Raw genomic sequence first — 105,428 nt, 5'->3', positions numbered from 1 at the left:
ACGTAAGAGAAAAATATAACAGTTTTACTTCCAGTGCAAAGGAACAATCTCTTCAGAGAGCAGTCTCTATTGTCCAGAGAGGAGTGTTCAGTCTGTCAATGGCACTTAAGGGTCAGATGGAGGCAGTTACTACCACCCAGTTGAGGCCGATATCCTGTGCTCAGTATTACAATATTAGATTGATTTACACTAAAGCATTAAGGATACAGTATATAAGCATACATTCACATGGGTCGACTGCTCAGGTGTCACTGAAGGACTCACTCAAGGACTGCTGGCTAAAGAAGAGGTCAGGGGCTGCATCTGGGAAAAATAGATTTGAGCTTATGGTTTAGAGAGCAGTGTTGCATGAATACAGCCCATCAGTGCAATAGTGTGTCAACATTACAAATGTCACAGACATCTCGCCCCCATACCAGGTTCATTGTTGCTGACAGTTGAGATGGACTCCTTCAGTCTTGCTGAAAATATTGATAACATGGATTTAGACGAGACACCACTTAATACCTCTCAAATAATAAGGATACATTATGACCATTTTAATAGCTTTTGATTCATCACTCAATGCACTTTCTACGAATAATAAAATTCCACACTGATCAAATGCTAAATGGATGTTTATGCAGAAAGTACAAAAATAACAATTACATTCTAACTAAATCACATTCTCAAACAGTACAGTACACGTTCTCAAACAGTACAGATCACACAGGAGTTATACTATATTTTCAGTTAATAACTTTTACTTTACCTTTCTTTACTCTGTTTTTAAATAGTTAAAGTATTACAGTACATTACAGTCAAATAACAATGCTTATAAGTTTGTATATGTAAGTAGAGTATCATTAAGCAATATCATGTAATAGAGATTATAATAATAAGTTAATGTAGTAATAATATTAATAATCGTAGTGTAATAATATAATGAATTGAAATGCAGGTTCCTTCCAGACCATGAGTGTGGTAGTCTCTCTGGCAGATCAGTGTGGTGTCTGTCTGCAGACTGTCCATAATGACATGGAGAGCCCTCTAGTGGAGATCTGTTGAAACATCATACACAGGATTAGAGCACATCAATGTGCAGTATCTTATATGACCAGGCCTTGTCATTATGTTTTGGCTCATTCTAAAGACTTACTAGTAGAGTGAGTCTAGACTGTAAAAAGGAGAGAGTTAAAGGGAGTAAAGAGCAATTCAGATAGTAGCCAGCTGTAGAGAGGGGGTGTCTGGGATGTATGTTGAGCCTCAATAGGGAGGTATAATCAGAGCATTGCATAACGTAATTCAATGCATAAATCTGACATGAGAGTCGAGACAGTAAATCTCTATTCTGCAGTAAACCATGACACTTCTAAGTAATAATTGTCTATATGCAAAGTTCTGAATGTTCCACCCCACTGAAAAAGTCCCAAAATAGGAGCTCCAAAGTTGAGCAATGCACCTTGACAGATGAAGGGTAATTCCTGATGACAGGAAGCATCCAGCCACTTCAGTTCTCTGTTACCAACCCGGACCATCTTACCACAGTGGTAATTCATGGGGTTGAGGGGGAAGCAGTTGTGCCACTCTCTGTACTTCACCACCTTATCAACATCACCACTGGTCCACAGCCAGGGGGCGCTCCACTCAAAGATGGACCGCTCCAGACCAATCCACACACCCCCACATGGCAGCTCCACATTGGCCAGGAGCTGGGTCAAGTCAGCCTGCACGGTCTGGTTGGTGATGTGCACCAGGTTAGAGCGACGACTTTTACAGAACTCCAGGGCATTGATCCAGCTCTTGGACTCGTTGAAGTAGGTCAGGTAATCTGCATGGACAAGAAACAAACATGAAATTGCACAAATGTTAATGGAAGTGCACTAACACAAAACCACAAATTCTCTCAAGGACTTGTCTGTCATTAAAAGCCCAACAACTGTCACTTGTACACATTTGTGCAGATTGGTACAGAATGTAGCTCCATGCTGACACTCACCAGGATGGAGTGGAGAAGTTGTACTACTGAGGGAGGATGTGGACTTCCTGTCTGGGGAGGTGGGACCTAATGAGGTCAGTTGTCCACTGGAAGTTGAGGTGGTGGACTGTCCAATAGTAGTGGTTGTTGGTGTTTTGGTGGACTGTCCAATAGTAGTGGTAGTTGGTGAGGTGGTGGACTGTCCATTAGTGGTGGTAGGTGGTGAGGTATTGGACTGTCCATTAATAGTAGTAGGTAGTAAAGTGTTAGTTGTTGTGGTGGACGTCTTGATAGAGGGAGGTCCAGTTGAAGTAGGGCTGGTGGTTTCAGGGGTAACGGGAGTGGTCGTATCCCCAGTGGTGTTAAGTGGACGTTCGTCTGTCACAATGAAGTAGAATACATATACATTTAAGTACATTTGAAGTTTCCTGTCATTTTTATCATTGATACAAAAACAATGTACTTCTAGTAAACTAGGATTTTCTTTATGGAGATTATATACAATTTAGTCATATCACTGACTGTTTGAAAAGGTTGAAAACACTCTTACAATGTTGAACTCACCTCCATAGCAAAAGAAAGCACTTTGATTAGAGCAATCTTTTGGAGTACATTTTCTGTCTGAGTTCAGCTGTTGACAGTTTCTACCTACCCAGGTAGGTTCACTTTCCGGAAATGGTTCTCTGTTTGACCATTCCCATCGTTTATTGTTGTGCTTAAGTCCAATCCAGGTGGCCACTGTAGTCAACTCATCAAAGGCTTCCTGTTCTTTCTGGTTACAGATACTCGCCAGTTCTCTGCCTTTTATTGTCCTGCAGTCTGTCACAGCATCCTGCCACATCATTGCCCCAGGCATCAGCTCATACACCTTCTCTGTTGTTCCATTACCATGACGAACTTACAGGAGGGAAGGTGAAAAGTGACACATCTGATTTCATGAGGCAGATAATGACTAAACACAATAAGAAATTAACTTGGAAGTTACAGGTGATAACCTAATTCATAAAGTGCTTGAGATCTGATTAGATGAAGAATACAGTATTAGAGTAGGTGTTGTACAATCAATCAATCCCATTTGTTAAATGACAAGTTGGATTTTCCATTGAAAGAAAGAGACAGTGAGTGAGTTAGTCAGTCCTTACCTTGTTGACACATATACTGACTTAGAGCTGCACAATTCACTGGTTGCCAATGAGATGAAATAGACAAGACACAGTCATGACCCTCAGTGTGGACACCAAAACCTTTTTCCCAGTTAAAGAACATGAAGTCCTCTCCATCAGACCACTTCCACTTTTCAGTTGGATCAGACCTATGGAGCCCAATCCACACATCACCACTGAAATTACCCAAAGAGGATTGAATTGCCTTCCAATCCTCTTCTGTGTGTATGATGGCAAGGTTTGTGTAGTGTTGTCTGCAGTATTCTTGTGCTTCGGTCCAGTTTTTCTTCTCAGGGACGAGGCTGTACTTCTTGACTGAGTAGGTGACTGTTTGAAATACAGAGGAAATGCTTATCAGACTGCTTGTTGTGTTGATTGGCAAACGTGACCATCTTTAGCTTCCACTATTCTAAAATATAGGAAACACATACTGTTTTATAGCAGAGTAAAAAAGACATGACAGAGGCAAATTAATACATTTGCAAACTCATTCAATCCTCCAACCAATTTGTTTTATGAATATGGACATGTCCTGTGCATCAATGATTAAAAGTGAATACATAGTAGTGATAGTATTCTATACTAGTATTCTATAGAGTTTACACATCATTGGTCTGAAACGGCTCTCTTCAAAGAGCTCTGATGCTTGATTGATGACGTTCAATAAGTTACACCTTCAACAGAGATGATGGAATCAACAGAAACACAACATGACAGAGTTTGATATCCATGTCAATGTTATCCTGTTTAAGAGGGCCTATTAACAAAGTCTACCTCTGTGATTATTAGATATTGGCTAGATATTCAATGGCCAAAACAAATGATGAATCAAGTCATGTCATTGTATGTACTCACCTTTACCACTGCAGTTTCTCAGAGAGTAGCCTGACGTTGCATGTTGGAGGTGCTGTATTGTAATTTCAGGCGTATGACCAGTTGAGGCCTTCAGGAAACATTTGTTTCTGTGGGATAAATATCACAAAAAATGTGGTAGTAGTTATCAGAATGGTGCTGATTCAAAAATGATTTTGCTGCCTTTATTTGTCCACCAATAAAAAATATAATTTTTGAGCATGTACCTGTGGACTATTATTCCTGCGTTTTCATCAACAAATGTGAAGTACTGGCATGTGTCATTTTTGGTGCATTCCTGCCTGCACTGACTTGCATTTTTGGTTGTAAATGGCTGATTCGCAATATTGTTCTCTAGAAAATGGACTTTGTCCAGTAGGTCCCTCACACAACCTGTAACCAAGACATACTGTATTTCACCACACAGACCATCAGAAAGGGACACAGGATAAAGATAAACTAGGCAGCAAAAGGATATTACCAGTAGTGCAGAATTTGTTAGCGAGAGAACAAACTGATACACAATAGTGATGCACTAATATAACATTCATACATGGAGATGAAGACTTTAAACCTTCATGTTCCTTCCTACTGTAAGGTGACATCTGCACTGAGCAAAACCCATTGTTAACCCATCGTCTGATGTGAGCAACACTTACCTTTGACTACCTTCAGGCTGTAGAATTGTTTTAGATCATTGAACCATCCAGGGACATAGACTCTGCAGCAGTAGCTCCCACGGTCTGTTGGCTGTAGCTTTAAAATGGTGAGATTCATTGTTCCAACTTCAGCGTTAATTTTATATTTGGATTTATCTTCCATTATGGGATCAGTACACTGATATAATCCACAATATCTGCCCCAGCATGTCTCAAACTTTTTATCCCCTAGGTATGTGCAGACAAGGGTAACAGAGGTTCCCTCTAGTACTGATATCTCAGTCCCAAACACTGGTGAGGACATGGCTGCTGTGGGGATAAATGTCACATCAGAAAGATGTTATTTTTGGGATGGTCAATCACTTTCTCTGTTTAGATTGTGACACCGACATCAACATTAGGGCTAGAATTTCAACTTCATAATCACTGTACTAAAATATGATTGTGTCAACTCAAGGAGAGAGTTCTGTAGATGTCATCTTAAATGTTGGTTAAACTGAAGCTCATTGTACATAAATAGATGTTGACAGGTTCTGAAACTCTACCCAACTACTTTGAATACATGGTCAACTAGATAAGTCATAGCAGGTTGGTCTATAATACCAAAAGAGGAATATTCATCCCATCTGATCTCTTACCCAGTAGCAGGAGTAGAAGTACTGGCTGTATCATGACCACTGTGAAGAGATTGTGGTTTAATGCTCCCAGCCCTTATATTGCAACTCAAGAGAAGTATTGTTGTTGTGAAAAAATGTTAAAACACAATCATTTGTCAGTCCAGACCTGTTTGAAAGATTTCATGTAGAACAAAATATTTAAGAAGGAATTGTCTCTTTGTTCGATTTGAAGTCTGAACTAATGTGCACAATTTCCTTCTGATAGTTAACAGGCTGTATTGTACCTTTCCAGTTAAACAAAATGACAAAATGATGATAAGGTGATTTGACTACCAAAGTAGCATTGCAGTTACTCTAAGGAAACACTACATGTAATAAACTTTCATTAACCAAACATGCACTATGAAAGAAGTCAAAAATATAGTCTAATTTCAGGTAAATGTGATGAGATTTAAAAGCGTCTCAAGTCTCTCTCTATATCTACTGATTTCCACAATTTCTATGATATGCATAAGATATGTTTGACTCACATTGTTATCAAACAATTGTTATCAAATTAGATTTGACTTCTACCTGAAAGGGTTCTTTGACTGTTCCCATAGGAGAACCCTTTGAATAAGCCATATGGGTTCCATGTGGAACCATTTCACAGAGGAAAATATTATTCTATGAACAAAAAAAGGTTATTCAAAAGGTTCTCCTATGAGGACAGCTGCAGAACCCTTTTGGAACCCTTTTTTTCTTAGATTGCAGGGGTGGACTGGGACCAGTATTCATTTCTAAAACACTGGCCCATTTTTTTTCTTTGTGATGACCCAACACTGGCCCATTTGTTTCTACCTTGAGGCCCCGATTATTAGCCAGATTATTAGCCAGATAGTGATCATTAGCCAGATAGTGATCAAAAAAACAAGTTAGAATGGCTCACTTGGCTAAAAGTGGACCAGCCCATCTGGCATTTTGGGCACTTTATGCCACTTTACGAGTGTAGTCAGTCTCAACTTCATCAAAGTACACAGATTACTAAGCAAACATATCTGAATGATTACCTCTTCATAGAAAAGCACAATGTTTCAGTTTATCGGGATAATAATGTATAATGCAGCTTGAAATGATGGCACACCTACCCAGTTAGCTGTCCTCTTCCCTCCCCATAGTTTGGTTGTGAGATGGGGAGACCGGGAAAAGAGAGGTGAGTTTATAGAGTTTCTCTCCTCCCTCTCTGCTGACCAGGTGAACACACCCAGGAGATGCTGAAACTTCAGCTCCAACCCCTCCCTCCACATAAACAAACACTGACCAATAGACCCAATGTATTTTCTCTGTTATTACAGTGGACTTTATACAGTGTTAGAAATACAGTACATCTACGTTGCTTGATCAAATGTACATTTCTGTTAGTGTATCAAATTCACATTTGTGGCAATAATTTGCAGTACATTTGGTAAATAGGAATCAATCCATTATTACTCTGATTAATGAGACATGAAGATATGTGGTTAAAGTAACAAAGAAAACACCAAATATATTATTGTAACCTGTGTCAGTGAGTTCTCTCAGTTCCAGGCAAAGCAGGGAACCTTCCGACATCCCAATGCATTGTAAATAAAGTCCTGTTTTCTATGTGGTACCTGAAGGGTTATGGCAGCCTAATCCCCAATTGTGTAAACAAAGTTCAATGTGTTTCTGTATGTACAAAAGCCCACAGTTCCTGGTATGGACATGTTGTAGTCCATACGGGTAATTTTGTTGGATTTCAGTGCTACTGTACAAGTAGATACATTAGGATGTGGTTTTACTTCCTTGTCTCTATGTTGATGTGGATAATCATGTTTGCTAGGCCTACATGATGACTTTGTTATGAAGTTGATTCATGTATAACAGCCATCAACAACATGAATAAGGACAAGAACCCCACACCCCTCCCCTGCTATCCATGAGCCTGTGTTTATGACTGTAATAGCTGCCACAGTCAACACACCATGATACCAGGGAAAATGATAATATCCAAATGTTTCTTAGGTTCATAACATGGATACTGTCATACTGTCACACTCACAATGGTCTCTGTCTGTCTCGATACTTACAGTTCCCTGAAGGCTGCCACTTGGATGTGGGCACATAATTCTACATTGATGTGATTTCAAATCAAATCAAACTGTATTTGTCACATGCGCCAAATACAACATGTTTAGACCTTACCATGAAATGCTTACTTACAAGCCCTTAACCAACAGTACAGTTCAAGAAAGAGTTTAAAAAAATATTTACCATATAAACAAAAGTAACACAATAAAATAACAATAACGAGGCTATATACAGGGGGTACCGGTAGTTCTGGCCTGGTTTAGATCTTATCTGTCGGAAAGATATCAGTTTGTCTCTGTGAATGGTTTGTCCTCTGACAAATCAACTGTAAATTTCGGTGTTCCTTCAGGTTCCGTTTTGGGACCACTATTGTTTTCACTATATATTTGACCTCTTGGGGATGTTATTCGATAACATAATGTTAACTTTCACTGCTATGCGGATGACACACAGCTGTACATTTCAATGAAACATGGTGAAGCCCCAAAATTACCCTTGCTAGAAGCATGTGTTTCAGACATAAGGAAGTGGATGGCTGCAAACGTTCTACTTTTAAACTCGGACAAAACAGAGATGCTTGTTCTAGGTCCCAAGAAACAAAGAGATCTTCTGTTGAATCTGACAATTAATGGTTGTACAGTCGTCTCAAATAAAACTGTGAAGGACCTCGGCATTACTCTGGACCCTGATCTCTCTTTTGAAGAACATATCAAGACCATTTCAAGGACAGCTTTTTTCCATCTACGTAACATTGCAAAAATCAGAAACTTTCTGTCCAAAAATGATGCAGAAAAATTAATCCATGCTTTTGTCACTTCTAGGTTAGACTACTGCAATGCTCTACTTTCCGGCTACCCGGATAAAGCACTAAATAAACTTCAGTTGGTGCTAAATACGGCTGCTAGAATCCTGACTAGAACCCCAAAATTTGATCATATTACTCCAGTGCTAGCCTCTCTACACTGGCTTCCTGTCAAAGCAAGGGCTGATTTCAAGGTTTTACTGCTAACCTACAAAGCATTACATGGGCTTGCTCCTACCTATCTCTCTGATTTGGTCCTGCCGTACATACCTACACGTACGCTACGGTCACAAGACGCAGGCCTCCTAATTGTCCCTAGAATTTCTAAGCAAACAGCTGGAGGCAGGGCTTTCTCCTATAGAGCTCAATTTTTATGGAACGGTCTGCCTACCCATGTCAGAGACGCAAACTCGGTCTCAACCTTTAAGTCCTTACTGAAGACTTATCTCTTCAGTGGGTCATATGATTGAGTGTAGTCTGGCCCAGGAGTGGGAAGGTGAACGGAAAGGCTCTGGAGCAATGAACCGCCCTTGCTGTCTCTGCCTGGCCAGTTCCCCTCTTCCCACTGGGATTCTCTGCCTCTAACCCTATTACAGGGGTTGAGTCACTGGCTTACTGGGGCTCTCTCATGCCGTCCCTGGAAGGGGTGCGTCACCTGAGTGGGTTGATTCACTGATGTGGTCATCCTGTCTGGGTTGGCACCCTCCCTTGGGTTGTGCCATGGCGGAGATCTTTGTGGGCTATACTCAGCCTTGTCTCAGGATGGTAAGTTGGTGGTTGAAGATATCCCTCTAGTGGTGTGGGGGCTGTGCTTTGGCAAAGTGGGTGGGGTTATATCCTTCCTGTTTGGCCCTGTCTGGGGGTGTCCTCGGATGGGGCCACAGTGTCTCCTGACCCCTCCTGTCTCAGCCTCCAGTATTTATGCTGCAGTAGTTAATGTGTCGGGGGGCTAGGGTCAGTTTGTTATATCTGGAGTACCTCTCCGGTCCTATTCGGTGTCCTGTGTGAATCTAAGTGTGCGTTCTCTAATTCTCTCTTTCTCTCTCTCTCTCTCTCTCTCTCTCAGAGGACCTGAGCCCTAGGACCATGCCCCAAGACTACCTGACATGATGACTCCTTGCTGTCCCCAGTCCACCTGGCCGTGCTGCTGCTCCAGTTTCAACTGTTCTGCCTTATTATTATTCGACCATGCTGGTCATTTATGAACATTTGAACATCTTGGCCATGTTCTGTTATAATCTACACCTGGCACAGCCAGAAGAGGACTGGCCACCCCACATAGCCTGGTTCCGCTCTAGGTTTCTTCCTAGGTTTTGGCCTTTCTAGGGAGTTTTTCCTAGCCACCGTGCTTCTACACCTGCATTGCTTGCTGTTTGGGGTTTTAGGCTGGGTTTCTGTACAGCACATTGAGATATCAGCTGATGTATGAAGGGCTATATAAATAAATTTGATTTGATTTGATTACCGGTACCGAGTCAATGTGTGGGGATACAGGTTAGTTGAGATAATTTGTACATGACTTGCCTAGTTAAATAAAAAAAATAAAAAGCTTGGGGGGAAGTGACTATGCATAGATAATAAACAGCGTAGCAGCAGTGTAAAAATGTCCATCTAAATAGTTTGGTCGCCATTTGATTAATTGTTCAGTAGTCTTATGCCTTGGGGGTAGAAGCTGTTAAGGAGCCTTTTGGTCTTAGACTTGGCGCTTGGGTACCACTTGCCGTGAGGTAGCAGAGAAAACAGTCTATGAGTTGGGTGACTCGGGTCTTTGACAATTTTTTAATCTTTCCTCTGACACCGCCTAGTATATAGGTCCTGGATGGCAGGAAGCTTGGCCCCAGTGATGTACTGAGCCGCACGCACTACCCTCGGTAGCGCCTTGTGGTCAGATGCCGAGCAGTTGCCATACCAGGCGGTGATGCAACTGGTCTGGATGCTCTCGATGGTGCAGCTGTAGAACCTTTTGAGGATCTGGGGACCCATGCCAAATCTTTTCAGTCTCCTGGGGGGGGAAAAGGTGTTGTCGTGCCCTCTTCACGACTGTCTTGGTGTGTTTGGACCATGATAGTTTGCTGGTGATGTGGACACCAAGGAACTTGAAACTCTCGACCCGCTCCACTACAGCCCCGTCGATGGTAGTGGGGGCCTGTTCGCCCCGACTTTTCCTGTAGTCCACGATCAGCTCCTTTGTCTTTGAGGGAGAGGTTGAGGGAGAGGTTGCTGTCCTGCTACCACAGTGCCAGGTCTCTGACTAACTCCTTATAGGCTGTCTCATTGTTGTGGGTGATCAGGCCTACCACTGTTGTGTTGTCAGCAAACTTAATGATGGTGTTGGAGTTGTGTTTGGCCACGCAGCTGTGTTTGGCCACGCTCCTGTACAGGGAGTACAGGATGGGACTAAGCACACACCCCTGAGGGGCCCCAGTGTTGAGGATCAGCGTGGCAGATGTGTTGTTGCCTACCCTTACCACATGTGGTGGCCTGTCAGGAAGTCCAGGATCCAGTTGCAGAGGGAGGTGTTTAGTCTCAGGATCCTTAGCTTAGTGATAAACTTTGTGGGCACTATGATGTTGAATGCTGAGCTGTAGTCCGTGAACAGCATTCTCACGTAGGTGTTCCTTTTGTCCAGGTGAGAAAGGGCAGTGTGGAGTGCGATTGAGATTACGCCAGCTGTGGATCTTGTGGGGCGGAATGCAAATTGGAGTGGGTCTAGGGTATCAGGGAGGATGCTGTTGATGTGATCCATGACCAGCCTTTCAAAGCACTTCATGGCTACCGACGTGAGTGCCCTGGGGCGGTAATCATTACCTACAGATTACCTTCACTTCCTTGGGCACAGGGACTATGGTGGTCTGCTTGAAACATGTAGGCATTACAGACTCAGGGAGAGGTTGAAAATGGCAGTGAAGACAATTGCCAGTTGGTCCGCGCATGCTTTGAGTACACGTCCTGGTAATCTGTCTGGCCCTGCGGCTTTGTGAATGATGACCTGTTTAAAACCTCTTAGAACTACCCATCCTGGATCCGGTATATTTGTCAGGTCTTGGTCACATCGGCTACGGAGAGCGTTATAACACAGTTGTCCAAAACAGCTGGTGCTCTCATGCATGCTTCAGAGTTGCTTGCCTGGAAGCGAGCATAAAAGGCATTTAGCTCGTCTGGAAGGCTCGCGTCACTGGGAAGCTCGTGTTTGGGTTTCCCTTTGTAGTCTGTATTAGTTTTCAAGCCCTGCCACATCTGACAGGCGTCAAAGCCTTTATAGTAGGATTCAATCTTAATCCTGTATTGACACTTTGCTTGTTTGATGGTTTGTCTGAGGGCATAGCGGGATTTCTTATAAGCGTTTCTTATTAGCATCCCACTCCTTGAAAGCGGCAGCTCTAGCCTTTAGCTCTATGAGGATTTTGCCTGTAATCCATGGCTTCTGGTTTGGATATGTTCGCACGGGAACTGTGGGGATGACGTCGTAGGTGCACTTTTTGATGAAGCCAATGACTGAGGTTTGTGCCCCCATCTCACCATTCTTGCTGGAGGGTGAAAATAATGGTAATACTGTTGTCACTAAAACATATTTTATTTGAGAATGTCAAGTCACATCCATATGAAGAATTATACATTGCAAATTCCTCACTGAAATGTCAATTTTATTCCTCTTCACTTCACTAATCTAATTTCCCTTATGTACAACAAACATTATTGTTACACTACATTCATACACCTACAAAACATTTATATTATAATTTGATATGACAATAGTAAAGCATTGGAACGTTTAAATCTATCCTCATATAAATTTGCTTTATGTTTGACTTTCTTCAGACAAATCAAACTATTATAACTTACTTGAATAACATTAAGTAAAATAACATTATATTATGTATTATAAGGTATATAACATGTCATGTGATTTTTTTGGACTTTCCATCCCTCTCCAGCTGCATCATCATGGCTGGTCCTCTTCATCCAGACCCACACTGACCTTAGAAAACAAACACAACACTACAAAGACTCTCACTGGAATTAGTTCATGAACACCTTACTTAATTTCCATAGTTTCAACGGGACAAAGGACTCTGAACAACATACTAAACATAAGGAGGGTCATTTTGGATGAAGTTCCCGTTCTTAGCAAACTCCTTTCTGATCTATGAGATATGATCAAACCAGATTAAGCCTGCAGCACTCATCGTTTTTATCAAGCATCAGAGTTTAATAATATGGTCAGTTGGAATGTAAACTTGTGATCATAAGAGAACAGTGAAATAAGTGAGCATGACATTGATTTCTGATGTGGAAGATGTAGGACTACTGTACCTGCTCCAACATCTGTTCCTTTACCACTGGGTCATTGAGGTCACGTCCTGTGTTAGATTTCAGAGACATCCTTACAATAGTCTGCTTGATTCTCTTTTCTAGAGGGACAATAAATAAGTCACTTTTCCTTCAATGTCCTTTTGTAGGCTGTAAATTACTTTGGAACTATGTAATAACAAGACTCTGTTTAACAGTATGGAAATATTATCTCATAAGATAAACCACATGAACACACACTTGCATTAGTCCTTAGTGAGAGTGTTGGGAGAGAGGTGGCATCTGACAGTGGTGTAGTCTACATGAATCCATCTGACAGTGGTGTAGTCTACATGAATCCATCTGACAGTGGTGTAGTCTACATGAATCCATCTGACAGTGGTGTAGTCTACATGAATCCATCTGACAGTGGTGTAGTCTACATGAATCCATCTGACAGTGGTGTAGTCTACATGAATCCATCTGACAGTGGTGTAGTCTACATGAATCCATCTGACAGTGGTGTAGTCTCATGAATCCATCTGATAGTGGTGTAGTCTACATGAATCCATCTGACAGTGGTGTAGTCTACATTAATCCATCTGACAGTGGTGTAGTCTACATTAATCCATCTGACAGTGGTGTAGTCTACATGAATCCATCTGACAGTGGTGTAGTCTACATGAATCCATCTGACAGTGGTGTAGTCTACATGAATCCATCTGACAGTGGTGTAGTCTACATGAATCCATCTGACAGTGGTGTAGTCTACATGAATCCATCTGACAGTGGTGTAGTCTACATGAATCCATCTGACAGTGGTGTAGTCTACATGAATCCATCTGACAGTGGTGTAGTCTACATGAATCCATCTGACAGTGGTGTAAGTCTACATGAATCCATCTGATAGTGGTGTAGTCTACATGAATGCCTCTCTGTGTCCTGCATCTGACAGTGCTTGTTAAAGTAGAACCCTATTGGTGCTAAAATGCCATCCCTACACCTGTCTTACAGATATAAACCCCAATAACCCCAATAAGATACCAGTCTTGGGGACTATCTGGTCTAGCGGTAATGCCACAGTCTCTGGAACACGCCTTTGGTGTCGTAGGTTTGAATCTGGCCTAGTGCACTTTGATGCAACCTCTGTGTAACTTTCCCTACTGTCATACTATATTTCTATTTGTTTATTGAAAATATATACTTAAAACAAAAATAATATGAATAAATAAATAAATAAATAGAGATGATAGTCTTACTTCCAATGCAAAGGAACGATCTCTTCAGAGAGCAGTCTCTATTGTCCAGGGAGGAGTGTTCAGTCTCCATTGTCCAGAGAGGAGTGTTCAGTCTTTCCATGGCCCTTACGGGTCAGAGAGTCGCAGTTACTACCACCCAGTTGAGACTGATTATCTGTCCTCAATTTTACAATATTAGATTGATTTCCACTAAAGCATTAAGGATACAGTATATAAGCATAAACACTCACATGGGTCGACCGCTCAGGTGTCACCGAAGGACTCATCCAAGGACTGCTGGCTAAAGAAGAGGTCAGGGGCTGCATCTGGGAAAAATAGATTTGAGCTTATGGTTTAGAGAGCAGTGTTGCATAAATACAGCCCATCAGTGCAATAGTGTGTCAACATTACAAATGTCACAGACGTCTCGCCCCAATAAAAAGTTGTTTTCTGAGATACCAGGTTCATTGTTGCTGACAGTTGAGATGGACTCCTTCAGTCTTGCTGAAAATATTGATAACATGGATTTAGACTAGACACCACTTAATACCTCTCAAATAATAAGGATACATTATGACCATTTTAATAGCTTTTGATTCTACGAAGAATGAAATTCCACACTGATCAAACTCTAAATGGTTGTTTATTCAGAACAGAGATGAAAGGAAATTCAAAATAACAATAACTACATTCTAACTAAATAGTGTTCTCAAACAGTACCTATCACTATATTTTCAATTAATAACTTTTACTTTACCTTTCTTTAAAGTAAATTATAGGTCAAATAACAACGTTTATGTGTCAGTATGTGTAAGTACAGTCTCATTAAGTAATATCATGTAACTGAGATGATAATAAGTAAATGTAGTAATAATATAAATAATAGTAGTAATACTATTAATAATGGTGGTTTAAAATTATAATGATTTGAAATGCAGGTTCTTTCCAGACCTTGAGTGTGGTAGTCTCTCTGGCAGATCAGTGTGGTGTCTGTCTGCAGACTGTCCAGGCTGCCATGGAGAGCCCTCTAGTGGAGATCTGTTGGATGAGAGGACATCAATGTACAGTATCTTATATGACCAGGCCTTGTCATTATGTTTTGGCTAATTCTAAGGACTATTACTAGTAGAGTGAGTCTAGACTGTAAAAGGGAGAGAGTTAAATGGATAAAAGAGCAATTCAGATAGTAGCCAGCTGTAGAGAGGGGGTGTCTGGGATGTATGTTGAGCCTTTTTCAATGGGGAGGTATAATCAGAGCATTACATAAAATCATACATTGCATAAGAGCTGACATGAGAGTCAAGACAGTAAATCTCTATTCCGCATTAAACCATGACACTTCTGTGTAATATTTGTCTATCTGTAACGTTCTGAATGTTCCACCCCACTGAACAAGCCACATAATAGGAGCCCCAAAGTTGAGCAATGCACCTTGACAGATGAAGGTTAATTCCTGATGACAGGAAGCATCCAGCCACTTCAGTTCTCTGTTACCAACCCAGACCATCTTACCACAGTGGTAATTGATTGGGTTGAGAGGGAAGCAGTTGTGCCACTCTCTGTACTTCACCACCTTATCAACATCCCCACTGGTTCAACGCCAGGGGGCACTCCACTCATAGATGGACCGCTCCAGACCAATCCACACCCCCCACATGGCAGCTCCACATTGGCCAGGAGCTGGGTCAAGTCAGCCTGCACGGTCTGGTTGGTGATGTGCACCAAGTTGGACTCTGAGCCACAACTTTTACAGAACTTCAGGGCATTTATCCAGCTCTTGGACTCGTTGAAGTAGTGCAGGTAATCTGCATGGACAAGACACAAACACACATGAAAATAGCACCCATGTTAATGCAAATTCATAAACACAAAACGACAAATACACACAGTGGTATAAAGTACCTAAATAAAAACTACTTGATAGTAGTACTTTTGTTGGGTATCTGTACATTACTTACTATTTACTTCACCACATTCCTAAAGAAAAGTACATTTCACTCCCTACATTCTCCCTGACACCTATAAGTACTTGTTACATTTTGAATGCTTTGCAGGACAGGAAAATTGTCAAATTATCAAGAGAACATCTATGGTCATCCCTACTGGTTCTGATCTGGCAGACTCACTAAACACACATGCCCCTGAGTTTGCCCCTGACTATCTGTAATTTAAAAAGACATGAAAATATAAGGAATTTGAAATGATTCATACTTTTACATTTTATACTTAAGTGTATTTTAACAATAACATTTACTTTTGATACTTAAGTATATTTAGAACCAAATACTTTTAGACTTTTACTCAAGTAGTATATTACTGTGTGACTTTCACTTTAACTTGAGTCATTTTCTTCTAAAGGTATCTTTACTCTTACTCAAGTATGACAATTGGGTACTTTTTCCACCACTGAAAACGCTCAAGGTCTTATCTTCCATTAAATGTCCAACAACTGTCATTTGTACACCTTTGTGCAGAATGTAGTTCCATGTTTGACACTCACCGGGATGGAGTGGAGAAGTTGTAATACTGGGGGAGGATGTGGGCTTCCTGTCTGGGGAGGTGGGACCTAATGAGGTCAGTTGTCCACTGGACGTTGAGGTTGGTGGTGTGGTGGACTGTCCAATAGTAGTGGCAGGTGGTGAGGTGGTGGACTGTCCAATAGTAGTGGCAGGTGGTGAGGTGGTGGACTGTCCATTAGTAGTGGTGATGTGGTGGACTGTCCATTAGTAGTGGTGATGTGGTGGACTGTCCAATAGTAGTGGCAGGTGGTGAGGTGGTGGACTGTCCAATAGTAGTGGCAGGTGGTGAGGTGGTGGACTGTCCAATAGTAGTGGCAGGTGGTGAGGTGGTGGACTGTCCAATAGTAGTGGCAGGTGGTGAGGTGGTGGACTGTCTGTTAGTAGTGGCAGGTGGTGAGGTGGTGGACTGTCCATTAGTAGTGGTGATGTGGTGGACTGTCCATTAGTAGTGGTGATGTGGTGGACTGTCCATTAGTAGTGGCAGGTGGTGATGTGGTGGACTGTCCATTAGTAGTGGCAGGTGGTGATGTGGTGGACTGTCCATTAGTAGTGGCAGGTGGTGAGGTGGTGGACTGTCCATTAGTAGTGGTGATGTGGTGGACTGTCCATTAGTAGTGGTGATGTGGTGGACTGTCCATTAGTAGTGGTGATGTGGTGGACTGTCCATTAGTAGTGGTGATGTGGTGGACTGTCCATTAGTAGTGGCAGGTGGTGAGGTGGTGGACTGTCCATTAGTAGTGGTAGGTGGTGGACTGTCCATTAGTAGTGGTGATGTGGTGGACTGTCCATTAGTAGTGGTAGGTGGTTAGGTGGTGGACTGTCCATTAGTAGTGGCAGGTGGTGAGGTGGTGGACTGTCCATTAGTAGTGGTGATGTGGTGGACTGTCCATTAGTAGTAGTGGTGATGTGGTGGACTGTCCATTAGTAGTGGTAGGTGGTGGACTGTCCATTAGTAGTGGTGATGTGGTGGACTGTCCATTAGTAGTGGCAGGTGGTTAGGTGGTGGACTGTCCATTAGTAGTGGCAGGTGGTGAGGTGGTGGACTGTCCATTAGTAGTGGTAGGTGGTGAGGTGGTGGACTGTCCATTAGTAGTGGTAGGTGGTGAGGTGGTGGACTGTCCATTAGTGAGTGGCAGGTGGTGAGGTGGTGGACTGTCCATTAGTAGTGGCAGGTGGTGAGGTGGTGGACTGTCCATTAGTAGTGGTAGGTGGTGAGGTGGTGGACTGTCCATTAGTAGTGGTAGGTGGTGAGGTGGACATCTTGGCAGCGGGAGATCCAGTTGAAGTAGAGGTGGTGGTTTCAGGAGTAGCAGGATTGGCCACATCCCCAGTGGTGTTACTTTGTCGTTCACCTGTCAAAATTAAATAGAACACATGCAAATAAGTGCCTGTTTCCTGTCATGTTGATCAATGATATTAAAACAATGTACTCTATATAAAACATTTACATTTGTATTATTTGGGAGGATCTATACAAACTAACCATAAATTATGATTGACTGTCAACACGAGTTTGATAACACTCTCACAGGGTTCAATTTACCCACATAGCACAGAGAATGACTTAGAACAATTATCTACTGTCTATTTTCTGTAATAGTTCAGCTTTACACAGTTTCCGTCTCCCAAACACATTGGATTGTCCCATTTCTGAAATGGTTCCCCACTGGACCAATTCCATGTGTTGTTCTCACTCTTTAGTCCAATCCAGGTGATCTCTTTAGTCACCTGATCAAAGGCATCCTGCTCTTTCTGGTTACAGATACTGGCTGGTTCTCCTTGTTGATAGTTGCAGTCTTTCACAGCCTCCGTCTAGTTCTTTGGTTCGGTTATCAGCTTATACACCTTCTCTGTTGTTCCATTGTCATGACGAACTTATGGGAAGAAAGGTGAAAAGTGATTTATCAGAATTCATGAGACAGTTAATAACAATAATTTAAAGGAAGTCAATAATAGGGGATATTTTGAGGTCGACATCCAGTGATTTGAAGTGGAAACAATAGTGGTTTTAGAGATAGAAAGAGAGAGCCCATATCGTATTGACACATGTAGGGTAATGAGGTGTCACACAACTGTTGTTGAAAACAAGAACAAACTGAAACAGCACAGTGAATGTTGGGATGGCTGCCAAAGACACCATCCCAGTTTAAGAACATCAACTCCTCCCCATCAGACCACCTCCACTCTTCATCTGGATCAGGTTTATCTCTATGGAGCCCAATCCACACATCACCATTTTAAATGACTCAGAGTGGATTGAATTGCCTTCCAATCCTGTTCTGTGTGTATGATGGACAGATTTGTGTAGTGTTGTCTGCAGTACTTGTGTGCCTCGGTCCAGTTTTTCTTCTCAGGGACAAGGATGTACTTCTTGGCTGAGTAGGGGACTGTTTAAAATACAGAGGAAGATGCTTATCAGACTGCTTGTTGTGTTGACTGGCAAACATGACCATCTTCATCTTCCACTATTTATTATAAAATATAGGCAACACATACTGTTTGATAGCAGAGTAATATAGAGATGTAGATTTAATTGATGAAAGCAACAGAGCACGTGTCAAGGCCATGGAGAAACTAACACAACCTCCTCCCAAATTTCCGACCTAATTTCTGTCTCATTCCAGTTAAATTTAAAGTACTGGCACTTGTCATTATTGGTGCATTCCTGCCTGCACCGACTTGCATTTTGGGTTGCGATTGGCTGATTCTCAATATTGTTCCCCAGATAATGGAAGTATTTCACCACACAGACCGTCAGAAGGGACACAGGATAAAGCATCACTAGGCACCAGCAAAACAACATTACCAACAGTACAGACTTTGTTAGGGAAAGAACACAATAGTGATGTATAAATGTAACTTTCATACATTGAGATCAAAACACAAATGGTTGACTTTCTCCTTTTTGATGGAAGTGGTAGGTGTGCTCAAACATTCAATACATACACAAAATGTTAGGTTTCAGGAACAGACAGCATTGGCCATGAAAAGAGTTTTGGCTTGTTCACCTCATAGAGACAAGCCGATCAACCCTTCATGTTCCTTCCTACTGTATGGTGACATCTGCACTGAACAAAATCCATTGACAACCAGTATGAAGTGCAACACATACCTTTCACTACCCCCAGACTGTAGAATTCTAAAGGACTATTTAACCCTCTAGAGATCTCTGCTCTGCAGCAGTAGCTCCCACTGTCTGCAGGCGGAAGGTCGAAAATGGTGAAGTTCACCATCACAACTCCACTTATACATCTGCATTTGTTTTCTTGTGTGATTGTTATTGTTGTGTCAGCTATGTGATTACAACAGGACCACCATTTGCAAGTATTGCTTGCTGTTTGGGGTTTTAGGCTGCGTTTCTGTACAGCACTTTGTGACATCGGCTGATAAGTACGGACTTTATAAATACATTTGATTGATTGACATGGTATACACTTCGATTAACCGAACACGTACTTTGAAAGTAGCAAATACATTTAGAATCTAAGTCGAGGTAAAAGATGTGATAGCGCTTTAATTTCAACATATTTTCATCTCTAAATCTATTGATTCTCACATTGTCTATGATATGCATAATATACATGCATAATAGACATATATATACGTATATATATATATGTATATATATATATATATATATATATATATATATAAAAACTTTGATTTAATATCAGATTTTACCTCTAGTCAGAATATTAAACAAAGAGCAAAGAGCTCCATTCAAATAATTTGAAGGAGATACTGTATGAAACAGTTACAAAAGTTTATGTGAATATCTCTTAAAAGAGATACTCACATGATCCAAAATGTATAATGCAGCTTGAAATGATGGCACACCTACCCAGTTAGCTGTCCTCTTCCCTCCCCAGAGTTTGGTTGTGAGATGGGGAGACTGGGGAAAGAGAGGTGAGTTTATAGAGTTTCTCTCCTCCCTCTCTGCTGACCAGGTGAACACACCCAGGAGATGCTGAAACTTCAGCTCCAACCCCTCCCTCCACATAAACAAACACTGACCAATAGACCCAATGTATTTTCTCTGTTATTACAGTGGACTTTATACATTGTTAGAAATACAGTACATCTACGTTGCTTGATCAAATGTACATTTCTGTTAGTGTATCAAGTTCACATTTGTGACAATAATTTGCAGTATATTTGGTAAATAGGAATCAATTCATTGTTTCCACTGGACTTGGGCTAAAGAGCATGGTTCAGTACAATATCTACTGACCTCTGTTTAATGAGACATGAAGATATGTGGTTAAAGAATCAAAGAAAACACCAAATATATCATTGTACGGTCTGTATTTGATGCGTGCGACTAATAAAATGTGATTTGATTTGTAACCTGTGAGTTCTCTCAGTGCCAGGCAAAGCAGGCCATCTTCCTACAGCCCAATGCATTGTAATTAAGGTTTGTTTTCATGTGGTACCTGCAGGGTTATAGCAGCCTAATCCCCAATTGTGTAAACAAAGTGCAATGTAATTCTTGATGTACAAGAGCCCATAGTTCCTGGTATGAACACGGTGTAGCTTATTTGGTTGGAGTTTAGTGCTACGGTAGAAGTAGTTCGGATGTGGTTTTACTTCCTGGTCTATGTCAATTTGGATAAAACCATTTGCTAAATAACTAGGCCTACATGACTTGGTTTATCAAGCTGATTAATGTATACCCAGCCATCAACTACACGAATAAGGACAAGACCCCCACACCCCTCCCCTGCTATCCATGAGCCTGTGTTTGACTGTAATAGCTGCCACAACACACCATGACACCAGGGAAAACTCTAATGATATACAAATGTTGATTAGCTTCATGATATGGATACTGCCATTCTGTCACACCCACAACAGTCTGTCTGTCTGTGTGTGTCTCTGTATGTACTCTTCCCTGAAGGTTGCTGCTTGCATGTTGGCACATAATTCTACATAACTCTGTTGTGATTACTGCCTCCATCTCACCATTCTTGCTGGAGAGTGAAAATAATGGTAATACTGACTTCACTAATCAAACATCTTTTATTGAAGAAAGACAACAGTCGCATCCATAATTGAGTGTGTAACATACTTTTTCTCATTACAATGCAAGTCCCTGACTGAAATGTCCTTCTCTTCACTAACCAAATTGCCCTGATGTACAACAAACATTATTACATTACATTCATACACCTACAAATATCTTAGATTATAATTTGGTGTTATATTAGTCAAACATTGTAAAGTCTAAATCAATCCTAATGTAAATTGACTTCATAATTTTACCTTCATATGACAAATCGAACTATCATATGAATGACATTAACAAGAATAATATTGTATTACGTATTATAAGGTATATAATATATAATGTGGTTTCCTTGGACCTTCCATGCCTCTCCTTCTGCATCACCTTTACTGGTCCTCTTCATCCAGACCCACACTGACCTAAGAAAACAAACACAACAGTACAAAGACTCTCACTGGAAATAGTTCATGAACACCTTACTTCATTTCCAAACTGTCAATGGGATGCAAAACCTAAAAACACACTGTACAAGGGACTCTGCACAAGACTAAACAAAAGTAGGGTCATTTTTTATAACTGTAGCACCAAAAAGTGCTTACCTTCATCAGGGCTTCCAAGTTCAACTGTTTTGCGAAAAACATCTCCATTCGGCAGTTCTCTCCAGCGTAGGCCTTGGATGAAGTCACCATTCTTCACAAACTCCTTTCTTATCTATGAGATATGAGCAAACTAGATGAAGCCAGCAACACCCATTTTAATTGAGCATCATAAATGTAATACCATGTTATGTCAGGTTTCTATTCCTAATCCTGAGAAGAGTGAAATGAGTGAGGATGACATTATTTATGATGTGAGAGATGTAGGACTACTGTACCTGCTCCAACATCGGTTCCTTTACCACTGGGTCATTGAGGTCAGCTCCTGTGTTAGATTTCAGAGACATCCTTACAATGGTCTGCTTGATTCTCCTTTCTAGAGGGACATAGAAATGGTAAGATTCACTCAAATGAGGTTCACCTTATTTACAATAAATAATTCATTTTTCTTCCAATGTCCTTTTAAAGGCTCTATATTTCTTTGGAACTGTGTAGTAGCAAGCCATTGTGTTCTATGTTTACCAGTATGGAAATATTATCTCATAATAGAAACCACATGAGCATAACATATATATCTGAAAGGTGGGGAGAGAGAGGTGGATGGAGTAGGCTACATGTAGCATCTCTGTGTCTGACATGTGACAGTGTTTGCTGCAGTGGGACCCTATTGGGGCTAAAATGCCATCCCTGTCCCTGTCTTACGACCCATAGTAACCCCAATAAGATGGCAGTCTTGTGGCCTGGCTAGTCTAGTGGAAATGCCACAGCCTCTGGCACATGTGTCTATGGTGTCAGAATAGGTTTGAATCCAGCCTAGTGCCCTTTGACACAACCTCTGTCTATCTTTTCCTCTCTCTGTGTTCAATAAAAGATGTCAGTCTTACTTCCAGTGCAAAGGAACGGTCTCTTCAGAGAGCAGTCTGTCTTCTCCAGGGTGACGTTTTCAGTCTGCCAATGGCCCTTATGGGTCAGGGAGCAGCAGTTACTAGCACCCAGTTGAGGCTCAGACACACAGTATGGAAAGGGGTCCCCATTGGACCACTCCCACATTCTGGTAGAAGTCTTCCAGTAGAGTCCAATCCACATTTCAAACTGCCGTGTCTCTGTTATGCTTTGGAATGCTGTGTAATCTTCTTGGGTGAGGATGCTCGCTAAGTCATCTCCATTGGCTCGGCAAGCCGCCTGTGCCCCCTCCCACGTCAATGAACCTTGACCCATGTAGTATTTAAGCTCTGAGTTTAATTGTGTGCCTAAGGACAGAAAATACAATTGTCTTAAAAAAAGCCCGAAAAGACATGGACATAGATGTTAAATAAATGCACCTAGATGATTGTCAAAGGATACATACAGTAACCCTTAAAGGTGACGTTATCTGAAATGTACTATGTACTTTAGAATGACTATCCCCCTTCAAGTAAAGTGTTTTCATTACTTTGGAGTAGTAGGGAGAAGGGATGCAAAATAAACTTACTTTTCTGGCACACAAAGTTACATGAACTTGTGCATTCTCTCAAAACCCATAATTTTTTTACAAGTCCATGAACAACACACTTTGCATTCGGTGTATTCGAATAGCCCAGTTTGGGCCAAAAGGCATGGTAATGGGAGTGGACCCAGACTGTGTCAGTGAGGCTCTGTGCTGACACTGCTCTCAGAGCTACTATCTGGTCCTCAGCATTGAAGATGGTGGCCTGTTCATCGTAGTACTCCCTGCAGAACTTCTGGGCTTCATCCATGTTCCTCCCCTCACTAACCAGAGTAAACACTGGTATCTCTACTGCTGGGCCTGTGTGGACATACAAAGCACTAGGGTGATTCCTCATCAAACTAGAACCAAAGAAGTTCAGAACTCTTTGGGATTTTCACTAAATATATTCTATATTCCATAGAATGGTCCATTGGAGGAAGGACTTCTGAAATACTCTGAATGTACAAAACATTAGGAACATTTTTATGTCATTCCATAGAATGACCAGGTGAATCCAGGTGAAGGCTATGGTCCCTTACTGATGTCACCTGTTCAATTCACATCAATCAGTGTAGATGAAGGAGAGGAGACGGGTTAAAGAATGATTTTTAAGCTTTGAGACAATTGAGACATGGATTGTGTATGTGTGACGTTTAGAGGGTGAATGGGCAAGACAAAATATTTAAGTGCCTTTGAACAGGGTATCGTAGGCGGTGCCAGGCACATTTGTTTGTGTGTGTCAAGAGCTACAACCCTGCTGGGTTTTTCAAGCCCAAGAGTTTACTGTGTGTTTCAAGAATGATCCACCACCCAAAGGATATCCAGACCATTTGACACAACTGTGGGAAGCGTTGGAGTCAACATGGGCCAGCATCCCTGTGGAACGCTATTGACATCTTGTAGATTCCATACCCAACAAATTGAGGGTGTTCGAAGTGCCAAAAGGGGTTCAACTCATAATATAACTTACGCCAATACCTAAGTTCCAGACTGTGATCTCTGCTACTTTTAGCATTATATGATTCAAAAATCATGTTAAACAATAGTATTTCCCAAAGAGTCCATCCAACTTATTCTGTGACTTGTTAAGGACATTTTTACTGCTGAACTTATTTAGGTTTGCCATGACAAAGTGTTTGAATACTTATTGACGATTATTGAACACCAATTGACGATTGGTGAATGAAGGGATCATATATTTAAAAATGTGCATAATCTAAAATAATATATTTTTAATATTCATGGTCATATTTTTCAATATGCATAAATGTATGTAAGAAATGTACTATTGAAATCAAAATACTACTCATATTACATAGCAAGCGGTAAAGCTTCATTTGACTCCAATTTTTACTTTGTAGCACCTACAGATGAAAGTATGGAGTCCTAAAGGAGCCCTGGGTGAGGCCAAAATATCACAAATATTCCAACTTCAGTTCTCCAGTATTCTTTAAAGTACAAATGACAAATATTTGTCAACAATCCTTCCTCCAAAGGACGACATTTCTTGTTTTAGTTTTGTGAGCAATCACCCATGGACTGAGTGATCCACTTTTTTTAAATTTTCGCCTAAAATGACATACCTAAATCTAACTGCCTGTAGCTCAGGACCTGAAGCAAGGATATGCATATTCTTGATACCATTTCAAATGAGAAACTTTGAAATTTGTGGAAATGTGAAATGAATGTAGGAGAATATAACACATTAGAACTGGTAGAAGATAATACAAAGTAAAAAAACGTATTTTTGTATTTATTTGTACCATCATCAAGAGAAAGGCCATAATGTATTATTCCAGCTACAGGCGCAATTTTGATTTTGGCCACTAGATGGCAGCAGCGTATGTGCAAAGTTTTAGACTGATCCAATGAACCATAGCATTTCTGGTCAAAATGTGGAATCAAGACTGCCCAAATGTGCCAAATTGGTTTATTAATAACTTTCAAGTTCATAACAGTGCGCTCTCCTCAAACAATAGTTTGGTTTTCTTTCACTGTAATAGCTACTGTACATTGGACAGTGCAGTTAGATAAACAAGAATTACATTTTTTTGTCAATATCAGATATGTCTATGTAATATCAGATATGTCTACATTGGATTTATCTCAATTATCTCAATTTAGAGCTTTTTTGCAACTCCTTGACAATGTGAATGCTGACAATATGTTTAACAGTTGTACTTTTCTTAAGTTAGATTAGTCCATACCTTCCCTGCACCCATTCCTTGTGTAACCAGATATGACTCCTGGAATGTCTTTTGTAGTTGGTTGACCAGCTGAGTACTTTTGATAGCATCGGAATCTGGTTTGAAAGTAAAAGTCAATACTGATGGAATTCTTCTGTCATGCCTCTGTTCTACAATCATTTTTTCTAAACAATGTAATTGTGAACAAATACTGTATATAATTTTGATCTCGTGAATAGTCAGTCCTTGAATCCATAGCTCTGCATTTGAGAGCAGTGACATTTCTCTAGCCCCACCCATTAACTATTTAACAAAACAAGTGGTTTGACCACCGCCCAAACAGACAACCCAAATACTCAAATAGATGGTACTCTTTAACCACGTAGCTGAAGTAGGAACACCCAGGGGTCTGAGTGCAGGCAAGCTGGCAATGATGTAGGTCCCGTTCATATACCATCAGAATGTCGTTCCAAGGAAAGGCTTTGTCAACCACGAATCCCTGTGAGCAGTGAGCTGTGGAATAGGGGCAAATGTGGTTCATTTGGATAACAAGTCAATTATTCAAATCCTAAACTACCACAAAAGTGACAGAAATGGCTTTGTCCACGCTCAATAGTCCAATATTAGATTGGCTTACACTATACCATGAAGGATACGTCTCAAATGACCTCTAACCTGTACCCCCACACACTGACTCGGTACCGGTACCCCCTGTATATAGCCTCGCTATTGTGTTACTTTGTATTATTTTTTACTTTGTTTATTTGGTAAATATTTTCTTAACTCTTCTTGAACTGCACTGTTGGTTAATGGCTTGAAAGTAAGCATTTCACGGTAAGGTCTACACTTGTATTCAGCGCATGTGACAAATAAAGTTTGATTTGATATAGCATATAATGTACACTCACATGGTTCAACTGCTCTGGTGTCACTGAAAGACTGATTTAAGGACTGCTGGCTGAAGAAGAGAGCAGGGGCTGCACCTGGGCAAAGAAAACAGTCTAAACATTCCCATACCGTACGTTTCACAAGAAAGACCCCCAAAAGTAATGTGTATGTTGAATCTGTAAAACATGTATAATTTGTAAATGCATTGCCTTCCAGAAAGATTTCACATGACTTGACTTTCTCCACATTTTGTTGTGTTACAGACAGAATAAAAAATGGTTTACATTAAGATGAGAAGCAGACGTTGAATATCCCTTTGAGCATGGTGAAGTTACACTACACTTTGGATGGTGTAGCAATACACCCAGTCACTACAAAGATACAGGCGTCCTTCCTAACTCAGTTGCCGGAGAGGAAGGAAACCGCTCAAGGATTTCACCATGGTGGTCAATGGGGACTTTAAAACAGTTACAGAGTTCAATGGCTGTAATGGGAGAAAACTGAGAATGGATCAACAACACCGTAGTTACTCCACAATACTAACCTAATTGGCAGAGTGAAAGAAGAAAGCCTGCACAGAATGAAACATATACCAAAACATGCATTCAGGTAAGACCCAAATGCAGAATGTGAAGTAACAAAGTTTATTAGAGCAACAGAGACAGGCAAACGACAGGTCAAGGCAGGCAGGGGTCGATAATCCGGAGTAGTGGGGCCAAGGTACAGGACGGCAGGCAGGCTCAGGGCGGGCAGAAAAGGTCAAAACCGGAAAAAACAGGAACAAGCAAGAGACAGGAACAGAGGGAAAACTTCTGGTAGGCTTGACAAAACAAAACATATTGACAAACAGAGAACACAGGTATAAATACACAGGTGATAGTGGGGAAGATGGGTAACACCTGGAGGTGGGCGGAGACGAGCACAAGGACAGGTGAAACAGATCAGGGTGTGACATTAAAGTAATACTGCAAGAAATGTGGCAAGCATTTCACTTTGGGTCCTGAATACAAGGTGTTATGTTTGGGGAAAATCCAATAAAACACATTCCTGAGTAGCACTATGCATATTTTCAAAGCAAAGTGGTGGCTTCCTCATGTTATGGGTATGCTTGTAGTCATTGAAGACTAAGGAGTTTTTACAAATAAAAAATAAACGGAATAGAGTTAATCATAGGCAAAATCCTAGAGGAAAACCTGGTTCAGTTTGCTTGGTTTTTCTAACAATGACCAGCAATACATGTGACAGAGCTTGAAGAATTTTGAAAATAATAATGGGCAAATGTTGCACAGTCCAGGTGTGGAAAGCTCTTAGAGACTTATCCCTAAATACTCACAGCTGTAATTGCTGCCAAAGGCGGTTCTACAAAGTATTGAGTCAAGGGCGTGAATTCTTATGTAAATGAAATATTTCTGTATTTAATTTTTAATAAATTTGCTACAATTTCTCAAAACGTATTGATGGGTGAGATTCTATTTTGATTTAATCCATTTTGAATTCAGGCTGTAACACAAGAAAATGTGGAATAAGACAAGGGATGTTTCTGAAAAGCACTGTATGAATTGGATATGTGTCACAATAGATCAAATAAGGTAACTATATCAACATACTGTGGTCAGTATACATTGTCTAAATTATGTGCTGTTTTTACTTTAAAGATGTTGGGGAAAAGGGAATACAATTCTTACCCAGAAACAGTACCACCGCTGTTGGGAGCCGCATTGCCACTGAAAAGATGCAAAAGGGTAAAGAAGGTGTTTGTCTGCTTTAGAAAACCTTTTATGGAGATGTATAGGAAACAAGATGATATTAGGATTTTGTGATAGAGAAAATAGATATTGAATGCAAACTGTTATGGAAAAGAAGTCTCTCTTGACAGCCTTAACATTGAGTAGCTGATTTGGTTCTGGGTGCCGAGATTAATGTAAAAGCTATGTAAAATGGCCAGTGGATTTAACTAGGCAAATAGAGTATGATACTCTGGCTCATTTGACAGGGAAAGAGTGACTGAAGTGGATTTACTCAACCTTTCTCCTCCAATGTCTCTTCTCCCAAAAATATTAAACGTGTGTAGTGTTGTGATGCTTATAAATATAATTATATAGAATAGTGGATTGGATGATTTTCAGTGATTTCAGGACTAACTTGACCTTTACCTGTAACCTGAAACAGGAAAACTCGTTTTTTTTCTCAAATTCTTCCTCCTCAGCATCTGGACAAATATTATACAATGAGGCATTTATCTATTAATTTCAGTGATACATAATCTGGTGTGTCATTGTAGTGTGTTTAGCTGCAGACCATTTGAACCAAATGTTATTAAGGACACAGGCCTGATCACTGATTTATGAGTTCAATTCCACCCAAGCTGGCTAGGGATCATACATTGATGCTGTGTTGAATATTCAAAGTAAAACAGTATATTTTGAGGGCAGAATCCCTTCTTTTTTAAACTTGACCTATATAGACTCGAAAGAAACACTACCGTATGTCATTGCTGAAGTGATTATTGATATCATAAAATGATTGCTGGTATGTTGTTGCAGTATTATATGTCAATACATATTCACTTTACATATGCAGAAACAAAACACATTTTCTGACTTATTTTGTTCTTGATTAATATCCCATACTGTGAGCTACTGTGATCCAAACTAGACATATTTTCTAGATAACCTAGAATGCTTTTTGACACCAAAATATTAGTCATGATGTAAGATGTTATACAGTAAGAAAGTGCTTGTAATATCCCATTAGTAAAATTAAATGAAAACGTACTGTACTTTTTTGTCTCCTCTCCCTCTCCAAGGCTTGTTTGGCTTTGATGAGCAGACAAGTGGAGAAGTGCTGTAGCTGAAGTGTTTATAAAGAGGATCCGATCTCCTCCTTCTTTGAACACACCCTTGTGTCAATCAACCTCATGAAGCCTCCTCTCTGTTGTCTTGCTGAAAGATCATTCTAAATAGACTGGATGCACAAGAGTGTGTTCATGTTGCACAGCAACTCACTGCCATCCTGAAGACAAACAATATATACGAAACGCCATCATAGCACTGACCCCATCATAGCACTGAGACTGCACTTGTGAAGGTGGTAAATGACCTTTTAATGGTGTCAGACCAAGGCTCTGCATCTGTCCTCGGGCTCCTAGACCTTGTGCTGCTTTTGATACCATCGATCACCACATTCTTTTGGAGAGATTGGAAACCCAAATTGGTCTAAACGGACAAGTTCTGGCCTGGTTTAGATCTTATCTGTCGGAAAGATATTGGGTTGTCTCTGTGGATGGTTTGTCCTCTGACAAATCAACTGTAAATTTCAGTGTTCCTCAAGGTTCCGTTTAGGACCACTATTGTTTTCACTATATATTTTACCTCTCGGTCATGTCATTCCGAAACATAATGTTAACTTTCAACTGCTATGCGGATGACACACAGCTGTACATTTCGATGAAACATGATGAAGCCCCAAAATTGCCCTCGCTGGAAGCCTGTGTTTCAGACATAAGGAAGTGGATGGCTGCAAATGTTCTACTTTTAAATTCAGACAAAACAGAAAATCTGACAATTAATCTTGATGGTTGTACAGTCGTTTCAAATAAATATGTGAAGAACCTCGGTGTTACTCTGGACACTGATCTCTTGTTTGACGAACATATCAAGAATGTTTCAAGGACAGCTTTTTTCCATCTACGTAACATTGCAAAAATCTGAAACTTTCTGTCCAAATATAATTCCGAAACATTAATCCATGCTTTTGTTACTTCTAGGTTTGACTACTGCAATGCTCTGCTTTCTGGCATCCCCAATAAAGCACTAAATAAACTTCAGTTAGTGCTAAACACGGCACATAGAATAAGGGCACATAGAATTCACCTGGATTCACCTCATCAGTCTATGTCATGGAAAGAGCAGGTTTTCCTAATGTTTTGTACACTCAGTGTATATTACCATGGTGATTTGAACTCTAGACTTGGTCATATGTCACCCAAAGAATAGCAAATTGCAATTTGATGATGCCAAGCATACGTTGTCATCTTTATGTAAAGTGTTTAGGAAACATTGATCTTAGGACATTTTGATCCTACATGGGCTTAGCAAATTGCAATGTCATCTTGGAGGCACAAAAGCCTATAGTTCCTGATGGCTTATGAAGTTGAAGTTTAGTGTCACAAGTAGTTAGGATGTGGTTTTAATTCCCTGTCTTCTTGTTGATATGTATAAATGCTAAATACAGTTGAAGTCGGAAATTTAAATACAGCTTAGCCAATTACATTCAAACTCAGTTTTTCACTATTCCTGTCATTTAGGATTTAGGATCACCACTTTATTTGAAGAATGTGAAATGTCAGAATAAAAGTAGTGAGAATAATTTATTTCAATTTTCTTTCTTTCATCACATTCCCAGTGGGTCAGAAGTTTACATACACTCAATTAGTATTTGGTAGCATTGCCTTGAAATTGTTTAACTTCGGTCAAACGTTTCAGGTAGCCTTCCAACAAGCTTCCCCAAATAAGTTGGGTGAATTGTGGCCTATTCCTCCTGACAGAGCTGGTGTAACTGAGTCAGGTTTGTAGGCATCCTTGCTCGCACACGCATTTTCAGTTCTGCCCACAAATTTTGTATAGGATTGAGGTCAGGGCTTTGTGATGGCCACTCCAATACCTTGACTTTGTTGTCCTTAAGCCATTTTGCCACAACTTTGGAAGTATGCTTGGGGTCATTGTCCAGTTGGAAGACTCATTTGCAACCAAGCTTTAACTTCCTGACTGATGTCTATATTAAAAAAACAGAACACTCCAAAAACAACAAAGTGACGCTAATCAAACACTGTGCTGACATGACATAGACATAGACAATCACCCACAACCCACAATGACAAAACAGGCTACCTAAATATGGTTCCCAATCAGAGACAATGACTAACACCTGTCTCTGATTGAGAACCATATCAGGCCAAACACAGAAACAGACAAACTAGACATACAACATAGAATGCCCACTCAGATCACACCCTGACCAGACAAAACATATAAACATACAAAGCAAACTATGGTCAGGGCGTGACAATGATCAACTTCATTAGGAATTAAATAGAAGGGGGTTTCAGCATTAAATGAATGAGAAACAACATTCTCTATTTACTCTCAAATTGTACCATTACTTTAGGAGACTATTATTATTTCCATGGGAAGGTATAAGGAGTTGTAATTCTAAGTTGATTAGTTATTAGAATTGGTTTATTTTTAATTTAACGTGTTTTTTTAATCACATGTTTGAAAGCGGTAAATTACCAGTTCCCTGAGGTCCTGGTCTTTGGGGTACTTATACAGTGTTAAAGTGTTCAGGCTGCATATATAAAGGGAAATATATGTTAATAAGGGATAACAGCAACTTCAATTGGACTGTGACATGTGGATGGCTATCTTCATGATCTGATAACAATCCTAGAGGTCACCAATAGAATAAGGGAGTATGGACTCATTTGAAGGTAGGCCTTGAAATACATCCACAGGTACACCTCCAAGTGACACAAATGATGTCAATGAGCCTAACAGAAGCTTCTAAGCCATGACATCATTTTCTGGATTTTTCCAAGCTGTTTAAAGACACAGTCAACTTAGTGTGTGTAAACTTCTGACTAACTGGAATTTTGATACAGTGAATTATCATTGAAATAATCTGTCTGTAAACAATTGTTGGAAAAATTACTTGTGTCATGCACAAAGTAGATGTCCTAACTGACTTGCCCAAACTATAGTTTGTTAACAACTGTAACTACAGTTGAAGTCAAAAGTTTACATACACTTAGGTTGGAGTCATGAAAACTTGTTTTTCAACCACTCCACAAATTTCTTGTTAATGAACTATAGTTTTGTCAAGTCAGATAATGATGTCATGGCTTAGAAGCTTCTGATAGGCTAATTGACATCATTTGAGTCAATTGGAGGTATGTATACCTGTGGATGTATTTCAAGGCCTACCTTCCAACTCAGTCCCTCTTTGCTTGACATCATGGGAAAATCAAAAGAAATCAGCCAAGACCTCAGCTAAAAAATGGTAGACTTCCACAAGTCTGGTTCATCCTTGGGACCAAAATAGTACTCGAGTGTAAACAACATGGGACCAAGCAGCCGTCATACCGCTCAGGAAGGAGACGTGTTCTGTCCAATAGAGATGGACAGATGGTCAATAGACGTACTTTGGTGTGAAAAGTGCAAATCCATCCCAGAACAACACCAAAGGTCCTTGTGAAGATGCTGGAGGAAACAGGTACAAAAGTGTCTATATCCATAGTAAAACGAGTCCTATATCGACATAACCTGAAAGGCCGTTCAGCAAGGAAGAAGCCACTGCTCCAAAACCGCCATAAAAAAGACAGATTACGGTTTGCAACTGCACACGGGGACAAAGATCGTACATTTTGGAGAAATGTCCTCTGGTATGATGAAACGAAAATAGAACTGTTTGGCCATAATGACCATCGTTATGTTTGGAGTAAAAAGGGGGAGGTTTGCAAGCCGAAGAACACCATCCCAACCGTGAAGCACGGGGGTGGCAGCATCATGTTATGGGGGTGCTTTGCTGCAGGAGGGACTGGTGCTCTTCACAAAATAGATGGCTTCATGAGGGAGGAAAATGATGTGGATATATTGAAGCAACATCTCAAGACATCAGTGAGGAAGTTAAAGCTTGGTCTCAAATGTGTCTTCCAAATGACAATGACCCCAAGCATACTTTCAAAGTTGTGGTAAAATGGCTTAAGGACAACAAAGTCAAGGTATTGGAGTTGCCATCACAAAGCCCTGACCTCAATCATATAGAAATATTTGTGGGCAGAACTGAAAAAGCGTGTGTGAGCAAGAAGGCCTACAAATCTGACTCAGTTACACCAGCTCTGTCAGGAGGAATAGGCCAAAATGCACCCAACTTACTGTGGGATGCTTGTGGAAGGCTACCCAAAACGTTTGACCCAAGTTAAACAATTTCAAGGCAATGCTACCAAATACTAATTGAGTGCATGTAAACTTCTGACCCACTGGGAATGTGATGAAAGAAATAAAAGCTGAAATAAATAATTCTCTCTACAATTATTCTGATATTTCACATTCTTAAAATAAAGTGGTGATCCTAACTGACCGATTACAGGTAATTTTTATGAGGATTAAATGTCAGGAATTGTGAAAAACTGAGTTTAAATGTATTGTCTAAGGTGTATGTAAACTTCCGACTTCAACTGTACATAATACAGTACATTAAATGTAGGGTGTCAAATCTTTTGAACCTTCACTAACTGATCTGTGGTGGTTGGTTAGTCAAGTTGATTAATGTATAACAGCCATCAACAACATTAATAAAGGCAAGAACCCCACACCTCTCCCCTGCTATCCATGAGCCTGTGTTTATGACTGTAATAGCTGACACAGTCAACACACCATGATACCAGGGAAAATGATAACATCCAAATGTTTCTTAGGTTCATAACATGTATACTGTCATACTGTCACACCCACAACTGTCTTTCTCCATCTTTACAGTTCTCTGAACTAGAGGTCGACCGATTATGATTTTTGAACACCGTTACCGATACCGATTATTGGAGGACCAAAAAAAAAGATACTGATTAATCGGCCAATTTTTAAAATGTATTTGTAATAATGACAATTACAACAATACTGAATGAACACTTATTTTAACTTAATCTAATACATGAATAAAATCAATTTAGCCTCAAATAAATAATGAACCATGTTCAATTTGTTTTAAATAATGCAAAAACAAAGTGTTGGAGAAGAAAGTAAAAGAGCAATATGTGCCATGTAAGAAAGCTAACGTTTAAGTTCCTTGCTCAGAACATGAGAACATATGAAAGATGGTGGGCCCTTTTAACATGAGTCTTCAATATTCCCAGGTAAGAAGTTTTAGGTTGTAGTTATTATAGGAATTATAGGACTATTTCTCTCTATTCCATTTGTATTTCATTAACTTTTGACTATTGGATGTTCTTATAGGCACTTTAGTATTGCCAGTGTAACAGTATAGCTTCCGTTCCTTCTCCTCGCGACAACAGCCACCCTCGAAGCAGTTACCCATGCAGAGCAAGGGAAACAACCACTCCAAGTCTCAGAGCAAGTGACGTTTGAACCGCTATTAGCGCGTACCCCGCTAACTAGCTAGCCATTTCACATTGTTTACACCAGCCTCATCTCGGGAGTTGATAGGCTTGAAGTCATAAACAGTGCAATGTTTGACGCACAACGAAGAACTGCTGGCAAAACGCATGAAAGTGCTGTTTGAATGAATGCTTACGAGCCTGCTGCTACCTACCACTGCTCAGTCAGACTGCTCTATCAAATCATAGACTTAGTTATAACATAATAACACACAGAAATACGAGCCTTAGGTCATTAATATGGTCGAATCCGGAAACACCGTTACGTATTTTATCTAATGGGTGGCATCCATTAGTCTAAATATTCCTGTTACATTGCACAACCTTCAATGTTATGTCATAATTACGTAAAATTCTGGCAAATTAAGCGGCCCAAACTGTTGCATATACACTGACTCTGCGTGCAATGAATGCAAGAGATGTGACACAATTTCCCCTGGTTAATATTGCCTGCTAACCTGGATTTCTTTTAGCTAAATATGCAGGTTTAAAAATATTTACTTCTGTGTATTGATTTTAAGAAAGGCATTGATGTTCATGGTTAGGTTCACATTGGAGCAACAATATGCACCGCATCGATTATATGCAACGCAGGACACGCTAGATAAACTAGTAATATCATCAACCATGTGTAGTTAACTAGTGATTATGATTGATTGATTGTTTTTTATAAGATAAGTTTAATGCTAGCTAGCAACTTACCTTGGCTTACTGCATTCGCGTAACAGGCAGTCTCCTCGTGGAGTGCAATGAGAGGCTGGTGGTTAGAGCGTTGGACTAGTTAACTATAAGGTTGCAAGATTGAATCCCCCAAGCTGACAAGGCGAAAATCTGTCGTTCTGCCCCTGAACGAGGCAGTTAACCCACTGTTCCTAGGCCGTCATTGAAAATAAGAATGTGTTCTTAACTGACTTGCCTAGTTAAATAAAGATTAAATAAAGGTGTAAAAAATAACATATAAAACGTTTTTTTTAACGGCCAAATCGGTGTCCAAAAATACTGATTTCCGATTGTTATGAAAACTTGAAATCGGCCCTAATTGATTGGCCATTCCGATTAATCGGTCGACCTCTACTCCCACCTGGAAGTGGACACATCATTCTACATTGTTGTGACTACTGCCTCCATCTCACCATTCCTGCTGCAAGGTGAAAAGAGTAATAATACCATTGTCACTAATCAAACATATTTTATTTAAGAATGTCGACAGTTACATCCATAAGTTAGTAACATCATTATCAAGAATTTTACACTCTGAAAATCCTTCACTGAAACTTATCACCATACATGTTTTATCTTCAAACTTGAACAAACACAAATGTCATTTTTATTCCTCTTCTCTTCACTAATCTAATTGCCCTTATGTACAACAAACATTATTACATTACATTCATACACCAAAAAAAATCGGACATTATAATTTTGCATTACAAAAGTAAAACATTGTAGAGTTTAAATCTAGCCTAATAACTTGACATCAGATTTTTCATTCATGAGCATAAAGCTATCTATCATTCAAGACAAAACACTGTCCATGATCTAAGATAATGTTATTGATATACGGTCATATATTATGAGGTACTAGGGTTATTTACAGTAAACTTCCATCCCTCTCCTGTTGCAACATCATGGCTGGTCCTCTTCATCCAGAACCACAGTGACCTAAGAAAACAAACACAACAGTATAAAGACTCTCACTGGAAATAGTTCATGAACACCTTACAGTACTTGATTTCCATACTGTCAATGGGATGCAAAACCTAACAACACACTGAACAAGGGACTCTGAACAACAGACTAAACATGAGGGTTTTTTTCAAAGCTGACACAAAAAAAGTGTTTACCTTCTTCAGGGCTTCCAAGTTCAACTATTTTGCGAAAAACATCTCTGTTAGGCAGTTCTCTCCATCGCAAGTCTTGGATGAAGTTCCCATTCTTAGCAATCTCCTTTCTGATCTATAAGGTATGATCACACTAGATAATGTCAGTAGCCCTCATTTGAATACAGCATCCTAAATGTAATACTATGTGATGTTTGTATTCCTGATCATGAGAAGAGTGAAATGAGTGAGGATGACATTGATTTCTGATGTGGGAGATGTAGGACTACTGTACCTGCTCCAACATCTGTTCCTTTTCCACTGGGTCATCGAGGTCACCTCCTGTATTAGATTTCAGAGACATCCTTACAATGGTCTGCTTGATTCTCCTTTCTAGAGGGACATAGAAATGGTAAGATTCACTCAAATGAGGTTCACCTTATTTACAATAAATAATACATTTTTCTTCCAATGTCCTTTTAAAGGCTCTACATTTCTTTGGAACTGTGTAGTAGCAACCCTCTGTGTTCTATGTTTACCAGTATGGAAAAATGATCTCATAATAGAAACCACATGAGCACATATATATCTGAAAGGTGGGGAGAGAGAGGTGGATGGAGTAGGCTACATGTAGCATCTCTGTGTCTGACATGTGACAGTGTTTGCTGCAGTGGGACCCTATTGGGGCTAAAATGCCATCCCTGTCCCTGTCTTACGACCCATAGTAACCCCAATAAGATGGCAGTCTTGTGGCCTGGCTGGTCTAGTGGAAATGCCACAGCCTCTGGCACATGTGTCTATGGTGTCAGAATAGGTTTGAATCCAGCCTAGTGCCCTTTGACACAACCTCTGTCTATCTTTTCCTCTCTCTATGTGTTCAATAAAAGATGTCAGTCTTACTTCCAGTGCAAAGGAACGGTCTCTTCAGAGAGCAGTCTGTCTTCTCCAGGGTGACGTTTTCAGTCTGCCAATGGTCCTTATGGGTCAGGGAGCAGCAGTTACTAGCACCCAGTTGAGGCTCAGACACACAGTATGGAAAGGGGTCCCCATTGGACCAGTAGAGTCTTCCAGTAGAGTCCAATCCACATTTCAAACTGCCGTGTCTCTGTTATGCTTTGGAATGCTGTGTAATCTTCTTGGGTGAGGATGCTCGCTAAATCATCTCCATTGGCTCGGCAAGCCGTCTGTGCCTCCTCCCACGTCAATGAACCTTGACCCATGTAGTATTTCAGCTCTGAGTTTAATTGTGTGCCTAAGGACAGAAAATACACAATTGTCCTTAAAGTGTCCTGAAAGACATGGACATTGATGTTAAATAAATGTACCTAGACGGTTGTCAAAGGATACTGTAACTCATAAAGGTGATACGATTTTAAATGTACTATGTACTGTACCAAGGTGTTAAGAATGACTAACCCCCTTCAAGTAAAGTGTTAACGTTACTTTGGAGTAGTAGTTTACAAATATCAGACAAGGGAGAGAAGGGATGCAAAATCAACTTACTTTTCTGGCACACAAAGTGACATGAAATTGTGCAATATCTCAAAATCCAAACTTTTGCTGTATGTCCATGAACAACACACTTTGCATGTGGCGTATTCCAATAGGCCAGTTGGGGCCAAAAGGCACGGTATTGGGAGTGGACCCAGACTGCGTCAGTGAGGCTCTGTGCTGACACTGCTCTCAGAACTACTATCTGGTCCTCAGCATTGAAGATGGTGGCCAGTTTATCATAGTACTCCCTGCAGAACTTCTGGGCTTCAGCCATGCTCCTCTCCTCACTAACCAGAGTAAACACAGGTAGCTCTACTGGTGGGCCTGTGTGGACAGACAAAGCACAGAGGTTATTCCTCCATAAACTAGAGTAAAGAAATGTCAGGATTTGGGGCATTTTCACTAAATTGAATCCATAGAATGATCCTTTTGGAGGAAGGATTGTTGTCATAAAATGAGTGAACAAAACATGCTCTTTCCATGACGTAGACTGACCAGGTGAATCCAGGTGAACGCTATGATCTCTTATTGATGTCACATGTTTAATGCACTTCAATCAGTGTAGATGAAAGGGAAGAGACGGGTTAAAGAATCATTTTTAAGCCTTGAGACAATTGAGACATGGATTGTGTATGTGTGCCATTCAGAGGCTGATTGGGCAAGACTATAGATGAAACTGCCTTTGAACAGGGTATGGTAGTTGGTGCCAGGAGCACCAGTTTGAGTGTCAAGAACTGTAATGCTGCTGGGTTTTTCACGGGGAAGAGCTTCCAGTGTATATAAATAATGGTCAACAACCCAAAGGACATCCAGCCAACATGACACAACAGTGGGAAGCATCGGAGTCAACGTTTGAGACGAACTGAGGCTTTTCTGTGGGCAGAAAGGAGGTGCAACTCAATATTAGGAAGGTGTTCCTAATGTTTTGTACACCCAGTGTATATTCAACATTTGTATCTTAAAGTAGAATTGAGAAATAATTGACTCAAGTTGGAATATTTGTGACATTTTGGCCTTACCCAGGCCTCCTTTGAGACTCCATAGTGTGTCATCTGTAGGCGCAACGAAGCAAAAGTTGGTGTCATATGAAGCTTTCAGTATACTTTAGTCAGCATGCATGGTCGAAATGAAATGCTGTTCTTTAGATCTGGAATTGGACAGGGTATAAAATTCTTACCCAAAAACAGTACAAACACTGTTGGGAGCCACATAGCCACTGAAAAGATGTAAAAGGGTAAAGAAGGTGTTTGTCTGTTTTAGAAAACCTTTTATGGAGATGTATAGGAAACAAGATGATATTAGGATTTTCTGACAGAGAAAATAGATATTGAATGCAAACTGTTATGGAAAAGAAGTCTCTCGTGACAGCCTTAACATTGAGTAGCTGATTTGGTTCTGGGTGCCGAGATTAATGTAAAAGCTATGTAAAATAGCCAGTGGATTTATCTAAGCAAATAGAATATGATAGTGACTGAAGTGGCTGACTTCAACCTTTCTCTTCTCCCAAAAATGTGAACATTTTGTCGTTTTGTGATGCTTATAAATATTCATATTTTTACATAAAACAGGGGTTTGGATGATTTACCGCTTGCTCTGTAATTTGAGTAGTATTTTGATTTCAATAACACATTTCTTGAATACATTTATGAATACTGAAAAACGTAAAAATGAATACAGAAAATATACCATTTCTCATTTGGCAAATGTTTCTTTATATTGTTGAAGATTAAATACTCAACATCCATATCAAAGTCCCAGAGTAGGACCTCTGCTACTATTAGCATTATGGGATTGATGGAGGGGTCAGATATTGACAGATGTGCCATTTTTAGTTTTTTCAATATTCATGTTTATGTTTTTTTTTATTTCATAAATGTATGTTAGAAATGTGTTATTGAAACACAAATACTACTCACATTACAGATCAAGCTCCTTCAGACACAAACTTTTACTTTGTAGCACCTACAGATTATGGAGTCTTAAAGGAAGACCAAAATGTCATAAATAATCGAAATTCAGTTAATTATTTCTCAGTTATGCTTTAGGTATAAATGTCAAATATAGGTCAAGAATCCTTCCTCCGAGGGATTAAATTGAGTATTTTTTTTTCTAGTTTCATGAAGAATGACCCACAGACAGATATCAATGATTAATAGAAAACTACATTGGATTTATAAAGGAACTGAACTATTTTAAGCAAAATAAACCTATTTTCATTCTAATGTTGTTGCGCTAGATCACTCAGTCATCTCAATTTAGAGCTTATTTACAACTCCTTGACACTGAATGCGGAAAACATGTTTAACAGCTGTAAGTACTATTCATACAGCAGGTTAAATTGGTCCATACCTTTACTGCAGACCTTCCTACTGTAACCGGATACGACTCCTGGATAGTTTATCATAGTTGGTTGACCAAATGAATACTTTTGATGGCAGTGGAATCTGTTTTGAAAGTAAAAGACAATACCGATATACTTCCTATGTCATTTCTGTTTTTCATTTACATTTTTTTGTTATCAATGTAATTGTTAACAAATACTGCGTATCATTTTGATCTCATGGATAGTCAGTCCCGAATCCATAGCTTTACTTTTGAGAGAGGTGACCTTTCTCCAACCCCATCCTTCAACTATTTACCAAAAGAAGTAGTGTGACCACCACCCAAACGGACAACCCAAATACTCAAATAGATTATACTCTTGAACCACGTAGCTGAAGTAGGAACACCCAGGGGTCTGAGTGCAGGCAAGCTGGCAATGATGTAGGTCCCGTTCATATACCATCAGAATGTTGTTCCAGTAAAATAGTAGGTCAATCGTGAATCCCTCTGAGCAGTGAGCTGTTGAATAGGGGCAAATGTGGTTTTCATTTGGATAACAAAAAAAATATTAAAAAGATAAACTACCACAAAGTGACATGAATGGCCTTGTCCATATTCTATATTACAATCTTAGATTATTTACAATAAATCATGAAGGATACGTCGTATACAGCATATAAGCATATACACTCACATGGTTCACCTGCTCGGGTGTCACTGAAGGACTCATTCAAGGACTGCTGGGTAGAGAAGAGGTCAGGGGCTGCACCTGGGCAAAGAAAACAGTCTAAACATTCCCATACCGTACATTTCACAAGAAAGACCCCAAAAGTAATGTGTATGTTGAATCTGTAAAACATGTATAATTTGTAAATGCATTGCCTTCAGAAAGATTTCGAAAGCCTTTACTTTTTCCACATTTTGTTGTGTTACAGCCAGAATAAATATACATTGAGATGTGTAACTGGCCTACACACAATACCCCACAATGTCAAAGTGGAATTATGTTTTTTGAAATGTTTAGAAATGAATAAGAAATGAAAAGCTGAAATGTCAATAAGTATTCAACCCCTTTCTTATGGCAAGCCTAAAGTTCAGGAGTAAACATCTGCTTAACAAGTTGCATGGACTCGCTTTGTGTGCAATAATAGTGTCACGTCCTGACCTTAGTTCCTTTTTTATGTCTCTATTTTAGTTTGGTCAGGGCGTGAGTTGGGGTGGGCATTCTATGTTTTGTGTTCTATGTTTTCTATTTCTATGTGTTTGGCCTAGTATGGTTCCCAATCAGAGGCAGCTGGCAATCGTTGTCTCTGATTGAGAACCATACTTAGGCAGCCTGTTTTCCCACTATGGGTTGTGGGTGGTTATTTTCTGTTTAGTGTTTTTGTTGCACCTTACAGAACTGTTCGTTTGTCGGTTTGTTGTTTTTGTTCCGTATTCATCTTTATTAAAATTATTATGAATACGTACCACGCTGCACTTTGGTCCTCTTCCCCTTTTCCCGACAACAATCGTTACAAATAGTGTTTAACATTTTTATGACTACCTCATCTCTGTACCCCACACATACATACATACATGTAAGGTCCCTCAGTCGAGCAGTGAATTTCAATCACAGATTCAACCACAAAGACCAGAGAGGTTCTCCAATACATCGCAATTAAGTGCACCTATTGGTAGATTTATTTTAAATGACACTGAATGTCCCTTTGAGCATGATGAAGTTACACTTTACACTTTCGATGGTGTATCAAGACACCCAGTCACTACAAAGATACAGGCCCCCTTCCTAACTCAGTTGCCGGAGAGGAAGGAAACCGCTCAGGGACTCCACCATGAGGCCAATTGTGACTTTAAGACAGTTACAGAGTTCAATTGCTGTGATAGGAGAAAACTGAGGATGGATCAACAACATTGTAGTTACTTCACAAAACTAACCTAATTGAAATAGTGAAATTAAGGAAGCCTGTACAGAATAATATTAAATATTACAAAACATGCATCCTGTTTGCGACAAGGCACTTATGTAATACCGCAAGAAATTTGACAAGCAATTAACTTTTGGTCCTGAATACAAAGTTTTATGTTTGAGGCAAATCCAATACAACACATTACTGAGTAGCACTATGCATATTTACAGGCATAGTGGTGGCTGCATCCTGTTATGGGTATGCTTGTAATCATTAAAGACTGGGGAGTTTTTAAGAATCAAAAATAAACTGAATAGAGCTAATTACAGGCAAAATCATAGAGAAAAACATGGTTCAGTCTGCTTTCCACAAGACACTGGGAGAAGAATTCACCTTTCAGCTGGACAATAGCCTAAGTTAGAGTTTTGACTTAAATCTGCTTGAAAATATTTTGCAAACGTGAAAATGGTTGTTCTAGCAATGATCAACAACCAATGTGACAGAGCTTGGAGAATTTTGAAAAGAATAATGGGCAAATGTTGCACAATCCAGGTGTGGAAATCTCTTAGAGACTTACCCAGAAAGAAAGTATTGACTCAGGTGTCTGAAATTGTATGTAAATTCTATATTTCAGTGTTTTATTTTAAATATATTTGCTACAATTTCTAAAAATATGTTTCACTTTGTCATTATGGAGTATTGTGTGTAGATGGGTGAGAACATTTTTATATTGAATCATTTTTGAATTCAGGCTTTAACACAACAAAATAAGGAATAAGTCAAGGGGTTTGAATACTTTCTGAAGGTTCTGTAGATAGTGAGATATAAAAACATGGATGTGTCACAGTAGAGCAAGGTAACTATATCAGTATACTTTGGTCAGTATGCAGGGTTGAAATGAAATGCTTTTCTTTAGATCTGGAATGGGACAGGGAATTAAATTCTTACCCAAAAACAGTACAAACACTGTTGGGAGCCACATAGCCACTGAAAAGATGTAAAAGGGTAAAGAAGGTGCTGTCTGATTTAGATTTTTTTAATAAAGATGTGTAAGAAACATGATGATATTAGGATTTTCTGATAGAGAAAAGAGATATTGCAAACTCTTATGTAAAATAAGTCTCTCATGACAGCCTTAACATTGAGTAGCTGAATTGGTTCTGGGTGTCGAGATTAATGTAAAAGCTATGTAAAATAGCCAGTTGAATTAACTAGGCAAATAGAGTATGATAGTGACTGAAGTGGCCTCTTCCCCCTTCTCTGCTACAAAAAAATGTGAACACTGTAGTTTGGTGATGCAAATCCATTTTCATATTATTACATAAAATAGGGGTTTTGATGATTTTTGGTGATTTCAGGACTAACTTTATATTTTCCTGTCACCTTTAACAGGAAAACGTATTCTGTATTGAGACATCAATCTAGTAATGTCAAAATTTGACAAAGTGGTGCATTATCTGGTGTGTCAGTGTATTGGGTTTATCTGCAGATCGTGTGAGCCAAAAGTTATTTAGGACTAAGGGCTGATCGATTAGAAACAAACAGTACTTTATCTCATTGATGAAGTGATTAGTGATATGATAAATGATTGATGGTATGCTGTTGCAGTATTATATGTCAATACATAATCACTTTACATATGCAGAAACAAAACACATTTTCTGTATTATTTTGTTCTTGATAAATATCCCATTATGAGAGCCACTGTGATCCAAACTGGACTTATTTGCTGAGTAATAACTTTCAAAATATCAGTCATGATGTAAGATGTTATACAGTAATAAAGTGCTTGTAATATCTCATCAGTAAAAGTCAAATGAAACGTACCTCTTTGAATCCTTCTCTCTCTCCAAGGCTTGTTTGGCTTTGATGAGCAGACAGGAGGAGAAGTACTGTAGCTGGAGTGTTCAGAAAGAGGATCTGATCTCCTCCTTTGAACACACCCTTGTGTCAGTCAACCTCATCAAGCCTCCTCCTTGTTATCTTGCTGAAAAATCCTTCTAGAAAGAGTGGACCCACCAAGACTGTGTTTATGTCCCTATATGGTAAGTCAAACAACCTGAATGGGAGAGTCCACGTATGTACATTGAGTAAATTATATTTAATAAATATGTTGTAGCATAGTATGTAATAATATTTTGATATAGTGTTACTATCACTTTTTTAAAAATCTGATCTGGTAGCAGCCAACACATTTGAAAAATTCCAACATTTCGTAAATACTTCCCATAAAGATAACAATTTTAAGTTTACATCATCAAATTACAACTTGATATTCTTTGGTTGGCATACGACCAAGACTAGAGTTCAAATCAACATGGTGATATCCAATGAGTGTACGAAATATTAGGAACACCTGCTCCTTCCATGACACAGACTGACCAGGTGAATCCAGGTGAACAATATTATCCCTTATTGATGTCACTTGTTAAATCCACTCCTATCAGTGTAGATGAAGGGAAGGAGACAGATTAAGGAAGCGTCTTTAAGTCTTGAGTCAATTGAGACACAGATCGTATGTGTGCCATTCGAAGGGGGAATGGGCAAGACAAAATACTTCATTGTCTTTGAACGAGGTATGGTAGTAGGTGTCAGGCACACCGGTTTGAGTGTGTCGAGAACTGCAACTCAATATTAGGAAAGTGTTCCTAATGTTTTTTCAACTCAGTTTAGACAACCTGATAAGTCCTGCTCGTCATTTGATTTGTAAATCAAGGCTTTGCACTCAGGGTAATGATGAGTAAATTGTGTCAGTTCTCCACCTGTAATGGTATTAACCCTAAATCTGTCTTTCAAGTAGAGTTATAGTATTTGTGGGCACTCTTGGCTAGGTTAGGTTTCCTTTGGTGACTGTGTTAAATAACTTATCAAGCATGCATGGTCATTGTCATTTGCCTTTTAAGGCCATGGACACACATATTAAACAATATGATAACCACATATTACATTACAATCATAATTCACACCTCAGTGTTCAGAGCATCTAGGTGAGGGGAAGTATAAGGGCCCCAGCCAGACCAATCAATCAATAAGATTTTTGGGGATCTGAAAATTATTTACCAGTATTTTAAATCTCCACTAGAGGGAGTTCAAGACCAGAGGACAGTTGATCAAGATGTTTCAAAATTAGACAGCAGTAGCCTGTACATGCTACAATAAGAGCATACTGCATAGCATACTGCAGTATAATTACAGCTAACCCCTGTGTATGCCTTCTGGCTAGAAGCCTGCTGTTTGAATATATGAGTATCATAGACCTTCCAGTGGTCGTAAGTAAAGTCCTGTTTTCTATGTGTACCTGCAGAGCTATGGCAGCCTAAACCCCAATTGTGTTAATAATGTAATTCTGGATGTATAAAAGCCCATAGTTCCTGGGGGCTTATTTAGTTGGAGTTTAGTGTTACAAGTAATTAGGATGTGGTTTTACTTCCCTGTCTTTTTGTCGAGTTGGATAAACTCTAAATAACTACATGATTAAAAAACTGTAGGATGTCAAATCTTTTGAACGTTCACTCTCTGATTCGTGGTGTTTGGTTAATCAAGTTGTTTAATGTATAACAGCCATCAACTACATTAATAAGGGCAAGAACCCCACACCCCTCCCCTGCTATCCATGACCATGTGTTTATGACTGTTATAGCTGACACAGTCAACACACCATGACACCAGGGAAAATTATAACATCCAAATGTTGCTTAGGTTGATAACATGAATACTGTCATTCTGTCACACCCACAACAGTCTGTCTGTCTCCATCTTTAAAGTTCTCTGAACGATGCCACCTGGAAGTGGGCACATCATTCTACACTGATGTGATTACTGCCTTCATCTCACCATTCTTGCTGGAGGGTGAAAATAATGGTAATATTGTTGTCACAATCAAACATATTTTATTTAAGAACGTCAACAGCTACATCCATAAGTGAGTAACATCCTTATCAAGAATTTTACACTCTGAAAATCCCTAACTGAAACTCCCTCACTGAAACCTCACTGAAACTTCACCATACATGTTTTAACAACAGACTTGAAAAACCACAAATGTCCTTTTTATTCCTCTTCTCTTCACTAATCAAATTGCCCTGATGTACAACAAACATTATTACATTACATTCATACACCAACAAAAATCTTACATTATAATTTTACATTACAAAAGTAAAACATTGTAGAGTTTAAATCTAGCCTAATATAACTTGACATCATATTTTTCATTCATAAGCATAAAGCTATCTATCACTCAAGAAAAACATGTGCCATGAACTAAGATAATGTTATTGACATACGGTCATATATTAAAAAGTACTAGGGTTATTTACAGTAAACTTGACTATTTTAGTTTTCTTGGAACTTCCATCCCTCTCCTGTTGCATCATCATGGCTGGTCCTCTTCATCCTGAACCACACTGACCTTAGAAAACAAACACAACAGTACAAAGTTGTACAAATAGTTCATGAACACCTTACAGTACTTCATTTCCATAGTTTCAAAGGGATGCAAAACCTAACAACACACTAAACAAGGGACTCTGAACAACAGACTAAACATGAGGAGGGTCTTTTTCATAAATGTGGAACAAAAAAGTGTGTACCTTCTTCAGGGCTTCCAAGTTCAACTGTTTTGAGAAAAACGTCTCCATTCAGCAGTTCTCTCCAGCGTAGGCCTAGGATGAAGTTCCCGTCCTTAGCAAACTCCTTTCTGATCTATGAGAAAATGATCAAGCCAGAAAAAGCCAGCAGCAGATTTTAAATCAGGAATTTCAGTTTATTAATATGACCAATAGGAATATAAACTTGAGATCATGTGAGAACAGTGAAATGAGTGAGGATGACATTGATTTCTGATGTGGGAGATGTAGGACTACTGTACCTGCTCCAACATCTGTTCCTTTACCACTGGGTCATTGAGGTCACCTCCTGTATTAGATTTCAGAGACATCCTTACAATGGTCTGCTTGATTCTCCTTTCTAGATTGACATAGGAATGGTAACATTCACTCAAATGAGGTTCACCTTATTTACAATAAATAAGTAGCTTTTCTTCCAATGTCCTTTAAAGGCTGTAAATTACTTTGGAACTGTGTAGTAGCAACCCTCTGTGTTCTAAGTTTACCATTGTCAAAATGTCACAAATATTCCAACTTCAGTTTCTCAAGTATGCTCTAAGGCACAAATGTCAAATATATGTCAACGATCCTTCCTCCAAAGGACCCTTCTATGTATTACAATTTATTAAATGTCACTGTTTTTTATGTCCTCATTTCGTGGGTAATCACAGACAGACAGCAATGGTTAATATACAGTGCATTCAAAATGTTTTCAGACCCCTTCACTTTTTTTCACATTCTGTTACGTTACAGCCTTATTCTTAAAGGGATTAAATAGTTTTTTCCCCTCATCAATCTACTCACAATACCCCATAGTGACAAAAGAAAAACAGGGTTTTAGACATTTTTGCAAATTTATTAGAAATATACAAACTTAAATAACACATTTACATAAGTATTCAGACACTTTACTCAATACTTTGTTGAAGCACCTTTGGTAGCGATTACAGCCTCGAGTCTTCTTGGGTATGACGCTACAAGCTTGGAACACCTGTATTTGGAGAGTTTCTCCCAATTTTCTCTGGAGATCCTCTCAATCTCTGTCAGGTTTGATGGGGAGCGTCCCTGCACAGCTATTCTCAGGTCTCTCCAGAGATGTTTGATCGGGTTCACTCAAAGACTTGTCCCAAAGCCACTCCTGTTCTGTCTTGGCTGTGTGCTTAGGGTCATTGTCCTGTTGGAAGGTGAACGGTCGCCCCAGTCTGAGGTCCTAAGAGCTTTGGAGCAGGCTTTCATCAAGGATCTCTCCATACTCCATACATTGCTCTTGTTCATCTTTCCCTCTATCCTGACTAGTCTCCCAGTCCCTGCCAAATAAAAAATTCTGCACAGCATGATTCTGCCACCAACATGCTTCACCGTAGGGAAGGTATTGGCCAGGTCATGAGGGATGCCTGGTTTCCTCCAGACGGGACACTTGGAATTCAGGCCAAAGAGTTCACTCTTGGTTTCATCAGACCAGAGAGTTTTGTTTCTCATGGTCTGAGAGCCCTTTAGGTGCCTTTTAGCAAACTCCAAGCAGGCTGTCATGTGCCTTTTACTGAGGAGTGGCTTCCGTCTGGCCACTCTACCATAAAGGCCTGATTGGTGGAGTGCTGCAGAGATGGTTGTCCTTCTGGAAGGTTCTCCCATCTCCACAGAGGAAATCTGGAGCTATAGAGTCAGAGTAATCATCGAGTAATTGGTCTCCTCCCTGACCAAGGCCCTTCTCCCCCGATTTCTCAGGGCGGCCAGCTCTAGGAAGAGTCTTGGTGGTTCCAAACTTCTTCAATTTAAGAATGATGGAGTCCACTGTGTTCTTGGGGACCTTCAATGCTGCAGAAATGTTTGGTACCCTTACCCAGATCCGTGCCTCGACCCAATCCTGTCTCGGAGCTCTACAGACAATTCCTTTTAATACATTTGCTAACATTTCTAAAAACCTGTTTCCACATTGTCATTATAGATTAATAGAGATTAATGAGTGTTTTTTTTATATATATCCATTTTAGAATAAGGCTCTGACGTAACAAAATGTGTAAAAAGTGAAGGGGTCTGGATACTTTTCGAATGCACTGTAAAACTACATTGGATGTTTTCTGTAATGGCTCCGGTGGAGATGGCTGCCATTTTATGGGCTCCTAACCAATTGTGCTATTTTGTGTGTATTTTGCGTTATTTGTAGCTTATTTTGTACAGGGAAGATGTGCAACACCTGGAGGATGGTGGAGACAATCACAAAGACATGTGTGACAGATCAGGGCGTGACAGTGGCCCAGGCCTTACTCTACATCTCCCGGAGGTCCTGGTACTCTGCGACGCAGGCGGGGATGTCCGGGGGCAATTTCCAAGCCCTCAGGAAAATGTCCCGGGGCAGGCAGAGCTGACTTCAGGCAATGAGTGTGGTAGGATGGGCTCCAGCCCACGATGGTACCAGTAGCCCAGTCAATGGAGGGATTGTGTTGCTGGAGCACCCATGGGAATGGAGAGGAGTTGAGTGGGGATGCCCAGCTTGGACGCCGGGGTAACGTCCATGAGACTCACATCAGCCCCTGAGTCGATGAGTACCTGGAGAGACTTGGACTAGTCGCCCCACAGCAGGGTGGCATGGAGAGGAAAGCAAGTAAGGGGAGAAGAACAATTATTTTTAAGACCCACCAGAGTTCTCACTCCAACGGATGAGCTGGGTCTTTTGAAGGGACAGGTAGACACATAATGACCGACAGTACTGGAATACAGACAGCTCTGGGTGTTCAGTCTGCGTACGCGTTCGGCTGGAGGCAGCCTAGTGTCATGTATTGTCATAATGTCTTGTTCCTGTTCTTTCTCTTCACTCCGTTTCCCTCTGCTGGTCGTATTAGGTTACCTTCTCTTCCTCTCCTTCCCCCAGCTGTTCCTCATCTTCTCTAACTACCTCGTTCACTCTTTTCCCACCTGTTCCCTTTTTCCCTCTGATTAGGTCTCTATTTCTCTCTCTGTTCCTGCTTCTTTCTTTGTCAGATTCTCGTTTGAGTTTCTCATGCCAGAACCAAACTATCGTCTTGTTTGCTTCACCCTTGTCCCATCCTGTCGGAATCTGCCTGTTCTTCTGATGCTACGTGTGATCAGGTACCTCTGTCCGCTACGACCCACGCCTACCCAGAGAGACCAGCAGTCTGTCGCCGCAACCCAGCTATTCTCCTCTGCTGCTAAGAAGGGGACTCTTTTGTAAATATCAGAAGGACTTTCTATTTCATTTGTCGCCCTCTCTGAGGGTTGTCTATTTTGCCATTTTTCTACATCTGAAGAGGATCTATGTCTTCCCTGTGTTTTTACATTAAAGGACTCTGTTTTTGTTAAACCGCTTTTGGGTCCTCACTCAAGTTCACAACAGAAGAATCTGACCCAGAATGGACCCAGCGATTTCGGATCCTTTCCACTCAGCCGTCGAGATCCAGGGAGCGATGCTAGGCAGACACGAGCAGGAATTGTCTGTTGCTCGACATGCCATTGAGACCCTGACCGCCCAAGTCTCCGACCTCATAAGACAGGTTCACCATCTCCGCCTCGATCCACCGGCCACTTCCAGGGCTTCCGAATCTCCGGAGCCCAGAATCAATAACCCGCCGTGTTACTCTGGGGAGGCCACTGAATGCCGCTCGTTCCTCACCCAGTGTGATATTGTGTTTTCTCTCCAGCCCAACACTTACTCCAGGAGCACAGCTCGTATCGCCTACGTCATATCTCTCCTTACTGGACGGGCTCGTGAGTGGGGCACGGCTATCTGGGAGGTGAGGGCTGAGTATACTAACCAGTATCAGGACTTTAAGGAGGAGATGATACGGGTTTTTGATCGTTCTGTTTTTGGGGAGGAAGCTTCCAGGGTCCTGGCTTCCCTATGTCAAGGTAATCGAACCATAACAGATTACTCTATTGAGTTTCGCACTCTTGCTGCCTCCAGTGACTGGAACGAGCCAGCTTTGCTCGCTCGTTTTCTGGAGGGTCTCCGCGCTGAGGTAAAGGATGAGATTCTCTCCCGGGAGGTTCCCTCCAGCGTGGATTCCTTGATTGAACTCGCTATTCGCATAGAGCGACGGGTTGATCTTCGTCACCGAGCTCGGGGAAAGGAGCTCGCGTTCTCCGTTGCCCCCCTCTCCGCATCACTACCATCTTCCTCCGCCGGCTCGGGTGCTGAGCCTATGCAGCTGGGGGGTATCCGCATCTCGACTAAGGAGAGGGAACGGAGAATCACCAACCGCCTCTGTCTCTATTGCGGTTCCGCTGGTCATTTTGTCACTTCATGTCCAGTAAAAGCCAGAGCTCATCAGTAAGAGGAGGGCTACTGGTGAGCGCTACTACTCTGGTCTCTCCTTCAAGATCCTGCACTACCTTGTCGGCCCATCTACGCTGGACCGGTTCGTCAGCTTCCTGCAGCGCCTTGATAGACTCTGGGGCGGAGGGCTGCTTTATGGACGAGACCTGGGCTCGGGAACATGACATTCCTCTCAGACAGTTAAAGGAGCCCACGGCCTTGTTCGCTCTGGATGGGAGTCCTCTCCCGGGATTCAGCGTGAAACGCTACCTTTAACCCTCACTGTCTCTGGTAATCATAGCGAAACCATTTCTTTTTTAATTTTTCGTTCACCTTTTACACCTGTTGTTTTGGGTCATCCCTGGCTAGTTTGTCATAATCCTTCTATTAATTGGTCTAGTAATTCTATCCTCTCCTGGAACGTCTCTTGTCATGTGAAATGTTTAATGTCTGCTATCCCTCCTGTTTCCTCTGTCTCTTCTTCACAGGAGGAGCCTGGTGATTTGACGAGGGTGCCGGAGGAATATCACGATCTGCGCACGGTGTTCAGTCGGTCCAGGGCCACCTCTCTTCCTCCGCACCGGTCGTATGATTGTAATATTGATCTCCTTCCAGGAACCACCCCCCCGGGGTAGACTATACTCTCTGTCGGCTCCCGAACGTAAGGCTCTTGAAGATTTGTCTGTTTTATTTGTCTGTAGCTCTCGACGCCGGTACCATAGTCCCCTCCTCCTCTCCCGCCGGAGCGGGGTTTTTTTTGTTAAGAAGAAGGACGGGTCCCTGCGCCCTGCATAGATTATCGAGGGCTGAATGACATAACAGTTAAGAATCGTTATCCGCTTCCTCTTATGTCTTCAGCCTTCGAGATCCTGCAGGGAGCCAGGTTTTCACTAAGTTGGACCTTCGTAATGCTTACCATCTCGTGCGCGTCAGGGAGGGGGACGAGTGGAAAACGGCGTTTAACACTCCGTTAGGGCACTTTGAATACCGGGTTCTTCCTTTCGGCCTCGCAAACGCTCCAGCTGTCTTTCAGGCATTAGTAAATGACGTCCTGAGAGACATGCTGAACATCTTTGTTTTCGTCTACCTTGACGATATCCTGATTTTTTCACCGTCACTCCAGATTCATGTTCAGCACGTTCGACGTGTCCTCCAGCGCCTTTTAGAGAATTGTCTTTATGTGAAGGCTGAGAAGTGCACTTTTCATGCCTCCTCCGTCACATTTCTCGGTTCTGTTATTTCCGCTGAAGGCATTAAGATGGATCCCGCTAAGGTCCAAGCTGTCATTGATTGGCCGGTTCCTAAGTCACGCGTCGAGCTGCAGCGCTTTCTCGGCTTCGCGAATTTCTATCGTCGTTTCATCCGTAATTTCGGTCAGGTGGCAGCTCCCCTCACAGCCCTTACTTCTGTCAAGACGTGCTTTAAGTGGTCCGATTCCGCCCAGGGAGCTTTTGATCTTCTCAAGAATCGCTTTACATCCGCACCTATCCTTGTTACACCTGACGTCTCTAGACAGTTCGTTGTCGAGGTTGACGCGTCAGAGGTGGGCGTGGGAGCCATTCTTTCTCAGCGCTCCCTCTCTGACGACAAGGTCCACCCTTGCGCGTATTTTTCTCATCGCCTGTCGCCGTCGGAACGTAACTATGATGTGGGAAACCGCGAACTGCTCGCCATCCGCTTAGCCCTAGGCGAATGGCGACAGTGGTTGGAGGGGGCGACCGTTCCTTTTGTCGTTTGGACTGACCATAGGAACCTTGAGTACATCCGTTCTGCCAAACGACTTAATGCGCGTCAGGCTCGTTGGGCGCTGTTTTTCGCTCGTTTCGAGTTCGTAATTTCTTATCGTCCGGGCTCTAAGAACACCAAGCCTGATGCTTTATCTCGTCTCTTCAGTTCTTCAGTAGTCTCCACCGACCCCGAGGGGATTCTCCCTGAGGGGCGTGTTGTCGGGTTGACTGTCTGGGGAATTGAGAGGCAGGTAAAGCAAGCACTCACTCACACTCCATCGCCGCTCGCTTGTCCTAGGAACCTTCTTTTCGTTCCCGTTCCTACTCGTCTGGCCGTTCTTCAGTGGGCTCACTCTGCCAAGTTAGCCGGCCACCCCGGCGTTCGGGGTACGCTTGCTTCCATTCGCCAGCGTTTTGGTGGCCCACTCGGGAGCGTGACACGCGTCGTTTTGTGGCTGCTTGTTCGGTCTGCGCGCAGACTAAGTCCGGTAACTCCCCTCCTGCCGGCCGTCTCAGACCGCTTCCCATTCCCTCTCGACCGTGGTCTCACATCGCCTTAGATTTTATCACCGGACTGCCTTCGTCAGCGGGGAAGACTGTTATTCTTACGGTTGTCGATAGGTTCTCTAAGGCGGCTCATTTTATTCCCCTCGCTAAGCTCCCTTCTGCTAAAGAAACGGCACAAATCATCATCGAGAATGTTTTCAGAATTCATGGCCTTCCGTCAGACGTCGTTTCGGACAGGGGTCCGCAATTCACGTCTCAATTTTGGAGGGAGTTTTGCCGTTTGATTGGAGCTTCCGTCAGTCTCTCTTCCGGCTTTCACCCTCAGTCTAACGGTCAAGCAGAACGGGCCAATCAGACTATTGGTCGCATCTTACGCAGTCTTTCTTTTCGTAACCCTGCGTCTTGGTCAGAACAGCTCCCCTGGGCAGAATACGCCCACAACTCGCTTCCTTCGTCTGCGACCGGTCTATCTCCTTTTCAGAGTAGCCTCGGGTACCAGCCTCCGCTGTTCTCGTCTCAGCTCGCCGAGTCCTGCGTCCCCTCCGCTCAGGCTTTTGTCCAATGTTGTGAGCGCACCTGGAAGAGGGTCAGGTCTGCACTTTGCCGTTATAGGGCGCAGACTGTGAGAGCCGCAAATAAGCGTAGAACTAAGAGTCCTAGATATTGTCGCGGTCAGAGAGTATGGCTCTCCACTCAAAACCTTCCCCTTAAGACAGCTACTCGCAAGTTGACCCCGCGGTTCATTGGTCCGTTCCGTATTTCTCAGATCATTAATCCTGTCCTTCTTCTCCCGCAATATCTTCGTCGCGTCCACCCGGTCTTCCATGTCTCCTGTGTTAAGCCCGTTCTTCGCGCCCCGCTCGTCTCCCCCATCCTTGTCGAGGGCGCACCTATCTACAGGGTCCGTAAGATTTTGGACATGCGTCCTCGGGGCCGTGGTCATCCGTACCTAGTAGATTGGGAGGGGTACGGTCCTGAGGAAAGGAGTTGGGTTCCCTCTCTCCCTCTTGTGACCGCAATCAGACCTCTTCTCCCTCTTATGTTCCCATAACCGTCCATCGATCCGGATGGTTAAGGCGATGAGTGAGTAGAGATCCGTCGGTAGTTCCCAGGCTGCAAGCTCGTCCTTTACCCCCACCAATAATCCGTGCAGGAATGTGTCAAACAACGCTTCTGGGTTCCAGGTACCCTTCGCTGCCAGCGTGTGGAACTCCATCGCATAGTCTGCCAAACTGAGGGAGCCCTGCCGAAACTGGAGTAACTTCGGGCAGCTTCTCTCCCGGACACTGGAGCCTCAAAAACAAGGGAGCAATGGGAGAGAAAGGCCTGGCAGGTTCTGGAATCTCCATTGTAGCGCTCTGGTGGAGGTAAGCAGGGTTCTCAGGAATCAAGGGCAACGGCGCTGCTACCAGCTGGGTTACTGAGGGGCTGGGAGGTTACCGTCGTGGTAGGCTGCCTAGTAGGCAACCCACGGAATTCTCCAGCAAAGTGTCCAATGCTAGGTTGTGATGTTAGTCCACATCGGAAGCATCTCCTCGGGTCTACCAATGAGTGCTCCTTGGGAGGAGATGGCGTGGCGGAGCTGGTCCAAGTCTGCTGGGTCAGTCATGACCAGTTCGTACTATCAGGAATCAAGGGAAGATCCAAGTGCAGACTGTTTGAAGAAACATTGTTTTTTTGTAACCACAGGGGCAGGCAAATGACAGGTTAAGGCAGGCAGGGGTCGATAATCCAGACCAGAGGCCAAGGTACAGGACGGCAGGCAGACTCAGGGTCAGAGACAGACAGTGGACAGGCAAAGGCCAAAAAGACTAGGGAAAACCAGGAGCTGAGACAAAACGCTGGTCGGCTTGAACAAAGAAGACGAACTGGCAACAGACAGACAGAAAACACAGGTATAAATATACAGGGGGAAATGGGGAAGATGGGCGACACCTGGAGGGGGGTGTAGACAATCACAAATACAGGTGAAACAGATCAGAGCGTGACAATTTTACCTAATTTCTACCATGATGTTACATGTGCAACCAGAGGGAGAAAAAATTATAGACCACCTTTACTGCACACAGAGACACGTACAAAGCTCTCCATTTGGCAAATCTGACCACAACTCTATCCTCCTAATTCCTGCTTACAACCAAAAACTAAAGCAGGCAGTACCAATGACTCAGTCAATACGGAAGGGGTCAAATGACGCAGATGCTAAGCTACAGGACTGTTTTGCTAGCACAGATTGGAATATGTTCCTGGATTCTTCCGATGGCATTGAGGCGTACACCACATCAGTCACTGGCTTCATCAATAAGTGCATTGATGACGTCATCCCCACAGTGACTGTACGTACATGCCCCAACCAGAAGCCATGGGTTACAGGCAGCATCTGCACTGAGCTAAAGGCTAGAGCTGCTGCTTTCAAGGATCGGGACTCTAACCCGGAAGCTTAAAAGAAATCCCGCTATGCCCTCCAACGAACCATCAAACAGGCAAAGCGTCAATACAGGACTAAGATTGAATCGTACTGATGCTCGTCGGATGTTGCAGGGCTTGCAAACCATTACAGACTACAAAGGGAAGCACAGCCAAGAGCTGCCCAGTGACACGAGCCTACCAGACAAGCTAAACTACCTCTTTGCTCGCTTCAAGGCAAATAACACTGAAACATGCATGAGAGCACCAGCTGTTCCGGACGACTGTGTGATCACACTCTCCGTAGCTGATGTGAGTAAGACCTTTAACAGGTCAACATTTACAAGGCCGCAAGGTCAGACAGAATACCAAGACGTGTACTCCGAGCATGCGCTGACCAACTGGCAAATGTCTTCACTGACATTTTCAACCTGTCCCTGACCGAGTCTGTAATACCAACATGTTTCAAGCAGGCCACCATAGTCCTTTTGCCCAAGAACACCAAGGTAACCCGCCTAAATAACTACCGACCCGTAGCACTCACGTTTGTAACCATGAAGTGCTTTGAAAGGCTGGTCAAGGCTCACATCAACACCATTTTCCCAGAAACCCTGGAACCACTCCAATTTGCATACCACCCCAAGAGATCCACAGATGACCCAATCTCTATTGCACTGACCTGGAGAAAAGAAACACCTACGTGAGAGTGCTGTTCATTGACTACAGCTCAGCGTTTAACACCTATAATGCTGTCAAAGCTCATCACTAAGCTAAGGACCCTGGGACTAAACACCTCCCTCTGCAACTGGATCCTGAACTTCCTGACAGGCCTCCCCCAGATGGTAAGGGTAGGTAACAACACATCGGCCACACTGATCCTCAACACGGGGGCCCCTCAGTGGTGCATGCTCAGTCCTCTCCTGTACTCACTGTTCACCCATGACTGCATGGCCAAGCACGACTCCAACACCATCATTAAGTTTGCCGATGACACAACAGTGGTAATCCTGATTACCGACAACGATGAGACAGCCTATAGGGAGGAGGTCAGAGACCTGGCCATGTGTTGCCAAGATAACAACCTCTCCCTCAACGTGATCTAGGCAAAGGAGATGATTGTGGACTACAGGAAAAGGAGGGACGAGCACGCCCCCATTCACATCGACAGGGCTGTAGTGGAGCAGGTTGAGAGCTTCAAGTTCCTTGGTGTCCACATCACCAATTAACTATCATAGTCCAAACACACCAAGACAGTTGTGATGAGGGAACGACAATGCCTATTCCCCCTCAGGAGACTGAAAAGATTTGGCATGGGTCCTCAGATCCTCAAAAAGTTATACAGCTGCACCATCGAGAGCATCCTGGCTGGTTGCATCACTGCCTAGTGTGGCAACTGCTCGGTGTAGAGGATAGTGCTTCTGCCCAGTACATCACTGGGGCCAAGCTTCCTGACATCCAGGACCTCTTTACAAGGCGGTGTCAGAGGAAGGCCCTAAAAATTGCCAAAGACTCCAGCCACCCTAATAATAGACTGTTCTCTCTGCTACCGGATGGCAAGTGGTACTGGAGCGCCAAGTCTAGGTCCAAAATGCTTCTCAACAGCTTCTACCCCCAAGCCATAAGACTCCTGAACAACGAATCAAATGGCTACCCAGACTATTTGCTGCTGCTCTTTGTTTATTACTATGCACAGTCACTTTACCTCTACCTACATGTACATATTACCTCAATTACCTCGACTAACCTGTGCCCCCGCACATTGACTGCACCGGTACCCCCTGTTTATAGCCTTGTTACTGTTGTTTTATTGTTGCTCTTTAATTATTTGTTATTTTTCTTCTTATTTGTTTAACAGTTGTAAGTACTATTTGTACAGTAGGTTAGATGAGTCCATACCTTTACTGCAGGCCTTCCGAGAGTAACCAGATATGACTTCTGGATTGTTTATCATAGTTGGTTGACCATCTGAATACTTCTGATAGCAGCGGAATCTGTTTTGAAAGTAAAAGACAATACCCATGCACTTCTGTCATGTCTCTGTTTTACATTTTTTTTGTAAACAATGTATTTGTAAACAAATACTGTATATCATTTCGATCTCGATGAATAGTCAGTCCATGAGTCCATAGCTTTGCATTTACGAGTGCTGACATTTCTCCAGCCCCATCCCTCAACTACAGTATCTACCAGAACAAATCGGGTGACCTGGTGACCACCACTCAAACAGACAACCCAAATAGATTATACTCTTTAACCACATAGCTGAAGTAGGAACACCCAGGGTTCTGAGTGCAGGCAAGCTGGCAATGATGTAGGTCCCGTTCATATACCATCAGAATGTTGTTCCTGTAAAAGTCTTTGTCAACCATGAATCCCTTTGAGCAGTGAGCTGTTGAATAGTGGCAAATGTGGTTTATTGGGATTACGAATAAATTATTAAAAAGATAGACTACCAAGAAATGACAGAAATGGCCTTGTTCATGCTCAATATTACAATATTATATTATTTACACTAAACCACGAAGGACACGTCTTTTATAGCATATAAGCATGTAAACTCACATGGTTCGACTGCTCTGATGTCACGGAAGTGCTGGCTGAAGAAGAGGTCAGGTGCTGCACCTGGGCAAAGAAAACAGTCTAAACATTCCAATACCGGAAATTGAACAAGAAAGACCCCAAAAGGTCATGTGTATGTTGAATCTGTTACACATGCATAACTACATAGATAGTGAGATATAAAAACATGGATATGTGTCACAGTAGAGCAAGGTAACTTCATCAACATACTGTGGTCAGTATACACGGTCTAAATTATGTGCTGTTTTTACTTTAAAGATGTTGGGGAAAAGGGAATACAGTTCTTACCCAGGAACAGTACCACCGCTGTTGGGAGCCACATTGCCACTGAAAAGATGTAAAAGGGTAAAGGTGTTTGTCTGTTTAAGAAAACCTTTTATGGAGATGTATAAGAAACAAGATGATATTAGGATTTTCTGATAGAGAAAATAGATATTGAATGCAAACTGTTATGGAAAAGAAGTATCTCGTGACAGCCTTAACATTGAGTAGCTGATTTGGTTCTGGTTGCCGAGATTCATGTAAAAGCTATGTAAAATAGCCAGTGGATTTAACTAGGCAAATAGAGTCGGATACTCTTGGAAAGAGTGACTGAAGTGGCTGAATTCAACGTTTCTCCCCCACTTCTGTCCTCCCAATTTTTTGTACAAGTTTTTAATGTTGTGATGCTTTTAAATATACATATTATTACATAAAATATATTGTTTGGGATGATTTTGATTGCATTCATGACTAACTTGACATTTGTCTGTCACCTTTACAGGAAAACTTGTTTTTTGCTAAAAATTCTTCCTCTGAATCCTCAGGAACAAATATACTGTAATGCCAATATTTGACAAAGTGATACATAATCTGGTGTGTCATTGTAGTGGGTTTAGCTGCAGACCGTGTGAACCAAAGGTTATATAGGACTAAAGGCTGATCCCTGACTTATGAGTTCAATTCCACCCAAGCTGGCTAGGAATCAGGCAGAATACAGTGCTCTATGTCATTGATGAAGTGATTAGTGACATGATAAAATGATTGTTGGTATGTTGTTGCAATATTACAGTAGTGAGTACACCCCTCACATTTTTGTAAATATTTGAGTATATCTTTTCATGTGACAACACTGAAGAAATTACACTTTGCTTCAATGACATTTTCACTTAGGGGTGTACTCACTTTTGTTGCCAGCGGATTAGACATTAATGGCTGTGTGTTGAGTTATTTTGAGGGGACAGCAAATTTACACTGTTATACAAGCTGTACACTCACTACTTTACATTGTAGCAAAGAGTAATTTCTTCAGTGTTGTCACATGAAAAGATATACTCAAATATTTACAAAAATGTGAAGGGTGTACTCACTTTTGTGATATACTGTATATGTCAATACATAAACCCTTTACATATGCAGCAACAAAACACATTTTCTGACTTATTTTGTGCTTGATAAAAATCCCATTATGAGAGACACTGTTATCCAAAATAGGCATATTTACTAGATAACAACATTAAAATAATACTTTTTGACACCAAAATATCAGTCATGATGTAAGATGTTATATAGTAATAAAGTGCTTGTAATATCCCATTAGTAAAAGTAAAATGAAATGTACCTTTTTGGCTCCTACTCTCTCTCCCCAAGGCTTGTTTGGCTTTGATGAGCAGACAGGTGGAGAAGTACTGTAGCTGGAGTGTTCAGAAAGAGGATCTGATCTCCTCCTTCTTTGAACACACCCTTGTGTCAGTCAACCTCATCAAGCCTCCTCCTTGTTGACTTGCTGAAATCAAATCAAATCAAATTGTATTGGTCACATACAAATGGTTAGCAGATGTTAACGCGAGTGTAGTGAAATGCTTGTGCTTCTAGTTCCGACCATGCAGTAATATCTAACAAGTAATCTAACAATTTCACAACAACTATCTTATATACACAAGTGTAAAGGGATGAATAAGAATATGTACATATAAATATATGGATGAGCGATGGCTGAACGGCATAGACAAGATGCAGTAGATGGTATCGAGTACAGTATATACATATGAGATGAGTAATGTAGGGTATGTAAGTATTATATAAAGTGCCATTGTTTAAAGTGGCTAGTGATACATTTATTACATCCCAATTTTAATTATTAAAGTGGCTAGAGATTTGAGTCAGTATGTTGGCAGCAGTCACTCAATGTTAGTGATGGCTGTTTAACAGTCTGATGGCCTTGAGATACAAGCTGTTTTTCAGTCTGTCGGTCCCAGCTTTGATGCATCTGTACTGACCTTACCTTCTGGATGATAGGGGGGTGAACAGGCAGTGGCTCGGGTGGTTGTTGTCCTTGATGAACTTTTTGGCCTTCCTGTGACATCGGGTGGTGTAGGTGTCATGGAGGGCAGGTAGTTTGCCCCGGTGATGCGTTGTGCAGACCTCACTACCCTCTGGTGAGCCTTACGGTTGTGGGCGGAGCAGTTGCCATACCAGGCGGTGATACAGCCCGATAGGATGCTCTCGATTGTGCATCTGTAAAAGTTTGTGAGTGTTTTGGGTGACAAACCTAATTTCTTCAGCCTCCTGAGGTTGACGAGGCGCTGTTGCGCCTTCTTCACCATGCTGTCTGTGTGGGTGGACCATTTTAGATTGTCAGTGATGTCTACGCCGAGGAACTTAAAACTTTCCACCTTCTCCACTACTGTCCCGTCGATGTGGATAGGGGGGTGCTCCCTCTGCTGTTTCCTGAAGTCCACGATCATCTCCTTTGTTTTGTTGACTTTGAGTGTGAGCTTGTTTTCCTGACACCACACTCCGAGTGTCCTCACCTCCTCCCTGTAGGCCGTCTCGTCGTTGTTGGTAATCAAGCCTACCACTGTAGTGTCGTCTGCAAACTTGATGATTGAGTTGGAAGCGTGCATGGCCACACAGTCATGGGTGAACCGGGAGTACAGGAGAGGGCTGAGAACGCACCCTTGTGGAGGCCCAGTGTTGAGGATCAGCGGGGTGGAGATGTTGTTTCCTACTCTCACCATCTGGGGGCAGCCCGTCAGAAAGTCCAGGACCCAATTGCACAGGGTTGGGTCGAGACCCAGGGTCTCGAGCTTAATGACGAGTTTGGAAGGTACTATGGTGTTAAATGCTGAGCTGTAGTCGATGAATAACATTCTCACATAGGTATTCCTCTTGTCCAGATCCTTCTAGAAGGAGTGGACCCACCAAGAGTGTGTTTATGTCCCAATATGGTAAATCACACAACCTGAATGGGAGACTCCACATATGTACATTGAGTAAAGTATATGTAAATTAGTATAGTATGTAATAATATGATGATATAATGTTAATATCACATTTCCTAAAAATGTCCTGAAAGACACAGACATTGATAACATAAATAAATGCACCTAAACGGTTGTCAAAGTAAGTCATAAAGTTGACATGATTTGAAATGTACTATGTACATTTATTTAAAATAATGCTTTTTGACACCAAAATATTAGTCATTAAGTACACAAGTTGTTATACAGTAAGAAAGTGCTTGTAATATCCCATTAGTAAAAGTACAATTTAACTTCTGGTTGGCATCATCAAATATTCAAATTACAATTCAATATTCTTCTGTTGGCATATGACCAAGACTAGAGTTAATATCACCATGGTGATGGACAACCTGATGTGTATGCTTCTCATTTGATTGGTAAATCAAGGCTTTGCAATCAGGGAAATGATGGGTAAATCTCAGTTGACACGCTCCGGAACTTTGCCAACTAGTAAGTATGATTTAAACCTCTCGCTTTGGGCTGAGCAAAAAACAAGCCATGAGGTCGAAGGAATTGTCCGTAGAGCTCCGAGACAGGATTGTGTCAAGGCACAGATCTGGAGAAGGGTACCAACAATTTCTGCAGCATTGAACACAGTGGCCTCCATCATTCTTAAATGTAAGAAATTTGGAACCACCAAGACTCTTCCTAGAGCTGGCCGCCCTGAGCTGGCCACCCAGAGAAATCGGGGGAGGGCCATGATCAGGGAGGAGACCAATTACCTGATGGTCACTCTGACAGAGCTCCAGAGTTCCTCTGTGGAGATGGGAGAACCTTCAAGGACAACCATCTCTGCAGCACTCCACCAATTAGGCCTTTATGGTAGAGTAGCCAGACGGAAGCCACTCCACATTAAAAGGCACATGACAGCCCGCTTGGTGTTTGACAAAAGGTACCTAAAGACTCTCAGACCATGAGAAACAAGATTCTCTGGTCTGATGAAACCAAGATTGAACTCTTTGCCCTGAATGCCAAGCGTCATGTCTGGAATAAACCTGATGCCATCCCTACGGTGAAGCATGGTGGTGGCAGCATTATGCTGTGGGGATGTTTTTCAGAAGCAGGGACTCGGAGACTAGTCAGGATCGAGGGAAAGATGAATGGAGAAAAGTAGTGATCATTGATGAAAACCTGCTCCAGAGAGCTCAGGACCTCAGACTGGGGCGAAGGTTGACCTTTCAACAGGACAACAACCCTAAGCACACAGCCAAGACAACGCAGGAGTGGCCTCGGGACAAGTCTCTGAATGTCCTTGAGTAGCCCAGCCAGAGCCTGGACTTGGACCCGATCAAACATCTCTGAAGAGACCTGAAAATAGCTGTGCAGCGACACTCCCCATCCAACCTGTCAGAGCTTGCGAGGATCTGCAGAGAAGAATGGGAGACAATTGAAGCTGTAATCGCTTCCAAAAGTGCATCAACAAAGTACTGAGTAAAGGGTCTGAATACTTATGTAAATGTGATATTTCAGTTTTTTTTTATTTTTATAAATGATCAATAATGTCACAAAACTGTTTTTGCTTTGTCATTATGGGGTATTGTGTATAGATTGATGAGGGAAACAAACTATTTAATCAATTTCAGAATAAGGCTGTAACCTGTGGAAAATGTCAAAGTGTCTGAATACATTCCGAAGGCACTGCACCTGCATATATTTGACGTAGTACCCAATTTTTGGGGATCACTTTTGGCTCGTGATCACTACTTTCATAACTACTGGCTAAAAAGTATACAAAAGTATTCTTAACCCTAAATATGTATTTCTGGGAAAGGTCTACTATTTATTTGTTTCCTTTGGGGACTGTTGACTAACTTAGCATGCATGCGTAGCCATTCTCATTTGCCTCCTTAGGCCATGGACGCACATATTGAACAATATGATAACCACATATTACATTACAATCATAACTCACACCTCAGTGTTCAGAACATCCAGGGTGTTGAATAATGGGGGCCCCAGCCAGACGAATCAGTGTAGTTATTTTCGGTCTAAATTTGTTTTACCATTATTTTAAATCTCCACCAGAGGGAGTTAAAGATCAGAGGTCAGTTGATCAAACAGAAAAATTTGACAGCAGTACTATCCTGTACATGCTACAATAAGAGCATACTATATAGCATATTGCAGTATAATTACAACTACCCCTGTGTATGCCTTTTGGCTAGAAACATGCTGTTTGAATATGAGTATCATAGACCTTCCAGTGCTTGGTGGTCTGCAAGGAGGAGTCAGAGACCGACAAGCTGGGGGGGGGGGGTTGGGAATGATTTAGCGAGTCTCTCACACAAGGAGATCAGGTAAGTGATTATGACACAATACTTTTGTAGAAATAGAATGATTTTTAAAAATGTTTTCATTTGTGACCTGTGGATTTGTAAATATTTATGCAACTGTGTGTTCATCCAACAGCAAAATAAATGTATTTTATTTTATCCTAAAATAAAACACTGAATTAAAATAGAGGTTATCAAATAGGGATATCTAAGTTGGTCTGTAGTGCACCTTTTGAAAGCCCTGTGGTGGTGGCCTTTATATAACAATGACAATAATATATGCCATTTAGCTGATGCTTTTATTCGAAGTGACTTACAATGGTTTTGATTGGGGGACAAGCCCCGAACTCTGGTTCTGATCTACTGACTCGTAAATATACAGTTAATGAAAGAGAGAGTTTGTTATTTGTTGAACACAAACTCCATCTTTCACTCGAGCCTCTGGTGTCAAATTAGGTGTAGAATATCAGACACATCCCTACCCGGACAGCCAGTGTTTTCCTATGTCATAGAAGTGTATCTTATTCACTTGCAGACTGACATGCGCTTTAAAAAATATATTTCATAATCTGGGGTTAGCTTTCCCCAGATTTTACTCTGGTGTTTTGGATGTATTCCTAGCCTGCCACAGCTATGTCGTTGGTAACCCTGTTCCTTAGTGACAGCTTTGGGGTGACACCAAGCTAAGGATGCTCTTGGCTATGGTGCGATGCTGAAACACGCAGTACAACTGGGTCAAAAACACAGAGAGAGAGAGATCTTATGACCAAAACTTTGTCTAACTGTCCCATTGTAACACTGGCGCAATCAAAGACACCATGTATGAAGGAGTTTTCCTCTCAAAGAACCTGAATAACATGACAAGATGTGCTAATTTTGGATCATGGATACTATAGCCTAATGTGACTGTGTCTAAACGATAAAACTGTCCTGTTTGTGTATTTGCTGAGGTCACAGACCTTTTACCTTAGAGTACTAGTGGCGATAAGCTCAGACCTCAGACATCATGTAATTAATTATATTCTATTGACTGTTTTGGAAAGATACAAATCAAAGGACCTCTTAGATAAAAACATGGAGGAGACTCCCAAGCTAGATCTGACAACTGTTTTTGCTGCAATCACTATATCAGGTCCCTACTTTGTTTAATTGTTACTAAACAATTGTGTCATTATAATTCACACTTGATAAGATAAAGCAAACGTTTCACTGGCTGACTATGTGTGCCATTCCCCAAAATATATGGTGATAAGCAGAGAAAAATAAAAGCGAGAACAGCATATACATTCAAACGGTCTTTCTCAATACCATGGAAGTGCCAGGTTTGATTGAATGGGACCGTAAGATCACTCACATGACAGAGGATAAAACTGAAGAAAAAATTCTGATGAAACTGCAGTTACTCACAATAAAATGACAGTTCCTAATGAAGATTGTTAAAAAATAAAAAATAAAAGACCAGCTTTATTCCATTGTATGTCTCTCTGTCATGCAAATCTTCAGAAACTCTTTCTAACTCAAGATGTTTACACTTCATAAGGGAAGGCACTGGTGCTCACTGGTTGTGTTCCATGTAAACTCCATCATGTCTGTCTCCTCAGCAGTCGGAGCGGTATGAATGCCCTCTCCCAGAGAACCTGTACCCATACACCGTATCCAGACCCATCTACTCCAACCCCACGTTTGAGGAATGAGGCAGAGACTTATCAAGTCATATATGTAACAATGCATTTACAAAGTTGGCATCAATTGCGTGTGCACTTATCAGGTGTCTCCCTTGCCTGTTCTCCACCCCTCAGGTCCCTTCCCTGTCACCTGTCTAATGGTAGGCTCCGTCGTGTTGACCCTCGCCCCCGATAACCACTTCCTGCTTCCTGGGAATGGCACCGGTGTGAATGGAACAAAGGCTGATAGGATTGTGGTGGACGTGGAGGCCATGGAGGCCCAGAGGATCATGGTGGCGTCGTCCATGACTGTGCTGGTCGGGCTGTTCCAGGTAACTAATTGAGTTAAAGATTCAGTGCAAAGAGGAAGACATTGATGTCCCACAATGATCTGATATCATTCTGTTCATATTAATATAAGGTCTTGAGGAACAACTCTGGGCCCTGATAGCCTTTAACTTGGATCCAGAGTCATGTGGTCTACTGTATCTCCATGACCAGGTGTTCCTCCCCATAAAGGTGGTAATGGGGCTGCTCCAGGTGGGCTTCCTGGTCCGTTACCTGTCAGACCCCCTGGTGGGCGGCTTCACCACGGCCGCTGCCTTCCACGTCCTCATCTCCCAGCTGAAGATAGTCCTCTCCGTCCCCACTAACAACCACAGCGGCTGCTTCTCCATCCTCTGCGTGAGGGTCTCGTACTCTAATACACACTGTAGAAGGACATCTGTCTAGATCCCTTTTGATAGGCTGTTAGTGTCGGAGAATTCATTCCAAAAAAAACAGCCTAGAATTTTCTTTCCATTAAACAACACATGGTTATTGACAAAATAACAACGAAAGAGCTTTCTATTTAGTGGTCATTCTATCCAACTAGGTTCATTCGAAGGCCTACTTTGCATTAAACAAAATGCACATCTCAGGGATAGAGTCAGACATAAAGATCACCACATATGACCAATTCTTTTGTTTAGACGCTCATCGACGTGTTTACCAACATCAGACAGACCAACAGAGCTGACCTGGTGGCCGGGCTGCTCACCATTGTCATCGTCATGGCCGTAAAAGAGGTCAACTCCAAATTCCGGCACAAGATTCCCGTCCCCATCCCCATCAAAGTGATTGTGGTAGGAAATGGCATGGCTCACGGTCCATATTTTACTGCTTTGAAATGATAACGATCGGTGTTTGAGATTCTGTGGAATGCAGAATATCCAAACATGTAATAGGGTCTACGGAGAATTCTGAGGATATTATGAGCTACTATTAATGGGGTGTTTTTAGAACTTCACCAAGTTACATCATCCTAAGTGATAAAATAACTATAACCTAAAGATGAAATGACTGTATATGTGCATATCTCCTGTGTCCCATATGTGTTACATGTGTGATACATCTTTAAGTATAACAGTAACTCATCTCTCACCTCTCCTGTGTCCAACTGTCTCTATCTCCACCCCAATCCACCCCCTCTCTCCCAGACCGTGGTTGCCGCTGGAATCTCCTACGCCACGGCGCTGGAGTCGCGCTACGGCGCCAGCATTGTGCACAGCATCCCCAGGGGGTGAGAGCCCTTCCTGTGGCACTTCCTGTTTCCTGTCCCCAAAGCAGAGGATGTTCTGGAGTTTTTTATTGAGAGACTTAGAATCGTATGGTCCTCCTCTTTAAGTCATTCAGCAGGCGCTGTCCAAACCAGACTGCCAAATCAAATCAAATCAAATCAAATCAAATCAAATTTTATTTGTCACATACACATGGTTAGCAGATGTTAATGCGAGTGTAGCGAAATGCTTGTGCTTCTAGTTCCGACAATGCAGTAATAACGAGCAAGTAATCTAACTAACAATTCCAAAAAAAACTACTGTCATACACAGTGTAAGGGGATAAAGAATATGTACATAAGGATATATGAATGAGTGATGGTACAGAGCAGCATAGGCAAGATACAGTAGATGATATCGAGTACAGTATATACATATGAGATAAGTATGTAAACCAAGTGGCATAGTTAAAGTGGCTAGTGATACATGTATTACATAAGGATGCAGTCGATGATATAGAGTACAGTATCAACGTATGCATATGAGATGAACAATGTAGGGTAAGTAACATTATATAAGGTAGCATTGTTTAAAGTGGCTAGCGATACATTTACATCATTTCCCATCAATTCCCATTATTAAAGTGGCTGCCTTGGCTTGTAGTGTTACCATCAGAGTATTAACAAATGATTTCAACAATAATATCAACAAATGGCATGGAGAAACGTTCCCAACCATACCAAACATAATTTGAAAGACTATTTAAATAACAATGTGAGTTAAATTCAGTTAAATTGAGTACTGTACACTTCCTAAATCGAACACAATATCAAAACTGTAAAAAAATATTTTTCCCAATGTAACTTGTGTAACTTCCCACAGGTTTGCTCCAGGTCAGCCCCCCAACATAGAGCTGCTGTGGAACATTCTGGGCTCCAGTTTCTCTACAGCGGTAGTGGGCTATGCAGTGGCTTTCTCTGTGGCCAAGGTACAGTATATGCTGCAAAACACGACTACACCATCGATGGCAATCAGGTGTGTGTGTGTGTGTGTGTGTGTGTGTGGTACATTCCCAACTTCCTGCCAATCATGTTCTTTCCCTAAGCAAAATTTCTCTCACGCTGTGGGAGTCGACCTGTGATGTAAGTGTGTCAATAACCAAGAGTTTAATATGACCTTCCTAATGTCTCTCTGAAACAATGTGAGCATTGTGGCCAAAATCTATTTTTTGGAGTCACTCCACACAGACACACACATAGTCAGGACACCACTAAAACACTGTGTTGGTTTTCATAGTAAGTATCACTTAAATGCTTCATTCAATGGGTTTACAGTAACTCAACACTCCCTACCAAATCCGGATTTGTATATTGCAAATTAGCACCAAGGCAAATGTTTTCTGAATCAGGCCCTTGTCTCTATGACATCACAGCAGAGCACAGGTACAGTATGTTCAAGGACAACATTGTCACGTTCTGACCTTAGTTCCTTTTTTATGTCTTTGTGTTAGGTTGGTCAGGGCGTGAGTTGGGGTGGGTAGTCTAGGTTCTTTTTTCTATGTTGTTATATTTCTATGTGTTTGGCCTAGTATGGTTCTCAATCAGAGGCAGGTGTCGTTCGTTGTCTCTGATTGAGAATCATACTTAGGTAGCCTGTTTTCCCCATTTTGGTTGTGGGTGTTTAATTTCTGTTTAGTGTCTGTTCACCTGGCAGAACTGTTTAGTTTTCGCTTCGTTGTTATTTTGTGTAGTGTTCAGTTTTTTTCCCCCTTCCACCAACGAGAATCGTTATAGAAACACCCACCAACCAAGGACCAAGCAGCGTTCTCTGGACTCATGGGCATGGGAGGAGATTTTAGACGGTAAGGGACCCTGTGCACAGACTGGGGAATATCGCCGCCCCAAGGAAGAACTGGAGGCAGCGAGAGCTGAGCGGCGGCGATATGAGGAGGTAGCACGGCAGCGCGACAGGCACGAGAGGCAGCCCCCTCAAAATTGGGAGGGGGCACACGGGGAGTGTGGCGGAGTCAGGTTGGAGACCTGAGCCCAATCCTCCGGCTTACCAGAGGAAGCGCAGTACTGGTCAGGCACCGTGTTATGCGGTCAAGCGCACTGTGTCGCCAGTATGCGCTCATAGCCCAAGGCGCTATAGGCTAGCCCCCCGCAAGTGCCATGCGAGTGTGGGCATCCAGTCAGGGCGTGTTGTGCCAGCTCAGCGTGTCTGGTCTCCAGTACGCAGTTTCGGCCCAGGGTATCCTGCGCCGGCTCTGCGTGCTGTGTCTCCGGGGAGCTGGGAGGGTGCAGTGCGTCCTATGCCTGCGCTCCGCCCGTGCCGGGCGAATGTAGGCATTGAGCCTAAGGGAGAGGTGCGAGTGGCATGCACCAGATCTTCAGTGCTCACCCACAGCCCGGTTCAACCTGTGCCTGCACTCTGGAGTGGTCATCCAGCCTGGAGGAGTGGTGCCAAGGTTGCGCACCAGAGCTCCAGTGCTCCCCCACAGCCCAGTCCATCCGGTGCCTCCTCCACACACCAGGCCTACTGTAGGTCTCCCCAGCCTGGTGGGTCCTGTGGCAGCCCCACGCACCAGGCTGTCTCTCCGTCTCCTCCCTCCAGGTTCACTCATCTGTCCTGAGTTGCCAGAGCCGCCCGTCTGTCCTGAGTTGCCGGAGCCGCCCGTCTGTCCTGAGTTGCCGGAGCTGCCCGTCTGTCCTGAGTTGCCGGAGCCGCCCGTCTGTCCTGAGTTGCCGGAGCCGCCCGTCTGTCCTGAGTTGCCGGAGCCGCCCGTCTGTCCTGAGTTGCCGGAGCCGCCCGTCTGTCCTGAGTTGCCGGAGCCGCCCGTCTGTCCTGAGTTGCCGGAGCCGCCCGTCTGTCCTGAGCTGCCGGAGTCGCCCTTCACTACGGCGCTGCCGGAGTCTCCCGCATGTCCGCAGTTTTTCAATTAAAATATGACGAATACTTACCACGCTGCATTTTGGTCCTCCTCTCCTTCCACCAACGAGAATCGTTATAAACATTTGCAGATTGACACTGGTTTCTCAGCTGTAACGTGTGTGATGCTCCATGTGTCATTTGCAGTAGATTGACCAGGCTCTCTCCCTGTGTGTCCTAGGAGCTGATAGCGTTCGGGTTCAGTAATGTGTTCTGTGTGCTGCTTCTCCGGCTTTGTGGCAAGCACTGCACTGTCCCGCACCGCTGCACTGTCCCGCACCGCTGTACAGGAGAGCACCGGTGGCAAGAGTCAGGTACACTATACAGTACTTATAGGCTAGAAACACACACACAATCACTGGTGCCGTTACAAACGTGTATACTACTCCTACAGATGGCTGGTATAATCTCAGCTGTGATGGTAATGATTGTGATCCTGGCTCTGGGGCACCTCTTGGAACCCCTGGAAAAGGTTAGGAAAGGGATCAATGATCATGCAGAGTGTGAAATGGGATTGGTGTAGACTAACACAACTTATCCAGCTCTGTATTGGTCCCACAGTCAGTGCTGGCAGCCATCGTCATCGCCAACCTGAAGGGAATGTTCATGCAGGTGACAGAGGTGCCCACACTGTGGAGACAGAACAGAGCAGACTGTGTGAGTAACACTGTAGAGCGCCGTCCACATTCAATCCCCTGACGTACTATAGATGACATAAAAGCATGATCAACTTGGTGTACATGGAATAACTGTTTATGTAGTCACTGGCAGTAAAGATACCACAGTGTGTTGATGTCACTCAATCCACTGTATTTCACTTCAATGTAACAATTGAACTAGGACTTTCTCTGCTGGATCTCATCATAAGTTAAAACTGAAACTTGTTATTTTCCCAGTTCATTTGGCTGGCGACCTGCCTGGCTTCTGTGGTGTCGGGACTGGACGTGGGACTGCCGGCTGGCCTGCTGTTTGAGATGGGAACTGTGTTGGTCAGGACACAGTTGTGAGTGACACATAACACCTATAGCACGTAACACACTACATAGTACCAATCACATACATTACTAGATGCATTCTGGGAAGGCCTAGATTAGATGTCATATTTTGATGTAGATATTGTTATGTACACTACAGTATCTACCCTGTATTGTAAATCCATTAACCCTGAATCAGAAGATCAAAAGATTTCACTGGCTTGCGTGTTTGACCACATGCTCTTCACCGCTGCGTAGATAAGAGTCTATAAACGTCAGTCGGCGAGACTGAGTAATACTGAGCAGGCCTCTTCTGTAATCAAAGGCTATTAGGATGGCTTTGAAGTCTTCAGCTCGTGTCATTAGAAATATCGACTTTCCCAAACCCACTGATGTATAACATAAAGCAAATAAGCATTAAAAATAACTGCAAAGACATTATAGGATTCATATGCTTGATGTGTCCTAGTTTAAACGGTCATTACTTATATTGTCTGTCTACAAAATAGAAATGATTAGGATGGCATTAAGAAAAATATATTTTATTTATTTAAAAAAAATAGTCCTGCATGCTCTACACTTGGAAACATACCCGGCACAAACATATACAGGAACATGAAAGACTACAAGAATGTAAGACATCTGATATGTTTGAACTCTAATTAATATATACCAGAACTGGATGCCAGAAATAAATGCAATAATTAGGCCTTCCTCTTTCAGATTACAGAAGTTCCCGGAATTAAGATTTTTAAGTGCAATGCTCCTATCTACTTTGCCAACATTGACTACTTCAAAGAGCGATTGAGAGCCACGGTGATTGAACTCGTTATATTTCCCCTTGGCATTGTATAGATTGTGGATAGGCCTTATCATTCTACAAGCAGGCAAGATGAAAGTTTGTTGTGCATTTGACCTTTGACATGCAGGTGGGGTTTGACTCTGTCAAAGTGTTCAAGAAGAGGAATAAGGCCCTCAAGAAGATTCACAAGCTCATAAAGAAAGGGAAACTGAGGGTGACAGAGGTACGATACAGTCTGATTATTGATAACATTCATCTGTTCAGCTCAGAATCTTTTGAAACAGGGAATTTCCATCTTCAGTCTCCTTTCAATCCTTTACACTCATTTAGTTTTGCTCTGTAATGTGAGCTCCAGTGCCTGGTAACCAGTTAGGATTTTATGATTGGTTGTGGAACTACATTTGACTTGATTGGTTGAACCTCCGTTCCCCCAGACCGGGGAGGTGGTATCCGAGGTCTCCCTGGGTGTCGACAACAAGGGTTTCAAGAGCGAGCGGGACAGTGGGCGGGAGTCCGGGCAGGTGGAGGACGGGGATTGGCCTGTGCCAGAGGTGGAGGTCCGTGTGGATTGGGCCATGGAGCTGTCAGTCAGGGTGTCGGTACCTAAGGTCCAGCTCCACAGCCTGGTATTGGACTTTTCAGCCGTGTCCTTCCTAGACGTGGTGGCCGTCAAGTCCCTCAGACAGGTGGGGCGGACTCTACTACTGGTACCATCCATATGATATTCTATAGAATAGATTTTACAGACTACAGTTCATTTAAAGACAAAAGATCCCTTACTACAGTGTTATAGTGAGTCATCTTTCTGACATCATTTGAGCTAGTGATCTACTGTATGACGAGGCATCACGTCACAGCTTATACACAGTGCCCCAGCTCATGACAATGCACAAATGACACAACTAAAGGAACGAATACCCTCTGTATGGTTCAGTGGAGGTCGGGGACGTTTAAGATGAGGGAGGATGATTTTTTTTTAATGAACATGGCCTTATTACTATCACAGCATATTGGATGATTGTCATTCATATTCCATTCACCCAGCTCAATCTAACAGCGTTAGGTTTAGGCTACTACATGATACAAAACATTTCCCTATACCCATCAGGACAGTTTACAACACCGATCGAGAGAAAAATGAGAATAATCAAGGTGACAGACAATGACACATTCAATACTGCATCGCACAATCTTGCATGCATCTAGCTGATTTAGGGTGTAATCATTAGTCAAACAGTTGCAAATCAGATATTCTTTTGGGCAAATGTAGGTATGTTTATCCCTCTTTCGTTATGTTTGCTTCCGTTTAAGACACGTTTTTTTCAACAGAATGGGTGGAATGAATACAGCACTGATCACACGCAAAAACAGTTCACTTTCATAGCAGTCACATACAAACAGCATGATCATTTTGCCAGTTGTATAATTCCTTTTCGCATCTACACGCTCTCTTTCTCTCACCTTTTCCCTTCGCTTGTGGACATCAGTGCACAACACATCAGCGATCTGTGCCCAAGCAAAAAAAACTTTGCTGGACATTTTTATTTAAATATATTTTTTTATTCTGATTTTTCAGGGGGTGCTGCAGCACCCTCAGCACCCCTACTTCATGATTACTGTGAGCCTTCCACGTTTTGTATTGAAGTCTAGCTGTCTTCTGGCTACACCGTTGGTGCTACCCTACAGAGGGCTGTGAATGCTACTGTAGACCTTCATTGCAAAACAGTGTGTATAAATCAATTATTTGGTGACATGTGAATATATTTAGTGTAGTTTTATGTAAAAATGCAAACATTTTTATGAAATTCACTGAGGAGGGTGGTCCTCCCCAGTTCAACAGCCTCAGAATACTACACTGCTCAAAAAAATAAAGGGAACACTTAAACAACACAATGTAACTCCAAGTCAATCACACTTCTGTGAAATCAAACTGTCCACTTAGGAAGCAACACTGATTGACAATAAATTTCACATGCTGTTGTGCAAATGGAATAGACAACAGGTGGAAATTATAGGCAATTAGCAAGACACCCCCAATAAAGGAGTGGTTCTGCAGGTGGTTACCACAGACCACTTCTCAGTTCCTATGCTTCCTGGCTGATGTTTTGGTCACTTTTGAATGCTGGCGGTGCTTTCACTCTAGTGGTAGCATGAGACGGAGTCTACAACTCACACAAGTGGCTCAGGTAGTGCAGCTCATCCAGGATGGCACATCAATGCGAGCTGTGGCAAGAAGGTTTGCTGTGTCTGTCAGCGTAGTGTCCAGAGCATGGAGGCGCTACCAGGAGACAGGCCAGTACATCAGGAGACGTGGAGGAGGCCGTAGGAGGGCAACAACCCAGCAGCAGGACCGCTACCTCCGCCTTTGTGCGAGGAGGAGCAGGAGCACTGCCAGAGCCCTGCAAAATGACCTCCAGCAGGCCACAAATGTGCATGTGTCTGCTCAAACGGTCAGAAACAGACTCCATGAGGGTGGTATGAGGGCCCGACGTCCACAGGTGGGGGTTGTGCTTACAGCCCAACACCGTGCAGGACGTTTGGCATTTGCCAGAGAACACCAAGATTGGCAAATTCGCCACTGGCGCCCTGTGCTCTTCACAGATGAAAGCAGGTTCACACTGAGCACATGTGACAGACGTGACAGTCTGGAGACGCCGTGGAGAACGTTCTGCTGCCTGCAACACCCTCCAGCATGACCGGTTTGGCGGTGGGTCAGTCATGGTGTGGGATGGCATTTCTTTGGGGGGCCGCACAGCCCTCCATGTGCTCGCCAGAGGTAGCCTGACTGCCATTAGGTACCGAGATGAGATCCTCTGACCCCTTGTGAGACCATATGTTGGTGCGGTTGGCCCTGGGTTCCTCACAAAAGCAAAGACAATGCTAGACATCATGTGGCTGGAGTGTGTCAGCAGTTCCTGCAAGAGGAAGGCATTGATGCTATGGACTGGCCCGCCCGTTCCCCAGACCTGAATCCAATTGAGCACATCTGGGACATCATGTCTCGCTCCATCCACCACAGACTGTCCAGGAGTTGGCGGATGCTTTAGTCCAGGTCTGGGAGGAGATCCCTCAGGAGACCATCCACCACCTCATCAAGAGCATGCCCAGGCATTGTAGGGAGGTCATACAGGCACGTGGAGGCCACACACACTACTGAGCCTCATTCTGACTTGTTTTAAGGACATTACATCAAAAGTGGATCAGCCTGTAGTGAGGTTTTACACTTTAATTTTGAGTGTGACTCCAAAAATTTGATTTCCATTTAATTTTTGTGTGATTTTGTTGTCAGCACATTCAACTATGTAAAGAAAAAAGTATTTAATAAGAATATTTCATTCATTCAGATCTAGGATGTGTTATTTTAGTGTTCCCTTTATTTTTTTGAGCAGTGTATTTTAATAATGCCTTGTGGCTGTTTTGTTTACTGTAGCAATCTCAGGGCACAGGAATGTGCTTGTGTGTTTAGAGGGTTTGTGTGTTTAGTGATATCAGAGCTTAACCCTGTGAGATTAATGGCATGGTGTCACACTAATCTATCCCCCTCTGTCCTCTACAAGTCATTAACGAGTTCCTACGCATTGGAGTCAATGTCTACATCGTAGGCTGTGACGGTACGGTTTGGGATGAAAAAATACAGTATATGTCACTATTTAAAGTCTTGAGCATAGTAAGCAGTGTTATCGGGACAGTGCTATTACTTTCTTACAAAGTATTCTGCTGTAAAATGTTTGTTCAATGCTGCCAAGTGGATTAGAATGAACTAAAAGCAGATTGTACTATCAAAATGTCCATGTCATAATAATGGTTGTGTTTTGTTGGCCTGCTTGGAGGTTTACATTCTGATAACTGGTGGTGTCTGTGCCAGTCTGTTTCAGCACTGGACAGCCCCTGTCTTCTGCATTGGGTTATTTGCTGTTGTTATTGGTCTCTCTAACTGGCATCTAACACTCCAGATGAAATTGGTTGGAAAATGGAAGCATTGGCCTTCTTCGACTTGGAGGTCATACGAGATCTCTTCTTTCTCTCTGTCCACGATGCCATCCTCTTCATCAAACTGGAGACAGCCAATGGGAGCATGCAGGATGCCATGGTTGAGGGGGTGAGGGACCAGGAAATCTGTGGATTATTCTCTGATTTTAATTGATGCTCAAACAACTGACTAAAGACTGTATTAACCTTGCTATCTTGTCTTTGCCAGCTTTCTGTAAGGCAGGACTGCAAGGGGCCACCACCTTTCACTGAGGAAGAGGACCTGATTGAGACCTATGACAACCAGCATAGAGTGAGAACTATTCATCACTCCATTCTCTTTTATTGTCAGTCGCATCAGAATGTTTGACAGCCATAATTTTGTCCATTATCTATCCAAGTCTCTCATCCATAGGCAATCCATGGACTCTCCAATTAACACAGAAACGCAGAAGAGCTGACTGTGTATCTGTGTTCTCTGTGAACGGAGGATCAACCAGTATAGATTACTTTCCAGAAGGGACCACGGTCAAATCAGGGGACACTGACGATGGATTTTCCCCAGACTACAGCTCAAACTCAGGGGAAGCTACACTTAGCCAACTGAGTGTAACGTTGGAGTGGACTAAGAGGGTGATTTGAGGCAGCCGATCATTGATATCTCTCTTTAACAACCGTAAAGTGTCTTAATTATATCAATGAATAATAAAGTAATTTAGTTGTATATATTTAGATTATTGTAAACGCTCTGCTATGTCAAGGCCCTTCTCTTTTACAAGTGTAAATAATGTCAATAGGGATGAAGTACAACAGGAGTTAGACATGTCCTTTTCCTTGGGCGCATTTCGACAACAGGACCATTGTTTGTGTCGAGGGCTTTCGGAAGAACAAATGCATAAATACAGAAGTCCTGCTCATCCGTGCAGCCGCAGTTGATCTGTGTTATAAACACTCAGTTTCCTCCCTCCCGAGATGAGCACTCCCATGGGGCGGAAGGGACATCAGAGGACCTCGGCTGAACCTGGAAGACGTAAGGAGAGACACTTCTGTTTTATTTGTGGCCTACTTAGTTAACAAGAGAAACGAGTGGTACTACCTCCCAAATCCTTTTTCTCCTAGACCCATCCACGGCACAGGAAGTGATATCATACAGGAAGAGTTGAAGTGTGTGTGTAAATAATGACTGTCTATTATATTGACAAGATATTAGAGTGACTGCTCTAACAATGGAAACACATGTCCTCAAAGATGGAAGGCAGGCGGAAGGTGGCGAGATCAGGTGAGACCATTCTAGCCAATGAGAGGGTAGATACATGTGTGAACAACAGGCCATAGAGATAGATAGAGGACTCATCTTTGTATCGGTGCAATCATAATGTCTGTACCAGCATGTGCAGCGCCATTGAAGCTATCTCCATTTTAACGTTTTTTTTTATTCATTAGCTGATTTCTCCCAACTCATTGCCTGATGACTCAAACTAAATTGTTCCGCTGCTCTATCATTTGCTACATACTTCAGTCTGAGACTGCCCTCATTGAAGTTGTTTGCGGTGATGTCAAAATGAGGGGTGTTTTACAAAACAAGTCCTCGGCGATTAGATCATCTCTAAGCAAGAGGAGTATCAAAGCCAATAACGAATTTTCAAACACCGCTTTACCCACGTGTGTTCTGGCTCTGAGCCAACCCATCGGTTTTTGGGACCAATCAGATGGTCTAAAACGGATTTCCATTCTAGAGGAGTTACTTAGATCCAGACTCATTGTAGAGAAGAAAATAACATCTGCGGGCGTGGAGTAAGCGTTTGGCTGGAGCAAGGGGTTTAGGTAGCCAGGCAACCCAACTCATAGGAATCCCCACCCAGTTGATTCGTGTAAAACGGTGAAAGCCCTCAATGGCAATGTCCATGCTAAAATGAGTTATATCCATGATGAGTCTATTCATCTCTGACAACTGGCACAACTCCGATATAAAGTTGTTTTTGAGTAACATTCTGAGCATCATGAAACTTCTATTCGATCAAATAAGCCTCCCATAGCAAATTATCAATTCCATTTTTTGTTGACCAAATTTGATACAAAAATTCCTCACTTCGTTGGCTTATTTTTGTGGACAGATTTTGGGCAGAGTAAAACCTTTCACATTTCCTCTTCCTCTCTGGTTTAAAGGGTTTGGTTGGTTGTTTTTTATTAAGGCCATTAAGAGATAAATGAGGCAATGTTGCGTTCTCAGCCATCAACTCTACAATAAAAGGCAGACTGTTGTAAAAAATGTGTACTAGCAATACCAAGAGCAGAACTGTAAAGTTGTTTTTCTTTCAATCATGTCTAAATATGGACTGTAAGCATTACTGCTGACTTTGAAGAGATTTTTGTCATATTTCTGGATTTGATTGTACAATTAAAGCTTTGTGGAATATTACATTTAGTGTCATATTTCCTTTCCCAGTTAATCAAAATATCCTTATCTGCCTTTGGCCATGTGCGAGGTAGGAGTTGTCTGTGCAGACTACGGCCCTAGCGATCCCCTGATGTTCCTGTGTCGGTTACTGTGAAGTAAGCTTGATAGTGTTGTGTTACTAATTGTGGGAATTGTGTAAAGGCATTTATCACCGTATGTACACATTCCCTTTACACACACACACACACACACTCGGCATTCATTCTTCAACATATTGGACTACAGTGGCTGGGTGAGTCTGAACACAACGTTCTATGTATGTCAGATAAGATATATTCAACACTTTTTTTTAAAGAGTTATATTTCATTTTATAACTTGGAAGTACAGTCTTACTAGATGGGAGAGGCAAGAACTTGTACCGTGGGGTGAGTAGTGTAAAGCCAGCTTTAAAAATAAGTATTGCTTTCCGTTCAGTCTCTAACATAGTCACTACTGTAAGACTCACACACACCTTTTTTATCAGATTCAGTCTATTTCAGTGAGCAACTACCTCACTATTTGACTGCTGCATCTATTCAGATCAAGGTGTTCTTTCTATAAGCTGGTTACTGTTTCAATACGTACAGGTTGCTCCATTCTTAATGATTGTGAAACCATCATTTATACCTGGTTCTAGCTTGGGTCCTTTGTCCTGATCTTGTCCACTTTCTGTTTGTGCCCACATTTTTGAGACAGATGTAGAAAATCAAAAGACATATTGTGATCTGATTGTGATCATGTCATCCTGTCCACCTCTGGCAGTCAGACACACATTGTGTCTGGGTATCTTACAAGTGTAGACAGCTCTGGAAAGAGAAACAATTTATATCATCATTATTTCCGCCCTATAAAATCATTGACAGGTGGCACCATTGGCTGATTACATCAATATGTGTCCAACAATAAATAAATGAATAACATTTAGAAAGAATAGCTGTGAAATCATTTACGTAAAGGAAGGGAACGGACTAGAAAATGTGGTCATAATGCAGACCCAGTGGACAGATAACAGACATATTTCTGGAAATATGGGCACAATCAGAATGTAGACAAGATCAGAACAAAGGACTCATGTCAGTGCCGGGTATCAATGGGGCTTAGAGCATCCATCACCTGATCTGCTTTCATGGTATCATGATGAAAATTATAATTCTATTATCAGTAATTAATATTTGACAGCATCTGTAAACTTTGTGTTCTAATCTCCACCGGTGGTTGTGACTGTAGATATTTATTACTTGGGTTTATAGTCTACGTTGTAAAAACACCCTTAAAAGTAGTTAGCACATTCTAGTCGGTGCTATAGTTGCTAGGATTCTCCCATGTGGAACCTGTTCCTGGGGACAACCTGACATACATCGTTTTTTCGCTGAGATTCTCTCCCAAGCACAAATGTTTATCATCACATTGTAAAAGGTTCTCAGTTCTCTCTGCTGAAGACTGCCGTACTGTTTATTGGTTGTTCTATAGTTATTATTACATATGAGCTAGGCCATGCCAAGCTCACATCAGGAGTGATTCATTGATTTGAAGATTTACAGACTATTTGAAAACTCTCTAAATGACACATGGAAAAGTACGTAGGTTATGTTCATTCATATATGAGACATGTTTATTTATTGTACTTTATTTATTGTACTATTGTACAAATCAAATCAAATTGTATTGGTCACATACAAATGGTTAGCATATGTTAATGCGAGTGTAGCGAAATGCTTGCGCTTCTAGTTCCAACAGTGCAGTAATATCCAGCAAGTAACCTAACAATTTCACAACAACTACCTTATACACACAAGTGTAAAGGGATGAATAAGAATATGTACATATAAATATATGGATGAGCGATGGCCGTGCGGCACAGGCAAGATGCATTAGATGGTATAGAGTACTGCATATACATATGAGATGAGTAATGTATGTAAGCATTAAATCAAGTGGCATTGTTTACAGTGACTAGTGATACATTTATTACATCCAATTATTATTAAAGTGGCTAGAGATTTGAGTCAGTATGTTGGCAGCAGCCACTCAATGTTAGTGATGGCTGTTTAACAGTTTGATGGCCTTGAGATAGAAGCTGCTTTTCAGTCTCTTGGTCCCAGCTTTGATGCGCCTGTACTGACCTCGCCTTCTGGATGATAGCGGGGTGAACAGGCAGTGACTCAGGTGGTTGTTGTCCTTGATGATCTTTTTGGCCTTTCTGTGACATCAGATGGTGTAGGTGTCCTGGAGGGCAGGTAGTTTGCCCCCGGTGATGGTTTGTGCAGACCGCACTACCCTCTGGAGAGCCTTGCGGTTGTGAGCGGAGCAGTTGCCGTACCAGGCGGGGATACAGCCCGACAGGATGCTCTCGTTTGTGCATCTGTAAAAGTTTGTGTGTTTTCGGAGACAAGCCACATTTCTTCAGCCTCCTGAGGTTGAAGAGGCGCTGTTGCTTCTTCTTCACCATGCTGTCTGTGTGGGTGGACCATTTCAGTTTCTCCGTGATGTGTATGCCGAACTTAAAACTTTCCAGAAGTCAATTGTATTCACATATGACGAATCAACAATAATTGTACTTTTAAATTACTTACTTACTTACTTACAAAAACCTACACACAAAAACCTAAAACGCAAACAGACCATCACAAACAGTTATTAAACAGTTATATTAGTCATTCTTCACATACCTCAATCATATCACTGTCAAAATAGGTCACAACGAAGTCACTCAGCTCACCTTGCTCTGTGAGATACTTATCTTTTCTTTAATCTGCCTTTCTGAGTGGAAAGGGCAGGAGTAGGGAGTCAGTGGAAACTATTTGTCCTTGGAGTCGTTAACGGAGCAATCCAGCCTTTATCAGCCATTACAAATCTGACAACACACATGTCAAAGTATTGGAGAACAAAGGCCCGTTCTATAACAAACAGAACAAAATTGCATGACGAGGCAGTAACAATTAATAATGTTAATATGAGGATGTGCTTCTTTTGATTTAGGAAACGCTATCTTGATTTTATTTTAAATGTAAACATGAGAAGGTCAGAATAGATGCAGGTTAGCATTTTTTTTGTCATGAATCTAGTTCTGGGGGCACTAGTGGTCAATAGTTGGCACAGTCACAAAATCATAAAATCAGAATTGAAACCTAACCTTAACCTTAACCCTAACCTTAAACGCACTACTAACAGTAACGCCTAACCGTAACCTTAAATTAAGACCAAAAAGTACATTTTTGTTTTTGTGGATTTTTACAATATAGACAATTTTGACTTTGCAGCTGGCCCATCTAAAGGAAATCGCTCAGTTCTGCCTCCTGTGCAAGATGCATGATATCAAACGTCAACCAGCGAAACATACACCCCAATTATGTTTCTTCGGGTACTGTAAGTAATAAATATACAATAAAAACATAGAATAAAGTAACCTTCCCCTACACACACATAAACATATTGTACACACACATGCACAGACGCACACACACACACCTATGAGGTCATTCCCACAGACATGCTATCTTCGCTTGACTGGAATGCAGCTTTGAAAGCCATCAAAAACATGTACTATTTTACAGTAATAAAACTGTGATGATAACATAAAGCAGAGATACCTGTAGCTTATCAACTGGTCACACAACAACATCTGGGTCAAGGTAATATGTTTTCATAGAGAGGGAAAATTCAGTTTGATCTGGTCCATCATTTATGCTGCAGGGTTCCCCAAAAGGAGGCCCGCGTGCCATATTCGGCCCGCCTGTGGTTAGGAAATCTGTTCCCAAGTATCCCCAGACATAAATAGAGAGGCATTTGTGATCATATCCCAATGCAATCAAGGTTTGAAATGATTCTGTTTTTGTCAAATACTTTATCTGTTTGTGCTTCTTTGGGTAAATTTGCAGTGTACAAATTATTTATGACTATGTTCCAGCCCCCCGACCATTCACTCAAGAATAAATTGTCCTGTGTCTGAATGTAATTAAGGACCCCTGATTTATGGTGTACATAGATAGGCTGTAAATAGGTATGCTGTAGGGCTTTGTATGACAAGGGGTCAGCATGTACTATAGGTATGATGAAATTGGGTCATAACAGGGGGGACAAAACAACTACTATTATATTTTTACATTGTTTATTCTTGAATTTCTTTAAATGTATACTTTAGATAGGATTCATGTAAGACCTACTGTTAAGTATAACAAGACACCCCCCTGCACTGACACCCCAACCCCAGATGAACAGCAATATCCCTTCTGTGTCGCTGCAATGAGTCTCACAGCATTAGCCAGTTTGAAAGTTGAGAGCGGGTTATTATTGTATAGTAGTACTGCTACCCCTCATCATATTCATCCATGTTTAACCTCAACCCTAACCTGAACCTCTACTACGAAACGTCCACTGATCTCCAGTGTACAGCCACGACCACTGTCCAGCCCTCCCCACCCTGCCCATAAGTGGGGATCTCAGACACACTCAGTAATCATTGAATGTTGAGGCACTGTGCCAGGGCATTTATCCATAAGAACAATGGTCAAGGATAGGGCTGGGCTGGCGTGTGATGACTGCATCATAATTGCTGTTAATAATTACAGTTATGAACGATAAGCAACCCGGTAGAGGGGATTTGTTAATTGCAACATTCCCAAGGGTCCCGGTCCCAGATAATCTTAGGGTGTCCTCTGTGCGGAGAGAAAGAGAGAAAGACAGGCAACGTTTGGATACACTGAAGCTGCGTACTCAGATAAACTAGTCAGGTAAGAGTTAGTGTTATGTATTATTCTAGTACCTTGCTTATCATTTATTACAATTAAAGATAGATAAATTAAGATACTTTCTATCTTTCCATCTGATATCTGGATGTGGCAGTTGGTGACATAACACTTTCTTAAGAGTTTTTTATTTTGTATTACCTTTAGTAAAAACTGTTTGTAATATAGGACAACCTTGCCTGTGTTCTCCTGTGTATTATAATGGTATCAGAACCCTTATTTAACCCAGACCACTCTAACCTGGTCAAAGCTGACAGGCAGCACAGGCCCTGCCCAGCCATGCCAGTCGCAGCTGGTCCACTGGACAGCACAGAACTGTGACATTAATGACACAGGCTGATGTAGTTAGTGTGTGACGGTAGCTATACCTTTGTTGTGCAGCAGCTCCACAGTGATCGTCTGTGCCAAGTTACTTTCAAAGGCAGCAGAGAAAGATATGACAGGAGCCTGTACTAAAATGTGATTGATGGGTCTCAGAGACCCTGTGAGGAACAGGTGCCGCACCACTCATCGAGAAGAAGAGGGTAAAGATGAAGCAGTACATGGTCACCAGGCCACTCTACTCAGAGGACGCCTTCGCAGACGTACATGAGAAGATCCACAGGCACCATAAGACCGTGCGGCACCATGTCAAGCAGTATTTCACGTAAGAACCAATCAAGTTTCTTCTGTTGTTTTGCTTGTGTTGTTTTGTGTAACCCTGAAGGTAGCCTTGTGATGGGCTGCAGTGCATGGATGCAACACTTCGGCCTAAATTCAATCAGATCAAGAGTTAACCAGCGATAGCAGACACTTGCATAGCTGGTGTTTTGGCGGTGTCGGACATGTAACTGCATTAAGTGGTGTCAAATCGGTGAGCGGCTGCTCCTTTGGTCATTGTCACGATTATTACAACACACAATCGAGTGTACCAACTTGTAACAAGGTTGCTTGGGATTATAATTCATGCAATTCAGCGCATCCAATGGCAATGTCCGCGATAGGGGTACTGCCGGAAGTTGTTTGCTGATTTGACAATGAAACTGCTTTGCAGTTGTTGGTTGTCACTGTAGGAGTGCAGTTGCAGTTGTCGGTTATTACCACTCAAATCACTTCAGGAGTTTAGTCTTCGTTTGGTGTGGACGGGTGGGCCCACATGACATTTTACCTGAGACACCCTGATTGTCTTTAGTTTGCTTACAGATACGGTAACTGTTCTTTAAAAGCATACGTCTAGCTTAAAGATCAGCCCTATCATCTTATATACTCTATGTCTAAAAATGTGTGCATCAAGATGCTTAGATGTTACCAACTATTAGTAAGTCATGCCTGTGGAGACTAACTAAAAATGGTGTGTGTGTTAACTGTAGTTGTGACCTCAAGCGCGCTAAGAACGCAGCGCTCTCTCTGCTGCCTTTCATTGGTTGGATGAGAATCTACCAGCTGAAGGAATGGTTGCTGAGTGATATTGTATCTGGGGTCAGCACTGGACTGGTAGCTGTTCTACAAGGTGAAGCTAATACCCACTCTAACCCATCTCAATCAACCAGTGTGCATCTTCAGATCTATCAAAGCAGTTCCTATAGCACTTTTTGAGAAATCATTTGATAAAGAACTGTAGACCTCCTCATTAACGTGCCAAAAACATACACTTTGAGCATTGATAGAGAGAGAGAGGGCTGTTATTGAAATTGAAGAATATTGTTGAACTATGGTTTTATAGAACGGTAATCAGGTCCGATGGTGGTATCACCTAAAATACATTATCTGATCCTAGACACCTATTAATAGGTGTTTATTGAAAGAAGAGATGGTAACGTATCTTTATTAGCAGGCGTTATTATCACAGTATTAGCATTGGCACACAGTAGAGCCAATAGATGCTGCTGTCGTAGTCTCTAGTGACTGATGGTGGAGTTATTTAGCATGCGCTGTAAATTGTTGTTCATTGTTTTTGTTTGATTGACAGGTCTGGCATACTCCCTGCTGGCCTCCCTCCCTCCATGGTACGGACTCTTCACTGCCTTCTTCCCAGTGATCGTCTACTTCTTCCTTGGCACTTCCAGACATATCTCAGTAGGTAAGTACTGTGTGTGTGTATGTGTGTGTGTGTGTGTGTGTGTGTGTGTGTGTGTGTGTGTGTGTGTGTGTGTGTGTGTGTGTGTGTGTGTGTGTGTGTGTGTGTGTGTGTGTGTGTGCGTATACAGTGTTTTGCTCTGACCATCACAAGCTATCACACCTTTTTACTGTACTTACCGCCCTCTCTCTGCCCACCTCTCCACTTTCCATCCACTGTTTCCTCATCTTCACTTCCTCTCTCTTTCTCCTCACCCCACTCACTCCAGGGGCGTTCCCTGTTCTGAGCCTCATGGTGGGTGCAGTGGTGACGAGGCTTGTGCCTGACGAAGGCCCCCCAGTCAACATCACTGGGTTTGAGGGGCTGACCAGCGATGAGCAGAGAGTAATGGTGGCCGCCTCTGTCACCTTCCTCATGGGGATAATGCAGGTAAAACACCATCATTACCTCAACATTATCACTCATGTACTGTACATTACTCATATGGTATCTCTCTGTAATCTAAATCTAAAATGAACAATTCTCCCATATTCTAACATGAGTCCTCTGCTTCTCTCCCAGCTGACCATGGGTCTGCTGCAGGTAGGCTTCATCGTCATGTACCTGTCAGACACGCTGGTGTCTGGGTTCACCACCGCGGCTGCTGTCCACATCCTGGTGTCCCAGCTGAAGTTTGTGTTGGGCCTGGTGGTGCCGGGACTCAGTGGACCGCTGTCCATCGTTTATGTGAGTCCAGAAAGAGAGACAGGATGAGGTCAAATGTCTTTCAATGCAACAGTCTGATTTTTTCAACTGATATCCAAATATGTAATGGCTTAGCTATGACAGATATATATTCATTAACTCCCTCAAATCTTATCCCTCATATCTGATCGGTTTCTAAAGCTCTGAGGAATAAAAGAGTGTTGATAAGCTAAACAAGTGTCTCATTGTATCTTATCTTACACAGTTAAGCACAGGTCTTCCTCAAGTGCCCACAAGATTTCAGAAAAAGCTATAATTCATGAGTCATGGCTTGGTGTAGAGACCTCTGACTGAACTCTCACACCCTGTAACTGGTTCTTCATTACTGTCATCAATATTAACTGACGTCTTCCTCAGACCCTGGAGAAGATCTTTGTCCAGATTGAGAAGACCAACGTGTGTGACCTGGTGACGTCCATATTGATCATGGTGGTGGTGTTCATAGTGAAGGAGATCAACGATAGATACAAAGCCAAGCTGCCTGTTCCAATCCCCATAGAGGTTATCATGGTGAGTGGCAATGTGTGCACTATGTCATCACAACCGGGGCTACAGGTCTATATGTCAGCATACACAGATCAGAATTGGGAAACAGTGTGGCGAGAACAAGCCTCAATTGGGGCACCATTGAATTTACATTCTTAGAAAAAATAACCCAATGGGGTTTATCTGGAAACAAAAGGGTTCTACCTGGAACCAAAAGGGTTCTACAAAGGTTTATCCTACTGGGACAGCAGAAGAACCCTTTTAGGTTCTAGATAGCACCTTTTTTTCAAAGAGATAAGAAAACGGTGTTGCCATGCAGGGCACTGTTTATGGAGATGTGTCTCACGATTTAATATACATTTGAATGTGAGTATGCACTTGCACAAAGTACAGATCATATTATCACAGATAAGCATCGGGAAGCATTGCTATTCTTATCCTGAACAGTCACTCTCTTGTTCCTATCTTAGAATAAAATGTGCTATCTAGAACCTGAAAGGGATCTTCGGCTGTTCCCATAGGAGAACCCTTTTTGTTTCCAGGTATAACCCTTTTTGGTTACAGGTAGAGCCATTTTGATTTCCATGTATAACCTTTTACATAGAGGGTTCTGCATGGTACCCAAAAGAGTATATTGAAGGAGCCAGCTTTTGCGAAATGTACAGTATTGATGTTTTATTCTCACACTGACTCACAGTATGGCAGATGAGGACAATCAGGTGAATTGTAGGAAAATGCATGAATTTGTACTGATGTATTATAGGCCTGCAGTGTGTCACAGCTTTGTGTTAAAGTTGACAAGGTAACCAGATTCTCTTGAAATATACTGTTTTATCACCAGATTGCATTAGTCATGCTAATAACTGATACATTGATTTTGGTAATGACTTTGGCAGACTGTCATCGCTTGTGGCGTTTCCTATGCATTCAACTTCCGGGTGAATTATAAAGTTGATGTTGTCGGCCGTATTCCAGTGGGGTAAGCACATATAAAAAGATGTTTGTTGCATGTTAAAATGGCTGAGAATAGATGGGAAAATAATCTAACAATACCTCTCCCTCTCAATCTGTTAGGTATGAGTCCCCTATGGGCCCGAACATGCAGATCTTCGGGCAGACTGCTGTTGAGGCGTTCCCTATGGCCATAGTGGGCTTTGCTGTAGCCTTCTCTGTCGCCAAGGTCTACTCAGTCAAACACGATTACATTATAGATGGAAATCAGGTGAGTCCCAAAACCAGAACATTAGGAGGAGGGGTTGGAAGCCGAGGTGGTACAGAAAAATGTGATTATTGTTGCTTGTGAATGAGGGGTGTCAGCCTAATACAAACTATCAACATAAGACTTGAACTAATATCAACGGTTCCAGAACATGTACTTGTGCTTGTTTTGCTCTCTAGGAGCTGATAGCTTTTGGGGCCAGTAACATCATTGGAGCAGCCTTTAAGTCGTTTGCAGCAAGCACAGCTCTCTCCAGGAGTGCGGTACAGGAGAGTACAGGTGGTAAAACCCAGGTAAACTACTAAACCAAGAGGCTGTCTGAGAATACAGACACACAACCATACTTAGAATTCCTTCCTGTACAAGTTCTTTATCCAAGAGATGTAACTGTAAATGTTGTGAAATATTGACCTATTTGGGTCTCCCTATCTTTATTGTAATAATAACTGATAACTTATCATAGTCCAAACCATATCGAATTGTACAAATGGGAGAGAGAATGTGATATAGTTTGTCGTGACTCATGACCTACAGTACATAGTGAGGAATGATAGACTTGGCTCAGAGTTACAATGCACCAAGTTAAAAAAGAATGTTAAAATAATGATAATATATATATATATATATATATATATATTAAATATATAAATATAAGGGAAACACTGCTTAAACAGTGCTTATCTGTAGTTGTTTTGTGAATAGCTAAATGTGAGTCAAATAAAGTGTAATTTCATCATTTCAGATCGCTGGTCTACTGTCAGCGCTCATCGTGATGGTCGTCACCTTGGCTATCGGGTTCTTATTGGAGCCACTCCCAAAGGTAAAACTCACTCAGTATTTACAATATAATTGGCTTTAGGAGTTGAATGATAGGGCAACATTTTGATTTCTGCCAAAATAGACATACCCAAATTTAATTATTTTTCATGAGATGGCCATAAACAATAATTGGTAATATTGCATAGTTTTAGAAAGTTCTGGAACTCACCTTTCTGTAAAAAAAAATAATAATAATAAAGTTTTATAAATTGCTGAGGTGTACTCACTTTTGAGGACACAAGCTGAAGTACATAGTACAAATATAATATGAAAATATTGAAAATCACATTTGTTTTTCTTATTCAATAAAAGTGGGGCAATAGGGCTTGAAAATACTGAAATGCTTCCTAAATATAGTAACAAGCAAATGATAAACTACTTACCATAAGATTTCACCTTTCTTGTAACTATAAAATAAATTTGATCATACATAGTGGGAATACAATGTTTGCACAATTTCATATAACACTATTTCATAAAAGTCCACTGAGCAGCGCAGGGACACCATTCAAATGTGTGCAGACTCGCTACAACTTCAGCTTTAAGCACTAAGTGATTTTGTCTGTCTGTGACCAAGAGAAAGTGTTCTTGTTTCATTTCTATGAAACAATTTAATATGTTTTCATGTTGAGAGCTCTTAAATCCAGCTGAGAATATTCAAGTGAGATGAAAGGACAACCGTTGGATTCACTAGACTTTCACCTTATATGGGCTCTGTCATTTAAATCGATTCTTTGTCTGGATAGGTCAGAAAATGTGACATGTCACTTCCTATGCAAATGTGGGGTCTGAAACCTGACACTTCAAGTCAGCTCCGCTGAGAGAGCAGAAGCGGAGAGCAGACAGATGGGTCTTTCTGGCATTATATTGCACTGGACCCTAAGGCATTCACCAAAATGTCAGTCGGAACCAGTCCAGAACCGCCCATATAGGGGACTTAACATCTAAGATTCGAACATTATGTATTGAATCACACTGTATGAAGTAGATAGGAGCACTGGAATTTAGATGGAAGTCTTGTGCAACTCTTGTGACTGATCATCAAAGATGTCATTGCCTGACCTTTTCCCTCTGTGTTGACAGTCGGTGCTGGGGGCAGTGGTCATAGTCAACCTGAAGGGGATGTTGATGCAGATCAGAGAAGTCCCTTACCTGTGGAGGAGAGACCGGCCCGACTGTGTGAGTCTTCTGAGACACTCCCACTGAACTACACCTAAAATGGAAACACGGAGTGATGTCTTTACCAACTGTAATAATGAACTCATATTTCCCCCAATCCCTTCCATCCCGCATCCCCTTGTCCTGTCTCCCCTCCATGTCTTTATCCAGGTGGTGTGGGTGGTGACCTGCCTGGCTTCCATCCTGTTGGGGCTGGATCTGGGGCTGGCTGTAGGTCTAGGGATCGAGCTGCTCACCGTTGTCTTCAGGGCTCAGTTGTGAGTGTGGGCACAAATCTCCAAATACCTCAAAAAAAGTTGAACTTGTGTCTGTTTTTATTCTTTGTCAGTTTTCAATGTTATTTGGAGGTGGACACCAGGGTTGGGGTCAATTCAACATTTCGGAATTTGTTTCAATTCAACCCAAGTATTGAAATTCAAATTGGCCACACCTCACAGGAAGCATAATTTGAATTGCATTTTAATGAAAGGAAGTATAATTGAATTCAAAGCAATTCAAATAAATTCAACTGAGACATGAAACAGACGAGTCTCATTCCTTTGATAAATATTTTGCCCCCAAAAATCTGCCACCTCTTACTCAAGAATACAGATACCATCAAGAAAAATGGGATTATAACTCAGTGTTTTATTTGTATTTTTACCCTAAAATGTTTAGCTGTTCCCTTCTTTATGGAGTGTTGGATTTAATGCATTGTGGGAAATGTATTTTTCTAAATATTTAATAACGTGTAAGTGAATTATGAATTATTACAGACAAAATTATCTTACAATATTTCCAGACCACTGTTAATTATTTAATACTCTTTTTAGGAGGATGAGTTTTAAAAATGAAATGTTTCAAGTATTGATAACCATGCATCATGTCAAAATTAACATGTGCATAATTATGTATGGAATAAATGATCCATTTGAATTACAATGAATTTCATTGAATTCAATTCTACTTCCTTTAATTCAAATTCCATTAAAATGCTGCTTCCTGTGGGATGTGGCCAATTCACATTTCATTCAAATTCAATAATTGAATTGGAATTAAAGACCAATTCACAACTCAATTCAGAATGAACCCCAACCCTGGAACACAATGTCGTAGTGACATTTCTGCATACATTCTATTCCAGCCCACGTTGCAGTGTCCTAGCCAATATCACAGGAACAGATATCTACAAAGACCGCAAGGATTACATGAGTGTGAGTAAGCTGTAATGTGAACTAAAGATACTCACCATTATTTTTTCATCTTACAAGACTGTGAAGATGGTGTGTCTACACATGGCCCTTGTTCTATTGTCTATATATCTCTTTCCAGATCTATGAGCCAGAGGGTGTGAAGATCTTCAGGATACCGTCACCCATCTTCTTTGCCAATATAGATTTTTTCCGAGGCAAGCTGGTGGAAGCTGTACGTAAGCAATTATACACAATTAGACGTGTAAAATGAAGAATTCTTCCAAACACATTTACGCGTAGGCCTTTTTGCATTACAATTTCCATTACATGGTCAAATAAGGTAATGATTCATGGATCTACTTATTAAGACATCTTATTTTCTCATCGGATTTGATCCAGTGGAACGAGGTCCTAAAAATGGTCAAATAAACTCATGAAGATCAATACCACCTCAATGTATGAGGTAATATAGTATACCAGGTTGTATAGCAATAGTGCCCATACAAATTGGTGTTTACTAAAGTTTTACTTGCACCTTACTAAACACTAAGCACATGCAGATAAGATAAGATGAAGTTTAACCTTGATCTGTATGATGGCCAAGGCAGTGGTAAACAATATGTCCCATTCACAATAAAGCCCATGTGTAACAGTTACTCCCACATTCATGTGTGCAATTGCTAATTCGGGTTCAACTTGACTTTGATGTGTTTTCAGGTGGGCTTTAACCCTTTGAGGGTGTTGAGAAAGAGAAACAAAGCCCTGAGGATGATCAGGAAACTTCTAAAGAAAGGAGAGCTGCAGATGACATCTGTGAGTAGTGGTGCACTTATCTGTTGCCCTTAGAAACCCATTAAAACATAACTTCCACTCACAAAGTTACCTCGTTAACACTTTACAAGAGCCCCCTGTGTCATAAAGTTGAATTCAAATGGCCATAAGTATGTCATAAATCAGTCTAGCCCAAAACATTAGTTTCACACCTGGCAACAACATACTTTTAGCAATCCAAAATCAACAGACATCATGCACACGCTGCAGTTCCTACCTATAGGTAGTCGTCCCCGTACATGCCTTATCAGTATGGTCTTGGGGTTGCATGTATATGAAAAACAAATTAATCATCATCCCATAGTGGTGGGTGGACCTCCAAAGATCACCTTCTACATGTAGTCAGGTTTTCACAATAAGAGGTTGTGGTAATGTTGTGGTTCTCCCGGTGCAGAAAGGCCTACTGCTCATCAGCTCTGGTCCCATTGAGGAGTCTGAGGATGAGAGCAACATGGAGGAACTGGACCAGCCCACTGACTTCAAGGACCTTCCTGTCCAGGTGAACTGGAACTCTGAGCTTCCTGCCAACATCCATGTCCCCAGAGTAGACGTCCACAGCCTGATCCTGGACTTCTCAGCTGTCTCCTTCCTCGACATCTCTGCCCTCAAGGGACTCAAAGCGGTAAAACAAAACTATTCCGTTACAACCCTGGGGAATGTGGGGATGATTGTATATTTCAGAGTATTTCTACTCGCTGGGTACTGATATTTTGCTGTGTTCTATAGGCACTCAAAGAGCTCATTCGGGTTGAAGTTGAGGTCTACATTGTGGCATGTGACGGTAAGCCTGGTTTAAGACAAGCCATCTGTCCCATCTATTCCTTCTCCCTTTTTCTCTTCAACACTGACTTCAATCACTCTGAAACAAATAGAGGTGAAGTGATTGATCTAACGATATCTATCTCTTCTGTCCAAAGCGTACATCCTGAAGAAACTGCACAGCTGTATGTTCTTTGACGACGAGGTGAAGTCGTCCATGTTTTTCCTGACTCTCCACGATGCCATGCTGCATATCCTGGAGAAACATCCAGTAAACTCTGAAAACACAAAAGTCTGTGAAAAGGTATAACATTTACCTGTAGAAAAATACTGTGTATCTATTTATGTTTCCACCCTTACAGACTAGATAAGAGGTGCCAAACCTTATCTTGGCCCACATCGCTTCATACACAGGAACTTGTCTCATTCTTTTGAATCATGTTGTCTTTACAGGTTATAACAACAGCCACTATCCATGGCAACCAATGCAATGGTGTGTCAAGTTTGCGTAGCAGGGACAGATTTGTACATGTAAGTAACAGGGACCCATCAAATCTATTTGTCATTGTCTTTTCTAAATTTGTAATGAATAATCACCAATCCCTTTAAAATGATAACTCTCGTAATGTTGCACCTCATGTGGAGGTACAGGTAATTCATAAAAATCATTCATAAAAATACAATTACAGTAAGATGAGCTGACAAAATAAAATCTAAATCTCTTTGCTTTCCCCAGGTCTCAGAGTCAGAAACCAAGTTCTAGTTCCAGAACTACACTCTCAGATGTCAGTATTTTAAGGGTTCTTCGATTGTCCCTTTCCACAGATGGGTCTACATGGAACCCAAAAGGGTTATATTTGGAACAAAAAGGGTTCTGCTATGGGGACAGCTGAAGAACCCTTTTGGAACAATTTTTCTAAGAGTGTAGTGATGTGTACAGTACTTTCATTTCCTGGGATGGCATGCATTTCCTGTGATCGCTGTGCTTTCTGGTGATAATTGACATAAGACACATGACGCTGTCCTAAAATGGACACCATACAGTAACCATATGTACACAGGACACCACTTATTGAGCTAATAATTGTACATAAAATATATTTGAATTTTTTTGTACTGTTAAACAGATACTCAATGGCAAGTGTTATGAGATTTTGAAAGAAATATCAGAAAACGTCATTCATTTATTTATTTTTAAATAGCTCGACCATGTTGCATTTTATATGTGTGCATAGGGATTTTATAGGAATGTTAACTTTGATGTATTTTATGTGTAAAATAAATGTACTTCTTAGCACAAAGTATTTCCGCTAGCAAGAAATGAAGCAATATTAGCAGTACGGTATTTGGAAATCTGAACGTCCTGTAACAGATATTGAATAAGAGTTATTGTCACGTTCATCATCACGAGGAGACCAAGGCGCAGCATGATAAGAATACATTCTTCTTTTAATAAACGAAGAACACTAAACAAACTAACAAAATAACAAAACGAACGTGAAGCTATAACAACAACTGCTGACAGAGGCAACTATACATAGACAATAACCCACGAAATACCCAAGGAATATGGCTACCTAAATATGGTCCCCAATCAGAGACAATGATAAACAGCTGCCTCGGAATGGGAACCAATCTAGGCAAACATAGACATAAACACCTGGATATACAACAACCCCTAGACATACAAAAAACCCTAGACACTACAAAAACTACACATACCACCCTCGTCACACCCTGACCTAACCAAAATAATAAAGAAAACAAAGATAACTAAGGTCAGGGCGTGACAGTACCCCACCCCCCCAAAGGTGCGGACTCCCAGCCGCAAACCTAAACCTATATGGGAGGGTCTGGGTGGGCATCTAACCTCTGTGGCGGCTCTGGTTCTGGACGCCGCCCCCCTTCTTTACATTGAGTCCTCGCCGTAGGCCCCGGGCTGGGGACCCTCGCTGTGTTGACCATGGCCGGATGTTCTGGGCGGAGAGCTGACTCAGGTGGCACCAAACTGACAACACGTTCTTTTATTCCAAATCCGTGCATCCTCCACCAACTCAACAACTCCCCCATTTCTCTCTCCTCCGAATCCTCCTTCTCCCAGACTGGGGCTGGTTTACTCCTCGGCTCCGCCGACATGTCCTTGTGTCCCCCCCCCAAAAAAACATGGGGGTTTCTGTGGTTGCCTTCGCCTTTCCTCCTGTGCTATCTCCACCTGCTTCCATGACAGGGTCTTGTCCCCTGCCATTACCTCCTCCCAGGTCCAGGATGTCTTCCACTCATCTTTCTCCCGGGCCCAGGATGTCCGCTCCTCATTCACACGCTGCTTGGTCCTTATTTGTTGGGTTATTCTGTCACGTTCTTCGTAATGATGAGACCAATTAATTAACGAAGAACACTTAAACAAACTAACAAAACATTTTGAGATGATGCTTCATTCTTTTGCTAAAGAAATTCATCAATGAATTCAAAGTTCCCATTGCGTGTCTTGTGGTGTAGAAAGAAGCCATTGTTAGTAAGAAGAAGAACTAAAAAGGTACAGCGTAAACTTGGCACAGACCATGAAGGAATCATCATCCTGATCTCTGTTGATTATTGGATACACTGAGTGTTCCATGACATAGAATGACCAGGTGAATCTGGGTGAACACTATTGATGTCACCTGTTAAATCCACTTCAATCAGTGTCGATGATTGGGGAGGAGCCAGGTTGAATAAGGATTTTTAAGTCTTGAGACAATTGAGACATGGATTGTGTACTGTATAGGTGCCATCCAGAGGGTGAATGGGCAAGACAAAATATTTAAGTGCCTTTGAACAGGGTATGGTAGTAGGTGCCAGGCGTACCTGTTTGTGTGTCAAGAACTGCAAAAACATTTCACACTCAACAGTTTCCCGTGTGTATCAAGAATGGTCCACCACCCAAAGAACATCCAGCCAACTTGACACAACTGTGGGAAACATTGGAGCATCCCTGTGGAATGCTTTTGACACCTTGTAGAAAGGGAAAGGGGGGATACCTAGTCAAACATGCCCCGAATAATTGAGGCTGTTCTGAGGGCAAAAGGTGTTCCTAATGTTTTGTAAACTCAGTGTATGACTTTAATTTTCCGAGACAAATTTCCCCTCACAGGGATAATAAAGTTTAGCATATCCTATAAGATGAAACACTGGCTTGATATTCCAGTGACTTTAGGAACACACACTTCAAATCATCCATTTCCTGTAGCACAATTGGTGGCTGACTAAATACTTTTTTGCCCCACTGTATAATTCACTGTATCACCATTCCAGTGTGTAGCGCTCGTCTTCCTCCTCTGAGGAGGAGGAGTAGTAGGAAGGATCGGAGGACCAATGCGCAGCGTGGTACGTGTTCATGATGATTTTATTAAACACAGAACACTAAAACAAAAATAACAAAGAGAATGACACGAAATGAAACAGTCCTGTCTGGTGACATACACAAAGACAGAAAACAATCACCCACACCACACAGGTGGGAAAAAGGCTACCTAAGTATGATTCTCGATCAGAGACAACTAATGACACCTGCCTCTGATTCAGAACCATACCAGGCCAAACACATAGAAAAAGGAACATAGACAACCCACCCAACTCACGCCCTGACCATACTAAAACAAAGACATAGCAAAATAACTAAGATCTGAACGTGACACAGTGGGTCAGAAGTTTACATACAATAAGTTGACTGTGCCTTTAAACAGCTTGGAAAATTCCAGAAAATTATCTCATGGCTTTAGAAGCTTATGATAGGCTAATTGGCATAATTTGAGTCATTTAGAGGTGTACCTGTGGATGTATTTCAAAGCCTACCTTCAAACTCAGTGCCTCTTTGATTGACATCATGGGAAAATCAAAAGAAATCAGCCAAGACCTCAGAAAAAGAATCGTAGACCTCCACAAGTCTGGTTCATCCTTGGGAGCAATTTCCAAAAGCCTGAAGGTACCACGTTCATCTGTACAAACAATAGTATGCAAGTATAAACACCATGGGACCACGCAGCCATCATACCGCTCGGGAAGGAGACCCGTTCTGTCTCCTAGAGATGAACGTACTTTGGTGCGAAACGTGCAAATCAATCCCAGAACAACAGCAAAGGACCTTGTGAAGATGCTGGAGGAAACGGGTACAAAAGTATTTATATCCACAGTAAAACGAGTCCTATATCGACATAATCTGAAAGGCCTCTCAGCAAGGAAGAAGCCACTGCTCCTAAACCGCCATAAAAAAAAGCCAGACTACGGTTTGCAACTGCACATGGGGACAAAGATCGTACTTTTTGGAGAAATGTCCTCTGGGCTGATGAAACAAAAATAAAACTGTTTGGCCAGTTCCTCCGTGCGTCCTCCGGCTGGCTTCCGGGTTGGATGTGCATTGTGTCAAGAAACAGTGTGGCTAGGTTGGGTTGTGTTTCGGAGGACGCATGGCTCTCTACCTTCGCCTCTCCTGAGTCCGTACGGGAGTTGCAGTGACGAGACAAGACTTTAACTACTACCAATTGGATACCATGAAATTGGAGAGAAAATATATATATATATATATATATATATATATATATATACACTCAAAAAAATAAAGGGAACACTAAAATAACACATCCTAGATCTGAATGAATGAAATATTCTTATTAAATACTTTTTTCTTTACATAGTTGAATGTGCTGACAACAAAATCACACAAAAATGATCAATGGAAATCAAATTTATCAACCCATGGAGGTCTGGATTTGGAGTGACACTCAAAATTAAAGTGGAAAACCACATTACAGGCTGATCCAACTTTGATGTAATGTCCTTAAAACAAGTCAAAATGAGGCTCAGTAGTGTGTGTGGCCTCCACGTGCCTGTATGACCTCCCTACAACGCCTGGGCATGCTCCTGATGAGGTAGCGGATGGTCTAATGAGGGATCTCCTCCCAGACCTGGACTAAAGCATCCGCCAACTCCTGGACAGTCTGTGGTGCAACGTGGCGTTGGTGGATGGAGCGAGACATGATGTCCCAGATGTGCTCAATTGGATTCAGGTCTGGGGAACGGGCGGGCCAGTCCATAGCATCAATGCCTTCCTCTTGCAGGAACTGCTGACACACTCCAGCCACATGAGGTCTAACATTGTCTTGTATTAGGAGGAACCCAGGGCCAACTGCACCAGCATATGGTCTCACAAGGGGTCTGAGGATCTCATCTCGGTACCTCATCTCGGCAGTCAGGCTACCTCTGGCGAGCACATGGAGGGCTGTGCGGCCCCCCAAAGAAATGCCACCCCACACCATGACTGACCCACTGCCAAACCGGTCATGCTGGAGGATGTTGCAGGCAGCAGAACGTTCTCCACGGCGTCTCCAGACTCTGTCACATCTGTCACGTGCTCAGTGTGAACCTGCTTTCATCTGTGAAGAGCACAGGGCGCCAGTGGCGAATTTGCCAATCTTGGTGTTCTCTAGCAAATGCCAAACGTCCTGCACGGTGTTGGGCTGTAAGCACAACCCCCACCTGTGGACGTCTGGCCCTCATACCACCCTCATGGAGTCTGTTTCTGACCGTTTGAGCAGACACATGCACATTTGTGGCCTGCTGGAGGTCATTTTGCAGGGCTCTGGCAGTGCTCCTCCTGCTCCTCCTTGCACAAAGGCGGAGGTAGTGGTCCTGCTGCTGGGTTGTTGCCCTCCTACGGCCTCCTCCACGTCTCCTGATGTACTGGCCTGTCTCATGGTAGCGCCTCCATGCTCTGGACACTACGCTGACAGACACAGCAAACCTTCTTGCCACATCTCGCATTGATGTGCCATCCTGGATGAGCTGCACTATCTGAGCCACTTGTGTGGGTTTTAGACTCCGTCTTCCATTTGCACAACAGCATGTGAAATTTATTGTCAATCAGTGTTGCTTCCTAAGTGGACAGTTTGATTTCACAGAAGTGTGATTGACTTGGAGTTACATTGTGTTGTTTAAGTATTCCCTTTATTTTTTTTGAGCAGTGTATATATATATACATGAAAAGAAGGCCTACAAACCTGACTCAGTTACAACTTATTGTGGGAAGCTTGTAGAAGGCTACCTGAAACGTTTGACCCAAGTTAAACAATTTAAAGGCAATGCTACCAAATAGTAATTGAGTGTATGTAAACCTCTGACCCACTGGGAATGTGATGAAAGAAATCAAATCTGAAATAAACCATTCTCTCTACTATTATTCTGACATTTCACATTCTTAAAATAAAGTGGTGATCCTAACTAACCTAAGACCGGGAATTTTTACGTGCTTGATAACACTGATTGACAATAAATTTCACATGCTGTTGTGCAAATGGAATAGACAACAGGTGGAAATTATAGGCAATTAGCAAGACACCCCCAATAAAGGAGTGGTTCTGCAGGTGGTAACCACAGACCACTTCTCAGTTCCTATTCTTCCTGGCTGATGTTTTGGTTACTTTTGAATGCTGGCGGCGTATTAAATGTCAGGAATTGTGAAAAACTGAGTTTAAATGTATTTGGCTAAGGTGTATGTAAACATCTGACTTCAACTGTAACTCTGCTGGATTTCTCAGTGGAAAGGTACAAAACGATACAATAAACTTCAGGTAAGGAGCGTTGGGCCAGTAACTGAAAGGTTGTAGGATTGAATCCCCGAGCTGACAAAGTAAAATTCCTAATTTCTCCAGGGTCGCTGTCAATAATGGCTGATCCCCTGGCTGTGGTCCCACTCTCAGTGGGAGTGTAATATGCAACAAAAACAATTTCACACCTGTGCAGGTTACCCACTTGTACATACAGTGAAACAGGACTATATAAGCACCCCCTAATGATTAACTTTTGATTGAAGTCATCCTCAGGTGTCCAACATTAATTGGGAGTTCTATCCTCTGGCTGGGGATGAGCTTGGTACTCTCCTGCGAACCGGGAGTCATGGAACTTCGAGAGGGAAGATCTGACAAAGAACACATTATTTTAGCAATAATATGGTTCCCTAGTGGTTAGCAAACAAGTATGCTGTAATGGTTTGGGTTGAAACCCAAAACCTGTTACTTTTTGTCATATAGCAGACACTCTTATCCAGAGTGACTTATGTAGTGAGTGCATACATTTTCATACTAATCCCCCATGGGAATCAAACCCCCAACCCCGGTGTTGCAAGCACCATGCTCTACCAACAGAGCCACCCTCTTATAGGCTGATTCCAGATGTTTGTTTATTTTTTAAAAATTGTACCTTTTACTAGGCAAGTCCATTAAGATCAAATTCTTATTTTCAATGACTGCCTAGGAACAGTGGGTTAACTGCCTGTTCAGGGGCAGAACGACAGATTTGTACCTTGTCAGCTCGGGGGTTTGAACTTGCAACCTTCCGGTTACTAGTCCAACGCTTTAACCACTAGGCTACCCTGTCACCCCATTATTAATAATGTGAAGACCAATCAGTGGCAAGTATTGGAGTCAACATGAGCCAGCATCGCTGTGGAATGCTTGACACCTTGTAGAGTCCATGCCCCGAGAAATTGAGGCTGTTCTGAGGGCAAAGGGAGGGGTGCAACTCAATATTAGAAAGGTGTTCCTAATGTTTTGTACACTCAGTGTATACTTTTTATGAACATACAATAAAGTTGCTTATTTTCAAAGAGCCTCACTAATCCTTGGAATCAACAAAGCAAATAGTCCACAGCAAAACACTACTAGTAGTTTGATATAATTTTATATAGCAAAATAATCCCCTGAAGCATTTGCTAAGGAGGGTGACATCAAATAGCACACTGCAACACAGTTAAGGCATAAATGTGAAATGGTTAATAAAGTAATCTTGGTGTTTTGTCATAATTACAGTGCCACCCCTCTCAAAATGTATTCATTTTCTCCCAGCAGCTACATAACTAGGGCCATGTTTTGGTCAATCATGTCACATGACCTTGATTTTAACTTTTATTTTAAGCCTTTTCCAGAAATGAGAATTAGAAGAAAAAAAATGAAGCATTGTCTGAAGGATAGTGCTGGACCATCTGACATTAAAAAAAAGGGGAAGTTTGATGAAAAAGCTTTAAATAAAGTTTCAAATCCAGGTCATGAGATTAACCAAAACACAGGGCTCCCTACACAAACAATGTCAAATGTTAGATTATACACCACCCCCCTATTGATATGGATGAAACAGTTTCCATAACTAATAATATTGAAAAATGAGATTTAACTTGGTTAGAAAATATTTATTGAGACATCAAACCAAAAATGTTCCAGATACAATGTCCATTAGAGACCAATACAGGAGTGATTCAAATGTATCATTGCTCATTTGACAGTCCAAAAGGTTCATATCAATAAAAGTGAACAGCTACATACATACATTCACCATAGACTAGTCTCTTAAGTGTTTCCATAGAAATGACAGTCATACAGAACCCAGAGACTCATGTTCACATTATTCAAACCATTGAAGAGGAATAGGGACAAGTCAAACAATGCCCCGACTTCGTGGGGAGTTGAGAGTTTACTGATAATAAGGGCGGTAGCGGGACTGATCGGGGTGATGGGGTCCAGGCATCTGGCCCTGAGGTGGGGGGCCCTGCATCCTTGGAGGATGAGGCCCTCTAGGGGCAGGCCACATCCCAGGGCTCAGACCCCCTTGCTGGTTAAAAGGGGGACTGAGTGTGCCCTGGTCCTCAGGGAACTGCTGCATGGAATTAGGGTTGTAGTGGTGGGGAGGGGGCGTTGACTGGAGGACCACCGTGTTGAGGTGGGGGCCTGGAGGAGGGTGGTTCATGTAGGGGGCATCTGACCCATGATGTGTCCTGGCGGGGGGTAATGGGAGGAGGTGCGTTGGACATGGGCGGGGGGCCGGCCTGGTTGTACACCATGTGGGGTGTCCCAGAGCCCTGGGGCGGGTGCTGCATGGGGTGGTTGATGGGTGGAGGGGAGGAGGCGGAGGGCCATAGTGCTGCTGCGGTGGCGCCATCATGTGGTGGGGGTGGGACACTACAGGCTGACCAGGGTAGTCAGTGTGGTGGTGTGGGGGTGGAGCAGGGCCCGGGCCAGGAGGGAGAGGGTCACGGGAGGAAGAGGTGGAGGAAGAACCGGAGTCATCCTGGATTGGCACGGTGATGAGGTTGCTGCGTGCGCGTGTAGTTACTGTGGCGATGCGAAAGGTCTCCTGGGAAAGAGGAGGTGCATCATGGGAAGCCTGTGGTGGCTGACTGTAGGGGTCATGACCCCCGTGTTGGAGGGAGGGCGGGAGGTGCCCTTGAGTCTTGGGCAGGTGAGGCGGGGGCACACGGAAGCGGTCAGGCACCTCTGTGGATGGGGGAAGGTGCAGGGCGTCCTGGCGGCTTGCCAAGGCCTTGGCTGCCCTCATGTGGCGGTGGTTGATGTGGGCTTGCAGGTCACGCTGGGAAAGGTAGGTGCGCTTGCAGCCTTGCACGATGCTGCACATGTAGAGGGAGCCACGCAGACACTGCTCGATGCGCTGGACTGGGTCTGTGCAGCTGAAGAGCTGCATACTAAACAACACAAAGGTTTAGTTAGTAAGTGCAGCCAGCAGCCACACATACAGATATTTTATTTGTATTTTATTTATTTAACCAGGCAAGTCAGTTATGAACAAATATTTTTTTACAATGACGGCCTACCCTGGCCAAAACCTAACCCGGGCGACGCTGGGCCAATTGTGCGCTACCCTATGGGACTCCCAATCACAGCCAGTTGTGATACAGCCTGGAATCGAACAACTGTCTGTAGTGACGTCTCTAGCACTGAGATGCAGTGCCTTAGACCGCTGCGCCACTCAGGAGACCTGTATAAGGACAGTTGAATACACTAGTGCAGCGATTCTCAACTGGTGGGACATTTTTGAATGGGTCGCAGGTAGTAATGGGGAAACATTTCCAGCCAATTGTGTAGAAAACAGGTTCATTACGGGAGGCTTTGATCAACACCGTGTACACTAGTGGCACCTAATGGTCAAAATAATTTAGAACATGCAAATTGGCATACATGACATCACACATGCCTTCACGCTTTGTCTTCTACCGAAACCAATCAGGTGGTTGTTCGACAAAACTAAGCGCCGAACGTCATTGATCGCGTGCTTCTGATAAAGGGATACAAGCCTCTGCACACTGTTTAGAAGCAAGCTGCTTAGCGATTTCGATGCCCCGGGGCTCCGGTATCAAAAGTAACGCCACTAGACACGGCTGTCTTGAGTAAAAAATGTATAAATACTCCAGTCAGAACTTAAACAACTACAACCAGTTAAAAAGTGTGTAGAAATTATATAATTATAATAAAAACACTTTTCTATTTTTGTTCAATCAATGTATTTTTACATCGCTATTGGCAGAGCTGGTTGATTTTGGGGTCTCAAACCAGTGAGCTTATTAACGTTCTTCATCAAGAATATGGGGAAAAATGTATTATTGACAATGAAAAATGTGGGAATGTCTTTCCCTTTCATATAATTTCTACCTTTACTATCAATACAGCATCGAAGACATTTTTCCAGATTGCATTTGGGATATTTTTGTTTCACAATGCGAATATTGGATTGCGACTGAGACAACCTGGTTCAATTTGGGTCCAGAGGCAAAACCAGTTGAGAACCACTGCACTAGTGGGTAGGTTAAAAAATAAAAGTCAAGAGCTTACCCTGGGCACATCTTGTCTCCCTTCTTCTCGTGGAGCAAAGCACACTCATAACAGAACACATGCTTGCATGGAATCTGGTGAGTAAATACAGATAACAACATAAGGTGCTGCACTCATAGCCTCTTACTATAAAACATTTTTAAGAGACACATAACACACTATGTAAAACGTGATCGAAGAGACATACCATGCGTCCATAGATCCTTATGGGCAGACCACACTTGTCACAAAAGTGTGCTGGAATGTCATCCTTTTCACCTATCAAATTCAACTGTGGGGAAAAGACCAAGAGGTCTATGACACAGTAATGATGTAGGTGGAATGCATTTTTCCCCCCAACGATAGATATTGAAACACTACCTTAAAGTCCCAAAACATTTGCTGGGGGAACCTCCGTTGACTTGCAAACACATCCCCAGCCTTGGTACCACTGTCGAACCTCTCCTCTTGCTTGAAGCTAAAACTCTCTAGAAACACAGATATGTTGCCTTACAGTAGTCCCATATGAAAGCTTGCTTCTATGACCTAGAAACAGGTTTCCCTACCCCAAATCTAGCCCATGGGAATTAAAACTGAGAAAATGAGAAAGCACTTGTGGCTGGCTAACCTTCATCCCCAGCCTGGGGTTTGGGGGGCTGCCTGCCCATGGGTCTTTGTGTCCGGGGAGCAGGTTTGCTCCTGATGGTTGGTTTGGAGATGAGTTTGATGGGGATGCGTCTGCGGACATCAGGGCCCCCAAGACTCCCCGAGCCGTCCGTGCCTTGCAGGTCATTGTCTGTGAGAAAACGATGGATCATTCAAAATGTCAGTGAGTCAGTCATTTGCTACCAAGCAAACATTTACATGATACTTGCTACTAGCAATGACACTATAAGTTGACAATCCATTGGTGATCAAAACCATGATAAATAGTTCAGTAAAGCGCTAATGTTTCATTTTATCCAACGCTAACATTGTCTGGAGTTGCAGAAATTGATGGAGAATGCAGACCGTAGCTAGCACTTGATCTAAGCTACAAACATCGCATTATTTATCCTGAATATTTTGTGGTTAAGAGTACTGTCCTGACAATTTAAGTTATTAGCTTTGCACTGGCAGATCAACTACAACCGTCACTTTGTTCTAAAAAGTATAGCTAGCTAGCTACTACTGTGGCAACACAGATCTGCGGAAACTAAAGTTAGCAATATATTAGCTATTTAGCTAGCAGTGGGCTGGCAACGAGAGGTTGCTACAAGGCCTCAATTTTTGTACTTTAAACACTCCACTGATAATACTTGTAAAGTATAACTGAACATGAATAAGATTACAAATTAAATCTATTTCGCTACGTATCAAGTTAAATCGACTGATACACAAATAAAACTAAAATACAGCTGAAACTGGAGAGTAAATAGTCTCTTACCACTTTGGTCCATAATTCACCGCAATGCTGTATGGGAAAGTATAATAAAAGGGGAGGAGTGGAGTTCAACCACTGAGGGGTCGTCACCAGTTACCACAGCCACAAAGTCATAACCCCCGCCCATTTCTACAATAGACCTTCTTAAAATCTCATTTTAAACCTAAATACACTGCTAACCGGAAAAAGCACATTTCTGTTTTCATTCATTTTTACGATATAGTCTATTTTTACTTTGTGGCTGTAATAACTAGTGGAAACCATCACTGATGTGTAAAGAACGAGTTCAACCAAAGACAGTACAGTATGAAGATAGGCAGAAACGGCTTCTTTAATAGAAATCCCCGAGCACGCTTGTCGGCGATGTCATTGCGACGTTGGCTAGCTAAAGGCTGCGTTTCAAACTCATTAAAGACACACCCTCGCCTTGTGCCCTTGGGGGAATCCCCGCGGCCATATTTGTCTTCGGTCCAAATGATAAGCAAGAGAAGTTTGCAACATAAACTCCTCAGCTCTCGTTTTTAATGGAGTTTGCGAGTTATTAAATTATGTTCACTTCGGGCCTGAAACGCCCCATAATTCAATTCGCGATGATTGTACATCCTCCAAAACCTCAATGTCAATATGGAGTCAACATACAAGTGTAAGTAAATAAGTTAGAAGTTGTGCTACTAATGCACAGTAATAATGTTTTTATTTGGTTAGCTTTTGGAAATTGTAGAAATACATTTTTTTTCCTTCTTCAGAAGTAACTAGGCCGGCTAACATTAGTTAGCTAATTAATTTGCTAGCTATCATGCAGTAGGTGTATATTAATAATTATATAGTTAATATAAGTAGACATGCAATCATAATTGACTGTAGCCATATAAAGCACCAAAAAGCGACCGGTGGCTGAAAACACAACCATTGAGTGACGAATTTCCGGGCAAGGGCGGTCCATTTAAAACTAATTCCTTCCTCCCCTCCTTAAAAAAATAAAATAATAATTCCTTCCTCCCTCGCCCTGCAAGTGTAAACTCGTCAGACATCATAAAACATCATCGTCTTTTACGTGTTTGGAATGCAGCCAAACTCATGTGCAGAAACAAACTGCGCATGTGCATGCTGCCAAATCAAAGGCACTCCTTCAATATTAAGTCGTTTTTGACGAAAATGAAAACGTGTCAGTTTTTGACTTTGTTGAGGTTGTAGTTATACCATCTTTAGCTACTAAAGACATTGGCTCAAATGAAGATTTTAAGAAAATTGACAACTAAAGAAGAATTTTTCACTTCTATTGACTTCTCAAACCACATACCCCGGCCTGGTCCGCTTCGTCTGCTAAGCAAGCGTTCACGAAAGTCACCAGATGTTGCA

General features: G+C 42.0%; 3 protein-coding genes, 1 long non-coding RNA gene and 2 pseudogenes across 12 annotated transcripts; 2 read left to right on the top strand and 4 right to left on the bottom strand.

Annotated features, from left to right (window-relative positions):
* Positions 1-601: 601 nt before the first annotated feature.
* Positions 602-6,462, bottom strand: LOC121841680 (secretory phospholipase A2 receptor-like). Of its 5 annotated transcripts, XM_042311591.1 has the most exons (11): positions 6,376-6,441; positions 5,270-5,308; positions 4,632-4,940; positions 4,200-4,365; positions 3,976-4,082; positions 3,307-3,447; positions 3,100-3,138; positions 2,522-2,854; positions 1,979-2,335; positions 1,442-1,810; positions 602-1,040 (listed from the first exon to the last, which is right to left on the bottom strand). In XM_042311591.1, exons 2-11 carry the CDS (start codon positions 5,301-5,303, stop codon positions 1,030-1,032), a joined length of 1,866 nt encoding a protein of 621 aa, XP_042167525.1. In that variant the 5' UTR covers positions 5,304-5,308; positions 6,376-6,441; the 3' UTR covers positions 602-1,029. The 5 variants fall into 5 exon arrangements, with proteins under 5 accessions (XP_042167525.1, XP_042167523.1, XP_042167522.1 ...); XM_042311589.1 differs by having other exon boundaries at positions 3,100-3,447; positions 5,270-5,414; positions 6,376-6,462; XM_042311588.1 differs by having other exon boundaries at positions 3,100-3,447.
* Positions 6,463-21,222: 14,760 nt separating this feature from the next.
* Positions 21,223-28,046, bottom strand: LOC112247339. Its single transcript, XM_042311549.1, has 9 exons — positions 28,014-28,046; positions 26,349-26,423; positions 25,812-25,953; positions 25,462-25,556; positions 23,258-23,572; positions 22,671-23,036; positions 22,065-22,162; positions 21,790-21,901; positions 21,223-21,609 (listed from the first exon to the last, which is right to left on the bottom strand). Exons 3-9 carry the CDS (start codon positions 25,895-25,897, stop codon positions 21,590-21,592), a joined length of 1,092 nt encoding a protein of 363 aa, XP_042167483.1. The 5' UTR covers positions 25,898-25,953; positions 26,349-26,423; positions 28,014-28,046; the 3' UTR covers positions 21,223-21,589.
* A 17,777-nt stretch (positions 28,047-45,823) lies between these two features.
* Positions 45,824-59,902, bottom strand: LOC112247342. Of its 2 annotated transcripts, XR_002953054.2 has the most exons (8): positions 59,742-59,902; positions 58,430-58,468; positions 58,124-58,183; positions 57,458-57,950; positions 48,917-49,213; positions 46,915-47,012; positions 46,637-46,748; positions 45,825-46,455 (listed from the first exon to the last, which is right to left on the bottom strand). It is a non-coding gene; the product is annotated as an uncharacterized LOC112247342 (long non-coding RNA). The 2 variants fall into 2 exon arrangements; XR_006080727.1 differs by lacking the exon at positions 48,917-49,213 and having other exon boundaries at positions 45,824-46,455.
* Positions 59,903-65,430: 5,528 nt separating this feature from the next.
* Positions 65,431-77,992, top strand: LOC112247331 (annotated as a pseudogene).
* Positions 77,993-78,208: 216 nt separating this feature from the next.
* LOC112247329 (chloride anion exchanger-like) lies at positions 78,209-93,325 on the top strand. Of its 4 annotated transcripts, none has more exons than XM_042311467.1 (21): positions 78,209-78,263; positions 83,234-83,402; positions 84,106-84,245; positions 84,705-84,815; positions 85,081-85,241; positions 85,374-85,538; positions 85,914-86,066; positions 86,939-87,021; positions 87,117-87,264; positions 87,441-87,554; positions 88,004-88,081; positions 89,164-89,259; positions 89,410-89,516; positions 90,383-90,452; positions 90,571-90,663; positions 91,149-91,244; positions 91,657-91,884; positions 91,989-92,043; positions 92,180-92,325; positions 92,475-92,552; positions 92,758-93,325. In XM_042311467.1, the coding sequence occupies exons 2-21, from the start codon at positions 83,287-83,289 to the stop codon at positions 92,782-92,784; spliced, it is 2,265 nt and encodes a 754-aa protein (XP_042167401.1). In that variant the 5' UTR covers positions 78,209-78,263; positions 83,234-83,286; the 3' UTR covers positions 92,785-93,325. The 4 variants fall into 4 exon arrangements, with proteins under 4 accessions (XP_042167401.1, XP_042167402.1, XP_042167400.1 ...); XM_042311468.1 differs by lacking the exon at positions 78,209-78,263 and adding an exon at positions 81,359-81,377; XM_042311466.1 differs by lacking the exon at positions 78,209-78,263 and adding an exon at positions 82,542-82,741.
* A 6,896-nt stretch (positions 93,326-100,221) lies between these two features.
* LOC112247324 lies at positions 100,222-104,666 on the bottom strand (annotated as a pseudogene).
* Positions 104,667-105,428: the final 762 nt, after the last annotated feature.

This window comes from Oncorhynchus tshawytscha, linkage group LG33, assembly GCF_018296145.1.
Source record: "Oncorhynchus tshawytscha isolate Ot180627B linkage group LG33, Otsh_v2.0, whole genome shotgun sequence".
In the NCBI taxonomy this organism is placed as follows: Eukaryota; Metazoa; Chordata; class Actinopteri; order Salmoniformes; family Salmonidae; genus Oncorhynchus; species Oncorhynchus tshawytscha.
Note: the sequence above shows the minus strand (reverse complement) of the source record. Positions and strands in the feature narration are given on the sequence as shown.

Bases quoted from the DNA above. Each gene is read 5' to 3' on its own strand.
- LOC121841680 (XM_042311589.1), bottom strand. From the start codon at position 5,303: ATGATACAGCCAGTACTTCTACTCCTGCTACTGG. The intron at 4,083-4,199 runs GTACATGCTCAA...TTTATCCCACAG, and splicing joins GCAGGAATAATAGTCCACAG to AAACAAATGTTTCCTGAAGG. The intron at 2,855-3,099 runs GTAAGGACTGAC...CCCTCCTGTAAG, and splicing joins TCAGTATATGTGTCAACAAG to TTCGTCATGGTAATGGAACA.
- LOC112247339 (XM_042311549.1), bottom strand. From the start codon at position 25,897: ATGGTATATGAACGGGACCTACATCATTGCCAGCTTGCCTGCACTCAG. The intron at 25,557-25,811 runs GTACCATCTATT...CTTTCAAACCAG, and splicing joins TTCAGCTACGTGGTTAAAGA to ATTCCGATGCTATCAAAAGT. The intron at 21,610-21,789 runs GTAAGCACTTTT...TTGTTTTCTTAG, and splicing joins ACTTGGAAGCCCTGATGAAG to GTCAGTGTGGGTCTGGATGA.
- LOC112247329 (XM_042311467.1), top strand. From the start codon at position 83,287: ATGAAGCAGTACATGGTCACCAGGCCACTCTACTCAGAGGACGCCTTC. The intron at 86,067-86,938 runs GTGAGTGGCAAT...TGACTTTGGCAG, and splicing joins TCCCCATAGAGGTTATCATG to ACTGTCATCGCTTGTGGCGT. The intron at 87,265-87,440 runs GTGAGTCCCAAA...TTTGCTCTCTAG, and splicing joins ACATTATAGATGGAAATCAG to GAGCTGATAGCTTTTGGGGC.